Below are 144,179 nucleotides of genomic sequence, written 5' to 3'. Positions count from 1 at the left end.
TTGATATACACACACAGAGAACATGAAACAATGGGTTTATCATACACACTGTAAGGAGAGTGATCACTTAAGATGAGCCATCACCAGCAGCGGGGGGGGGGGGGGGGGGGGGGAAGAAAACCTTTCATGGTGACAAGCAAGGTAGGCTATTTCCAGCAGTTAACAAGAACATCTGGGGAACAGTGGGGGATGGGGTGGGGGGAAGAAATAACATGGGGAAATAGCTTTATTTTGTGTCATGACCCATCGTCTCCCAGTCTCTATTCAAGCCTAAGTTAATTGTATCCAGTTTGCAAATTAATTCCAATTCAGCAGTGTCTCGTTGAAGTCTGTTTTTGAAGTTTTTTTTTTGTTGAAGAATTGCCACTTTTAGGTCTGTAATCAAGTGACCAAAGAGACTGAAGTGTTCTCCAATTGGTTTTTGAATGTTATAATTCTTGACGTCTGATTTGTGTCCATTCATTCTTTTACATAGAGACTGTCCAGTCTGACCAATGTACGTGGCAGAGGGGCATTGCTGGCACATGATGGCATATATCACATTGGTAGATGCGCAGGTGATCGAGCCTCTGATAGTGTGGCTGATGTGATTAGGTCCTATGATGGTGTCCCTTGAATAGATATGTGGACAGAGTTGGCAACGAGCTTTGTTGCAAGGATAGGTTCCTGGGTTAGTGTTTTTGTTGTGTGGTGGGTGATTACTGGTGAGTATTTGCTTCAGGTTGCAGGGCTGTCTATAAGCGAGGACTGGCCTGTCTCCCAAGATCTGCGAGAGTGATGGGTCGTCTTTCAGAATAGGTTGTAGATCCTTGATGATGCGTTTGAGAGGTTTTAGTTGGGGGCTGAAGGTGATGGCTAGTGGCGTTCTGTTATTTTCTTTGTTGGGCCTGTCCTGTAGTAGGCGACTTCTGGGTACTCTTCTGGCTCTGTCCATCTGTTTCTTCACTTCAGCAGGTGGGTATTGTAGTTGTAAGAATGCACGATAGAGATCTTGTAGGTGTTTGTCTCTGTCTGAGGGGTTGGAGCAAATGCGGTTATATCGTAGAGCTTGGCTGTAGACAATGGATCGTGTGGTATGATCTGGATGAAAGCTAGAGGTATGTAGGTAGGAATAGCGGTCAGTAGGTTTCCAATATAGGGTGGTGTTTATGTGACCATCGCTTATTAGCACCGTAGTGTCCAGGAAGTGGATCTCTTGTGTGGACTGGTCCAAGCTGAGGTTGATGGTGGGATGGAAATTGTTGAAATCATGGTGGAATTCCTCAAGGGCTTCTTTTCCATGGGTCCAGATGATGAAGATGTCATCAATGTAGCACAAGTAGAGTAGGGGCATTAGGGGACGAGAGCTGAGGAAGCATTGTTCTAAGTCAGCCATAAAAATGTTGGCATACTGTGGGGCCATGCGGGTACCTATCACAGTGCCGCTGATTTGATGGTATACATTGTCCCCAAATGTGAAATAGTTATGGGTGAGGACAAAGTCACAAAGTTCAGCCACCAGGTTAGCCGTGACATTATCGGGGATACTGTTCCTGATGGCTTGTAGTCCATCTTTGTGCTGAGTGTTGGTGTAGAGGGCTTCTACATCCATAGTGGCTAGGATGGTGTTTTTTAGGAAGATCACCAATGGATTGTAGTTTCCTCAGGAAGTCAGTGGTGTCTCGAAGATAGCTGGGAGTGCTGGTAACGTAGGGCCTGAGGAGGGTGTCTACATAGCCAGACAATCCTGCTTTCAGGGTGCCAATGCCTGAGATGATGGGGCGTCCAGGATTTCCAGGTTTATGGATCTTGGGTAGCAGATAGAATACCCCAGGTCGGGGTTCTAGGGGTGTGTCTGTGCGGATTTGTTCTTGTGCTTTTTCAGGGAGTTTCTTGAGCAAATGCTGTAGTTTCTTTTGGTAACTCTCCGTGGGATCAGAGGGTAATGGCTTGTAGAAAGTGGTGTTGGAGAGCTGCCTAGTAGCCTCTTGTTCATATTCCGACCTATTCATGATGACGACAGCACCTCCTTTGTCAGCCTTTTTGATTACGATGTCAGAGTTGTTTCTGAGGCTGTGGATGGCATTGTGTTCTGCACGGCTGAGGTTATGGGGCAAGTGATGCTGCTTTTCCACAATTTCAGCTCGTGCACGTCGGCGGAAGCACTCCATGCAGAAGTCCAGTCTGTTGTTTCGACCTTCAGGAGGAGTCCACCCAGAATCCTTCTTTTTGTAGTGTTGGTAGGAAGGTCTCTGTGGGTTAATATGTTGGTCAGATGTGTGTTGGAAATATTCCTTGAGTCGGAGACGTCGAAAATAGGATTCTATGTCACCATCGAACTGTATCATGTTCGTGGGGGTGCAGGGGCAAAAGGAGAGACCCCGAGATAGGACAGATTCTTCTGCTGGGTTAAGAGTATAGCCTACCTTGCTTGTCACCATGAAAGGTTTTCCTCCCTCCGCCCCTGCTGCTGGTGACGGCTCATCTTAAGTGATCACTCTCCTTACAGTGTGTATGATAAACCCATTGTTTCATGTTCTCTGTGTGTGTGTATATAAATCTCTCCTCTGTTTTTTCCACCAAATGCATCCGATGAAGTGAGCTGTAGCTCACGAAAGCTTATGCTCAAATAAATTTGTTAGTCTCTAAGGTGCCACAAGTACTCCTTTTCTTTTTGCGAATACAGACTAACACGGGCTGCTACTCTGAAACTCTCAGCAACACAGACTGCTATAAGCACATCAAACCAGTGATCCACCCTCTGCGTTGGTTTTCTGTGGAATACTGAGTCATATTTAAGTTATATATTTATCTTCAAGATGCTTTAGGACAAGAAACCTTAGTCGACAACTCCACACGCAGGCACAATGGAATTGTGTACGGCAAGGCTAAAGCTCAGCTATGCAGGAGCCAGACCTTTCTCGGCAGCTGGTCCAAGGCTGTTAAACAAGCTCCCACAGGATCTAAGAACCACTTCCAGCCTCACCACTTTCCATTCCAAGTGCAAGGTGCACTTCTCTGATCTGTCTCCAATAACAAACACATTTAGCACAGGTTTCAGAGTAGCAGCCGTGTTAGTCTGTATTCGCAAAAAGAAAAGGAGTACTTGTGGCACCTTAGAGACTAACAAATTTATTAGAGCATAAGCTTTCGTGAGCTACAGCTCACTTCATCGGATGCATTTGGTGGAAAAAACAGAGGAGAGATTTATATACACACACACAGAGAACATGAAACAATGGGTTTATCATACACACTGTAAGGAGAGTGATCACTTAAGATAAGCCATCACCAGCAGCAGGGGGGGGAAAGGAGGAAAACCTTTCATGGTGACAAGCAAGGTAGGCTAATTCCAGCAGTTAACAAGAATATCAGAGGAACAGTGGGGGGTGGGGTGGGAGGGAGAAATACCATGGGGAAATAGTTTTACTTTGTGTAATGACTCATCCATTCCCAGTCTCTATTCAAGCCTAAGTTAATTGTATCCAGTTTGCAAATTAATTCCAATTCAGCAGTCTCTCGTTGGAGTCTGTTTTTGAAGCTTTTTTGTTGAAGTATAGCCACTCTTAGGTCTGTGATCGAGTGACCAGAGAGATTGAAGTGTTCTCCAACTGGTTTTTGAATGTTATAATTCTTGACGTCTGATTTGTGTCCATTCATTCTTTTACGTAGAGACTGTCCAGTTTGGCCAATGTACATGGCAGAGGGGCATTGCTGGCACATGATGGCATATATCACATTGGTAGATGCACAGGTGAACGAGCCTCTGATAGCACATTTAGCACAGCAGGTGTAAAATAAAATAAAACTCACGTAATTTTCTCTTGGGGGGGGGGGGCGGAATTTCACCTGACTAATGCTGATTACGTTCTTTACTGCACTTTTGGACTGCACTCAGATGCTCTGGTGATGAGGCAAGTGTAAGCACCTGAATAGAATAGAATAGAATAGAATCTGTGCTGTTTATGATGGGAATTTTCATTTAATCTCTTGCTTTCAGTATATGTCTCAGGTACTGTAAAAGTGGGCCCATAAAAAGCAAAAGTGCTCACAGAGAAGCTTGTTCCTGACAGGCTGAAGTTCTCTGCAGCAGTCTGATTGGCTGGCACAGTTGGAAAGCTGCTTTGTCTCTGTCTCCATTGCTGCTCTCCATCCCAGCCATGACCAATCTGTAAGGAAAGTATACAGAGCTAGCCTAGTGATCTAACACACTGCTCTGTAACGCTATGCAGGAGACCCTGATTAGATGCCTAGTTCCAGCCTCTCACTCCCTGGGCCAGAAGGCACAAGGGCATGCCAAAGCAGTTTGGTCAGGCCCTGGCTGAGAGGGGATTTCTCTCATGTCCTTCTAGCAGGCTAAGGTGAAATGCTGACTGATCCCAAAAGGAATTCCTTCCAGTCCTCCTTGCCTGAAGGATAGTGAATGTGCCGTGGGGCCTGTAAGCTGGGGAAAATGGGGTGGGTCTCAGGGATCCATCTAAGTTTGATTAGTGTTGGGGAAAAGAAGAGTAGATAAATGAGCAAGTCCCTTTGGATCTGCATGCCTGTGTTTGAGGCAGGAGAGCTCTGCTGGTTTTTCAGTAGCTTCTTCTTTTTTAAAGCCAACAAACTGTTATTACTACGTTAATTGTTTCAGGTAACACCCCTCGCCCCATTCCATTAACCAGAATAATAATTTTAAGTTTCACAACAGATTTACTGTTATATTTTCCCCCTACTTGTTTTTGGTTTGAATAGTCCAGAGAGAACTGCAGGGTGTGATCCTCTCCCACCACCAATATCAGATGTAAGCAGCGAAATGGTTAAAAGCTCTCCATTCTATTAGGTCCCCCCTTTCAGGGAAAGGAAGCATGGTTTTTATGTTTGAACAGTGTTCCCTTCTCTACAGCTCCCTGGGAGGAGATTTTTTCCTGTGTTGGATGTGGGGAGGGAGTCCCTTCTTTACAATCCCTTGACTAGCTGCAGAAAATTCCAATCACTAGATCAAAATGGGAAGTCCTAGGAGTTGGGGAAACCTCCATCTAGCTTCTCCCACAACATTCATTCTATTTTTGGATTGTCTGAAGGGTGGAAAGGGAATTTTAAGGAACTAACAAAGTACTGAGTTCTGCTAATGTGTGTGTGCGCGCTCTACACTTTAAGCAAATAAATTATACTCCAAAACAACTGTAAAGCAGCAGACTCACCCCTGCAGCGCCTCCTGCTGGTCATTGGGAATTAGCTCTTTGCACCAGCCTTGGAGCGCCCTCTGCAGGCCAGTGATCCCTACAGCTCTGGCCCCCTGTGTCTCTTACAGACCCCAGTCCCCCTTTCCTTGGAGTTTTGCCCCCCTGGCAGTACCCCCACACTCTGCCTCTCCCCTTCCTGGGGAACCCCCAACCCACTAGCCCCACCTTGCCTCAGTCTGGGCTACTACCAGTCATCACCAAGCCCCCCCTCCTTGGGGAAGACTACAGCATAAAGGCCACTCATCATAGGCAAGGGGGTTCAGACCCGTTGCCTTCCTCTGCCTCCCAGTACCTCTATGGGCCTCTGGACCAGGCCCTATAACCTGAGGGGTTACCAGCTTAGAGCACCACTACATACCATGGCTGGCTGACCCTGCTCTCTCCTAGCCTGGAGAGAGACTCTTAGGGCTACTGGCTCACAGCCTTTTTATACAGGATAGCTGGGGCCTGATTGGGGCGTGGCCCAGCTGCGGCTGCTTCCCCAGTGAGCCATCCCCAGCCACAACCCGCTCCAGGGCTGCTTTTAACCCCTTCTATTTTAGGAGCAGGGTAGCCACTCTGCTATACAACCCTTTAGGTAATTGTATCTAAACCAGTTAATATGCCATTCCCTACTGCCACCTTCTTTGGTGGTTACAGTGTGTGCAGCCTGCTTCTCCCTGCACTGGGATTCAAGGAATGTGAGGCCCTTCTCAGGATAAGCAGATGAGGTTGTAATCAGAAAAGCTATAAAATGTGGGAAGGAAAGCAAGAGCGGGAAAGAAAGAAAGTAAAAAACAACAATGAGAAGCAAGTGTCAGGGCAGGACACAACAGCTGCACTGGACAGGCATCTGGAAGAGTAAATTCCAGGAATAAAGAGCAAATCAGAGCTAAAGCTCAGTGGATGCAAGATGAGGGACATCAACAGTGTGCTCCTGAGCTCATTAGAAAAATACAAGGGGAAGAGTTCATTCAGTTATGGAGGCCAAGCATGGAAGAGATCAAGTATCCAGAATAAGAATATCAGTATATCTGCATTCAGAATCCTTCTGACCAAACCACAGCAAGGGAGCTGATGTGTCATTTAACCCTGGGGGAACATACTAGGAAGAGAATCCAGTACCAGCATGTGAATGTACACCTCCTGTGTTGGAGAAGCAGAACAGAATTGCACTCAGGCAGGGCTGGCAGTAGATGTACTCTCAGATTAATAATCTGCTGCAGAAAAAGTGCACATTGGGATTATTTTTGTGAGTTATATAACTGAGAAAACTAGTGAGAAATTAATTGAGACCATTGCTGAGGTAAAAGGCAATGTACTAAAGCACCTTAATAACACAGCCAAATCTGAACAAAAGTCCATGGCAAACTGGGGGGGAAAAAAGGGCTGACCTTCCAATAGATTTCTCGGCAATAAAAATCACACTGGCCATCTAGGTATATTTGTTAGCCACATGATTTAGGTGGGCCCTTGCAGCTCCTATGCTTGCTTTCACATTTTCTATCTCTGCCACACCACCATAGCATTTGGGTACCTTGTTACTATTTACATGGGTCCCATAACCTCCAAAGAGGAGCATGATTTCCTAGTTTCCTCCAGATTTTTCTTGTTACCTTCTAAAATAGCATATAAATTACTGGATTACCATCACATACAGCTGATCCTTCTGAGGGTCATGAACTGCTTCTGCTCTTCCCTTCTGACGTAAAACTTGTTTGGTTTGACAGCAGGTCATTCTCACCTGCAGAGGTCACTCCCTCTCATGGTGTATCTGAGCATCTGTGAGGTGCATTTGTTCCAGTCACCTTTTAATTTAATTTTGTATATGGCAATGAACTGGCTTCTTTTTTGTTTGTTAATTATCAGTGGGATGTGACAATCCTCTATAGGTAGCATTGTTGTTGTCATTCTATGTTTTCTAAAGGATACAGGGATTATCAAATTATTATTTATTTACACTATAGTTGCACCAACTGAGATCAATACCCCATTGTGCTCGGTGCAAAAAATACATAGTAAGAAACAGCTCTCACCCCAAAAACTCATAGACCTTAAGGCCAGAAGGGACCATCATGATAATTTAGTCTGACCTCCTGCACATTGAAGGCCACAGAACCTCACCCACCTGCTCCTATAATAGCTCTATAAGCTCTGGCTGAGTTTCGGAAGGCCTCAAATCATGATGTAAAGACTTCAAGTTACAGAGAATCCAATTTCAGTAGATATGGAAGACAAAGAGTGGAAGAACAGAAGGATTATTATCCCTATTTTACAGATGGAGAGCTGAGACCCAGAGAGACTGAGTGACATGGCCATGGTCACACATGGTGTCTATGCCAGAGCCAGAAATAGAACCCAGATCTCCAAGTGTCAGATCTGTATGAGGTAAAAGGCAATGTACTAAAGCACCTTAATAACACAGCCAAATCTGAACAAAAGTCCATGGCAAACTGGGGGGAAAAAAGGTCTACCTTCCAATGGATTTCTCGGCAATGGCCATCTAGGTTATTCTTCTCAAAGCTTTCGAAGTTGCTTTGGGCCATAAGTATTTGGAGGAGAAAAAATTAATGCCCAAACTCACGGCTTCATTGTAACACCAGAACTGCCAACGCCCTGCATTCTCCCCTTACCCTCAGTTTGTGGGGCTGGAACAGAGAAGGCAGTTACCATGGGGCTCTGACTCCCAATAAAATGTTAACAGATAGATCCACAAAGGGACTCCCCTCTATACTTGCTGCCTAGCTTTGGTTCACTGACTGTGACTTTCCAGAGGTGCAACCATCTTAGGTAGCATTAACTCTCCAGTTTTGCTTGTGGATCTGCCTACAGTTTGGGGTAGGAAGAACATGTTTGTTGCAGCTGCTTATCCCACTCTGGACCTGTTCCCTTTCTCACCTGGCCACAGGCTTCTGTGGAGAGAGGAAAGATAGTGAAGTGGAGTGGGTGGAGAAGCTTTTCATGGTGCAGGGAAGCATACAGGCCTGTATCTGTTGCTGGTGGGAGCACAGGCACTGACTTTTATTTTTCCCTGTGGGTTCACCACCCCCACCCTGCTCCCAGGCCCACCCCCACTCTGCTCCTTCCCCAAGGTGCTGCCCTAGCCCTACCTCTTCACTACTCTGCCTCCTCCCCGAGGCCCCTGCCTACCTGCCACTCTCTGCTCTCCCACAAGCACCTCCTTCCAGCCACCAAACAGCTGATCAGCAACACCGCGGAACAGCTGTGGCTGGTGGGTGCTGAGCACCCAACTATTTTTTTTCCCATGCATGCTTGAGCTCCGGAGCATCCACAGAGTTGGCACCTACAGGTGGGAGTGTTTCCAGAGTGCCCAGGCCTAATGGTTGCTTTTCAGGGGAACTGATCTCACCTTACTCTAGGTGAATTCACAAAACATCAGGCCAGTCATCCCTAATGTATGTGCCTCTGACACACACTAAAAATACAACACAACAGTTCCCCAGACCAGAAAGAGGGAATAAAGACCCTGATTCAAGCCAGCAAACCAAGCTCACAATGTAACCCAACCCAGTCCGCAGCTCACTACCCCCAAAAGGCCTGGGAGAAGGGTTGGGCTTTACTCAACAGGCACAGAACCATCATCAGAAAACACCACAGAGAGCACTAGCAGTGTAATCCTATTGGCTTCGCTAGAGTTACCCTAGGGGTGAATGTGTCTGTTGCTTTGGGGTTTTCTTGTCTGTGGTTTGTTTCAAATCTATTCATATATATTTGCACAGTTCTCTGCTTTTTGTATTAGCAAACATGTTCTTAAATATTCTGGGTAAACCCCAGTCTGCCCTCTTCATTTGATCAATATGGAAGGAGTGAAAAGTCAGCAAGATTTCTGAGTTTACTGCTAGGCTTATTACTAGAAAATGTAGAACAATGTAAATACTTAAGACTTGGGTTGAAGTCATTGAGCAGATTATTACTACAAGCTGGCTGCATGGTTTGGGAGGTCAGGTTTCACACTTGTTTAATTTGGTGCAATGGTGACACCGCCAGTGCTGGAGTAGGGAACTTGATTTATTACGTGTCATCCAAACAAATCACTGCTGAAATGAGGCAAGTTTCATTATAGCTGGTGTGCAGTTTATATTGAAGTATCATCGTTATGCACTTGTGTCAGTGGTCGTGGAAAAGCAGATGGGATTTTACTGGAGCAGGAAGCTAAGTAGCAGCACCAGATTTGACCAAAAGAATTCTATTGTCTTAAAGTCATTATAATATGCCTCAGAGTTGCAGCCACGTTAGTCTGTATCCGTAAAAAGAAAAGGAGTACTAGTGGCACCTTAGAGACTAACAAATTTGTTAGAGTGTAAGCTTTCGTGAGCTACAGCAGTGAGCTGTAGCTCACGAAAGCTTACGCTCTAATAAATTTGTTAGTCTCTAAGGTGCCACAAGTACTCCTTATAATATGTCTGAAAGTCAAAATTACTATAGACCAAAAATGTTGAATAAACACATAAATGCATATGTGCACACTAGGCATGCACACACTTTTTTGGATACAGCTGCAATATTGGAACTTTCTACTGCTGAAAATGCAATGGATGAAGAAATATGGAAAGTTTAAAGGGAAGAATTTATGTCTGTAACTTCGTTAGGATCATCTATGACAGTTAGAGCTGGGTGAACATTGAAATAAATTGGATTTATCACGTCCTAGGTTATTCTGTAAATAAATAGATACAGTGTTGCCAACTGCAAGCATTCAAAACTCATGAATCAGGCCCTCAAAATTAGAAGATAGGCTTGAAAATTATGAGATTTAAAAATGATAAATGTTGGGTTCTTTTTACTTGTCTTCTAGTGGTTGACTCTTAGGGGTCATATGTTCAAGCTCTTCCTCACAACCAGGAGAGCTAGAAACTTTTTTTTAAACAAAAACTTAGATTCTTTTGTGATCAGCTACCTCCAAAAGTTGTAACTTTAAGAAAAACACCAAATGTTATGGAAGTTTTTAATACTGTAGATAAAACACGATTTTCCAAATAAAACAACTGATGATTGGAGGACACCATGAAATAATGATTGGAGGACACCACATACAGAGATGCTGAGGCAACTATAGTGGATGAGAGAAGAAAGTTGGTCAGAGATTTATGGCACAAACTAAATTGGTTGCAACAAATTTGAAAAGCTTAGAGTTTCTCTGAGAAATAAACTTGCTGGTAATCAGATAGTTTGTTTGCAAGTACCTGAATTATTAAAGTCTTGCTCTGAATATTTCTAGTCTCTAAGGTGCTACAAGTACTCCTTTTCTTTTTGCAAATACAGACTAACACGGCTGCTACTCTGAAACCTGTCTAATTTAAACATGACTCCAGGAAATAGATTTGGTAGTCAATCAAACCCACTTTCAGCTCTGCCATCCTTCTCTCTGAATTATAAACATGAGATTATTACATCTTATTTCCTGCATGTGTCCTACATGTGTCTCAAATCTTTACATTATGAATGCTGCAAGTAAACACTCCAAACACAATATTAAAGTGTAGCCCAGATGCGGTACTCATCTGACTCAGAGATAATGTATACACAGAAAGCACAGGAATGGGACAACTGTGAGATGAATAAAGAGTAATTCTCTTCTCTGTAGCAGTGTAATCAGAGTCCTGTCTGTTTCCAGTGTTAGAATCTCAGGTGTCAGCTACTCAGGAATGTAGAAAATGCTAAGAAGAAGCCCATTTCAGTCCATCTCCCTGCCTGTTTCCCTTAGATACTGTATGTCTCCTTCAAAGGTCTCCCATTCCTTTCTAAACTATTTAGACAAGATGTTTCTATTGATGATGATTGTGGAAGTTTATTACGACTAATCTCTTCATAAATTCCCTTAGTGCCTGGCACTTCTTTAGCCTAAGCAGAGGCCCCAGGTTTCCTTTCAGTGACCCCAGTTCATGAAGCCTTGTTACCATTCACTTTAGAATTTTTCAAAATGTAAATCATGGTTCATTACTAAAGTCTCATCTGAATTTCTTTTCCATGTGTATAGGTGGGATAGAACAGCTGGTGGTAGTTGCTTTGAGGTGTGGATACTAGTACATCCACCCTCTTTCTTCCCTGGCCCTAGTGCACATGATTTATTCCCATCTGCTGCTTTCCATGCTGGGCAAGGTCAGGCACATAGTGATCTGTGCTCATCGCTTCACACAAAGCTTTTTCTTTTACTTTTACTTTTCTTGAACAATTCAAATATTTTGGGCACATTCTCCCATGGTGATTCCATAGCAATTCCTAAATTGAATCCAGATATTCTAGGCACTTGACTCCTGTGTCTGTCTATTTTCAGTGTATCTATTGGAATCGTATGTGCAGGTGTATAGTTTCTCTGGTGATATACCTATCAGTCTGCAGCTTTTCTGTGACTACATTTGAATGACAGTTATCTTAGCAGCACAAATGTTCCATGTAAATACAACTGAACAACCAGGGTCTCCTTGTCTTGTGTGTTCGGCCTTTTGTGTTCTGTCTGTACTCGATAATTGAGGAGCCTCTCCTAGGAACACAGAGCAGTATTATCAGCGACTTCTTGCCCTATATATGTATAGCAGACTGTGCTACTGAGGACATCCCCTCCCATGTATGCAGTGGAATGTTATTGGGAACCCCAGCACTGCACTAAATTGCCTATGGGATAAAATTGCTATGAGAACCCTACTTCTCTGCATAAAACTGCTAAAGTTGAACTTCAAGTTTCTAATCAAAAGTTGAAACCAGATGGAAGTGAAATGCCAGAAGTAATATGAAAAGTATGTTGAAAAAAGATCAAATGGAAGAAAAAGATGAAAATGTTTTCAATTGAGTGGAGTGTTCTTTCAAAAACAGATGTATATGAAAGCAGCACCATTTGCACTTTACCCCTGTTTTGCCTTTAGATGCACACAGGTGAAATAAAATACAGCCTGGCTTGGTTGGGAGCCCTCCACTGTGACAATGCTAGTGTCAAGGTCACACAGCTCAGATTTCCCACATTACTGGGTTAGATTCAGTGTAAGCATATTTCTGTGATCTCTGAATGTAAACCTTGCAGTGCCTACCAAAAAACGCAACATTTGGGTGCAAAATCTTCCTGAGCGGAACACTCTGTAACTTCCTGTGTTAGTTCATTTGCTTTCTGAGTTAGGGTATGTCTACAGTACGAAATTAGGTCAAATTTATAGAAGTTGGTTTTGTAGAAAGCGTTTTTATGCAGTCGATTGTGTCTGTCCCCACACAAATGCTCTAAGTGCATGGAGTGTGTCCACAATACCGAGGCAACCGTCAACGTCCAGAGCATTGCACTGTGGATAGCTTTCCCGCAGTCTCTGCCGCCCATTTGAATTCTGGGTAGAAATCCCAGTGCCTGATGGGGCTAAAACATTGTCGCGGGTGGTTCTGGGTACATATCGTCAGGCCCCCCTTCCCTCCATCCTTCCATGAAAGCAAGGGCAGACAATCGTTTTGGGCCTTTTTTCTTGAGTTACCTGTGCAGACGCCATACCACGGCAAGCATGGAGCCCGCTTAGCTAACCATCACCATATGTCTCCTGGGTGCTGGCAGGCGCAGTACTGCATTGCTACACACATTGCTCGATGAGGTCGGGGCACCTGGGCAAACATGGCAGTGACTCAGCCAGGTCATTTCCCTTTTAAGTTTCGTCTCATGGCGATTCAGTCCTACCAACAGTGCACTGTCTTTTAATCAGCAGAAGATGATGGCCAGCAGTCATACTGCACGTCTTCTGCTGAGCACCCAGGAGGTGACGATGGCTAGCAGTCATACTGTACAGTCTGCTGCCAGCAAGATGTATAAAGATAGATGAAGTGGATCAAAACAAGAAATAGACCAGATTTGTTTTGTATTCATTTTCTCCTCCCTCCCTCCATGAAATCAACGGCCTACTAAACCCAGTTTTGAGTTCTATCCTTGAGGTTTTGAGTTCTATCCTTGAGGGGGCCATTGTGTTTCTTGCAAAGCCACTCCCTTTGTTGATTTTAATTCCCTGTAAGCCAACCCTGTAAGCCATGTCATCAGTCACCCCTCCCTCTGTCAGGGCAACGGCAGACAATTGTTCCGCGCCTTTTTTCTGTGCAGACGCCATACCATGGCAAGCATGGAGCCCGCTCAGATCACTTTGGCAATTAGGAGCACGTTAAACACCACACACATTATCCAACAGTATATGCAGCACCAGAACCTGGCACAGCGAAACCGGGCGAGTAGGCGATGTCAGTGCGGTCACGAGAGTGATGAAGACATGGACACAGACTTCTCTCAAAGCACAGGCCCTAGCAATGTGGGCATCATGGTGCTAATGGGGCAGGTTCATGCGGTGGAACGCCGATTCTGGGCTCGGGAAACAAGCACAGACTGGTGGGACCGCATAGTGTTGCAGGTCTGGGACAATTCCCCGTGGCTGCGAAACTTTTGCATGCATAAGGGAACTTTCATGGAACTTTGTGACTTGCTTTCCCCTGCCCTGAGGCGCAAGAATACCAAGATGAGAGCAGTCCTCACAGTTGAGAAGCGAGTGGCAATAGCCCTGTGGAAGCTTGCAACGCCAGACAGCTACCGGTCAGTCGGGAATCAATTTGGAGTGGGCAAATCTACTGTGGGGGCTGCTGTGATGCAAGAAGCCAACGCAATCAAAGATCTGCTGATATCAAGGGTAGTGACCCTGGGAAATGTGCAGGTCATAGTGGATGGCTTTGCTGCAATGGGATTCCCTAACTGTGGTGGGGCCGTAGATGGAACCCATACCCCTATCTTGGCACCGGAGCACCAAGCCGGCGAGTACATAAACCGCAAGGGGTACTTTTCAGTAGTGCTGCAAGCACTGGTGGATCACAAGGGGCGTTTCACCAACATCAACGTGGGATGGCCGGGAAAGGTACATGACGCTCGCATCTTCAGGAACTCTGGTCTGTTTCAAAAGCTGCAGGAAGGGACTTTCTTCCCAGACCAGACAATAACCGTTGGGGATGTTGAAATGCCTATAGTTATCCTTGGGGACCCAGCCTACCCCTTCATGCCATGGCTCATGAAGCCATACACAGGCAGCCTGGAGAGTAGTCAGGCGCTGTTCAACTACAGGCTGAGCAAGTGCAGAATAGTGGTAGAATATGCATTTGGACATTTAAAAGCGCGCTGGCGCAGTTTACTGACTCGGTTAGACCTCAGCGAAACCAATATTCCCACTGTTATTACTGCTAGCTGTGCGCTCCACAATATCTGTGAGAGTAAGGGGGAGATGTTTATGGTGGTTTGGGAGGTTGAGGCAAATCGCCTGGCTACTGGTTACGCACAGCCAGACACCAGGGCGGTTAGAGCACAGGAGGGTGCAGTGCACATCAGAGAAGCTTTGAAAACCAGTTTCATGACTGGCCAGGCTACGGTGTGAAAGTTCTGTTTGTTTCTCCTTGATGAAACCCCCGGCCCCTTGGTTCACTCTACTTCCCTGTAAGCTAACCACCCTTCCCTCCTCCCTTCGATCACCGCTTGCAGAGGCAATAAAGTCATTGTGCATTCTTTATTAAATCATCACACAAATGGGGGATAACTACCAAGATAGCCCAGGAGGGGTGGTGGAGGAGAGAAGCACCAGGAGGGGTGGTGGAGGAGGGAAGGACAAGGCCACACAGCACTTTAAAAGTTTAAAACTCTAAAACTTATTGAATGCCAGCCTTCTGTTGCTTGGGCAATCCTCTGGGGTGGAGTAGCTGGGTTGGTGTCTGGGTGAGGAGGCTATGGAACTTCGGGAGGAGGACGGTTGGTTACACAGGGGCTGTAGTGGCGGTCTGTGCTCCTGCTGCCTTTCCTGCAGCTCAACCATATGCTGGAGCATATTACTTTTATCCTCCAGCAGCCTCAGCATTGAATCCTGCCTCCTTTCATCACGCTGCCACCACCTTTCAGCTTCAGCCCTCTCTTCAGCCCGCCAGCTCTCCTCCCGGTCCTTTTGTACTTTCCTGCACTCTGACATTGTCTGCCTCCATGCATTCATCTGTGCTCTGTCAGTGTAGGAGGACAGCATGAGCTCAGAGAACATTTCATCGCGAGTGCATGTTTTGTTTTTTTTTCGCCTTCTAATCTTTGCTAGCCTCTGGGAAGGAGAAGATCCTGTGATCCTTGAAACACATGCAGCTGGTGGAGGGAAAAAAAAGGGACAGTGGTATTTAAAAAGACACATTTTATAGAACAATGGGTACACTCTTTCACGGTAAATCTTGCTGTTAACATTACATACATAGCACATTTGCTTTCGTTCCAAGATCATGTTTTGCCTCCCCCCAGTGCGTGGATAGCCCCTCCACCCTTAAGAAAAGCACCCAATTTCAACGAGGTGACCATGAATGATATCACTCTCCTGAGGATAACACAGAAAGATAAAGAACGGAGGTTGTTTGAATGCCAGCAAACATACACTGCAATGCTTTGTTCTACAATGATTCCCGAGTACGTCCTACTGGCCTGGAGTGGTAAAGTGCCCTCCATGGTGGATGGAATAAGGCTGCCCTCCCCAGAAACCTTTTGCAAAGGCTTTGGGAGTACATCCAGGAGAGCTGCGAATGCCAGGGCAAATTAATCATTAAACATGCTTACTTTTAAACCATGTATAATATTTTAAAAGGTACACACACCAGAGGTCCCTTCTCCGCCTGGCAGATCCGGGAGGCAGCCTTGGGTGGGTTCGGGAGGTACTGGCTCCAGGTCCAGGGTGAGAAACAGTTCCTGGCTGTCGGGAAAACCGGTTTCTCTGCTTGCTTGCTGTGAGCTATCTAACACCTCATCATTGTCATCTTCCTCGTCCCCAAAACCTGCTTCCGTGTTGCCTCCATCTCCATTGAAGGAGTCAAACAACACGGCTGGGGTAGTGGTGTCTGAACCCCCTAAAATGGCATGCAGCTGATCATAGAAGCGACATGTTTTGGGCTCTGAACCGGAGTGGCCGTTCACCTCTCTGGTTTTCTCGTAGGCTTGCCTCAGCTCCTTAAGTTTCACGCGGCACTGCTTCAGGTCCCTATTATGGCCTCTGTCCTTCATGCCCTGGGAGATTTTGACAAATGTTTTGGCATTTTGAAAACTGGAACGTAGTTCTGATAGCACGGATTCCTCTCCCCATACAGCGATCAGATCCCATACCTCCCGTTCGGTCCATGCTGGAGCTCTTTTGCGATTCTGGGACTCCATCATGGTCACCTCTGCTGATGAGCTCTGCATGGTCACCTCTGCTGATGAGCTCTGCGTGGTCACCTGCAGCTTGCCATGCTGGCCAAACAGGAAATTGAAATTCAAAAGTTCGTGGGCCTTTTCCTGTCTACCTGGCCAGTGCATCTGAGTTGAGAGTGCTGTCCAGAGCGGTCACAATGGAGCACTCTGGGAAAGCTCCTGGAGGCCAATACTGTCTAATTGCGTCCACAGTACCCCAAATTCAACCCGGCAAGGCCGATTTCAGCGCTAATCCCCTTGTTGGGGGTGGAGTAAGGAAATCGATTTTAGGAGCCCTTTAAATTGAAAAAAAGGGCTTCGTCGTGTGGACGGGTGTAGGGTTAAATCGATTTTATGCTGCTAAATTTGACCTCAACTCCTAGTGTAGACCAAGGCTAAGTGACAAAGTTTCTGTGGCTTCACCTACAAGAGCTGGAGTAAGAGGAACAGGAGTCCACTGAATACACTATGCTATGTGACTCAAGGATCCAAAAATCCAGGAAGGGAAACGGAAAAGAAATAAACAATAATGAAATAATCCTCACAACCAAGTGATGTTGAAATAATCCACACGACCATTATTATTCAGAGCATAGTAATACCATCCTTTCCTTCTTTGGAGAATACATGAGCAGAAAAATGTACCCATAAACAATAAGAGAACATTGTCAAAGTATTCAAGAAAAATAAATGAGAATGCCAAATGAGATGTACAGATGCCAAAGAGAAATTTGGCTGATTCTCTGTTGGGAATTTTGCAGGGTAATCTTCTGAATTCTATTAATTTAATATGCAAATATAGTTCAGATGTTGTAGCTCTATGTTGTGAGAACATGTGAATACAAACATTGTCAACTGTCTTACGAGGCCAAGACCAAATAGGCTTTTCAATAAAAAATTTAATAGAGAACCAGAACTAAAGATTATTAAAGAATAGAGTAATGAAAGAGGACTGAAAGGAGTGGTTAGCACAGGAAGAGTAAAATATCAGAGATCTAATTAATAAGATAAGACTACCTGCTACTTCTATGGCATCGTTCATCTGAGGATCTCAAATTTCTTTACACATTTTAATTCTGACCCACTCATTTTGATTTAGGTATAAAATTGAGCTAATAATTCATAAGGAGTACACTAAAGCACCGAGACTTGCCTGTATCAAATAGCAAGCCAAAGCTGGACAAGAATCTAGGAGTCCTAACTTCTAATTTCCTATTCTATCCATGAGGCACAATTCCTTATGCAAGCCACTCTCCATCTAGCTATAAAATGAGATCAACAATCAGAGGAAGAACATTACTGGGTAATATTGAAATAAAGCATTCAATATTGTGCAAAGAGTACATTTCTGATTTTAATGCAGGATAAAAACTGGGCACTGAGCAACCATAACTGGAGTCACAGATGTCATTTTTCAGCAAGATGCCCACCAGTGAACTCAGAAATGTCACTTTCAATTAATACCTTTATTTTCACCTGATAGATTTTCCAGATTATGCAGGGTGTGATTTACTCCCCTTCTCACAATTTTTTTGAAGAGCTTTGCTGAACAAAACTGATGGTGTTTTCCTTTTAAAAACAAAAAGCCAGTGGGGCTTTTAATTCACCATTTACATTCTTTTTAGGTAAGATCATTCAGTAGATTAGGCAACATATTTAGTGCAGATGATTAGCACCTGTCAGTTAAGATATTTTGCCCATCAGGCCTTTCTTCATGTTAATGTAATTCGCGGTGGGCTTTCTAGTATTTTAGACTTGTTCCTGTGTACCACTTACTATGAGGCCACCTTGTAATGGACCCTGAGGATGTGTGTCTAAGCCCACTTAGCAGATAATAAACTATTCTTTGTGCTCAAGCATACGCTATTGTAACCCACACATCTGCTAGGTGTGGTGTTTTGTCCCCCCTAGTGTCACCAAGATCACTTAGAGATTAATGAGTCTGCTACAGCCTTAGCTGGGGCCCTGAGGCTTCTAGCTCATACAGTAGAGGCTCATACACTAAGTTCCTGAGGTCCCAGATTTGATCCCACCCGCAGACTCCGTGTTACACTATCACTGAATCCTAACATTTGTGGTGTTCCATCCATTACAACCCCCCTTCGCTGCATGGTCTCTAAGCCATTTCTGACATGTTATTTGTAGAACACCGCAGTTACTTAAGAACTGCAGATTAGCTGTATGTTTCACAGGGGATTTAAATTTCCTCTCCTGCACAGAGGACACAGTGTTTCTAAGCAGACTGGTAGACATTTTATTCATTTTCTTTTGACACATACATTATTGTTTAACTTAAAGTGATTGTATTTACTCCAGAAAAATGTCCTATAATTGATTCCCTCTAAATGAGCGGTTCACTCATATCTCATGGTCCTATCTGTTTATATAATGTGGGGCCCTCAGCTGTGCAGCCCCAGAAAAGCTTGTATGCGAGAATAAGCTGATCTCTAGGCTTCCTCTGAAAGGCTGCTAAAGATGCATGAAATGCAAACTCTGGAAACGTGATGAATGTCTTTAATTAAAACATAATTTTGCCTAGAGAAATGTCTCTGTGAGAAGAAAATCTCATTTCCACAGATGCTTTGGTAACACAGCCAAATCCTCTTCAAGCTTCCATTCATTCATGTATCTACTGTAGAGTATATGAACTGCTGGGAGTTGCTGGAATTTGCTATTCTCATTTAGAAATTTTACTTCAGTAGCCATTGAGTTCTCAAAAAGAAAAGGAGTACTTGTGGCACCTTAGAGACTAACAAATTTATTAGAGCATAAGCTTTCGTGAGCTACAGCTCACTTCATCGCATCCGATGAAGTGAGCTGTAGCTCACGAAAGCTTATGCTCTAATAAATTTGTTAGTCTCTAAGGTGCCACAAGTACTCCTTTTCTTTTTGCGAATACTGACTAACACGGCTGCTACTCTGAAACCTGTCATTGAGTTCTGTGTTCTTATACAAGTTCTTAGCAAGAAGGTCTGAGAAGCATCCTATGGAGGTATTGTTGATTCACACTAACCATGCACTCAGTTTCTAGAGCTTCATGAAGAAAATCCTCTTAGCTTCTAATCTCATTCTACACTACAAGAAAAGGGGCCGCAGCCATGAAGAGAAAATTCTTGTGTAAGTTACTTTTTGATTATGATGCATTGTGTTGAGGACAAACATGGGGAACATTCAATGAAACTGAAAGGAAGCAAATTTTAAACTGATGACAGGAAATGCCTTTTCACATAACACACATCCAGTGGAACTCATTGCCACAAAATGGCAAGATTAAAAAAGGGATTACATATTTATATTGATACAAGATTTATCCAAAATGTTAAAGATAAACAATAGTTTTGGAAGGGATGTCAATCCTTCTACCTCATGGCATGACCCAGGCTCTAACTAATTGGGGTTTGGAAGAAACTTTCCCAGTAGGCAGGTTATCCCATCACTGTTAAGGCAGTTTTTCTTGCACCTTCCTCTGAAGCAGATGCTGCTAGTCTCTGTCAGAGACACTGGATACTGAGCTAGATGTTCAGATCAGGCCTGGCAATTCCTACATTCCTGAGAGGACAAGGAATGAATCACATTTTCTGTGCATCTTAATGGTTCTATCTATGTGCTGAAAGTCAAGCACCTGCTTAAGTGCTTTGCTGGACTGGGGCCTGAGAGCCCAAAGGAAGTGTTTCTGCAACAAACAGAGAGAGGTTCTGGTTCTTGCTGCTGTTGGCTCTAAAGGCTTTCTTATTTGTTATCTCAGAGTTTTATTTTCTTTTTCTTTCACTTTCACAAAACTTCCTGCCCACTGGCCAGATACTCATTGTCTCCTCCTTAGGCCAAATTCTATATACATGCAGCAGGGTCATCAGCTTTCTAGTATTTACTGGAAAAGGGTTCTCAGCTTTGTGGTATTATTCCTTCAAAATTCACCTCTGATAAATCTAAGACATTGTTTGTAATGTACGTTAACATGATTTATCACATAGAAACACCAGGACATTCTGATTATTCCATCACACTGTGAAAATAAATACAAAGAATTTCAGAATGACCTTTGACTCAGAAGTGAAGTGAATTTAAACATCTGAGAATAAACATAAAATTGGACACATTAATTTAAGAAACAATAAGTCTTCCCTGTCTATTTATGTATTTCACTATTGATTAGACTTTAGTTTACAATGGACCTTTTGTTCTCAATCACAGCAGATATTAATGGAAATAACTGACACAGTATTGTGCTAATATAACAACTATAAAAAGACAGATTTACTTTGCGCAACCTTACTTCTGATTTGTGGCAGGTTAGAAACAATCAGTCTGCAAAGGATTTCATCTTCAGAAAACCTAGGTTAGGAAGACCTTTAAGCAAGGCCCTGAATAAAAGAGATATTTTCTTCACTTGAAAACTGAGTGGTAGGATAATATACTTGAAATAATGAGTTATCAGATAACTGAATGTTGAGATGAAGCAGGAAATACATGGATCGCTACCTCTTTCAAGAGAAATAAGAGGGAAGAGACTCATACATGAATACAACTAAAAAGGACAGAGGATTATTTAGTTGGAACTGAAATCCTAAATACATTCTCACTTATATATCGCTGTATCATGGGCTATAGTGTGGGGTATGTATGTGCATGTGTGCAGGTTGTGGCTTTGTGTTATCTATGCCTAGCTATTGTGGCCATAGGTGTGATAAAAATTACTAAGGGTATGTTTACACTGCAGCCAAAGGTGTGATTACAGCTCTGGCAGGCACACCCACACTGGTTTTAATCTAGCTGGCACAGTTAAATTAGCAGTGAAGCTGCAGTGGCATAGTCTAGCAGCATAAGCATGTACCCCCATTCTGGGCAGGCTTATATGGCCTGCCCTTGCCACCATTCCTTCACCGCTATTTTTAGCCATGCTAGCTAGATTAAAGCTACTACAGGTATGTCTTCCTGAGCTGCAAATTGTACCTTCAGTTGTAGTGCAGGCATACAGTCAAAAGCACAGATGAAGAAAAGGGTTAAAATACGTGTTATTATACAATGTATTTTTGCATAGCAGCCTTCAAGCAACACATCAGAGCACTTCTGAGAGAGTGAAATTGCTTTAAAGAGTTAGCATGAGTGAGCCTGATTCTGATCTCACTGGCTGTTGTACACTGGTGTAATTTCATTGGTTTCAGTGCAGCGATTGCTAATTTATACTACTGTATATATTAGATCAGGCCCGGGGACTCTAGCCTAAAGCAGAAGGGGGAAATGACAGGCAGGAAAGAGAACACCTTTTACACGAACACGAAGCTTCTTTTAAATATCCGTGCAAAATAGGGGGGGGCGGGGGGGGGGGCTAAGACGGGAAGGTGTTATAGGGAGTAGAAAACAGAAGGTGTCAGGAACTGGGGAGGGGAAGGTGTGAGGAGATGAGTTACAGCGAAGGAGGAGCGGAAGGAGATGGGAATGGGGGAGTGCAAAATGAGAGGTTCTTTTGGAGTGACTGACACTATACTGTGTCGATGCTTATCTTCATCTTCTCCTTAGAGACTGACCCACACAGCTGTCTCTCTAGCCCTGGTGTGTCTCACCTATCTTTCTTCTGCATACAAGTCATTTCATTGGTTCCTATTGTCAGAAACATTTTCAAGGAAATGTAACCTCTGAAAATTCCATCTCCTCACAGATGGAAACAACTTGGGGCCCAAGTCGGGCATCAGAGCCAACTTTCCTTGCTGGAACGTCTGTGACGCTAGAGGAGCCATTATCATCATTACAGAATTCCTGAAGCAGGATTAAGGGCCAGATGTTTAGATTAAATTCACCAGTCTCTATGAGGTATACTCAGGTGCATTCCCAATAACTCGCAAAGGGCCAGACTCTGATCTGAGTTACATTGCCATAAATCTGGAATGACGGAGAGCAGACTCTGACCCAGAGTCTGTAGGTAAAGCTCAGTGAACACAGAGAGAGGCAGAGGTTAGAAATTATATCTTGAGCACGAGGCGATTCAGGAGCTGGCTGGCTCAGACATAGATCTAAGGCCTAAATGGCATCCACACTCCACCCTTTGGATACCTGTCTGTCAAGGAACAATGTCCTGCATTTCCAGTGCTTCCCTGTAATGTTCTGTCTCATAATGGTCCTGCCCTTCTGACTGTGTATGATGGGATGTATAAAGTCCATACGGGCCAGGAAGGGGTTAACTGGAGCCTGAGCACTATATTAGTCCTACCTTGTTACACCTGGAGCTTGCATCAGGCTCAGGGAGAAGTTAACAGGAAGGAATTCAGAGCAGTTGCTGGAGGTGGGCTGGAGTTCCTAAGCTGTGGAAGGGTCTGACAGAAACCAGGTGGAGGGAGAGGAGAACCATGGGAAAAGCTACAGGTTACCTCCTGTGACAGATCTTGGAAAAGGGGCAAGACTCCAGGGAGGCAGCCCTGTGGATCAGTGTTCTGCAGAAGAATGGAGAACTGGGGAGAACCTGAGATCGACTAAAGGCTCAAGCTCAGTATGGTCAGAACTTGCTTGGGTTTGTATTTTCATCTCTTTTTTGTGTTTTGCTGAGGGGCTCCAGGGGTAAGCCCTGTGAGCCATTGTCCTGGAAGACAACTAAGACTGAAGAGGAGCCCAGGATGGGTGGAAGAGGTTGTGTAGATTGCCATTATTTATTTGGAACACTGATACCCGGCGAGTGGTGGAACTACAGCATGACCTGGCTGGAGGGCCAAGTCAACAGTAGCAGACTATTGGAGGAGGAATCCGAGACAGAGTCACTGAAACTCCAGGTCACACCACAAGTGGGTGCTCTGTGACAGTGACTTGACACTATCTTCCAAATCTCCTTTGGTGGCTCCTTGTCCTCTGCTCTCTCATCCTCTGTGGGTTCCCTCAGGGTTATGCCTTTGGCCCCCTTCTCTTCTTGCTTTACATCTTTACTCTTGGTGACCTCATGCACTCTCATGTCTGTGCTAATGACTCACAAATCTACCTCTCTCCTCTGTCCTGCACGTCTAACAGTCTCTTTGACCCATCATCTTGGATGAACCTCGCTTTACTCACTTAACATGGCTAAAGTTGAACTTATTCTCTCTCCAAAGCCCTCTCCACACCCACTTTTCTCCATTGCCAATCTTGGTGTGCCTGCTCCCCCCATTTGGGCACTGAGATATGAAGATGATGAGTACAGTATACTAATTTAGTTCCCCCTAAAGATTCACTTTTCCATCAGACCTCCAAACCTAATACATGGTGCTGGTGGTGAGAACATTTTATATATAGAGAAATATAAAGTAACTCCTTCCTCTGGTCTCCTAGTCTCTCTCTGTCTCTCTCTCTCCAGGCAGGGACTTTCTTCATATTTGTGTTTTGTACATAGCTGGTGCTTAACAGATAATAAGCATGATACATTGGGTCATTGGCATCCCTGCTTTTGGTTCTGTCCCTCCTGCTCAATGTTTCTCTCCCTCTGAGCATGGTAATGTAGTTCGGTGTTCTCTCTGTAACGCACATCATGCTGTGATTGTATCTTCTTTGAAATTTTCCCGTAAACTTTCCTTTTATTACATAAATACCACAAGTACATCCCTCAGGAGTATTATTGACTGCAGTGCTTTGCCTAAACATTTTCCCACTGTGATACTGGATCAAATCCAATTTGGGATCGCCACTGTCATGAGAACATAACAAATCACTCTGGATATGTCTAAACTTGCCACTACTGGTCAATGTACAATCTGTGTGTAAAAGGCCAAACCCCGTGGGACTCAGGAGACAATACTATTGCACCCCTTCTAATAGTGTACTAAATGACCGCAGAGCTCCCTCATTTTTATATGCAGAATTGCAAACCGCAAAACTGCTAGTTGAACAACTGCTGTTTTGAACCTCATTGAAGGAAAGCCAGAAAAGCAATTCAAGTCAGCTCAAAAATAAACATCCTTGGTTCTTAACAGGCACTTTTCTTATTAAAAAAAAACTTAGCAAAATTTCCTCTCAGAAGCACAAACAGTGTTTGTAAAATACCTTTTCAACCATTGTTTTACCTCAGCACCTCTTTGAAGGATATCTATTTTTGGGGGGGAAAAATCACAGGGTATTCAATAAATACCATAAATCTACAAATATCTCTTCTTCAGCAATTCTAAACGTTGTCTTATATCTCAGTATATCTTTGCAAATTACTGTGTGTGTGTGTCACTACTTACCAGGATGCGAGACACCACCATCCTACCTGACACGCAGTACAGACTATGATTAAAAATGAATAATTTCACAAGCAGCCGTGTTTTGAATTTTTCTAGCTGAATAGATTATGGGCTGATTTATGCCCCCGGGGTGCTGCTCCGATTGCCCTTTCACAAGGAGAATTCTGGCAAGGCAGAGCCGCACAGCTAGGGCAAATGACCATAAAATATTCCATTGCTGGAGTCATATTAGGCTTTCCAGAGTGTCTGTCTATTTTTCCCCCTCTGCCTTAATGGGTGCTACTGATCCTTATATGCAGTAATGATCCTCTGCATTTAACAGAAAGAAAAGGAGTACTTGTGGCACCTTAGAGACTAACAAATTTATTAGAGCATAAGCTTTCGTGAGCTACAGCTCACTTCATCGGATGCATTTAACAGATGTCACACGAGCCTAGAAACAGTACCTCTCCAATGCAGGTTCTGTCAGACCATGCCTGGTGCCAGATTTCTACCTCAGAAGCTGCCATTGCCACTTGGGGTATTGCCAGAAATGATTCTGTTACACAGAGAATTATGTCAGTTTAGACAAGACCACCTCTGGAATAGCTAATTGCCAAGCCCCAGGGAGCCAGTGCTCATGCAATATTCTATTCACACACAGAAGTGTCACTTACAGAATCTGCTGTGGGTTACTAACCAAGGTGGTAGTCTGAGAAGCAAAGAAGCAGCAGGACAGAGGAGGAAGATTTACAGGATTTGGTGCAAAGTAAGTAATGTTAAGTGGAAGTAATAATAAATGGCCAGAATAAAGTGTGAGTTGCAGCTATTGAGAAATATTCCTTAAGTGAAACTGGGTGGCCAGATGCCGAGCAGAAAAGGGTATGCTACAGGAGAGTAAACTGCATCCGATGAAGTGAGCTTATGAAAGCTTATGCTCAAATAAATTTGTTAGTCTCTAAGATGCCACAAGTACTCCTTTTCTTTTTGCAATCATATGGGAGTGGGGAAAAAAATCTGAAAAAAACAATATAAATAAAAATGAAAACTATACAAATTTCTGAAGAACATTGTTCAACTCAAATTCCCATATGTCTAATTGGTTTTCATTAATATGAAGAATAAACAATCCCTTACTAATGAAAATTACAGTTTTCCAGGTAGTTAGGGGAAACCCTGGTCTCCAAAATCTCATTTCTTTAATTTGGCTTCCTCTGTTTGGCCTCAGGCACTTTGCCCTTTGGAAGGTTATTGTTGGTTGGTTTTAATCTTTGTTGCAGATTGCAGCTGTAGGGAAAAGAACTGACTCATACCTTAAAAGCATTATTTGTGCACTTGTCCTATATAAAGTCTGAGGCGAAGTACAGGGTGATGAGGATGACGTATATGTCTGCATGAAAGACTGGATAATTAAGTAATACATATATTTTAATGGATCCCAAAACCATTACAGGAAAATAATCTGTGTAAGAATTGCCCGTACAGGTAACTGAGTATTCCTCTAGGAACAAACAAGTAAACTGGGGTCTTTATTGTCTAAAGTGGGTGCAGAGCAGAGAGCAGATATTGACTTTAGACTGGAATCTTTGGGGAAAAAAAGATTGTTTCTAACTTCTCCTCGATCTACAGGGACCCCAAACCCTTCTATTTCCAAAAAAGAAGAATAGAAGCAAAAATCCCTTTGATACAGACTATTGGGTAGAAGTTATCCAGGATGGAAAAGGTATGAAATCCTCCCGTGCAAACAGCAGAAATAAAAAGGATTTATCCAAGTCACCAAAAAATTTATTCCACCTAGTTAGTCTCACCTGCTCCCCATGGCAAAGGGACTGTCTATAGCTGCGAGTTATGAAAACTGGCCTGAAAATGCCAACTGTCCTTTCACAGAAGGGAAGTGAATGTTGCAGTTCAGGGACAGACTTCAAAGATGTGTGATGTTTCTTCCCCGTTTCACAAATGAAGGCAGGGGATAGTGTTGTCATGGGATCTTTGAGATTTTGTTTGCTAATAAAATAGAAATTCTTACTGTTATATGTTCAAATGAGATGGCACTGTTGAATGTTTTCCACTCAATGTTTGTGGGGGGAGTGGGTGGTGCTGAACAATACACAATACTTAGCAAACTGATTATAATGAGATTTCATGCTATGTGGCAAATTATTTGCCTCTTTCCCATGGTTCTCACAAACTAATCCCATGAGTGGATATTTCATTTTGGGAGGGTCTCCTTGTGACAGGGTGTACTAGGCCCTTTGTGGTCCCTAGCTATAGGCCTCGTGGTCCTACTACACCCTGCCCCAGAACAGGAGCAGTAAAGGTGAGTCCTCCAGGCCTGCCTAGAGAGGCCATAGGGAAGCAGCTGTTCAGAGTGCAGCAGGCCCAGTTTAAAAGGAGCTGCAGGGCTTGAGCAGATCAGTTCCTGGCAGGGACCAGAGCAGTAAGGAAGGTGCTCCTTGCTGGTGCAAAAGGACAATCAGAAGATGTGTTTGGGTGACACTTGCATTCCGTGAGGAAGGAGAGAAGCACTTCAGCCCTGAGGTGAGGGTGAAGCATAATGGGCTACATGGGAAGTGGCCCAGGGAATAGCAGCAGCAACTATTACAGGAAGCAGCATGTGGCTACTACTTATAGGGCCCCTGGGTCAGGACCTGGAGTAGAGGTCGGGCCAGGGTCCCCCCACTGGCCACTGGCAGGATGGCCTAAGCCCCAAGAAGGGGATGAGGTTTGTTCAGAGGCCCAAGTAGGCTTGCCAGGCGTCCGGTTTTCAACCGGAACGCTCTGTTGAAAAGGGACCCTGGCGGCTCCGGTCAGCACGACTGACCGGGCCGTTAGAAGTCCGGTTGGCGGTGCAGCCGGGCTAAGGCAGGCTCCCTGCCTGCTGTGGCTCTGTGTGGCTCCCAGAAGCAGCGACATTTCCCTGTCCAGCTCCTATGCGTAGGGGCAGCCAGGGAGCTCCGCACACTGCCCCTGCCCCAAGTGCTGGCTCTGCAGCTCCTGTTGGCCAGGAACTGCATCCAATGGGAGCTGCAGTGGCAGTGCCTGTGGACAGGGCAGTGTGCAGAGCTGCCTGGCCGCACCTCTGTGTAGGAGCTGGGGAGTGGGGGCACATGCTGCTCCTGCTGCTGCCAGGAGCTGCTTGAGTTAAGCGCCACTTGGAGCCTGCACCTCTGACCCCCTCCCATGCCCCAACCCCCTGCCCCAGTCCTGTTGGAGCCTGCACCTCTGACCCCCTCCCATGCCCCAACCCTCTGCCCCAGCCCTGATCCCCCTTCCACCCTCCAAACCCCTTGGTCCCAGCCTGGAGCACCCTCCTGCACCCCAAATCCCTCATCCCCAGCCCCACTCCAGAGCCTGCACCCACAGCTGGAGCCCTCAACTCCCTTTCCCCCTGCCCCAGCCCAGAGCCCTCTCCCACACTCTGAACTCCTCATTTCTGGCCCCACCCCGAAATCCGCAACCCCAACCCAGAAACCATACCCCCTCCCACACTATAACCCCTGCCTCAGCCCAGAGCCCCCTCCCGTACTCCAAACCTCTCAGTTCTACCCCCCCAGCCTGGAGCCCCCTCTTGCACCCCAAACCCTCATCCCCAGCCTCATTCCAGAGCCTGCACCCCCAGCCGTACCCCAGCCCCCTGAGCTAGACCAATGAAAATGAGCGAGTGAGAGAGGGTGGGGAGAGCGAGAGACAGAGGGAGGAGGGGGTGGAGTGAGCGGGGGTGGGACCTCAGAGGAGGGGCAGGGCAAGGGTGTTCGGTTTTGTGTGAGTAAAAAGTTGGGAACCCTAGGCCCACGGACCCGCCTGAAACACATGGATCCACTTGCAGACTTTATTTTGCCATATTTTTAAGGCACAAAGGAATTAAGTACAAGCAAAAGAGACTCACTGAAATCCCAGAAAAACTCCCCAGAAATGGAGCTAAGAATGTGCAGTAAAACAGCTCCTTTTGGTCAACGCTTTGTTGAGTACGGTCATGTTTTAAAATAATCTCCTTTTGCTGATCTAGGGGAGAAATATTGTAACATTAAATGTGGGTTCACACAGTGACATGATGTAATCCATCAGCTGATATAGAAGTCAGCATCTCTAGTGGTTCAAGCACAGAAATAGGAATCTGAAAATCTGAATTTTGGTCCTGGTTCTGCTATGACTTGCTGTGTGATCACTGGGAGTTCGCTTTACCTTTCTATCCCTAAATTCCTTATCTCAATGATGAGGACAATAAATATGAAAGTTTGCAAAATGATTTGACATCTTTGGATGAAACAAATTAAATAAATACAAAATCTTAGAGGGCACTGGTGAGTTAATATGGGAAATGAGTGTAGCAATGTTATTGGTAAGCAACATATATGTGTATGTTTGTGTATTTATATACGTATGAAATGTTTCTTTATATTATTACAAATGTATGGAATAATACAAATGCTACATTCGTGCACGGACCTTACAGAAAAGGATGAAGTGCATCAGAAAACAATTACCAGTTTAATTAATTTATGCAGTCTTATTGAGAAACGGTATATAAAAAAGACTATTTCATTTCCATTAAAGAACATTGAATTACTTGCAGAATAGTCTAACACTTTGTCCAATTTTCGGTAATTGCAATATGCCAGGTCCCTACTATAAGGGGTGAGAGCATTTTTTTTTCCTTCCCTCCTCAACGTCCGCTCCCTCCCAAAATACAAACTGAAAATTTAACTCAAAATGAATTATTTAGAAATCAAAAATGTGCTCTTTTTTGATGTTTAATCATCTCCAATCTTCAAGGGTCTCTGTCCTTCCTCACATTGTCTCTGTTACCATGCTAATGAATGCCTTGTATTATTTTCCATTAGAATAATCACTTTCTTTACAATACTTGGCATTTCCAAAGATAATGCTATGAAGAGGCAGTGGATCTTGAGGTGTCATTTCTCCAGTACAGTGCCCCAGAATAACACCAGCATATGCTGACTGCACCAAAAATATTACTGTTCCAGATTATTAAAACAAACATAAGGCAGAACAATAGATACATGAGAACTGAGCAGCAGTTTAGCATGTATGGCACCACTAAGGTGTGCACAGCTATGGTCTTCGGTATCAGACACATCAAGTGTTGGCTGTTCAGAACAAAATGCATTCCGTGTGTTTGGTCCTGCACATGTGTTTCTCATCAGCCAAGCTGCTCTTCTTGGGTTTTGAAGAGTTTCTGTTTGAAATTTTCAGAGCTAGGAATGGAAAGACTGTTTAGCTCAGTGTGTAGAAATGAGGCTCATCCGCAGCTGTAGAGAGTCCCAAAAGTCACTCCAATCTGCTGGGCAAGGTTTGGACAATTAATTTGTTTTGGATAATCCATATTCAAATTACATATTGTTTAGAGGAGGCAAAGGAAAATAATGTACCTTATGCTTTCAGCCTCTGATGGCTACCCTGGTGCCTTTCCCTTGCATCCCTTGGTAGGGGCAGAGGCTTTTTCTATGAAAAAAGAGCACATCAGCAAGGTATCAAGGCCTGTAAAGATCACTACTGCTCTCAGCATGTCGATGGACCCTATGTTCAGGGCCTTGGGCTGGCAGGCAGCAAAGCAAGAAAACTAAGAGAAGAATTTGTCAGGATTATTTTTGTTTTGGATTTTGGAGAACTTCCACTCACTTGTCTCTAGGACTTGCTCCCAGTGCAGGCTTAAGGGGTAGAAGGACATGAGCACAGGATCATTTTGTACCTTTTTAAATGGAACCAGATTTCATTTCCAGCTTGTCAAACATACAAGTATATTATGTCTCTAGAAATTGATGTTCAGGTAAAGAGTGAATAAACAAAGTTTGCAGGTCTCCCCTCTGATCTATCTGCACATCCTTAAACCATCTGCCTGAGTTCCTCATTATTTAAATGTTTTTATCTTCTCTGTTGCTGTATGAAAGACCCACACAAACTGTGGAGAAACTAACTAAAAGTGGGAAACAGTGAAAGTTACTGTAAGCAAAGTTCTGTCAAATGCAGAAAGTAAATAAATCAAAAAGAGATTTTTTTTCTCTAATCTGTCACCTCTATTCATTTTAGATATTACTTGTATGTTGAGAGTGATGTAATGTTTACGTTGATGGTGTGCCTTTAAGACAGCAATGCTAGGGATAAAGTCAGATGGTAGTGCTTATTGCAGGTAGATTTCCTGCTTCAACAGCAAGTTGCTGTCAGAAAAGGAGTACTTGTGGCACCTTAGAGACTAACAAATTTATTAGAGCATAAGCTTTCGTGAGCTACAGCTCACTTCATCGGAGTGAGCTGTAGCTCACGAAAGCTTATGCTCTAATAAATTTGTTAGTCTCTAAGGTGCCACAAGTACTCCTTTTTCTTTTTGCGAATACAGACTAACACGGCTGCTACTCTGAAAGTTGCTGTCAGTCTCACAGTATAAAAGCAGCTGAATTTTTGAGCTGGTCTTTGTCCAGTTTTTACTTTTTTACTGATATAAAAGATGGTGTGAGATAATTGGAGTTGGTGAGTTACTCATAACGAGAGACTTTATGTGGAAAACTGGAAGTGCTGTTGTCTGAAATTTCTGGGCTTTCTTTTAATGTTAATTGGTTCAACTATACATCAAAGTAAAGTTGTTTGTTCCACTGCAACTTTCAAAGAAATAAAATAACCCTTGTTAGGTTTGTTGTGTTTGGCTCCAATACTTTGCTTTGAAAGTGAATTGGAGTGAACGCCTGCGTCCCCTAGCTCAAAAGATTGAACTTTCATCGCCACAAAGTCAATAAACATCCCCATTCAGAATAATACTTTCCCAGCAGACTCTGCCTTCCCCACATTGCTGATCACTTTAAAACCTCAGTCAGCAATATTTTTTTTTTTTAAAAAGGACTGCAATTTTCTCTTCTTTTTCTTGTGTTTCCTTGTTTATAAAGATAGAAGAAAATGATGGAGGACAAAGGACATGTGGCTGTGCTCAAACTGTTTTCTCTCTTCTGTTTTAATTCCTCCTCGTAGCTAGCTGGCTCTCTACAGGAGTGATTCTTGGAAGACATTTTCATTCTAAGCCCTTATTTTTCATAGCATATAACTTTCTCTCAAATTACATTTTGGGCTATAATTTCTCATGCTTGGTGTCACTCCAAATGTGAGGCATTTTAGAAAGTTTGTGTAAAATCTGTCTGGCTGATTTTTATTTATCCTAGCTGGAAAAGGCAGTTTTTCACACTTTCAAAAGAAAGTGTCTAGAGGCCATTTTTTTCATGGATAACTTGGAAACAAGTTAAATTTTAAAACATTAGGGTTGGCATAGATAGTGCATTGTCCTTAGTGAGGGGTACGGCTTTGCTTGAAAAAGATTGGTTATGAAATTAAGTTGTAAATGAGTGAGAATAGTATATTGTGTGCACATGCAGTCTCCTCTTTTCTTAACACAGCCAGTCACAGCCTCCCATGCTCAACACATTAATTCCCATTAGCTACCTTAAAATTCATCCAAAGGGGCCCAGTTCCAATGTGAGGTGTTCTAAGGGCTATTCCCTTCAGTGCACTGGGCCCTACACAGCATGCCAAACTGCAATGCATATACAGTGTAATGATCACAGTCAGGTGATTTACTAACATTTCCATCTTTTTATCTCATTCCCTTTTCTCTTTCTTTAAGCATTCCCCACCCCCAACGAAATGCAAAATTAAATTAATGGAGCATTAATGGTGATTTAATTTAAATAGATGGTTCCAACAGCACCCCAGCACAGCCAGATTGTGCATATATTTAAAAGACACTAAAGTTAAAGCTGCACATAGTAATATAGAATGTTGCATATGCACAAGGGAAGGGATAGGGGAAGTACAATTGCTGTGGGAACCATAACTTTGAACTGCTTACTTTTGAATACCATTAGCTAGTAGCCCATTGATGTATTTGCATTTGTGTTCCTTTAGGGTGTGTGTCAGAAAATAGTTAAACTCCTGAATCATGCAGCTCCTGTCATAATTGGAGACAATAATGAAGATTTTTATATTTATTGATTAATGGATCTTCCCTCACAAGGGATTTGGGATGGTGCACATTCCTTCCTTCCTTTCCTCAGCTTGCTTAAATCATCCCCAGAGTCTGAAAAATTCCAGTACTAGCTGCACAAAACCCAATTAAATGAAAAGATGATTCAATAAGGAAAAAAACCAGATGCATGTGATCAGTAGCATGCAGCAGACACAGGCAATCCATGAAGAATCTCAGAGCATCTGTGGTAAGTTCATCACCAACTAAAGCTATCGCAATTTTATTGCTCTTACTCCCCAACTCATTCCCCTTAGCCCTACAATTGTATGAATAATTTGTCAAGTTGTACCCCAATTTAGATTGCAAGCTTTTGGATGGGGACTGTATAATTGCCTGAAAAGGCCTACCATATGCATTATGCCATGTAAAAGTAATGCCAAAAAAGAGGCAATCCCATGCAGTTGATGTAATGCAGGCAGCACACTTGGATCTTCTAGGCAACACTGAATATAAATTCAACAATTAAAGGGGTTTAAAAAGTATTATATCATGAAACACCGGTTTGCACAATGATTTGCTTATTGGCCAAAGCGAATTGCGGTGCTCACACTCTAGTGCCGGCAGAGGGAAGGCATCCGGGACAAGGCATCGCATCCCTTCTGTTTTGATGGCTAATCACTTAAAAGGGTGACTTGGCACCTTAGGAATAAGCAACATTCTGACCCACTTGTAAATGGGTATGAATGTAAGGAGCTAAGAGACGGTGTGAGTCAGATTCCTAGCCAAGAACAACAACATGGCTCTCTGCACAGTGTAAGAGGATGCTCAATATGTTTAATCCCATTGAGCTGCCCTGATGGCCACATAATAGGATTATACGATCAGTATAAAACAAGCAGGCAGGTGTGTGGGATGGAGAGAGGCATTTTAATGAAGTATCCAATTCTAGCTCTTCACAGGGGGCCTCTTCTCTGCTCCACTGCTTGGCCAAGTTTCACGTAATTAGGTTGGCAGGTACCCAAACATGTTCCACAAGGGAGAAGCCAAATACAATGTGAACTAAGCCCATGGTTCTCTGGCACTCTCAAAAAGAAAAGGAGTACTTGTGGCACCTTGGAGACTAACAAATTTATTAGAGCATAAGCTTTCGTGAGCTACCGCTCACTTCATCGGAGTGAGCTGTAGCTCACAAAAGCTTATGCTCTAATAAATTTGTTAGTCTCTAAGGTGCCATAAGTACTCCTTTTCTTTTTGCGAATACAGACTAATACAGCTGCTACTCTGAAACCTGGCACTCTCAGATACAGTGCTCCACATTCATTCTCACGGGGCATGGCACCAGTCTCTATCCAGCAACACAGGGAGATGCTCAGAGAATCACTTTAGCAGACAACAAGCTGTAAAACATTGATAAAAATATTCTCAAATCTGAAAAGTGTCAGCGCTGACCAGGGAAGAAGAAATGAGACAAGTCAGTGACACAAACAGGCCTGTAAAGCAAATGTTTGTGTTGAGTTAAGTGCTGACAGCATGCTCAGTGATGTGCAAGGTGAGTAAGAGGGGAAGGCATCATAAGGGGAAAAGACAAAGGATTTTATTCATCATCACAGACGGAGCTGTGCTTGTGTGGTGATTCACCCTTGGGGTGAAGGCAAACAGCAATATTGCCACCACCCTCCAGTGGAGAGAGCACTTCTAGGCTCCAGCTGGAATTCCAAAGAAGCCTTATTCGAGGCCACACCGGTCAGCTCCAGGTCACTGGCAGAATGGGGTCTGTAGTCCTGCCACTCTGCTCAAGTGAGCTTTGCTCCAGCAGGGGCTGCTGCCTCAGTTCTGCCAGTGGAACCCGGGCAGCGATTCAGGTTGCCTTCTGGTCTCTGCCTTTTACACAGAAATATTTTTGGCGGATAAATTTCCAGAGTCAGTTTATGGCTGGTAAAAGGTGTAATATCAGCGGTCCTAGAAACTGAAGTCATTGGTATATCCTAAAAATAGGTACAGCAAGGGTCATGGCAGAGCAAGCTTCCTCTCACACTGCCCCCTACAAGCATCTACAACCTTGATCCCTTAAGAAATAAAGAGAACAATTGTAACAGAATAACGAACTGCTGAGGGCATTTAATCCTAAGAAATACAGTCCCAGTTACAAGCACTGCTTCTTTCCTCCTGTTGTTGGCAGCTTTAGACAGAGCCTGAGGTAGATGGGCTCTGGAGGGAGTGTTTTCCAAGAGTTACAGACACAGATGTTTTAGAAATTTAAACAGGCTGTCAAAACTAATATTTTGTAAGTAAAGAGCTGTTTGCATTTAAAGTGATAATAATACCATTTAATTCAGCCGTTTTTTATTTGTGGAGAGAGCAAATTTAACCCTCTAGATCATCTCTGCAGAAGTCCTTTGGTCTTTGGCAGGCATTGCTAGGGAACCACTTGTTACCAAGGCTTTCAATGAAGTGTAAAATCAGTGATGTTCCCATCACATGCTACTTGTAGTAAGTCTATGACTTCCCTGCACCTACAAAGACAGTAAAGTCCTGAGATTTCTCCCTAGCTCCTAATTTCTGCAAGAAGGGGTGTGGGAAATCTTCAAAACTAATTACAAATATCAAATTCAGTGAGGAAATACTCAATGCCAACTTTTAAACATTTGGGAAGACTACAAGGAACATGTTCCCATTGTGAAAGAAAAAAGAGAGGGAGTTTGCATTCGAATGAGATAGTGGAAAACAATCCTTACAGGAGCTATTAGCACTAGTGGAAGATTAGAGGCACCATATCTCATCCAAGGAATTTTGACTCATCCCCAGGGTTTGCCATGGAACAAAGAACACAAGGAGATGAACCTCTGGTGCACAAGGTCCTGCTCTTGGGAAGCCTGCCTCTCTATCTAAGTGTAAGACCGTAATCATCATCATCATCATTTATATAACAGCGGTGTAGAAAGGTGCCAAAGTTGCAAATTTTATTGCAGGACTAACACCAATAGAACAACACTAGAGAAATTTTGCTTTATAAATGTATGAAAATTCCCACAGGAGCCAGTGGGTTTAATAAGGGGAAAGCACAAATACAATGTACAGTAAGTCTGACATGACGTGAAGAGGCTGTTATATTCACTATTGGGCAACTTATGTAACTGCTCTGGGAAACTGAAGCTTGTGACAGAGTAGCCGCTGAGGGTCTGGCATCAACAGCATTTCTTTTTATCATATGAGTGTGAGGAATTTAATAAGGGAGAAGCCAATGTGATACACACAGGTTGTGGAGGTAGAATTCAGGGTATGAGTGGCTCTTGTCTTGTAATTGGACTCTTGATTGTGATCATGTTGAACTTCCTCTGTACTGTAATAACAGTAAAAAGCGTCTGAGCAGGACCTCATAAACCATAACCTGCCTGTGGGGTGGGAATGTTAGAAAGAGATTTCTGGTGTTCCAAGTGCTCGCATCAATTCAGTAAGCAAAGCAGTAATTACTCACCCAACAGGATTTCACCCTTTCATGTTTCAAAGACTCCAGAAACCCATTTAGTCATAGCAGTGACGAGACAGTGAGTCCCCTGTTAGGTGATGGAAACTGATTATAAACTCCTCCATCCTCCAGGAGAGAATGAACTGCATTCCCTATGGCAAAATCTACACTTTCACTCCTTAGGCCAGTTAGCGAGCAGTGCTGGATACTTCATCCCACTGCGTCTAGTGTTGTGCTTGGTTAAAGGTGATGCCAGGAAGGTCACTTCCACTCTGCTGAGACAGAGCATATTCTGTTTGTTGGTTTGTTTTCTCCCTCTCAGAATCTATGGGTGAATTTGGTACTGTTGCAAGAAGTAATTCACCCATCTCCACTCAGAATCACAGCCCTCCTAGCAACCGTCATTGGCTTCAAGTGGCTTCTATATTACTATTGGCTTTTCATGTTTGTAACACTGATGTTAAGAAAAAAGCAAGACACAACACAATCCAAACACGCCTAAAGGCAGTTAACTATCTCACTCTCTACAAATGTCACTGAAATCCTGACAGGCGTCTTAATAACCCAGTTCCCAAAGAGAATCGAGCAAACTAGATGCACAAAACCTACATCTCACACAGGAAATGGCAAGTTGTGGATGTCTGGGCCACTTTTGTGAAATGAGGAGCTGCCTGCTAACTACTCCCTTCACACTGAACCACAGCTCCTGTGGTTCTCACATGTAGAAGTTCTTCTCTCCAAGTTCCCATCGATGCAGACACTTTGGTGGGACACTCAACACATCTCCTGCTGGAGGGGCTGCAAACCCTCCAACCCGTCTGGATTGAACAAAAGAGTCTTGAAATGCTGTAGAAGTTTACATGATGGACTGAAGATCATGAAAATACTGTGTACAGATCAGTGTGTCCCAGATACCCTCTGCCTACAGCAGAAACAAAGGGAATGTGGTGTATAGCTTGGGAAGGTGTATGTGGATTGAGGTTTTTGTGATAATTTTGTGAATTGCTAGTATCTTGGATTATTCTAATTCTTTCAGACTTGCTCAATAAACAATATGTATTAAAAAGTTATATAATAGAATCATAGAATATTAGGGTTGGAAGGGACCCCAGGAGGTCATCTAGTCCAACCCCCTGCTCAAAGCAGGACTAATCCCCAGCTAAATCATCCCAGCCAGGGCTTTGTCAAGCCTGACCTTAAAAACCTCTAAGGAAGGAGATTCCACCACCTCCCTAGGTAATCCATTCCAGTACTTCACCACCCTCCTAGTGAAAAAGCTTTTCCTAACATCCAACCTAAACCTCGCCCACTGCAACTTGAGACCATTACTCCCCCTTCTGTCATCTGGTACCACTGAGAACAGTCTGGATCCATCCTCTTTGGAACCCCTTTTCAGGTAGTTGAAAGCAGCTATCAAATCCCCCCACCCCCATTCTTCTCTTCTGCGGACTAAACAATCCCAGTTCCCTCAGCCGCTCCTCATAAGTCATGTGCTCCAGCCCCCTAATCATTTTTGTTGCCCTCCGCTGAACTCTTTCCAATTTTTCCACATCCTTCCTGTAATGTGGGGCCCAAAACTGGACACAGTACTCCGGATGAGGCCTCACCAATGTCGAATAGAGGGGAACGATCACATCCTTCGATCTGCTGGCAATGCCCCTACTTATAAAGCCCAAAATGCCATTAGCCTTCTTGGCAACAAGGGCACACTGTTGACTCATATCCAGCTTCTTGTCCACCGTAGCCCCTAGATCCTTTTCTGCAGAACTGCTGCCTACCCATTCGGTCCCTAGTCTGTAGCAGTGCATGGGATTCTTCTGTCCTAAGTGCAGGACTCTGCACTTGTCCTTGTTGAACCTCATCAGGTTTCTTTTGGCCCAATCCTCTAATTTGTCTAGGTCCCTCTGTATCCTATCCCTACCCTCCAGCGTATCTACCTCTCCTCCCAGTTTAGTGTCATCTGCAAACTTGCTTGATACAGAGCTCTAGTTCCAACACTGCTACGTTGAAGACAGTAGATTCAGCCTTTGTATTTTACCTATAAGAAAAGTTGTATGTGATTAATGAAGCCCTGGACTGTGTTTACTTGCATTTATGCTGCTGAAATTGATCTGAAAACAGTCCAGGAGGAAGGATTTATTTATATAAATTTCATCTCATTGATAGGCAGGAGCAGTGGTGGATATTGCGAAGGAAGAGCTTGTTAAACATTGTATAATGTTTTATGCCTGTAAGTTATACTTGTCACAATGGCATTTAATATATTGAAAGCTCAGCAAAGGAAATCGTATCACTAATTAAATTGTTCTGAACCAGAACAATATCAGCTCTTTTCCTTGGTTTGTTTCTTTCTTAATCAAAGACAAACATTTAGCACAGCGGAAAAACATAACCTAGTGACTTAAGTAACTTGGCCAGGCTATGTCCATGTCCCCCTCACAACTGTTTATGTGTAGGGCCCTTCCGAATTCACGGTCCATTTTGGTCAATTTCACTGTCATTGGATTTTTAAGATAATAAATTTCATGCCTATTTAAATCTAAAATTTCATAGTGTTGTAATTGTAGGGGACCTGACCCAAAAGGGAGTTGTGTATGGAGGTCACCCTTACTTCTGCACTGCTGCTGGAGGCGGCACCGTCTTCAGAGCTGGGCAGCTGAAGAGCAGTGGCTGCTGGCTGGGATCCCAGCTCTGAAGGCAGAGACACCGCCACCAGCCCTGCAGAAGTAAGCCCTGGTCTACACGAGGCGTTGAGGTCAAATTTAGCAGCGTTAAATCGATGTAACCCTGCACCCGTCCACATGATGAAGCCCTTTTTTTCGACTTAAAGGACTCTTAAAATCAATTTCCTTACTCCACCCCCGACAAGGGGATTAGCGCTGAAATCGGTTTTGCTGGGTCGAATTTGGGGTACTGTGGACGCAATTAGATGGTATTGGCCTCCGGGAGCTATCCCAGAGTGCTCCATTGTGACCGCTCTGGACAGCACTCTAAACTCAGATGCACTGATCAGGTAGACAGGAAAAGGCCCGCGAACTTTTGAATTTCAGTTTCCTGTTTGGCCAGTGCGGCAAGCTGCAGGTGACCACGCGGAGCTCATCAGCAGAGGTGACCACGATGCAGTCCCAGAATTGCAAAAGAGCTCCAGCATGGACCGAACGGGAGGTACGGGATCTGACCGCTGTATGGGGAGACACATCAGGCTTATCAGGGTGCACAGCATGGTATTGCCACCCTTACTTCTATGCTGCTGTTGGCAGGGCGCTGCCTTCAGAGCTGGGCGCCCAGTCACCAATTGCCGCTGTCCGAAGGCACCCAGCTCTGAAGGCAGCACAGAAGTAAGGGCGGCAATACCGTAATGCCCCTAAAATAACCTTGCGACCTGCCACAACCCCATTTTGGGTCAGGAGCCCCAGTTTGAGAGCTGGTCTCCCCCGTGAAGTCTGTCTAGTATAGGGTAAAAGGACACAAAAGACCAGACTTCACGGGGGGAGACTAGATTTCACGATCCGTGATACATTTTTTTAATGGCTGTGAATTTGCTTATGTGTGAGAGATCAGAGCCAACATCCAAGCGGCAGAGGGCATTTACAAAAAGTGTGTCTCATGCCAGCCAGGTCAATCAGAGAGAGAAATTTTATTGAATCATAAGTTGGGGTTTTCTTGTACTCAAACAATAATTTGGGGAATAAAATAAAAACATTAGGACCTTAGAAACCTGTTAAGTGAACATCAATTGAGGAAATATCAAGCCAGACTCTCCTGCCAACTTCCTGTAAGCCAATGGAATAACGCTGGTGAGTAGCACTATTGGATCTGATGAGAGAATAGCTTGCTACAAGGAAAAGAGCAAACAAACAAGTCACTTAGAGAAGGCTTTCACATTCTACATACAGCCAGTTTAATCTCATCTGATGTCTATACCACTTTCTGGATTTTGTCAAATTATTTTTTCTAGAGATTGGCATATATGGTACAGAGTTCCTATTCTGCATGACTGAGCTCCTGGATGCCTTAGTTAACTTCACTTGGTCAAAGAGGAAAAGAAATGTGTCCAAGTTTTTAATATGCATTTTTATATGTTCAGAAGTGGTTGAATGTTCTTCTAATAGTTATGGTTTTATCTAGTGATCCTGTATATCTTTAAAAAAGTAAGTCTCATTCTATATCTGGTTTCTTTTGTGTGAACTGATAGAAAAAGAGTGAAATGTCCAAGTGGTTTACACAGTGATGATCATAATCAGAGCCCACACAATGATTTTTCTGCTGTTGTAGCATGAATGAATAGAAGTGACTTGGTGATGTCATCAGATGAAATCAGAGAATATATGAAGCTCAGATTTGTTAATTGCTCAGGGGATACTAAGTGGATGTGCTAGTGTTTTATAAATATTTCCCATCATCCTCAACTGGCAATTACTTGTTCAGATCCAATATTTGCCTTACCCACTCAGCTAATCATCTATAGAGATTATAATTATGTTACAATCTGCTGTCTGTCACTATTATTCTATCTCGCATAAAGATTCTGACACTGATGTTAACAATGAGCTGGGAGTATTTCTCTTAGTCTGTCAGGAAAACAACTTCAAACGAACATAGTCAGATCTAAAAGAACCTTCCTTCTCTTTTAGAAAGGAAGGAAGGAAATCACCGAATGCATCCGATGAAGTGAGCTGTAGCTCACGAAAGCTTATGCTCAAATAAATTTGTTAGTCTCTAAGGTGTCACAAGTACTCCTTTTCTTTTTGCGAATACAGACTAACACAGCTGCTACTCTGAAAATAGTCAGATCTGTTAGGAATAGATGGAGAGAGAACCTGAGAAATTATTTACAAAGCAGTGTACCGGTCAGTGATAAATTTGCTCTTTTGGTTGCCCTGGATCACAACTGAAATGTTGCAGCTGGGTCCCTAAAGGCCTGAGGTAAAATCCCTGTCCTCAGCTTCTGCAAGAGGGCTAGAGCACTGGCACAAAACAGGTAAAGCTGTAAGTATCTTATGCAGCTAACTGCTGGAGTCAGTGTGTTGATTAATAGTATAGCCAACAGATTGAATATGCTTGCGTTCATTATTAAGAATGTTCAAGAGACCAACTAACCAAACTTAGCCAAATTTACCATCTAAAGACAAAACAAAAAGGAGACATACATACCCTCTGTCTGGGAAGCAATTCTTGTCTTGCAGGATGTTCACCTTACACAGAAGGTATGCTTCGAAGACTCTTCCCCCAAAACAACTTATATTTATGTCATGGCTTTTTACAAGTTAAAGAGCACTTTATAGCTCATCTAAGATCCAAGCCACTAATTCCTTAACATGCTGGTCTGTACCTTTCCTTAGCTCAGTTTTGTATGCCACATTCCAAACAGTTGGCTGTATAGCTACAGCCTGTGCTAGGGCACACCATTCATGTATCTTGGCTTTGACAGGCTTCCTATTTTCTGTTGTCAAAGCTGACCTCAGCTTTGCAAAGTGTTGTGGAATACATAACATAGGTAAATAGAATTGTGCGAGGAGCATAATATATTCAGTTAACTTCCCAACGCACATACATATATAAGGTATATTGAAACCATGCACATACTACCCATTGATGTGGTGTATACTGCACCTATCATATATGGATTGTCTAATAAGTGGTTACAGCCCTCCAGGGATATTGACCTTTGTGACCCTGCTCCAGGTCATGTGACTGAGGACAGGACATAAAGTTCAGTCTCTTCCAGCGCACTTTTTACATGTCGGAATGCAGGAGGCACAGTGGTGCAGAAGCCAGGGAGCAGCTAGGCACCCCACTGTTCACAGGTCCCAGGAGTCAGAATCCTAACCAGCTGCAGCGGTGCAAAACGCCACCTTTGGCAATTAGTATTCATGACTAGATTCACAATCCATCATGTCAAATCCAAACTTGACTCATCTGTGGCTCCTTTTCTCTAACTTCTGGTCACTTGGTGCTAGCTCTCATTTACTGTTGCTTGGAGCACTGGCCCATCTGGCCCATAAGGACTCATGTGTCAATGGGCTCTGTTACAAAATGAGAACGAAGGTAATGAGAACCCCACGCTCACTCCTTATGTCCAGTGCCAAGGTCAATATTGATGTTAGTTCCTGAGCACTGAATTGAGTGGGAGGAGAGAAGATTAACTAACTGTCAGTTTGTTTATGCTTAAACAGGCTTCTTTTCCTCTGCAAGGTCAGAGAGCTGGTTTGAAAGAAGTAGGTACAGTTCCCTTTACATAATAACATGAACAATACTGGAGCACGATTATATCTTTCACTGAAGAAATACTATAGTGATGCCTGTCTCCATCAATTGTTTATGGGCTCAAAGCCCTCCAGGACATGTCAGAAATCCACATACTATTCTGCAGTTTGCATTTGGATCTCTAATTAGGATAACACATGTGAGAAAACACCCATAACAAGGCAATTGTCTCTTGTGTGCACGTCTGCAGCTGTTGAAGAGTGTAGATTATTCCAGCTAAAGTTTGTATTAGATTAAGTTGACTTTTTCCTCAAGAGATGCCTTTTTTTCAGACAGTACATTATAGCGTTTTGTCTTGTTTTACTAAGAGCGCCCACGTTTGATACACGCCTTCCTTCTGGCCCACTAGTGACAGGTCAGTACGGATGTTACATACAGATACACAAACTGCGTCATGCAAGCCTCTGTCTTCTGTTGATCAGTGTCAAGAAGCAGCTTCTCCATTGACCTGTAAAAGGCAAGATTTCAGACAAGCATTTCAGTGTGAACGCAAATGTTTCTTCCAGACAGTCAACTTTTGTGTTGGATCCTGCTCACACCATTAATAAGAAAAACTCTTAGAAACTATAATTTAAGAAAAGTTGTCATCTAGTTTTTTAGTGACTTCCCAATCATGTCTGTCACTGACACTTGATTGGCTATAAATCCTCTGAAGCATAGGAAGCAGGAGGTCATGGAAGTTGTTCCAACTAACTAAAGAATAACTAAGATTGTTTTTATTTTTAAACCACATCCTTTAAATATGACAGTGTAAACATGCTGCCTTCTGAAAAGTAGAATAAATGACATCAATACTGCACTGGGGAACTTCACAAATCCAGTTTCAGTGATGGCAGAACTGTATATGCGGTCTTGAGTGGCTATCCAAGCCAACTGCTTCAAGGTGAAAGCACAAATACCAGGTTAGATCGCAATATTTTTGTTACTAAGTCAACTCATTTTATTTCAAACTTTTCCTTTATTTACATTACCAAAAGATTACAGATTTGCATGGATAATACGTTTTCCTTTCCATTGATGTTCTTAGTCTGCCACTTCCCCTGGGCAGCATGCATCACTCTACCAAACACCTGCTTCTCTATTATGCATCACACTGGAGAGTGGGCCACGAGAAAAGTGGCCAGGCCATGAGACTAGGGATGTGTAGCCTTAGCAGTTCTGAGTGTCACAGGCTGGTGTTTGTAGCTATCTTTACTAAGTATGGAATTCTAAATTCCATGGTTAACTACAGTGTCAGGATCCAGGTGCATAAATTCCCTCTGGGAATTTTCTGATGATAAGGCAGAGACATCAACGCGTAGCACAGTTCCTTGGCCATGTTTCTGTACTAAAGGATGAAGCAATATTCTAATCTCAGTGGTGGGAGCACAGACAATCAATCTCTGAGGCAAGAGGCTGGATGTAATAAATCAGTACCCTCACTAAAAATATGCAAAACCACATTGAATAGCTGAATATTTTACTAGTGGAAATTTTAATCAAAGTCAAGATTTATAATATGATGATGGTTATTTTATCAGCAACTATAGGCCCCCTAGATTGAGCTTTGTTGGGACTGATCTCATCCTTGGCAAGACTTTGTTTTAAGGAGTAACAGAAAGAACTGCAAGTGGGCTGATTGTAGAAAGAATGCCAGCTCCCCAGATTCCTATTGCAATCAGAAGAAAGCCCATGTCAGAGTTCCACAACTCTCTGAAGAGACTCCAGGTCTTACACATGTTTCAGATTATCAACTACAATCTTGAGACAATGTTTGAGCTGCAGTTTTGTTATGTCAATGGTAAAATAATGGCAGAGTTTTGATAAACCATGAAAAGCTAAGACATACAGAGATTTTATTCTTTGCTAACTGCATTGCTCTCAGGTAAGGCAGAAGATCTGGCTACAACACATAATATGTAACATCATTCATTGCTCTGAGGTCCCCCTACTTTAAAGGTTGCAACCAAAAAGCTTACACAGGATTTAGCTCTGACTCTGGATATTTCTCTGCTTCAGTTGCTCTGCAGGTGGCATCTCATTCCATTACTCCTCAGCTGATCTGCAGGAGGTTGCCACTGTTAAGAGCACATTCCCAGCCTAGCTGGGGGCTGCACCATTATCCATCACACCATGAATGTTTCACATACATCCCTCCCCAGAGCAAGAATTAATGATTTTGGAGGCTTTGAACAGGGCAGAGTGAGAACCATATGATTCTGCCCTCCACCAGCCTTCTACCTAGCAGCTGTACATGCAAACTTTGCATCTAGCTTGCTGTTGAGAGGGAAAACCATTAACCTGGTGCCTCTGTTCTGCATTATAACCAGCCACTAGAGGGGACTGGAGAGTAGTTTGCTGCTGTTCTTCTCAAGTCTGAAAACACTCCTAGTTGAATGTGATAAACTAGCCCAAAGGTGGCTCAGACTGATAGGCCAGGATTCATAGAACTAGGGTGACCAGATTAAACGGAGGAAATATTGGGACACATGGGGGATGCGGGACAAAGACCTAATAATCGGGACAGTCCCGATTTTATCTATTTATTGGGATGTACCTAGTGTACATAGTACATCCCAATGGGCTGTCAGAATTTGTGATATATGCCTCCTGATGCCAGCCCAACTGGCAGTGTTTTAACAAAAAGAATATTTTGTCTAGTTTAGGTTGTTTCCTGCTTAGTGAAAAGACAGTGAGACAGGATGGGTTTGGGGTTGGTTTCAGACAATGTGTGACCTTCAATGCAAATATCAATGTCTCTGTAAGTGAAGAATTGACTGAAGAGATCAAAAGCTGCTGTCCCTCTTTGCTGTTTGTATAGGCCAGGTAACAATGAGGGAGGTTTTTTAGAGGAAATAATAGTATTTGCGAGGAGGAGGAGGAGGTGAAAGTTGGGAGATGGGTTTATCCTCTAAGGCTTGGGAGACACCAGACGAAAAGTCCTTGGAATACTTGTTTTGAAACAGGAGGGATAGCCATTTATTGCAGGGATAGCTTCTGCTTTTCCAAAGGAAACAATGGGAAGGTTTATAGATTTTGTTCAGATTCCAATGGCTGGAACACACATTACAGGCCTCAGGCTGGCAGCTACGCCAGATCTATAAACCATAGTGCTCTCAAGAGAGTGAGAGCAGAGAAACCATAAATGGAAGGAAAAAGAAAAGGAGGACTTGTGGCACCTTAGAGACTAACAAATTTGTTAGTCTCTAAGGTGCCACAAGTCCTCCTTTTCTTTTTGCGGATACAGACTAACACGGCTGCTATTCTGAAACCTGTCATTATGCAAGGCACAGAATTTAGCCGTATGGAGTGGAAATCTATCAGCTAAATTAGTTTGTCTCTAAGGTGCCACAAGTCCTCCTTTTCTTTTTGCGGATGCAGACTAACACGGCTGCTACTCTGAAACCTGTCATAAATGGGACGGTTGTTTGTGGACCATTCTTACTGAAATATGGCCAAAAGATATTTTTCTAGCTGCCTTAAAACATTCGTTCCACATTAAGGCACTGTCGCCAAGATCCAGCTTTAAGTGAATGCCTACAGTTAATTTATACGCCCCCGGAAATAGAGATTTCTGATTAAAAACCATCATTAGCCCCATCACTCTAGTACAACTCATAAATGATACCATTATCAGACAAAAATCTGCATCTTGAGCGAAGTCATAGTCTTCTTTTCTCCAACATATCTTAGAGCTGGTTATTTTCATAATTGAAATATTTGGCAGTTTTCTCAGGCACACTGAGAATTTTACTCTGAAATATCCATAGTGGTATAAAACTACCGAACACTGCACCAACAATTCACAGGAAGAATGGGGGGTAAAACCAGCAATATTTCTGTGGGTTTTTTTCACACTTTCATGTGTTGGAGAAGAACATAACATTCTGGAACAAGGCACATTTTCACACCCATGGTTTTGGTTTTGCCTATGAAAATTGGCTTTTTGTGGAAAAGAGTGGGGAGGGGGAGATGAAAAGTGCAAAATGTTTGTTTTTCACAGTACTCTAATGGCCAAGCTCTGTGACTGACAAGGCTGAGATGAACATTTCCCCAAAAGATTGTTATGTCATTAAATTAAGTTCACAACACACAAGGAGTTTCCAAAAGAGTTTAATAAATAGCGAGGTTCTTTCTTTACTGTATAAACCATAAATATACCATGCAGTCCTTATAACTTAAAATAATTTACAGGCTGAGGTAGGGGGAATGGGAGGATGTGGGCATGAGTTTTGTTCCATCTCAGGGTCTCACTGTTTTCCGGCTGAGCACGCACACACAGGCGGTATCGATTCGGATAAATCTCCAGGCTGCTTGCTTGCCTTCCATTGTCAGTGCTTTGACAAAGGTGTGCGTGGTGGTGCAGTAGGAATTCCAGTGCTTGGCATCAATTCCCCGGCACCCACTGGAGACTGGCTTAGGGTCCCTGCACTTGGTTTCGAAAAAGTACTGCTTAAAAACATTGTTGTTAATGTTCACCTCTCCCAGCACTGTCACCTCTTTGCCTTTGATGTCAGTAGCTGTGGTTTTGTCCCCGACCCACATGCTGACACTGTCACAAACTGAGAATTCTCCCCGGTGCAGTACAGGATGAGCTGTCCGCTTGGTTCGAATAGTCCTATTAAGAGAATCTGCATTGCCCAGATACTCCATGTTCTGTCCATCTCCTAACACTGGAGGGGGCTGCGTGCTGAACAGAACCCGAGGGGATCGGAATTGTCTCTTTCTGAAAAGCTTTGGATCCACAGTGATGTTTGCTGCCTGTCCAGCTTCTCTGCTGTCTACCTTCCCAGCAAGGTGGTGATTGGCTGTGTGTGAAGCTGCCTTGGGACTGTGATTTGCTTTAGTCTGAAGGATATTTGGAATGGTGGGTCCTGCAGGAAACCCCCATGGAGCATTGTCCTCTGACTTTGGTGCTGCCTGTATGCCGAGCAAAAAAGCTATAATCAGAGTGTAGTACAGCATGGACATTACGCTATGCACCTAGAATGAAACAAAAACTGAGGGTTACTACAAGTGACACGGATGTGAACCGAAAGCACTTGTGCTACATGAAAAGTGCCCATTCTGACCTTGACGGGTTTTACTGATCTAATGCTGCTAATGACAATGACTTCGCTGGATATTTAGTACTGTAATGCTGATCATACAGATCTCATCAGGTATTCATGTGAGTCCCAGATGTTCTTCCAGAAAAGCTTATTCAACCAGCACTAATGTGCTTAATAAAGTAGGAATCCAAGGAAATAATGGCTGGATTATAATTAATTCCTTTGCTATTTGTTATTAGAACATTATATATGAAGCACTTCTTTGGGGTTATTAATGTGGAGACCATAGGATAAGAAGGTGTTCTCTGAAGTACATATCTCTATTGGTACTTTTCTCAAGCTCTTTGACAATGGCTACTACCACTCTGGGGCCATTTTGGGCACAGCACTGGGAGTTATGGGTAGAGAAACACCCTTCTTTATTCGGACAGTCACGATCAAGTTCAAGTTCCACAGATGTCACTGAATAGAGAAACAAGGCCAGGGCTTGTCGCTCTGGAAACTGGAGAATATGCACATCTGTTTGGGTGTGGAAAAATGTAAAATCAATTTCTAAAAATTCTTCAAGAACAACGTTATGCCACAAGTCCAGTGACAGTGAAAGCTGCATCAGGCAGCACAGACGTGTTAGGTAATGAATCAGTAGTGGGCATCTTATGAATAAGAGAGACAGACATTCAAAACATAATCTGAAATTGCACTTAAGGGCAGACATTGAATTTCCCCTGCGAAGCATTAATAAGTAGAGACAGGGTATAAACAGAACAAAAACTATCAAGCCAGACTCCTCCCCTGTCTCAGTGTCTCATTTTGCCTGACATGTTTCAGCTGGCTTTGGATTTCACTGCATGTCCGGCAGGCACGCACTGACTGGACAAACATGGTTTCACAGGGGAAAATTCAAACTCTGCAATTTAGCTCTAATTTCCCATAATGTTTTAATATTTTTCTGGACATGGATCACTTATTACTAAAGCTGCCCCCTCCCATTCTGCTCAGCCTTTCTTCCTAGCCTAAAATTCGGAGGATTACTAGAATACTAGTTAGTGTTTTATGCTTTTGCTAAGACCAGAATCTCCTGGAAAACTCGGGAGCCTATGAGAAAACTGTTATCTGAGATAAGAGCTGGATAGAACTAACCAGCTGAGTTTGTGCAGGACTGGATGGTCTGATGGATTCAAGAAGCGAGCCGAAGATGCCAAATGGAAGGAGTTACTGAAGACGGTAATGATGCGAAAGTCCCTGCAATAAGGGGAGAGAGAGAGGCCAAGAGCCACTTTAGCAATTCTCAGGGCAGTGACCACACTGGATTAGGTGGAGACTGAATGTTGGAGAGAGAGGCAGGTCTTGCTGCAATGAAAATCTTCACCATTCCAAACCTAGCCTCATTTAGTAGGACCTGAGGCTGCCTTCTTCCCACATTCGGCTTGTGCTACACAGGCATCGTCTGTGTAAGGAAATGGAATTTGGAGGTGGGAGTAGCACTATAGCCATGTGAGTCTACGAGTAACCTCCAGTTCTCCAACTCAAATTAAAGTCAGATGGTTCACAACATCTCTAAAGAGTTTTCTTTTTCAACAGAGATGTTATTGAAAAAGGTCTGCAGAACGAAATCCAGGCGTAGTTTAAACACCCCCACAGCAGCCTCAACCAAATGTATTTACATATAGACCCTTTGTTTATACTTTCCTTCTATAGGAAAGAGAGCTTAGTGATGCCAATAAAAGCCTGTGTTCTGCTTTTGTGCGATTCAGAATTCACTAAAATGCAGCAACATGTAAAGAATGATTTATCTCCCTTCCTCAAGCTCTTTTATTACACAGTTACTAACATCATTGTAGTCAGCTTTAAACCTACTAACACAAAATTGAAACCATCTCCCATTTTTTCTCCCCCCTCCTGCCCCCAACTTTACAATTGCATTGCTCCATATTTCTCTTCACTGTAGCAAGTACTCTGCAGGCAGCATGGTGTGATGTAGGACTAACCAGGACAAAGCTATTTGTTTGGGATTTTTGGTAGTTATTTTTTAACCTTGAGAAAACATTTGCAAAACTGGATCTCTCCATCTGTTTATGGGAAATGGAAGATGAAGGATTAAATCAATGTGTACCTCAATCACAGTTAATTGTATGTGCAAAATAAATTTCAGGCCTTGAAGTATGTGGAATATAGATTTGCTATCTTACATAAATGGCCATTCCACAAGGTCTGTTTGTTTCTATTCTTCCATTCACGTGCTTAGTACATACTTGACTCTTAAGTGCTGCTCTTCGAAAATGTGTAAAGTGTATGCCAACTGCATCTGAGCTTCAGAGAGGTTTTTCAGAGTTGCAACCTTTAGGCATGAAATTCAGGGACACCTCTTTGCAAATATAGCCATGTGGGTCATCACAAACCTTTCAATACTAAAAAGGTAAACACTGCAATGGAGAGTACTTCATAACAGATGTGGCTTCTGAATGGCTAAGCCTTCATTATAATACAGTAATTAGTAAACATTTCCCACAAATGATGTAATCTGCTAGAAGAAGAAGGGAAGACCCAATGAAATTAAAAGGCAACTAATCAAAAAATTTTAATGCTCTGTTTAGGTTACCTGGGAGTTCACTGCTACAGGATATTATTGGGGAAAATCACTTATTAAGAGTCATAACAAATTAGGTGCTTACAAAATAAGAATATTAAGTGCAAAGAAGTAGCAAAAGTAAAAATGATAGGGTCTGTTGGTCTTCCAGCTTCAGAGTATAAACTGATCACTCTTTGGGCTAAGAAAAAATCTGCTCTTTCCACACCTTGTTGTACAGTTGATCACGTGTATTATTATTTATTTATTCTTTTACTTCTCGTCTGAGGCAGCTGGTACAAGCCACTGCTGGAGACAGGAGGCTGGTGTAATTAGACTTGGTCTGTTTTGATATAGCAATTACTATTATGCTTACCTCTGGGTGTATTGAATGGAAAGCTGCTCCCAGGCAAGGTCTTTATTGCCTCCAGACTCTGAGCTGAAGTTGGATGCAGCATGCCATCAGGCCAGTCTGACTGCACAGCTAAGAATCTCTGTACAACCTCGTCTGGGTTCTGCTAGAGGAATAAAAGCATCTGTGTCAATAATAATTCAGAAAATAAGCTTTTCAAATAACCTTTCCCCATTGTTAGAAGGAGCACAGGAGCAAGGCCTGGCAGGCATGCAGGTAGGAAGCTCCCTTGCAGGACTCTTTGAACTATGACTTTTTTGCTAATTTAATGGCATAGGAGTTGCCTGAAGCACAGCACTCTCTGACTCTGCGAGCACTGGCCTTGAAGAACAGCAAAGCACGAAAGCACATGCTTAATTTTAAGCACACGAATGCCACTGAAGTCAAGGGAGAGTAAACTTTGGCCAGTTTAATTTCTTCAGTGGCTGATTGTGCCAACCTCCCTCAGACTGCGTCTGACATTACTCTGCAAGTGGTCCATTCGGTTTCAATGTGAGTAAAGGTGGCAGAACTAGGCCCCGATAGTATGGGTGCACCGAGTGAGAGGATCATCTGCCCGGCACCAAGGCATTAAAGAAGCTTTAGAATTTGTTTTAATCAAGTTATTTTTAAACTGAAATTTCACAGGCCAAATCCATAGAGTCAAACTATGCTTTTGGCTGCACCTGCACAATCTCCAATTTTCATTAAAAGGAGCTGCACATCAGGAAGTGAGGGTGTGGGATTTGGTTGATAGTGTGGCTCTTAAAAAATCAAAAGGCAAAGTTACTTCTTTTTAATAGTTTAATTGAAAATTTCCAAAGCACTTTTAGCAGGGGGCCTGCACTAACTAAACGTGGGAGCAGCTAGGATAGCATCATGGACTGTTGGAGCCTTTTGATTTGACAGATCAAGGACCTTGCATCACTTTGATAAGATGATATGGCCAATGTCCAGATTCATTACTGTATGTAGATTATGGTCCACAGTCTACAGTATGGAGTTTGTTACAGAGAAAATTTGAGAATAAGGCAAATTACAATTACATGAATTTGTTAAATTACATCAAACCCTAAAAACAAAATCTTCATGCTATAGAACTGAGTAAACTATATTTTTGTAAGAATGTACTAGTAAAATAATAACCCTTTCAATGTACCCTGTCAGTTTAGTAACACTAATGATAGAGTTATAATATACATGCCACTGCCAAAAATAATCCAACAATTTTTCCAACTATTCTGCCACCCTAAGAAAACACTGCTCAGTTCCAACTGGCTGGTTATTTAACCACAAGAAAAAGTTTCATTTCAGCAGTTTTTTTCGAAGTTCTTTTACTCCATGCTTCCCGGATTCACCATCATGGCTGAATCCAGTAAATGATGCAGTATCATTCAAATGATGCTGAAGACAGCACCTATCCATGTTTCCACTGTACATCCAATTCTCAGAGATTAATATCATGTTAGACATACTGAAGCAAAACTTTTTTCAGAACTTGTCAGTTTAGAGTTCTTTTTTCTAATTTTAAAGCTAGTTTAAGTCACTTCAACAAACATTTTGCATGGAATTGCAAAATATACATTTTCCTTCTTTTGGGATCTTCTCTTACTCATGCACTAGTTAAAGAAGTAGTACATTATAAATGTTTACAACATTATCCACATGAATTTCTCATGGTGATCTACAGAGAAACAAAACACTTTACTACTTAAAAAACAAAGCAAAACAAAACACCTCAGACAAATGGTTGCTGGAAAAGGCATCAACCTAGACTTAAATCTTCTCTCTTCTTTTGTATCAAGTGTTAAGTCCTGGCTGCCTACCCTACAATAAAGGCACACTAGAAAAAGCAGAACAACATGAAATTAACAGTTTGCTAACAAGTATCGGGTTCTAGAAATGATGACCCATATTAAAGAACACAGAAGGAGACACTCTTGTCACCTGGGAGACCCTAAGCAATGTATGCAGGCAAACCAAAATCTAACCTACAATACATAAAACAAAGGAACTCAGCTCAGTTTTTCTTCTACTAATAGACATCTTACCCCACGTGCTCCAGGATCAGGATTACGAAAATAAAAAAGAACAAAAGGATACATTTCCCGGATGGAGGTTATTCAGTACTTGAAATATATGAAATGAATGGCCTCTGTGCCTCCTCCAAGATGAATACCAGTGGTTAACATTATTGCCAAAGTCTTTTCTTTCCCTTGTTATGCTAAAAATGCAAAAATCCTGTATCCATTGATTTCAATACATGTCTAGGAAATTGTTGTGTAGGATTATTCTATACAATCTGAAGAAGCAGTAGACAGCCTTAAAGCGCGCGTGCGCGCGCACACACACACACACACACACACACACACACACACACACACAAACAAAAAAGGGGTGGAAGTTCTTGCAGGAAAGTATGGAATCAACACCAATATCTGTCAAAATTACAACTAAATATTGGCAGCTCTGCATTTTGCTAGAAATACAAGAAATAAGTACATAAAAAAGGAAGTTAATCTTTCGTTAGATCTATAGTAAGTCAAACCTTTTCTGAAAACTACAAACCTTTTTCCAATGCCATTACAATGGGGAAACAATAGATACTCATGCAATGTCAAAATAATTCCAGTTCATGGTTACAGAGACCCATTACTCTACTAACCATGAAATACAGCACTGCAAGTTCAATACTAGGTTTCAGAGTAGCAGCCGTGTTAGTCTGTATTCGCAAAAAAGAAAAGGAGTACTTGTGGCACCTTAGAGACTAACAAATTTATTTGAGCATAAGCTTTCGTGAGCTACAGCTCACTTCATCGGATGCATTCGGTGGAAAATACAGTGGGGAGATTTACATACACACACAGAGAACATGAAATAATAGGTTTTATCATACACACTGTAAGGAGAGTGATCACTTAAGATGAGCTATTACCAGCAGGAAGGAGGGGGGGAAAGGAGGACCTCTTCTTCCTAGGAAATCCAGAGTGCACCAACACTCCAATAATATTAATGTTTGATTTAAACCCACTAAAAGAGAAGTTTTTGAGTTTTATTTGTCACAAGCCCAACTGTTTAGTGCCAATATTTCCTGGCATACTGAATGATTTCACAAATATAAAATCTTGACTCAGGGCACCAGTGATACCTCAGCCTTACTGTGGAATGACAGGCAACAAATACTCCTGTGGCTAAGCTGGGAGCTAGAGGAACTTTGTCACCTTCAAATCAGAATTCCCCTTCCCAGCATTTCCTTTTTTGTGTTTGTCAGAATTCTAATGTTGTATTTAATAGTATTTTTCTGTGTAACTTTAACTGACAGACGTTATTAACTCAGCTTTTATCACAAAATTATATTATATATGCTTGATGTTAACTGCTAAAACATCAATGAAGTGGTTGGATATAATGAAGGCTGGATTTCATGGGTATTTTTAAGCTTATGTTTAAAGAGGATTCATCTAGCTCTTTCATTAACTCAGTAGCAAAGGTCATAGAATCATAGAATCATAGAATATCAGGGTTGGAAGGGACCCCAGAAGGTCATCTAGTCCAACCCCCTGCTCAAAGCAGGACCAAGTCCCAGTTAAATCATCCCAGCCAGGGCTTTGTCAAGCCTGACCTTAAAAACCTCTAAGGAAGGAGATTCTACCACCTCCCTAGGTAACGCATTCCAGTGTTTCACCACCCTCTTAGTGAAAAAGTTTTTCCTAATATCCAATCTAAACCTCCCCCATTGCAACTTGAGACCATTACTCCTCGTTCTGTCATCTGCTACCATTGAGAACAGTCTAGAGCCATCCTCTTTGAAACCCCCTTTCAGGTAGTTGAAAGCAGCTATCAAATCCCCCCTCATTCTTCTCTTCTGCAGACTAAACAATCCCAGCTCCCAAGGTCAGGGGAGATGAAAACCTGGTATCCTAAATTTACTTGATACACATATAATTATGTTTCAAAAAGTTCACAGTCTTCTAGTGTTTCTTATTTCTGATTCCATTTGACCATGACATCATGAACAAAGGACAACTTTCCACCAGGGAAATTCACTCTGGGGCTAACAAGAGCTCCACAGTATTCATCTCTCCCAAGGGACTTGCATCATTTTGAGTAAGAAAATCCCTGGGATTAAGAGCAGATTCTTTTTCCCCACACCTATAGAATGAAGGAAACCAGCCGCTTTCTCCTTCACCACTAACCTAGTGCAATTTAGATATTTTAGACTCAAAGGAACGTGAATTCTAGCAATTCAATTCCCAGCAGAAATTGCAGTCTCTCACTACAGATTGCCTTGTTTCAATTATATAAAGCTCAGTCACCCACTTTTTTGAAAGCAAGAACAATCTGCCTGTTCTTTATTACATGTCACCCCAAAATGAGCCATATTGTGAGGCCAGGGGTAATTATTTGATGTCAGGACCAAGACTGCTGAAAGTTTTAGCTGATGCTTTCTACAATATGTTCCCCTTCTGTATTAATCTACAGTCACCCAGCAGTTTAGTTACCATGGTCTGTAATCATTAGATTATAAATGTTACACTCCAATCTCTCTTACTGAATCAGTTAGCGCCTTAACGTGCATCACTTTCCCAGCAGCTCTCCCAATTGTCCAAATCCAATTTATTAATTGATAAATAAAATGTATCAGCTAAATAACCTTGTGCCGCATGCTTGAAAAATATTAAAAGTCAATAAATGTGTTAACCCTGAGTGTGCAAAAGCAGGATTGTGATAGCATTTCCCATTTATTACAAGATATCTGTAGACAGATTCTTATCGATAATGTCTATAAAGAAGCCTCTCCTGTCCTGAACAAGAAGCTACAGGAGCAGAAGATGTACCTTCAGAGCCAAACACGTACAAATACAAATCACAGTCCAGTTAGCTTTTGCAGAACTGTCTATGTGATTTTACTGTTGATAGCAATTAATTCTTGCTAAAACATGAATTCTGACCAAAAAACCCCTTCCATTAGCCTGTTAGAAACTAAAATGTGCTGTAAGTATTAACAGCTCATAATTCCCATCATGTCTGGTTGGAATGTATTCTTGCTACACGGATTTTCCTTAAAGATTGCCATATTCCATTTTTCCTTTGAGGTTTCACCCCTTATGTTATGCAGCTCTGTAAAGAAGGTGATTTCATTGCTTTGTCATAGCCCATAATGCAAGACATGAAAGATCAGGAAAATATATAAAAACCTGGTTGTGCAATCAGTAATTAAAGCCATACTCCTATGTTGCATTTTCTTCAGTGTAAACTGAAAACTAAGATGCAAACCTTGAGTTTATACAAGGACACCTGTGAAACAATCACATAATTGGTGGCCTGGTACTAAACTGGTGGGAGCAATACCTGTGCAAAAGCAGGCGGTTGCTGTTTGAACTGAAGGAGCAGATTCTCCCAAAAGTTCTGCAGAACCTTCTGACTCGCTGTCCATAAATGCCCCAGTGATTCTCTTCTTCTAATTAGACCACAGTTTCCACCCTGAGTCTTCAGTTCTTGTCACACTATTTTGTGAATGGAGATTACATATATTTTTTTGCTCAACTGAAAGAGACCTCCTTTCTTTTATGTAGCAATATCTGATCGCTTTCTTCACCCATGTTGTTTTAAGAAGATACATAGATACTAAGGTCAGAAGGGACCATTCTGATCATCGAGTCTAACCTCCTGCACAATGCCGGCCACAGAATCTCACCCACCCACTCCTGCGAAAAACCTCACCTATGTCTGAGCTACTGAAGTCCTCAAATCACGGTTTAAAGACTTCAAGGAGCAGAGAATCCTCCATCAAGTGACCCAGGCCCCATGCTACAGAGGAAGGCGAAAAACCTCCAGGGCCTCTTCCAATCTGCATTGGAGGAAAATTCCTTCCCGATCCCAAATATGGCAATCAGCTAAACCCCGAGCATATGGGCAAGATTCACCAGCCAGATACTACAGAAAATTCTTTCCTAGGTAACTCAGATCCCACCCATCTAATATCCCATCACAGGCCATTAGGCTTATTTACCATGAATATTTAAAGATCAATTAATTACCATAATCACGTTATCTCATCATACCATCTCCTCCATAAACTTATCAAGTTTAATCTTAAAGCCAGATAGATCTTTTGCCCCCAATGCTTCCCTTGGAAGGCTATGCCAAAACTTCACTCCTCTGATGGTTAGAAACCTTCGTCTAATTTCAAGTCTAAACTTCGTGGTGGCCAGTTTATATCCATTTGTTCTTGTGTCCACATTGGTACTGAGCTGAAATAATTCCTCTCCCTCTCCGGTATTTATCCCTCTGATATATTTATAGAGAGCAATCATATCTCCCCTCAACCTTCTTTTAGTTAGGCTAAACAAGCCAAGCTCCTTGAGTCTCCTTTCATAAGACAAGTTTTCCATTCCTCGGATCATCCTAGTAGCCCTTCTCTGTACCTGTTCCAGTTTGAATTCATCCTTTTTAAACATAGGAGACCAGAACTGCACACAGTATTCCAGGTGAGGTCTCACCAATGCCTTGTATAACGGTACTAAAACCTCCTTATCCCTACTGGAAATACTTCTCCTGATGCATCCCAAGACCGCATTAGCTTTTTTCATGGCCATATCACGTTGGCGGCTCATAGTCATCCTATGATCAACCAATCCTCCAAGGTTCTTCTCCTCCTCCATTACTTCTAATTGATGCGTCCCCAGCTTATAACTAAAATTCTTATTATTAATCCCTAAATGCATAACCTTACACTTCTCACTATTAAATTTCATCCTATTACTATTACTCCAGTTTACAAGGTCATCCAGATCCTCCTGTATGATATCCCGGTCCTTCTCTAAATTGGCAGTACCTCTCAGCTTTGTATCATCTGCAAACTTTATTAGCACACTCCCACTTTTTGTGCCGAGGTCAGTAATAAAAAGATGAAATAAGATTGGTCCCAAAACTGATCCCTGAGGAACCCACTGGTAACCTTCCTCCAGCCTGACAGTTCACCTTTCAGTAGGACCCGTTGTAGTCTCCCCTTTAACCAATTCCTTATCCACCTTTCAATGTTCATATTGATCCCCATCTTTTCCAATTTAACTAATAATTCCCCATGTGGCACGGTATCAAACGCCTTACTGAAATCTAGGTAAATTAGATCCACTGCGTTTCGTTTGTCTAAAAAATCTGTTACTTTCTCAAAGTTGGAGATCAGGATGGTTTGGCACGATCTGCCTTTTGTAAAACCATGTTGTATTTTGTCCCATTTACCACTGACTTCAATGTCCTTAACTACTTTCTCCTTCAAAATTTTTTCCAAGATCTTGCATACTACAGATGTCAAACTAACAGGCCTGAAGTTACCCAGATCACTTTTTTTCCCTTCTTAAAAATAGGAACTAAATTAGCAATTCTCCAATCATACGGTACAACTCCTGAGTTTACAGATTCATTAAAAATTCTTGCTTATGGGCTTGCAACTTCGGGTGCCAATTCCTCTAATATTCTTGGATGAAGATTTTCTGGGCCCCACGGTTTAGTCCCATTAAGCTGTTTGAGTTTCGCTTCTACCTCAGATATGGTAATATCTGCCTCCATATCCTCATTCCCATTTGTCATGCTACCATTATCCCTAAGATCCTCTTTAGCCTTATTAAAGACTAAGACAAAGTATTTGTTTAGATATTGGGCCATGCCTACATTATCCTTAACCTCCACTCCATCCTCAGTGTTTAGCGGCCCCACTTCTTCTTTCTTAGTTTTCTTCTTATTTATATGGCTATAGAACCTTTTACTATTGGTTTTAATTCCCTTTGCAAGGTCCAACTCTACTCGACTTTTAGCCTGTCTCACTTTATCCCTACATGTTCTGACCTCAATTAGGTAGCTTTCCTTGCTGATCCCTCCCATCTTCCACTCCCTGTATGCTTTCTGCTTCTTCTTAATCACCTCTCTAAGATGCTTGCTCATCCAGCTTGGTCTACAACTCCTTCCTATGAATTTTTTCCCCTTTCTTGGGATCCAGACTTCCGATAGCTTCTGCAGCTTTGATTTAAAGTAATCCCGGGCCTCCTCTACCTTTAGATCCATAAGTTCTTCAGTCCAATCTACTTCCCAAACTAATTTCCTTAATTTTTGAAAGTCAGCCCTTTTGAAATCAAAAACCCTAGTTGCAGATTTATTTTTGTTAATCCTTTCGTTCAGTTTGAACTGAAATAGCTCATGATCACTTGAACCAAGATTATCCCCTACAACATTTCTTCTATGAGGTCCTCACTACTCACCAAAACCAAATCTACAATGGCATCCCCTCTAGTCGGCTCAACAACTATCGCATCTAGGAAAATCTGAGCCCTATTATTATTACTAGCACTGATCCTGAAGTCTATATCTGGGAAGTTAAAGTCTCCCATGATCACACAGTTTCCATTAGTATTTACTTTATTAAAAACATTAAAAAGGGCTCTATCCATATCCAAATTAGATCCCGGCGGTCTATAGCACACCCCAAGCACTATCCTAGGGGAGGCTCTACCAGTTTTCTTCCCCAATGTAATTTTTGCCCAGATGGACTCTGTCTTATCCATTGCATCGCTTCTTATTTCTTTACATTCTACCTCATCATTGATATACAATGCTACTCCACCACCTTTACCTTTATTTCTGTCTTTTCTAAACAGCACATACCCTTCAATACCTGTAGTCCACTCATGACTACTATTCCACCATGTTTCTTTTATCCCTATAATATCTGGTTTCACTTCCTGCACCAGTAGCTCTAGTTCCTCCATTTTGTTACCTAGGCTCCTCGCATTGGTGTACAAACATCTTAATTTTTGCTGTTTGGCCTCGCTCACATTTTATACCCTACTAGGCACGGTCATTCTACAGCCAGTATAACCTATTAGACTGGTATCCACACTGCCCTTCCTCCTTATATACATTCTCCTATCCACGGCTGTATGCTTTCTTACTTCGTTTTCCTCCCTCTCAATGCTAAAATCCGACATGGAGATTAACTGGACATCTCCCAATCATCTCCCCCAAATTCCTAGTTTAAAGCTCTCTTAATCAGTTGTGCCAGCCTCCATCCTAGAAGTCTATTTCCTTCCCTACTCAGATGAAGTCCATCCCGAGAGAACTGTCCTCTGTCCATGAATGCCTCCCAGTGGCCATGAATACATCCCAAAGCCCTCCTTATAGCACCACTGCCTAAGCCATCTGTTGATAGTCATAATCTTGTCACACCTTTGTTGCCCTTCTCTAGGAACAGGCAGAATCCCACTAAAGATCACCTGAGCCTCGATTTCCTTAAGCATCTTCTCCAGCCTAGCATAGTCTCCCTTAATATTTTCCAGCGAGGATCTAGCTATCATTTGTTCCCACATGAAGGATAAATAGGGGATTCTTTCCTGCTCCCTTTAGGAACCTCAGGTCTACATCCTGTATCTTAGCACCTGGAAGACAGCACACCCTTCTATTCTCTTGATCAGCCCTGGTTACAGGCCTGTCTGTTCTTCTCAATAAAGAGTCCCCGATCACATAGACCTGCCTTTTCCTGGTGACGGTGCTATTCTCCAGTCTATCCCCTGTTCCCTCTGGCTGCAAGTTCTTTCCATTCCTATTCTCCCTTATAATCCTCTTCAACCCATCCTGTATCCTCCTGGGGCTCATATTTGGTGTAGTCTCCATTGTCTCTTCCCCTTTTCCTATAGGACTAGCCGCTCTTCTCTTCTTCCTTGCCCTTCCACCTTCAGCGACTACCTGCTGAGCCCCTTCTTAATTTTCCAACTCTGCAAACATGTTCCTGAGCTCTGTTTCTCCTTCACTAGCCCGTCTTTTCCTCTGCCTGGTTCTTTTAGTCACATGCTTCCACTGACCACTTTCCTCACCCAGTCTCCCCTCAGAATTCCCCAGCCCTGCTTCCATCTGCGAGTCTGAGCTTTTCCCTTCAGATACCTCATGTCTTTGCTCCATCATCTGCTCAAACCCCTTCCTAAACTCAACCAGACTTTCGAGGTGCATCTCTAAACCTCAGATCTTTTCCTCCATCAGCTCTATCAGACGGCATTTCATGCAGAAAATACTCTTACCAGGTACCCCCCTCCAGGATCATGTACATACCACAGCTTCCACATCTAGTCATCTTCATTGTGTCTTCCACTACAGGAGTCACTCCCACAGCTGCCTCCGTATCTGTCATAGCCTTCCCACCTAAGTCCTGTTAATCTGGGAAACACAAACCACACCAAAAGACCCCCCCACAGCAAAAACAAACCCCAAACAAGCACCACAATACAAACTCCCCTTGCAAACTCCCACTCAAACTCCCCTGTTTACAGCTCTGTTTGCTGGCTCCTGTGCCACTGCAGCTGTCTGTGCCGCTGCCTGAGTGGCAGACCGTTCACACCTCGGAGACAGCTCTCTGAACAGAATTGGTCTAGGGCTACTAGAGTTCAGAAACATCTAAACTACTCAGTTTTTCCACCTACACATTTCTTCTGTGTGGATTTCCGTCACATTAACTGTAGGATTGGTGCCTTCTATTAGTTTGCTTTTGTGTGGTCTACCATTGTACAAAAAACTTCTGCTGGTGAAACCAGCCAAAAGCCATATTTGTATGGGATTATATTAAAAAATTATGTAGCACTTCCATATGCACACTTGGGAGGTAAGTGAATCTTTCAAAGAGGGGCAAATAAAAGTCCAGAGAAGACAAAGGCTTACTTTTTCAGAGGTGTTTAGCACCCATAGCTCCAACTGTACCAGCTTTATTATGGAATAATGTACTAGTTGGGCCATGGTTAATGTTGCCAGTACCTTTCAATGCTAAATCCTATTTTTGACCCATTGAAGGGAAGTTGGCTGAAAGATTAGTAATGACAAAGCCAACATACTGTATGTAAGCTCTGTTATCTGCCCAATTCTTACTGCATATTGGGGTCCCCTGAATACTAACACAGTTCAGTTATGAATGTAATCATTTCATTGGATGAAGGGAAAATCTGCATAACATTAATTTGTTATGGGAAAAATAAGACTCCAGAGTTAGAACCTGCTTGTTTGCTGAAGTTCTTCAATCTCAGCAAAAAACACATCTGAGGCATGTTCACTGATTCTTAGTACTGCAACGTTTTCTAAACACTGCAGAATGGCATTTAAATGGAACTGACTTGCAGAACATTCAGCTGTGTGTGTGGTGGAAGAGAATTCTGGACAAAACTATCAAGTCACAGGAGACCACTTAGACCCTTTGGCCCTTTTACACTGCTCGTCACCACACAGTATCTTCCCTTTATGTGTGCTGAAAAACATCATTAAAATTAATTGGGACTACTAACGTGATGTTACTCAGCGTGAGTAAATGCCGCAAAATCAGGCCCTTTATGAGAATAACACAAGGAGTAAGGAACATTATTTTTATCTTGGGCTCCTTTTTGGTGTAGATATGTTGAATGAGAAAACAGAATTCAGCCTGCTGGCATGCACATTGTCACAGTCGTGCAGTAAAACCAGATCTCCTGCATTACAAGGGAAAATATAACTAATATCCCAATCAAAAGTAACAGTAAAATTCCATTCTACGGAAAAATAAACCCAGCCACATGGGTTATGTTCTAGTCCGATGCATGACACTATTTGGAATGCCTGTTTGTGTCATTTCTGAAACAATATTTTAAGGAGGATGGCAGATTTGGGGGCCAGGTAAAAATGAATGAATACTTAAATAAAAAACACAAGTGGTTCAAGCATGTCTTAATGATTAGAAAAATTCAGATGTGCCTTGAATTTGTTAACTGATGTGTATGTCTCCAAATGTAAAGTGTACCTCTCAAACTCCTAGTCACCACTTAGTCATAAAATCATAGAAATGTAGAGCTAGAAGGGCCCTCAAGAAGCCATCAAGTCCTGCCCCCTATGCTAAGGCAGGACCAAGTAAACCTGGAACTGCACTAGTCATGCTCCCTAGAGCAAAGATAAAAGAGCAAGGCCTGGTCTACTACAAAATTAGGTGGACATAAGTAACCTTGCGTCGACTTATTTGTGCATGTATCTACATTCAGATTTGTCACCGGGCCATGTAAGTATCCGATTACAGCAGCACAGTAAAACCAACTCCCTGAATGGCATGGAGCCCTGGCTGACCTACAGAGGTTGACGCAGTGCAAGTGTAGACAGATGTGTCACCTGTGTCAACCCTAACAATCCTCCAGGAGTCATCCCACAATTCTGTGACCACTTTGGTCACAACTGTAAGCTCCACTGTTCAGGGGTCACAGAGACCAGAAGCCATCCCCCACACTTTAAAACCCTCTTGCGTGTTTTTGAAATGCCTTTTCCTGATAGCTCATCTTGGCGAGCACATCTAGCAGCTCACCTCTGTTGTGCGCTACTGCCCAAATGACCACGTCAGCTCCATGCACTAGATACACTCCTGTTTGGAGCAGACAGGAGGTTTGGATCTCCTGGGCCCACGGGAAGAAGAGGCTTTGCAAGCACAACTAAGGACCAGACATAGAAACATGGACATATATGAAGAGATTACACAGGAGATGCAGGCAAAGGGGTACAGCAGAGATCAGCAGCAGTAATGCCAAGTGAAAGTGAAGGAACTTCACAAGGCCAGGGAGACCAGCAATAGGTCTGGTGGTCTGCTGGAGAGCTGCTGCTTCTACAACAAACTGCATGCCATACTCGGTGGAGAAACCACCAGCACCCCTCAGACCAAGGTGGAAACCTCAGAGGAGCCTGAGTCAGAGACCCCCTGCTATGAACAGTGAGGAGGAGGGCACAGTAGCCATGCTGTGAGTCACAATCTGTTTGAGACTCCACCATAGTCTAGCCAATCCTACCAGGTGAACATGGATGAGCCAGATGAAGAAAACTTGGGTAAATGTATGCATGAATTTTTCCTTGCAATGTTTAAAGTTTACAGTATCATAACCCACAGGCCTCAAACCCAGGTCCATCGGGTTTACAGGCACAGCCATGCTTCAGCCTTCCACTTGGCAGCTTGCTAATAGCTGCTGACCCAGGACCCATGAAGCCCTGCCCCAGTTTGAGGCTCCACCCCGTGACATCCCTTTGGCGGAGTCCCAGAGCAGCCGATTGGCCTGCTGCCCCTACTTAAACCAGCAACAGGCAAAGGAAGCTTTCTGAACAACTGGCAGTCACCTACTCTGGACCGCGTACCTTGTGCTGCCTGCTTCCCCCAGCTGGACTTCCTGGTGCCCTGACGGGGCTTGGCTCCTGGCATCTGATTTGTGGTTTTGACCTCGGGTTTGTCTCCTGCCTCTGAGCTGGCCTGACTGTGAACCCTGGCTCTGACCGCTATATCTGCTGCTCTTCCCCTGGCACATCTCAAGTTAACAAGACACAGGTATTGATTTTTCATCGTTTTACTCATATGAGAAGAGCTAGAAGTAGAGTTAGCATTTGCTTTTCATTCTCCTGTTAGGGGAGGGCATGTAGAACACTGTATGTGCAAGGGGATGTCTCTTTTATCCTCCTGAGAGCTCTTACTGAAACTTCTGCAATCCTTTCCTGAAGGTTTGTAGGAAGGTCTACCTTATTTTTGCCTCTGCAGTAGGATGTTTTTTTATGCCACTCTGCAATGAGTTCATCGGGGCAAGCTTTACTAGGTTTATAATCTGAAGCAGTAATATGAGTTCTGATTATAGGATATAGAATGAAGCCAACATCACAATAACAGAGTGTAATAGTTATTCAACATCCTGAAAGACTAATAGCATACCCAAAACATTTGAGTAGAACTCTGTGCCTCAGTGTGCGAAAGGGATTGCTTTGCTCTCTAGTGATGAAGCATGCCTAATTATTGCTACCAGATGATTTGTAAAGTATTGACAGTTCTTGGCCCTGCACCTGACACAGTGACACCAGGTGCTGCCCAGAAATGCTCACAAACAAAAAAGGCAGACGGGCGAAAGTCTGGAATCCTAAAGGGAGGTATAACTGGGAGGTGAGTCTTCACTGTCATTGTTGGTGGATCACTTCATTTGGGCATCTTCGAACACTAAGGAAGGTTCGGAATTACTAGAGGGTGGTGTCTCAGTAGAGATAGGTGGGGAGAAAAGGGGACAAGCAGGGTAGCGTAACTTGCATCCATGGGGGGGGAAAGTGATAAATGAGATGAGGGAGGGAGGCCAGAGTGGAGCTGTGCAGGGCTCTGATGGTGAGAATATGTGTTTAGCATGGGAAACCCATGTCGGGGCTCAGAGAGGGAGGGCTTGACATGGTAGGAGTAACTGGCAGAAGGGTAAATTGGAGCTGCATTTTGATGGACTGGTGGGATCTATATGGCCATCAGAGAGACTGGAGAGGAGGATGCTTTAGTAATCAAGGTGGGAGGACATGGACAACCACCCTAGCTGTAAGGACAGAGGAAGGGATGGATTTTTGATAGGATATGGAGAATCTGGACATGACCTGGATGTTTTGGCAGATTAAGAAGGCGGAATCAAAGCCGATCCCCCAATTGTAAGCTTGAACAGCCAAGAGGATGTTGGAGCAACGGTGACAAGATGAGAAGGTTTAAGGGGGAAAATAAGGAGTTCAAGTTTAGCCATATTAAACTAGAGTCATAGGCAAGCTATCCGAGTGGTGATAACAGGATGAGACCGTGCTGAAATATAGCACTGGGCAGAGAGACACAAGCCCAGAGGGAAAAGCTGGTTTGAGAGTGACCAGCAATGAGATAATAGTTGAAACCATTTGAGTGGATGGGTGTAGGCCTTGGGGTTTGACTGGGAAGAGGTTGTCAGAGCCCCTGAGTCATTTCACAGGAGAGGGGTGAAAGCAGGAATAGAGAGGCTCTAAGCTGGAGTTGGAGATGAGTAAATGGAGGAAGGTTTGTAAATGACCTGTTGCCTGAAGGGAGCTGGAGTAATGACTCTGTCCCGTGACCTATCCCGGTACCTACTACCCATTCACTGTACAGTCAGACCCCAACAAACAAATATATATCTGATTGTCACTAGTAATTCTGGCAGTGGGCTCCAGAGTGACATAGCTGGTTAGAGCCAGGAGCAGGCCACAGCGTGGGGATAACAAACATTTTAAGTTGTCATGATGCAAGTTTAAGAAACCTTTTTTGGCCTGATCCTGCTTTCATACCATTTATACATCCATATCATTCCACCAACTTTAGTGACATTACTCCTGATTTACACCAATGCAAGTGAGATCAGAATTAGCTCCCCCCCCATTGTAGGAGAAAAGGAAAATTCCCTGTTTATCCTCAAACAGGGCAGTTTGGCCTCTTCCAGATATAAAAGTAAAACCCCAGTAACATTACATTCCACAGTCATCCAGTTTTTGCTTAATAATACCCAACACCAGTGAAAACCACTAGAAATGTGCATCTCAGAAATTCTCCTCACTTGTGACTCTGACTTTGTTAAAATATTTGTATAGGAGATGAGCATGCTTGTTGCCATCCTCCCCTTATTACCAATGTGTGTAAATTACAGTGATAAAATGTAACTTCAAACACTGAAAAGCTGGAAGGTCTGGGAAAGCCTGGAAACATGCTGAATAAGAACAGCATCATGACTGGGTCTTACTCGACCAAGGTAAGATCAAGCAAAGTGTAAAAAAAAAAGGGAACTCTAATGAGCTCATTTCTTAGACTGTTATGTTATCGGCAAGTTACCATCTAGTGCAGGGGTGGCCAAACTTTCTGGCCCTCTAAGCCGCATGTGATAACCCTCAGAAGTTTGAGAGCCACAAGACCTGCACAACCTGCCTTGTGGGACAGTGCATGCTGGGGCACAGGGCTAAAGCCCTGAGACCCCTCCCTGCAGTGCAGAAGCCCCCTGGTCCCACCAGCTCTCGGCAGGACAGAAGCCCCAAGCTCCCCCAACCCAGTCTGGTAGGTGGACAATGTGGGGAGGTGGGAAGGGGGAGGGCTCCACAAGCTGCACTTTAACTGCAAAGAGCTGCATGCAGCTCACAAGCCTGTTTGGCCACACCTGATCTAGTGCATGTATTACAGGGTCTGTGGGATACTACTTGTCTCTAGCTGCACATATACAGCCCTTCTTACCAATACGCCTCCAATGCCGTAATGTTCCATGAGTGCTTCCACAGGAAGGTGATATCTTTGGGAATAATACATTGCAATGTCCCTTCCTATGCTGCAGTATTATTCTGCACAGTTGTAGAAGGATGGGTGGCAGATCTACTTCTAGACTTCGGGTTCAAATCCAGCCCAGACAGTGATGATCAAACAGGTACTATCAGCCGTCTGTCTGATGATCAGTGAGGTCGCTGTCTGCTTCATGTGGTTAAGGAAGACCATGCTAGCCATCTCGTTGCACTCACTGCTATTGTTGGCTCTCACAAAATACAGGCTAGGGAATTCTGGTGGGAGAATGTGAAGATATATGAGAGTACCCTCATATTTATGGGTGTCTTTGGGATCAGGGTTCTCTACAGCTTCTCCCAATCTAGAGCACGTATTCATGAGTATTTCTAATCACCAACAAATGTCTAGAGAACTGATTTTCTTTTAGTAACAAGACACAACCTTTAGAAAGCTTCCCCAGTTAAGGGTTTCCAATGGGACTGAGCTGTCACTGTCAATTCTAACGATTAGCAGGGAGATAAAGCACACAAAGTTGCCCTGACAGATACAATTATCTAATTTAGATAACTAAGACAAAATGGCTTACACAGAACAAATGTTACTAAAATTAGCCATCTCATGCCAAAGGGCCTTTAAACACAGTGAAGGAAAAGAGGAGCTAACAGTCACTCATGAGACGGGTGGGAAGTTTCTCTGAAAATAAAGGACAGGACAAAAATATCAGCGGGACTGTGTGTGAGGCTCAAGAAACGAGGGCCCTAATTCTCAGTAAGTCAATGGACTCAAAAGGTTTACTGGTATGATGGAGTGGTGAATCAGGCTGAACGTGCCCAAAACTCTGGCTGCAAAGCATTAGCTGAGCATGTAGTTGTATGATGATTATGATAATAGTAACCTAAAGCTAATGATTGATACATGATGACTAGCTTGGAATCTTTCACTGCAGACTTCAGTCTGTATATGAGTGTTTTATTGGACTTTTGGGTTTCATAAATCCTAAGTCACTGGCACAAGACACTGACTGTAAGAGGCTAAACCCTCACACAGGGGCCTCCGCCACAGACTGACCAGAAAATTACAGCTGAGGGTCAGGGTGAAATTCACTCCATGAATGTGAAGCCTTCTTATTTGGGGTGGATGGCAAGTGAAATTCACTCCCTCTCCTCCCCACCCCAATCCAGGGCCAGGGTGCTGGGCTGCCATGTAGCTACCACTCTAGGCATAGGAATAGCATCATAATGTTCACTTTTTGTTAACAGTAAAAAAGATGTCAGTTTATACTGCAATGCATAGGGAGAGCTCTAAAAATCTATTAGCGCTTGAGATCAGTCCTACCTCGTGTAGCATGTAACATGGAAGCACAGAAGTATTGTATAAAATAAAAACTGGGAAGTAGACCTGGGTGAATAACTAATTGACTTTTTGCTTCGGTAGCAGTTCAAAGTTCCGTTTCTGACAGCCGGCATGCTTATCTGCTCTGAGACAAAGGAACCATTACTGTGGAATGCTATGTGTGTGAGAGAGAGAGGGGAGGGGGGATCTGCTGCTGTCTGAAAAAAACCCCTCTCTCTCCCCCCACATACACACAACACACTCCCTGTCACACTTTCCCCGCCCCCCATTTGAAAAGTACATTGCAGCCACTTGCATGCTGGGATAGCTACCACAATGCACTGCTCTCTGTGGCCATTGCAAGAGCTGCTAATGTGGCCACGCCAGTGTGCTTGTAGCTGTCAATGTGGACAGATTGCAGTGCTTTCCCTACTATGCTCTGCGAAGGCTGGTTTAATTCAAAGCGCTCTACATCTACAAGTATAGCCATGTCCTTACCTGTGATGTGAGAGACATGGGTTCAAACTCCTACTCTGCAACAACGTTGACCCAGGTCTCCCCTGTCCGAGGTGAATGCTCCAAGCCCCAGGCTATTGAGTATTCTGAGGCAGCTTGCTCTCTCCAGTTGAAGCTGTTCAAATTTATATAAATATTAATTGGAGCAGGGGGATTCAGAACCTTTTCTCCCCCATATGCCCCTCCTCCACTGAGTGCCTTAACCATCAGGCTCTAGAGTAATTGTCTCTGCCTCAGTGACTATTTGAGGTTATCGGGAACGGGAGGAGCACGAACTCCACAATCTTCAACCCTCCTGTTAAGTCTCCTTGTGAATCTAGATTGAAAATTGCTTTTGTCCTAAACTATTCGGTGAATGTGTGCTAAATTTGTGACTAGTTTCAAGTTGAACAAAATGCATTTTTTGGCAAATAAACTATTTGTCCAAAATTTTTTCCCAGTTCTACAAATAAGTCATGATCAAAATCTCTTGGGCAAACAGATTCCATCATTGTAAAATTTCTCCAAAACTTTATTTTAGAAAAACATTCTTCAAATATACAACCTCCAGGAAATGCTGACATAGTCCTCATGGTATTGATATTTTTTGTTGTTTTTTTGTTTCAATTCTTCATTCTCCATTCACTCTTTATCCAAACAAGGGAATTTTTAACTCCTACCAAAGTCTCTCTCAAACTTTCCTGTGGCTTTTACATTTTGTAAAAGCCACAGAAGTTTTTCAACAGGATGGGAATTCTATTCCATGTGAACATTATTACACTTGTTTGTAACTGGCAACTCAGAGAAGGAAAATAGATCAGCAGTGAACAGAGATCAGAGTTTGCAATGTAGGACCTACAAAATCAGAAGCTAGATGAAGTTCATAAAATCCTTATGATGACATCAGAAACAATGAAATTGTATTGGAAATGATGCCAAGCTGTGAAAGACTGGAGCTGTTTTCAAAGATGAAACAGATTTGTCCATGAAAAGGGATTAAAAACTTGAATAGAAGAGATCCCAAAATAAGCCTGTACCCTGCAAGAGGAAGATGCTGCTCTGCTGATACAAGGCTTTCTAAAACCTACAGAAATACTGCTAATACTTAAATAGAATATTAGTTGCATTTACATAAATGTTGTTCAAAGATCTCAAATTATTTTATAAACAATAATTAATTAGGCCTCACAACAGACATATACCAGTAGGAATTATTTGTGGCAAGTCAGTGGCAGAGTCCAGAATATAACCTAGGAATCCAGTCTAGCAGTTTGCTTCTCTAGTCACTAGATACACTCCCTTGCTTTTCTTTACTTCAAGGAGATTCTTTCCTATTTCTAAATGAGAGATCTGTTTCCCACATGAGACATTGGGGGGCTTCTTGCTCTTAGCAAATGAATTCCCTCTTTGTTCACTCATGTTACAGCCCTGAAAAATAACCTGCTAATTTGAAAAAGGTAACAAAAAATACTCATGAATGCTTCAGAGATGTACTACCTCACCTTCCAGTGCACTTGATGTATGAAACAGCCAATAGCATCCCACTGCAGTATTGCTGACTCTCTAGGTTGTATGCTTTTTATTTCAGGTTTTATGGTTTTGTGTGACTCACTGTATTACAAATCCACATGAGCTTTAGGCATGATATTTTAATGTTATGTTAGTGTTCTAACTTAAATCAACAAAGCCTTTGTTAATATTTGAAAGGGCTTTGAGAGCCTCCCATGAAATGCTCTATAAATGTTGAAAATATTGTTTGGAACATGAGTTCTGCAGATGACCAGGTACCATTGGGTGTAATGAGTTAAACAAACTGAACCTGGAACATAGTTCTTAAATATTGCTTTAATTCAGGTGATAAAATATTTTAATTTGAGTAGAAGAATGAAAAAGCAAATAAAATCCCAAACCAACTCATTTAACTTATAACATATCAAATCCTAAATAATTTGGACCCATCACTAGTGGGTTGAATTCTGTGCTCTCGTTTACATCCAGGAAATCCTATGCAAGTGTATTAGTTCCAACTGACCAACCCTACATATGCAACGGGGAGCATAAAAAGCACACTGCTCTACAAAAGGTGACATATAGGGACCTAACATGCATGCTTGTGCCTAGTCTTGATTGTACAGGAACAGAGGCCCAATACCATTTTTCTTGTTACTTTTTAAATATAAATATCCCAATAATTTCAAAGCAACCATTCATCAGAATACTCAAAGCAATTACTCCATCTGGTACCTGTGATTTAATTTTCTAAAAGAAAATGTTGATTCTATTGCTTCAGTTTAATCCAGGGAAAAAGGTAATTTTTAGGGATTTCATGTTGGTTTTTGGTGACCTCCAAATAAATTTTCAAATAGATGAAAGTCTCATGTTCCCTGTCTCTGCACAAATAAGCCCCATTTAAATCTGATGCAATTTTGAAATGACCAGTTGTGAATCCCTAAGAGGGGTTATAGCTGAATTACCCACAAGAAAATGACAATCTTGGAGATGCTACCAGAATACAGCATAATCTGTATTACAATTGTAACATTCTCTGGAGCCACAAGCAGTTCCTCATGAGAACAAGGCTCTCCTGCCATATTGGGTAGTTCACCAAGAAAAACATCAGATAATAAAAGCAATTTGTACTGATACTTTGGCTCTTCTGGACATCATCAGAAAGAAAATGGGCAAAAAAAGTCCAGCTTTGAGTTCTCCGCTTGCAGTATATGAGCGGATCCACTGAAATGCTCTTTAGGTAGACAGGGGCACATTGCACATAGTGGTGTTCCCAAAATTCATGCTTTCTGTGAGTTTGTAGCTTGCATAATTTTACTACCATGAAGATGTGGTATTTGCATAAATCTGAAGACATTTTACATTTTAAAAAAAAAAAGCCTCGTACATCTTTTTTTCTGCCTGTATTCTACCCTGGACTGTCTTTACATTGCTCCTTTGTTTTTGATTAATTATCAGCAGAGTACACCAATGTCATTCCTATCTGTGTAAATCTGCAGGATGTTTGTGCAGCTGATGCTGTTACTTGGCACTCTTGTATTTACTGTTCTTGCATTTTTTCCACTTTGCCCTCATCAGCATCGACTTCCCCTCTCCCTGGTGGGTGCTCATCGGCACCAGCTTCCCCTCCCCGCCCTTGGCCTTGCCCCCATTCCATCCCCTTTCCCCAAGTCCCCACCCCTTCTCTGCCTCCTCCCCTGAGCACACCATGTCCCCGCTCCTCCCCCTCCCTCTGGGAAAGTCCTAAGCATCACCAAACAGCTGTTAGGAGGTGTGTGTGTCAGGGCGGGAAGCACTGGGAGGGGAGGAGGTGTGCTTGGGAGGAGGCGAGGCAGGGAAACTTGGCTGCTGGTGGGTGCGGAGCACCCGCTAATTTTTCCCCATGGGTGCTCCATGCAAATGAACAGATTCTACGTGGCCCTTACTCTGGTGCTAGATGTGGGAGTAAAGAAGGGTAATTCTTTCCCCAATCTGCATCATCCATTGCAGGGCCAAGCTAGATGGCAGACCTTCTTCCCTAGTGACCCCCCAGGTAGGGTGACCAGATGTCCTGATTTTTATAGGAACGGTTCTGATATTTGGAGCTTTGTCTTGTATAGGCGCCTATTATCCCCACTCTCATTCTGATTTTCATTTTTTTTTTTGTACATGCTATCTGGTCACCCTACCCTCAGGACTGCTCTACTTGTTTGCTGGGATGTATGGCACCCAAAGGAGCAGGGATATCACTCCACGTTGCGCCCCTCCCCCCCCAGGACAAACCAGTGAAGGCAGAAGGCTGCATGCCCCCAAGGGATGTAGCAGTGCAAACACAACTTCACATTGGGGAACTCTGGGAGATATTGGGTATCCCAGTGAGTCTTCTGGGGCAGTACAGACCTGCAGCTCCCCAGCCTAAAAGGCAGTCTAGTCCTTACATTCAAGGTCCACATGGCTGTGAGAACTGTCCAGTTCGTTGGGCAGCACACTCAACAGTCAGGCATGACAGTTACTTGCCGGTATGAAATTTACATCTAGGAACATTTAAAACAATCCTCCAGACCCTAAAGAGCCCTGCTCCACCTATACCACCCAGCTCCTCCCCTGACTCTGTCCCCTTTTCTTGGACTGCATTCAAGCCTCCTGTGCTCTGTCCAAGTATCTCCGCTGACAAACTCCCTTCGGCTCCAGCCTACGTACTTCCCTCCATGCCCACCCACAACGTTTGCGGAAGCCTCTCCTTTAATGTTGGCCAAGCTCCCGCCTCCTTTCACACACACCGAAACACCTCTCTTCTGTGAAGAGTTCCTGTTCTGCTGACCAATCTCTTCCTGTCCCGCACTCCCCTGTTTTCTGGTGCTTTTAGGCTACAGGGTCGTTGCTGGAGGGATTCACTTGTTCTCCTTGTACCCAGCACACAATGTCATGTACAACTGTGGTGTTCTACACATGGCAGGAACCACACAGTCAGGCGTTATGGGGTGAGATTATACTAATATGAATAATGTACACAGATGATGAGCCCTGCTGCCTGACGGTCAGTGTTCAGCATCCAGCCCAAAGACCTGATGGAAGGGTTTTGAGGAGTTTCTGTCCAGCTCTGCTGATCCCACATCAACTCACTCCACAGGATCAGATGAAATGCTCCTTAGAGAGGGCCCAATCCTCATTTACACTGAGGCTACTTTTACATTTATGCCCGCTACAAGGCAACATAAAGGGACCTTTATGTAAATGAGAATCAGACTGCTGAGCAACTTCTGCTTACAAACAGGAAATATTTCACTATTTATAAGGGCTTGGACTAACCTGTCATCCTCAATATCCTTATAAATCTACAATTGGCAACAGAAGTTTCTGGTAGCAATATTTGTAGGCTTTTTATTATTTGTTTGGTTTCAGTAGTTTGTAGAGATTGAATACGTCCTACAAAATACTTGGAAAGTCAGGAACCTCTTGCTCTCATCAAGGGTTTTTTGTTTTTGTTAAGCATTTTGTAAGCTAATGTTCAATCTACTTTACCTCAGGGTAGTTACTGCTGTCTGACTACTTGAGGTTTTTTACCATATTCCTCCAGAAATATGGCTTTTCAGTGTAGGCTAAATTATTCCTAGTGTTTAAATTGTAAAGTATTGGCGGTGGTTTTGCTGTACAGTTTTGTAGTGCTGGCACTTCAGCTGCTGCTATATCTTTCACTGATCATCTGACTGTGCTGGGCTCTAAAATGTAGTAGTTCAGCAAAGAATGGACCAAGATCAGATATGTAGTGTTACTGTGCTCACATATGCCCTGTCTAGATTTGATATGATATGATTATCTTCCTCATGGCTCTTTTTGCTGTATTGGATATAAGCCTTTCTCCATTTTCACAGTAAAATCACTCTATGGTATGGCTATGGAAATCTTTGGGATTGGGATGACCTGTCTTTTGAAAGTGATGGAAATAATCCTAACTCTTTATGTGCATTAAAGGAGTCTGGAAAAAGCAAGTTATGCTAATACCTCTCCTAGTGCTGTAGCTCCCCCGTTAGATAGTGGAACCTGCAAGCAGACGCGGGGGAGACTAGACAGCAACCATGGGAAGAGGGTTAAGCACCAGACCCCAGAAAGATAACTTGAACAGCAACACAATCTTCAGAATTTATTCCAAATACTTCTCTCAAACTGATCTCTAAAATGTTGACATTTACCTTTTCAATTCAAAAACATATGGGCCTGATTCTCATTTAGTCAGGTCCCTCCACACCTCTGTGGGTATAAATATAATTTTACCAAAGCATGTAAAGGGGGCTGAGTGTAACTGAGAGTCAGGCTCTGTACATTTAAAGGAAGTATTAATGCATTTGGTTTCACAGACATAACATTTAGAGGCCAGGTCCTCAGGACTGACACTGTCACTTGTAGATTTCTCCACAGTGGGAGAATGCTTGGCTATCCATTGAAACCAGTTTTGCAGATATCCACAAAGCTGCTCCCTGATGGACAGCACAATTCTCATCAGGATCTTTACAAAATGTGATTTGGCTGAGAGCCTTAGTATGAACTAAGGAAGAGGGATTGTTTCAACTCAGTAGCTCTCAGATGCGTATGGTAACTTTTAAAAACTATTTTTTGTTACATTCAGGGAACAATCGGGATTGCACTTGAAACCAGTTACCATGCATATGTAAGGAGACTGTTGGCCCCTTGCTTTTTGGTTGGCCCTCTCCCAGTACCATGGGAAATCAGAAGCCTGAGACTCCCCAGGGCCAATGCGGAGAGGCCAACCTCCAGGTCAGCCCGATTGACAGGGCAGACAGGCCAATGAGGGAGTCCGGAGCCTGGGGTCCCGTCCTCCGCGTGCGCTGGAGCTGCCTGAGGCAGCGCAGGGCCGAGCTAAGGGGAGCGGGGGCCCGAGCCGAGCCGGGAGCAGAGCCAGAAAGGAGCAGCCCAGAGAGCAGAGCCGGGCCGGAGCAGAGCCGCGCCGGCCAGAGGGGCAGCCTGGGGAGCCGCGCTGAGGCCGGCGCTGAGGCCGGGGCCGTCCGGAGCCGAGTGCGGTGAGCAGCCGGGGACTGCGAGGGGGGACCCCAGGCCGAGGGCCCAGCGCAGGGAGAGGTCACCAGCCCAGGGGGCTCACAGGCCGGACTGGGAGGGGGGACGTGAGCCCGACGGGGGGGAGGGGGCAACACTGGGGGAAGGGCCCTGCCGCCTAGAGCCTGAGGGCGGCCCCGGCCAGAGCAAGCGTCCGGCCCGCCGGGTCGCCCACTTCCGGACCGAACGAAACCGAACAGCCTTGCCCCGCCCCTTCTCCGAGGCCCCGCCCCGCTCACTCCATCTTCCCCCCGGCCTCACTCGCTCGCTCCTTCTCACCGGGCTGGGGAGGGCCCTTTCTCAGCTGGGTGTTTGGCTGAAAACTGGACACCTGGCAACTCACCCGCGGCGTCCCTGCAGCGCGGCCAGGGCCTGGGACGGGCGAGGGACAGACTGACCTTCCCGTGCAGCCCAGAGGCGGCTGGTGGCCTGTCCCCGGCCCACGGAGGGGGTGACGTGGTTTCCTTCGGGTGACGGCCCGTTTGTCCTTATTTTGTTCGTTGGTCGCTGTTTAATCGCTCGTGTTTGCTTTGAACTCTATGTAATGAGCAGTGGGTCAGGGACGTGGCCGGGGCGGAGAGAGCCCCCCGCAGTGGGGACACCCTAGCCACCGTCCTAAGTGACCATGACAAGACGGGAGGTCCAGCCCTGCAGGAACCCTGGGCCTGGCCTTGTTGGGTTTATGAGGACTCTGCCCCACGGGAGGGAGGAAGGGGAGACCTCGAGAGCAGGCAGGCCCCTGGGTAAAGGGAGCGGGAGCGAGGACTCGGATCCTTTCGTTAGCCAATTCCACAAAGGTGGTGTATAAGCCAGGAAAGTTCCCCAGGATAGCAGGACCATTCCCCCGCTTACACGTTTTGCAGTCCAGTGGATTGAGCACTTGCTTCCTCACACTGCACCTCCAGTATTGGTTACATAGTTATGGTTAAAATCTCCACTGTGTCTCCTCACTCACTCACTTTAGCTTTCTGAAACCTTTGCCTTTGTTGCCAAGCTTTTATATGCTTGGACTCTGCCTGAGGGGAGGGAGTAATGGGGTTGGGCTGAGGGAGTTATACCAGTTTTCCACTGATTTCCCTGCAGGAATTTGTGTAGATTGCTAGCAAACATCATCTGGAAATGGAATGGAGCATTCTGAAGTAAATCGGAATGCTGGCTTGAGTGCTTGGTAGCTTCTTCTGTTCCTGTTTATAGGAATGAAACCCAAAAGGATGTTACTAAGACACTTACAATACTTTTTATTCTACATAGGGAACCCACCTTTCTCCTCTGAGTTGATTGTAGACTTTATCACTTTTGACAACCCTTTGGCAAATTGAAAAATACGTGGTTCCTTAAAGCACGTGTTAGATTCTTAATCTGTCCCAAATTGCGCAAAGAGAATTTTATCGATAGCACTTTTGTAACTGAATCATCCTTACTTCCAGCTCCCTTGTAGTTGTGCATTTTTAATTTTAGCTATCTACTTGCTTTGATGTAGCATGTGTGATATTTCCTATTTCATCACATTTCTAACATAGGAAATTCCATACAAACCTAATGCCCATGACACAATCTCACACTTACTGCATTCAGGAATGAATTATCATAACTGTATCCAACTTGGTGCAATACTCTTTAATTACCAGCCACATAGCGATTAAAGTTTACAACACAAGGTTGCCTTCAAATTATGTATCTGGAGTTTAACATCTGTTCTTATAGTTGTACTATGTACTGTAACACATGCCACTAAATGCAGGCAGCGGAAACATGAGCAGAGTTCATTGTTACAGTAGAAGCAATTACTTCTTTTCCTATGCACTACTGAACATCACAGTAAATGCTGAAGGGCGCCTCCTGCCCATAAGGCTTTCCCCAGCACAAGCCTAAAGCTAATCTCCTTGTTTCACTTCAGAATGCTGAATATTTCTTGTCGTTTTCCTTAAACAAAAGGAAAGTTCACTAAAATGCTCCCTCTTCCTGTCTGTTTTGCTGTTTGTTTGAATGGAAATGTGAGAAGGAACTACAAAAGCTTGTTCACGGGTTTAATTAGATGTTCTAGAGAACTCACTTCTGCTTTACCTTATCCCCTACACTCTGATTCCCAGCACAAATCTGTGGTGCATCATTACAGGAGCCTACCCACTCTGAGTGGGCTTGGTGCAAAATTCTATCAGATCTTTTACTGACACTGTTTTAAGTCTTGGCTATTTAGCACTGCAGAGCCCTGGGACAGGATTAATTGAATGCACAAGCAGCACCATTGCTAGAATGTATAGCTCTATTACATTTTTTTTTAAGATAATCTAAATCATTTGTTTATCTAGCCTGGTACTGGACTCTGCCAAACATGGCATTTACATTTAATCAGACTTACTTCAGAGTTCAATATTCCCTTGGACGGTGATCTGTGGGGCACTTGGTGATGGTGTACAGACAGCTGGCTAGTCACAGATTGATGTTTCCCTTCCTGTTACCACAAGATACTTTATAGTAGAAGCAGCTAAAAATGCATCAATACTTTTCCATGTAAGCAATTCCAGTCATTTGTTTTTCAATTAGCTGTCCACAAACTCCTTCTCTGCCGGTCACTAAGGCTAAGCATGTGTGCACATAGGAATGATCAGGCAGCAAAAATACTGAACAGTGAACAGATCAGCTTAGTAAACCAGACCTTTCTAAATGTATGACACACTGAATCTGATTTATCCTCTAACAAAGATTAAGAGGATCCACAATTTTAAGGATATAAAGTCGTGACCATCCTGGTGGATCAAACTCTTCTTTGCAGTGTTGAATGAAGTGATTCCAATACATGTAATTTAAATGAGTTCACAAAATTCTCTGGGAGCTTTCTTAATAAAAAAGCATCAGTTGGGATGATGCTCAGGGTGAGCCACGGCTGCATTATAGAGATGTGAACAAACCCAAATGTCAAGACCATGCACATTTTATAGCTCCACAGCAGCAATTAGGCAAAGTCTGATAGAAAATCCATATTTCAATCTACTGGGAGTCTGTATTAGACAGTAAAATAACCAGTCACATTTGAAGTTTGCCATCATTATGTCATTCATTCACTGTAAAAAGTTTAGAATTTGGCAGGGGTAGGGGAAGAAGGGGTCTATCCGGATATATTATATAAACTTCAAGGAGTTTTACTTTAATAAATTGTTGGACCAAGGCATTAACCAACAGTCCTGAATAGTCACAGTTGTTGTAATGACATTCTACTGTGAATGGGAGGGGAGGTAGGCCACACAAGTGTGAAGGGAAAGAAGAGATGTACAAGATAATCTCTGTATTAAAATGCGGTCTACAGTACAAAAATGTTTCAGAACACCTGCCCTGGGAACTGGTCCTAGAAACCTATGTGGTGTTGAATAGCCATGGCCTAGGCTGTGCTCACAATCAATGCCACAAGAATGAACCTTCTCCCTGGCCATTTTCTATTTTTATTACAATTTTCACCAGAGCAATGAGACCTCCATAACTGTAGAATAATCCACACAACAGGAGAAATAAACTATGGAGGAGACTTTCAAAGACATGAATGCAAGTTTGTTCTTTGAAAATCTTCCCCCAGCCTATGAAAAGACCTGATATGTTCTATCTGACAACACTATTTCTGCTTTTGCCTGTTTTCTCCTGGATGAACTTGAGTTTGAAAAAGATAAGCAAATCATTGTGTTAAGCAAAAGACTCAATTTATGCAGGTCACTTTCTGCCTACTGTAAAGTAAAAAAAATCTCAAGAGTTAAAAGAACAAAAAACGTTTCAGAGAATATACTTCCTATGCCCAAGATACCAGAGTTTCAAAGTGCCATCGAAAAGTAATTTTGATTACGTTACTAAGATCTTACTAGGCATATAAAGCAATTAACTTTAAAATCTTAACATAGAACATAAAATCAGCCATTTTCCAGCATGAAAAATGTGTCTGCCTCCTGGCAAACTATTTCCTTTCACTTCCAAGACATGTTGAGGTTGTCAACAGGCCATAAAGCTGCAGGCCAAATTGAAATTGATTATGAACTCTCTTGAAAAGCTATCTTGTTAAAGGATAAAACACTTAAAATTCAGATCAAAGCAGGAGGAAATTCTGCAGTTTGTTAAATTGTTGTATGTGACATGGAGGAAAATGTTCCTTATCAGGAGCCATAATTTCTTTAATATTCGTGCAACAACTAAAAAAGAGAGAGTGGAGAGAACCACATTCATTCTTTCTTTCTCTCCCCCTCTGAGTCAGACACAAGTGGGAGAGGGAGGAGGGAGAAATATTGTTCATTTGTTGGACCTCATGTTGCCTTAGTTCTTTTTTTTGGGAAGCACACAGATAATACAGTGATGGGTGTCTAGATAAGAATATAGTTTGTAGCCTGATTTCTTCTCCCTCATGTGAGTGGTTCCACGTGCTTTGGCAAAGCTGGGAATGCACAATTCTGGCAGAGATGAGGCTCTGGAATGTGTAGCTCAGCACTGAACCTTGTGCACTCTCCTATTTACAGTGTATGCCTGAGAAGATGAGAGAGAAGAGTTGGCAAGAACTACTGGGGCAGGACAGATTTGCATCTGGGAAGAACTGAAATGTCTTTGAGTATTTATAGTGTGGATAAGATGCATTAATAATAGGGATAGAAACGGGGCCTGGACAGGATTCCTGATGTGGGGAATTAAAAGCTGTCTATTATCTCTGGCCTGTACTTTCTGTAAGTAAAGCATAAGCCACTATGCTGGGTAAGAAAGCACTTTCTCATCCCACACGAGTTTTTTTAAGATTTTGAAACTTTTCCCATCTCAAAATGGGACAAAGTCAATCTTGAAAATTTTCACACTGATCATGTGGGGGGGAAAAAATCAGCTTGGGTCAACTAAAATGTTTTCAATTCTGACCTTTTTAAAAAGGTCAAACATTTTTAGCATAAATTAAAAAATTTCTAAACAAAATTGTTTCAAATTGAAAAACACAACTTTTAATTTAAGTGTTGAAACGAAACATTTGTCAAAGGCGACCCTTTCTCACAAACAGAAATTTGATAATAGAGGGGTTCCCTCTAGTAGACAAAGGTATAAAAAGATCCAATGGCTGGGAGTTGAAGCTATAGAAATTCAGGCTCAAAACAAACTACACATTTTTAACAGGATAATTAACCATGGAAGCAATTTACCAAGGTTGTGGTGGATTAATTGGAAATTTTAAAATAAAGACTGGATGTTTTCCTAAAAGATGTACTCTAATTCAACAACTAATATTGCCTTCAAGCAGTAATTAATTAATTTAGGGGGTCCTTTGGCCTGTTATGAAAGTCAGATTAGATCACAATGGTCCTTTCTGGCCTTAAAATCTGACAATGGAGTCATGGCCTTTTGCCCAGTCTTAATCCGCCCCTGGAGCTCCCTGGCTGCAGAGGGGAGCATAAGGGTGTAGCTGTTTGGGGGCTACCCTGTCACCCAACAGCTCTGGAAGGGATTGGGCTCTGCAGTGACCACAATGTGGGATGCTGCCTAGAGGGCCCAATCCTCACGTCACTCATGATGACTATGGTTAGGCTAGCATAAGAAAGCAACAAGCATCTCATCTGATGGCTGTTATTGGTGGATTGGGATGTTCCAGGGCCGGCAAGTTGCAGAGTGAGCATGATCAGGAACTAGTCCTGTCTGCATGGGATATAAGTTGCTAATTAGGGTTGGTCATATTCCTGGAGGTGTCATCCCTTGACAAATTTAAAGATTAATTAATTAATCAAAATTCCTGGAGACTCCAGGATAATCCTGGAGGGTGGCAACCCTAGTGAGACTTATCCCTAGATTATGTTTAGCTCAGATGATAAATCTCAAGAGGAAGGAACTCAGCTGGGGACTGCCAGGAAGTGAAGACTGTTGATGGGGGAGAGAGAGAGAGAGAATAGAGATGGGGTTTTCCAAGTGAAACATTCTAATTCTCCCCTAGTGGGAAAAATTATTGGTCACGGGATAATAAAAGTTTCTTCTGAATTTGTTTGTACTATCCTACATAGTCTGCTCCATGTCCTTTGATACAATGCACAGGCTTGTCCCTTTCTTCCCCCAAGAAAGGGGCTGAATGTCTGAGCTGCTTTTTTGATGAGGAAATTGAATAGGCTGCTTGGGGGCGGGGGAAGAATGAGTGCGTTCGCAATTAAAGAGAATCACTTTAAAATACCCTTACAATAGTATCTTTCTCCTATAGGACTTAAATACATAACCATAGTAGTGTAGAGTGCTGGAGACTTGGGCATAATTTTTGTCCTTTGTTAAAAGCGCAGCACTCTCACTGACTTCATGAACACTGGCTTTGCTTATACCACAGGAACAACTGAGGGAAGAACTTGGCCCTTTGTATGGATAAGTCTCCATATTTGGTGGAGTCACTCTGCTGGGCTCCTAGTCAAAGACAAACATGAAAAGATATATATGGAGCAAATATAACTCTTATTAATAGTTGCTCATGGTGAACAGCAATCAGATTGAACAGAACGGAGGCCCAGGGCATGGAAAACCAGTTGGACAGGGAATGAATGGGAGCTGTTAATGTTGGCACCCACAAAGTATTATGTAGGAGATATCACATACTGCCATCTACTGATGGAGTAAGGAATCAGGCAAAGCCAGTGGAATCAACTGGAGTTTTGCCTGCGGTAACTGAGAGATTGTCAGATCTCTGGCCCATAGTGGTGTCCCCTCTTTATAAGTCTATTGAAGATCAAGCTGTCGGGACCTATTTGGTGCACGCAGTGTGTCCTGTATTGATCCATAACAACAGTACTCCTCTCTGCACTGACCTGACTGCTACATGAAATATCACAAATAAGTTAGAAAAGAAATGACATCACTGTGGACTAGTTGATGAAAAGATTTCAAGAAAATTAAATTGCACAAAGCTTGGTCCACCTTGTCTAAAACCCAGTTCTAATCTTTTTGTCCAATATTACATGTTCTTGCCTGTTACAAGGAAGCCTTTTCCCCTCAATCTTTTAAGGTGCTGATTTCCTTCTGTGCCGCACCCTTCCCCCCACCATATTCACTTGCATCTGATACGTTGTATCTGCTGAACATCCAAAACAATACTTATTTTCACAAAGGAGAGGAGTGTGGCATGCAGTAGTCCCTGAAAAAACGATGCTCTGTGGCTCAACTCGACTTGCTTTGGAAACTGGCTTTTGTCTGGATTGCCTGCACATACCACAAAGTTCCTGTTGGGTACATAGGACTCTGCCTTTCTTGAAATTAAGTTTTCTAACTTGTCACAGCAGTAGTCCTGAATTGTGTAGCCGCTATTGGGGAAATCCTGCTTATTGTGGCAAAATTACAGTGGGGGTGCTATTTTTCTACATCAGCTGAAGCACATTACTACCACAAAGGTGTGATAAATTAGGTCATTTTCCATTCCTACGCTCATGCAACACCACTTAAGTGCAGACATAAGATGACGATAATGATACTCCATACCCTCCTCTTACTTTTCTTGCAAGGATGTCCAAGCACCTTGAAAACATTAAATACTCATAACTTGCATGTGAAATAGGTAATTCATCTTATCCCCACGCTGTATATTGGGGAAAGTGAAGGTCTGGCTGCATTGCAGCCAGGAGACAACCTCCCAGCTCTGGTAGACACTTGCACAAGCAGGGCTTGAGCTAGCCCCCCTAACAATAGCAGTGTGGAGTTGCAGCTTGGACTGTCAAGCCTAGAGAATCAGATGGGCTGGGATGCACAAGCCACAACATCCACACTGCTATTAGTGTATCCTATCTCCCACTAGCACAACTCTGTCTACCTGAAGTGGGAAGTGCACTCCCAGCTGTTGGGTGCCTTCAGGCACAGAAAAGTTAAGTGACTTCCAAGGGTGACAAGTACTATATGCTGTAAAACAGAAGAATACTTTTTCTCCTCTTGTGTCTGTCTTTTCTGTGTAGAATATAAGCTCTTCAGGGCAGGGACCATCTCTCATTGTATTTGTAGCACCTAGTATAATGGGGCCTCAATCCCATTTGGGCCTCTAGGTGCTATTGTAATGTAAATAATACCACCCAATCAATCGGGGCTCATCAGTGTCCTAAAAAGACCATTGTTAGGGAAGAGGGATGTTAAGTGTCTAGGCATCGCCAAGTGTGATGGTAATTTAAATTAGAAACAAATAGGAGCAAAGAGGAAGCAAAATGAGGCCTGTATCAGATGAACTCAGATACGGTTGATTAGACTGTGTTTTGGGATTATGATTCCATGCTGAGCAATGTGAAGTATCCATTATAGTTTCAAGAAAAAAATCCAGATTTGGCAAAGTACTTCTCCATCTTCCTTTTTAAATTCCATGAATATTCTCTGTTTGCATCCAGAGGGGCACTTGGATTATTTTTTGTGATGCCAGCATTTCCAGCTGTATCACAATATACCAAAAACCTTGCTGATGGATTACTAATATTTAAGAATGATTTCCCACTATGAGTTTACTGGACATAAAAATTAATAATTAGATTAATATTTGCATAATGGTAACACTTACAGGCCCCTTGGTTCTAGGCATTGTACAAACATGCACCAAAAGGCAGCACCGGCCCCAAAGAATTTCCAGTCTAAATAGACAAGATAGACAAAGTGGGAGACAGGAAAGTATAGCTTATACCCATTTTATAGAAGGGGAACTGAGGCCCAGAGAGATTAAGTGACTTGCCCAAGTTCACAAAGCAAGTCTGTAACAGAGACAGGAATTGAATCGAGGTCCGAGTCCTAATCCATATCTTAATCATAAAACTATCGTTCTCAGAGGAGACTTGCTGATGGGATCCCAATATCCTTCAATTCCTATGATTATATCCTTATAGGGATCAAACCTCAAACAGATACTGGCTCCATAAACTTTAACTTCAGTCCTCTTCTGTAAGAGTGACTACCAAATATGAATCCAAATATAGAGATTTCAGATAAACTCCCATTCCCTAATAGTGAGGAATGCCCAAAGAATCAGATATTGAAAGGAATACAGAAATTTGGCCTTGTAAGGGACAGAAAGGACAAAAAATGTCAGCATCTGAGAACTCTGAAAACCAGCCACGTTTTCTCAAATACTTGAGGTGTTGATCCTATCCAGGTACCTTGGGAAAGAGAATATTGCAAAGGGTATGTCTATACTAGCCGCCGGATCAGCAGACCGCAATCGATCCAGCAGGGGTCAAGTATCACATTTAGTCTAGACATAATAAATCAACCCCCAAGCGCTCTCCCGTTGACTCCTGTATTCCACCGCCGTGAGAGGTGCAGGCAGTTGACTGGGGAGCGGCAGTGAGGAGGTCTAAGCAGTGGTGAGCTGGAGCTGGTTCGCACGAACCAGTTGTTAAATTTAGAAGCCGCTTTAGAACCGGTTGTTAAAGGGTTGGGCAAACTCCAGTCCGCGGGCCACATCTGGCCCGCAGGACTGTCCTGTCCGGCTCACCTGAGCTCCCGGCTGGGGAGGCTCCCCTTGAGAATCTCTTTTTACTCACCCGACAGCGCTCCAGGTCTTTGGCAGTGGGTCCTTCACTCGCTCCAGTTCTTCGGTGGTGGGTCCCTCAGTGCCGCTGAAGACCTGGAGCGACTGAAGGAACCGGTTCTTCAGATTTTGGCAGCTCATAACTGGGTCTAAGAACATCAACTTCAGCTACATTTATTCACGTAGCTGAAGTTGTGTAACTTAGATTGATTTCCAACCCCCCACCCCCCCAGTGTAGACCAGGTCGAAGACAGCAAATGTCTCATATCTAGATACACACTCCCTGTGGCTATGCTTTTTAACATGCAATCTAAAAAATAATGTAATGAGTATTTGCTGTCTTAGCAGTTTCTTCTCTTAATACACAAGGGCATTTACCAAAATGATCGCAATTAATGCGAATAAGAGACCCTGTAATCTCAGCCAGAATGCTGTGACTTTTTCAACACAAAATACTAGCTTTACAGATGGCCAGAGTGGTAGAAGGGTAAATAATTTACTTTAAAATAGGGCCTTCCCTCCTGGGTAAGAATGGATGGTGTGTGCAACATAATTCTCTGAGCCCTGGTCTAAACTGCGGGGTTAGGTCGAATTTAGCCTCCTTAGGCCAATTTTAAAATGGATGTGTCCATACAACCAACCCCGTTGTGTCGACTTATAGGGCTCTTAAAATCGACTTCTGTACTCCTTCCCGGCGAGGGGAGTAGAGCTAAAATCAACCTTGCTGGATCAAATTTGGGGTAGTGTGGACGCAAATCAACAGAATTGCACTCCGGGAGTGCTCCAATGTGACCACTCTGGACAGCACTTTGAACTCTGATGCACTAGCCAGGTACACAGGAAAAGCCCTGGGAACTTTTGAATTTCATTTCCTGTTTGGTCAGCATGGCGAGCTCAGCAGCACAGGTGACCGTACAGTCCCCCCAGAATCACAGACGAGCTCCGGCATGGACCGAAAGGGAGACACTGGATCTAACTGCTGTATGGGGAGAAGAATCTGTGCAGGCAGAATACCGAGCAAAAAAGAAATGCAAATATATTTGCCAAAATTCTCACAGGGCATGTTGGGGAGAGGCTACAACAGGGACATATAGCAGTGTCTCATGAAAGTTAAGGAGCTCAGGAAAGCCTGCCAAAAGACAAAGGAGGCAAACAGGCGCTCCGGGTCAGACCCCCATACATGCCGCTTCTATGATCAGCTGCATGGCATTCTAGGGGGGGCCCTACCACTACCCCACCACTGTCCGTGGACACCTGCAAGGGGGGAGTCTCACACAACAGGGAGGAGGATTTTGTGGATGAGGCAGCGGAGGAGAATGCGCAGCAGGCAAGCGGTGAATCTGTTCTTCCTGGCAGCCAGGACCTTTTCATCACCTTGGAGCCAATACCTTCCGAAGGCGGGTTCCCCAACCCTGAAGCCAGAGAAGGCAGCTCTGGTGAGTGCACATTTGTAACTACAGTTCAGGGTTTAAAAGCAATAGTGTTTAATGTTTGATTTGCCCTGAAGAATTGGGATGCATTCGTGGCCAGTACAGCTACTGGAAAAGTCTCTTCACATGTCTGGGGATGGAGCGGGGATCTTCCAGGGACATCTCCATGAAGCTCTCTTGGAGAAAGCCTTTGCAGAAGGTTTCTGGGGAGGGCTGCCTTATTTAGTCCTCCATGGTAGGACACTTTACCACGGCAATCCAGTAGCAATTATTCTGGAATCATTGCAGCACAAAGCATGGCAGCGAACGGTCCTGGGTTTTGGTCACATTCAAGCAAAATTCAGTCTATAGCTTTCTGTGTTAGCCTCAGGAGAGTGATATCATTCATGGTCACCTGGTTGAAATAGGGGAATTTTTGTAAGGGAACAGTAAAAGGACCCCGTTCATGCTGGGCTGTTTGCCCTTGGCTAAAAGGGATCATCCCAGAGAATAGCCACACGGTGGGGTGGGGGGAGGTGTGTCCTGCACATCCACCCGAAAACCACAGCCCGTCCTTTTAAATGTGAAACCCAACCCATTGCTTGCTATGGGAAAGGATGGCGCTGCAGTTTGAAACCATTCCCACATGTTATGTGTAAGAAGCCAACCCCACATACCCTGTGCCTTACCATGGTGGCCTGGAAACTGAATTCTGTTGCCCAGCTGTGTGTGATGTGTCACCATACCGGCAGGCGCGCAATATAAAAGGCAAAATGCATCCTTGTACGTATTCTGTCTGCTGTTAATTGCTTGATTCATTGTGAAAGAGTAACCCTTTTGTTCTCAGAAATGTATCATCTTAAATTTTACTCTCCCTTTTTATCTTCCCCCCTCACGTGCAAATGTTTACACTTCCCCCTATCATGTCCGTCCCTGAGGTTATTGCAGATTAGAAGGCGAAAAAAACACACTCGTGCTTACATGTTTTCCGAGCTCATGCAGTCCTCCTGCACTGATAAGGCAAAGCTTAATGCATGGAGGCATTCAGCATTAGAGGCCAGGAAAGCATTAAGTGAGCACGAAGAGTGGAGGCAGGAGGCGATGCTGAGGCTAATGGGGAGCAAACAGACACGATGAAGTGTCTGGTGGAGCTGCAGGAAAGCCAACAGGAGCACAGACCTCCGCTGCATCCATTGTATAACCGCCTGACCTCCTCCCCAAGTTCCATATCCTCCTCACCCAGACATCCAAGAACACGGGGGTAGGGGGGGAAGAGGGAGAGGCTCCGGGCACCCGGCCACTGCACTCCAGAGGATGGCCCAAGCGACAGAAAGCTGTCATTTAAACAGTTTGCTTTTTGTAGCCACACTACAAATCCATGTGGCCTTGTCCTTCCCTCCTCCCACACCCGGGCTACCTTGTCAGTTATCTCTCTCTCTTTTATTTTTTTTTTAATTAATATAGAGAATGCATGGTTTCAAAACAATACTTACTTTATTTCGAAGAGGGGGAGGGAGGGTGGTTTGGTTACAGCGAACTAAAATCAACTAAGGGGGGGTGGGTTTGCATCAAGGAGAAACACACAGAACGGTCACACCGTAGCCTGGCCAGTCATGAAACTGGTTTTCAAAGCCTCTCTGATGCGCAGTGCACCTAGCTGTGCTCTTCTAATCGCCCTGGTGTCTGGCTGCTCAAAATCGGACACCAGGCTATTTGCCTCAACCTTCCACCCCTCCATAAACATCTCCCCCTTACTCTCTCAGATATTATGGAGCGCACAGCAAGCAGCAATAACAATGGGAATGTTGGTTGCGCTGAGGTCTGACCTAGTCAGCAAACTGTGCCAGCGAGCTTTTAAACATCCAAAGGCACATTCTACTACCATTCTGCAGTTGCTTAGCCTATAGTTGAACTGCTCCTTACTACTGTCCAGGCTGCCTGTGTAAGGCTTCATGAGCCATGGGAGCAGGGGGTAGGCTGGGTCCCCAAGGCTAACTATTGGCATTTCAACATCCCCAAAGGTAATTTTGTGGTCTGGGAAGTAGGTCCCTTCTTGCAGCTACTCAGGCAGCCTGGAGTTCCTAAATATGCAAGCGTCATGCACCTTTCCCGGCCATCCCACACTGATGTGGGTGAAACGTCCCTTGTGATCCAACAGTGCTTGCAGCACCATTGAGAAGTACCCCTTGTGTTTATGTACTGGTTGGCAAGGTGGTCCGGAGCCAAGATGGGAAATATGCATTCCATCTATCACCCCACCACAGTTAGGGAACCCCATTGCAGCAAAGGCATCCACTATGACCTGCACATTTTCCCAGAGTCACTACCCTTGATAGCAGAATGTCAGTGATTGCATTGGCTACTTGGATCACAACAGCTCCCACAGTAGACTTGACTTGCCCACTCCAGATTGATTCCTGACTGACCGGTAGCAGTCAGGCGTTGCAAGCTTCCACAGGGCTATCTCTACTCGCTTCTCAACTGTCAGGGCAGCTCTCATCTTGGTATTCCTGCGCTTCAGGATGGCGGGGGGGAAAGCAACTCAGAGTTCCAGGAAAGTGGCCGTACTCATGCAGAAGTTTCACAGCCACTGTGAATCATCCCATACTCACAACACTATGCAGTCCTACCAGTCTGTGCTTATTTGCCTGGCCCAGAATCGGCGTTCCACTGTATCAACCAGCCCCACTGTCGCCATGATGTCCCAATTGCCACAGCTTGTGCTTTCAGGGATGTCTGTATCCATGTCCTCATCAAAAGCCTCCTTGTGCTGGCGTCTCTTAGCCCGGTTCCGCATATACTCCAGGATAATGTGTGAGGTGTTTACAATGCTCACAACAGCAGCGGTGATGGTGAGCTGAACAGGGTCCATGCTTGCCGTGGTATGGCGTCTGTAGGAGAGCAGAGTTGCAGCAGAAGCGGTGGATGACGACGGTTAGCAGACCTACTGCAACGTCTGCTGACAGCAGCACCCAGGACACAACAGCCGTGGAGATGGTGAGCCGAGCTGAGCGGACTCAATGCTTGCCGTGGTATGGCGTCTGCACGGAAAAAAGGCGCAAAACGATTGTCTGCCTGTTGCTTTCACGGAGGGAGGGGTGACTAACAACATGTACCCAAAACCACCCACGACAATGTTTTTGCCCCATCAGGCATTGGGAGCTTAACCCGGAATTCCAATGGGCGTTGGAGACTGCAAACTCAGAAATACAACACTGCATCAGTTGAGTTTAGAAGATTTTCTTCACATCCAGAATAACTTGAGTCAAATTTAATATCCAGAAATGTATGGCTCAGCCTGCTTCCCTACTGTTTACCTGATAAAACTGCCCACTGATGGGTGGATTTTTTTTTTTAAAGCCTTGATATGTAGTTATCTCAGGGCAGGTCTTCCCTACGGGGTTAAGTCAACCCAAGTTATGCAACTCCAGCTATGTGAATACCATAGCTGGAGTTGACGTAACTTAGGTCGACTTACAGCGGTGTCCACACCACACTGGGTTGATGGGAGAAACTCTCCTGTCGACTTAGCTTATGATTCCCGTTCAGGTGGAGTACCGGAGTCAACGGGAGAGCGTTCTGCGGTCGATTTAGCTGGTCTTCACTAGACCCACTAAATTGATCCCCAGTGCATTGATCGCTGCAGCATCGATCCCCAGTAAGTGTAGACATACCCTCAGTATCAACTTTCAGACATCTGCATGATAGAAACTTAGTCCTTTTTTGCTTCTGTAAAAATGTGAAGGGCCAAATTCATCCCTCCATTAAAGCCACCAGAATTGCATTGCTTACATCAGGGCTGCATTGAAAAGTGTTTAATCACTGATGGCTACATTGTTTCATAGTTACAGGTTTGATTCTAGAAGGTGCTCAGCATTGGAGTCAATGGGACTCCTCATATGGTTAAAGTTATGCATGTGCTTTGTGGCAAAAGTGCTCAGCACCATGCAGGAGCAATCCCCATCAGAAGTGATGACCAGATGAAGATGCATTATGCACAATTTCAGTTATCCTTGAAGTTACTAGAAATCTCTTTGAGACTAACTGGAGCCTAAGTGTAGACATGCTTTTTCATATTTCAGTGAACTACCCAGCACATGGCCACCTCTCATAATAAAGGGTAAATTTCAAAACAGAAAAGTGCTCACTTCTGAGCCAAAGCTGTTTAACCAGGAAACAAAGATAACATATAGCATGGGGTGGTTGGCAAGTCCACATGTGTAAGATTTCTGATTAACTTAATGCACTTTCTCTGTTTTTTATTTAGATTTCATATGGCTCTGCTGAAAACAATATAAAGAAAATGAGTGAATGAGATCAACTCTGTTAAAATCAGGAAAAGTTCTGAGGCACAATTACACACTCCATCACTTAGATGAAAAAAATGTGAAATTAATGAGTTGTAAAACATCATAAAAATGTTTAGACTAGCAAAACCACACTAGCTGACAGCCAGAAAAATACTCAGAGTAGTAGGAAATCGTCAAAGAAATAATCCCCATCCCATTGACATTGATAATCTACCTTCCTCTGTGTGACTAAAGACTGTGAAACAGTCTAATCTTCTTAGTTTTCCAAGCAGCCACCCTATAGAAGGGATCTCTAAGTAAGCATATCACAGCAACTTCAACACTGTAGCACCTCTCACAAATGTAGCAATTAAAAATAAATGACTAGCCACCAAAGTGAGAATCATGATCACATTATTTCTGGAAAGGATTTGATATTTGAATCACATCTATGAATGTCCTAGCTTTGAGGGTTGGCAAGTCTAAGTTATCCAAAAAAAAAAAAAAAAAAAAAGCCAAAAATCACCTCACGTGTGGATGGACAATTTTTTCTCTTTATGCTTGAAACAGTTTCCACTGAAATGAGTGGGAATTTTGCTACTTAATTCAGTGGGAGCAGGATCGGCCTTTTTATTGGCGCATTGTTATGATATACCACGGCAAGGGACATGAGATTTTGGAGATATAATTATACATTTAAAAAATTATCTTTTGGAAGAGCCCTTTTAGAATACATTCAGGTTTCAGAGTAGCAGCCGTGTTAGTCTGTATTCGCAAAAAGAAAAGGAGTACTTGTGGCACCTTAGAGACTAACAAATTTATTTAAGCATAAGCTTTCGTGAGCTACAGCTCACTTCATCCGATGAAGTGAGCTGTAGCTCACGAAAGCTTATGCTCAAATAAATTTGTTAGTCTCTAAGGTGCCACAAGTACTCCTTTTCTTTTTGAGAATACATTCAGTGGACCAACTTCAGTTTTCAATTTTAGAAACTTCTTGAGCAAATCTATAACCGTATCAACTGAATCAGAAGTTGCAGGTATAGTACCACTTAACAGTCAGTGGGTTCTTGGCCAGGAACGTCTGAATGATATCACCAGGAAAATAACTTTGGGGGTTGCCAATCCAAGGAGAATGCCTTAGGTTTGACAAGCTGCAGAGCCTGTATCATGCAACTTCTTTGGATTTTTATTGGAGACTGTAACCATAACACAATTTTTTTTCCAGAGGATTCCACTGAGAAATCTGGAAAGTGTAATCATGCAATACAACTGTTCCCAGTAATGGAGAATGTGATTTTGATAGGGGTTGATATGGCCTTCTGCCAATGGGAACCACTTTACAGTAACTCTTTGAGGCTTTATGGCAAGTGCAGGATCCTTGGAAAAAGAAGAAAGGATCTTTGCTAGGAGGTAAATATTTTTCTCCTCCGTGTTTGAGATGGAGTCCAAAGGGTTTCATACACTGAAGCAGGAGATTTAAAGTGATACTTTCACTCAGGCTTTTCAAACTATCTTGTACAAAAGTTTTGATCTGGGACTGGGACTCTGCTCCACCAAAATGTCATCCAGATTTGGAAATACAAAGGGCCCTGGTCTTGATTTGATAGCTTTAATTTTCACCATGAATAGCTCTATAGGGCCTGAAGAAGAGCTCTGTGTAAGCTCAAAAGCTTGTCTTCACCAACAGAAGTTGGTCCAGTAAAAAGTATGACCTCTCACACCTTGTCTCACCACTAAATTTGACCATTATCCAATGCACAGCACTGACCTTGTATATAGCTTTCTATACAGTATAACATTCTGTGTATTGACTCTTGTGCATGGCTGAGCAGCACATTCATTATAAGCCCCTGTCTTCAGGTGCTTATAACTCTCAGAGAAACATAGCCTTTGGGCTCAAAAGTCTCATGCTTGATCTTAGAATAAAGGAGGCTTTTGTGTGCCTTGAGAGCTCAGTATAATTCTATTTGGCCTTTTATGCATTCTCAAAGTATGAAAAAAGTTCACATATTAAAAAAAAAAATTCAGACACATTTGAGGGGCTGAACTCTATTAACCACTTCAAATGCAGTTGTGCTTACTGAGGACTTTATTAAAGATCTACCGTTTAGACATTTAGGATCTGCTCCTTCTCACATTTTTACTTCATGAGTTATTCCTGATTTAAACAAGTGTAAGAGGAATTAATCATTCCCAATTAATGTATAAGAGTCAAAGTTACATATACCACACGGGTTGCTTGGCTTTGTCTTTAGGGAAGTTCAGAGGCAGAGGACTTCAACTACAGGCACAAATCAATGAGTGCACAGCTGGAGCCATCAGACATTGCAGTAATGTCACTTTATGCACAACGCATCATAACTTGGTCATACTTGCACATTCCATAGAGTATAAAACATAGATTGTAATAGCAATATAAGATGCTACTTTATGCTTCCTGTAGGAAACATAACATTGGTATTTCCAGACTTTAATTGTACTTTTATCTGAGCTAGAGTAACTGAGATGCTATTTATATTCACATAAATCTTTAGTCCTTTCTGGAACATTCCTGAGCTATTTGCCTCTATATGGGGAGGGGGGGAGTATTAATTTAAAATGAATGAAATATTTGCTTTTTAATATGAACTCGCTGTGTTACACTGTGGCCAAAAGGGCTAACGCTTGGGTGCTGTGATGGGGTGTACAAACCCCTCTCTGGGCCCAAAGGGGTCAATGGACAATACTGGATCCAGGTAGCCCTGCCCCACCCCTCCAGGTCTGCAGAGAATATTAAATGCTCCACCTGGAGAGAAACCTTAAAAGGGAAAAGACCGGGGAGGAAGACAGACTTGCGGTCAGGGCTCCTGAACAAGCCTTGCTGTGAGGAAGATGAGCTCACCTGAGACTGAAGGTTTAAGGTGTCTTCGTTTTTGCTGTATTGGACTTGCTTGTCTTAGTCTGGGAGTCTTTGGGGGAGACAGATGATAGCATGTGGGCACACCAGAGTGACTGACACTGCTGCCTCTCAAAGGGCTCTGGGTCAGAGGTCAGTGGTTTGGGAGGGCCCTAGCCCCCTGTGATGGGGTGTTCACCCCACATCTGCCCTGAAGAGGTCAAGGTGGCCAGGTGGGCCGATTAAGTGCTTAGGCTGCGCCTGGAGGAGAAGCTAGGGAGCAATGAGGACTAATTAAAGGAGGAAGCTCACCTGGACAGGAACATGCAGGGCAGGTATAAAGCTGGGTAGCTGAGGGCAGATAGGTTGGTATGGAGGAGGCCTGGAGAGTGTCTGAGGTGAGAAGGAAAGGGAGTTTGGCCTGCAGGGAACAGTGTACTTGGAGAAGGAGGCTGATAGAGGCAATGTATGAAATAGTCCTGGGAAACAGCAGCAAAGCGTGGGGCAAACTTAGCTGCTGGTTGTAAGGGCCCTGGGCTAGAACCTGGAGAAAGGGGAACCCAGGCCCACCCCTATCAGCCACTGGGGAAGTGGCACCATTGAGAAACAGTGAATTGAAAGACTGCTTGGGACAGCGGATATAGAGAGACTTTAGTACACAATCCCATCCCTCCACCTGGAAGGGGAAAAATTACAGTGACTAGGTAGGAGGGCCAAGGGAGCAGTTGAGGAGGGGGGTGGGGAGAGAGATGGAGTGAGCACCCACTGGAAGGGGTGTGAGACTGTCGGAGATAATCCCAGCTGTGCCTAGAAGGAGGCACTTCAGTGGTGAGTAGAGCACCATGTGACACTCCCCCACCAACTGCCCTTGTTGTGAGGGTGTAACCTCATTTCCACCCCATCTCCTGCTCTAGTAAGGAGAGAGTAAGAATGTTGAAAACCCTGAAATGAGGATACACCACTGAAGGCCCTTCCTGCTGGGAGGCAAGAGAGTGGAAACCAAGTGCATTGAGCACGAGGCCACCTGGCTCTGCTACAGATATAAAAAACAGAGAACTCTCAAGTAGGCATAGACAGGTTATTTTATTTCTGTGTCTGGCACTGATGCAACTACTGCTGGAATATACTGTCTATTCTCGTGTCCACAGTGTAAGAAGGATGTTAATACATTTGACAAGGGTTAAGAGAAAAGCCATGAGAGTGATTCAAGGATTAGAAAACATGTCTTATAGTTGCGCTACAGGAACTCAATCTTAATTAGCTTCACAAAGAGACCATTAAGGGGTGTCTTGATCACAATCTATAAGCACCTTCATGGGGAACAAATATTTAATAATGGGGGGTCTTCAGTCTAACATACAAAGGTATAATAAGATCCAATGGCTGAAAGTTTAAGCTCGACAAATTCAGACTGGAAATAAGATGTAAATTGTTAACAGTGAGTAATTAGCTATTGGAATAATTTACCACTGGTCTTGGTGGATTCTCGATCACTGGCTATATTTAAATCAAGATTAGATTTTTTTTTTTTTTTTAAGAGATCCTGTGTTCAAAAAAGGAATTACTTTGAGTTAGTTGTGTGGCCTCTGTTATACAGGAGGTCAGACTAGATGATCACAATGGTCCCTTCTGGCCTCAGAATCTATGAGCTTCAAGTGTTCTCTTACTCTGGTATTTCAGGAAGGAGTTAATTACAGTGCCCACTTAGCCTTGTCTGTTGTTCAGCATTTCATGCCTCTCATACCACTTCAGAATATTATTATTCTCCTCATGCTGAAGATCCCTTGTACCCAGAGCCCCATTATTTTCATTGCCTTTCTCTAGACTTTTATTTCAGCTGCATATATTCCAGCCATGATGCAGTATTCACGGCAGGGTTGTATTGACTTTTCTATAATATTTCCTTGCTATTATTTATCTCGTTTGTTTGTTGCACATTTGGCAGATGTCTGTCTTGAGCATCTTATGCTGACAATGAAATTCTTCCTTCAACTTTACTTACAAAATTCATCACTATAGACAGATAACCTTTTTTTTTTTTCCAGCATGCAGAACATTGCACATGATTCCTCTGAATTACAGCTGCCCTCAAATTGACCTATTATATAGTTTTGTTAGGAGTTTTCTGCAGTTCTTTAGTCATAATCCTCCCTGCTCTTGAATAAATATTTTTTTGTGCCCTGGTATGAATCTCTTTCTACAGTGAAGAAATGAATGCACATTGCCTATATCATTCATTTTTCTTTGCCATTAGTCTTTAAACCAGTAGTTCTCAAACTCATGATCCCTTTCACATAGCAAGCCTCTGAGTGTGACCCCCCCCCGCATACATTAAAAACGCTTGTTAAATATATTTAACACCATTAGAAATGCTGAATGCAAAGCGGGGTTTGGGATGGAAGCTGACGGCTCACGACCCCCATGTAATAACCTTGCAATCCCTGATGGGTCCCAACCCCCAGTTTGAGAACTCCTGCTTTAAACAAACCAAATACAGTAGGTATAATCAATGAATTAACGGCCTATATTAAATTTTTTTTTTAAGTGAGCTTTGTGTTCTGCAAGACCACACGGTATTTTACATGTTAAAATACTTTGTGTAAATGAGACTCGGACCCTATTGCCTCTTTGCAGCACTTTGGCGGTGTAAAAGGACCATAAATGTAATTTCCACCAATTTTATAGCCTCTCTTTGCTGTCAGTATGGTGTAAACAAGCCTTTGTATAAATGAGAATAAGGCCCATGTGCTCTGAATGTGCATGCATAAATCATGCTAATGGTTTTTATGAAGTCATATCTAAAGCAGAAATGGTTCTGTAGTATTTGATTACATTATGATTCCTACTGTAAAAGTAATAAAGCATTGAGGCTTGATATATTTTTTTAAAGGTATTTAAGTATCTAACTCCCATTGATTAAGGTTCCAAAAGTACATTTTACTGACCTTTATTTTTACAGGAACTTGGGGTGAGGAGTTAGTTTAAAAGGTAGAGTTAAAACTTATGAATTTTTAGGGCACTTAACTTAGGAAAAATATTTTTCACAGCATGATTTGGCTTTTCTGTTCCAGTTGCAGTTCTTGTTGGAGTCCAAATCTTGGGTTTCTAATCGATGAACTGTCTTCTATGTAGAAAACACTTCAGTAGGTAGATCCCATCTCCTTCACAAGTCTCCTGAGTCTTCTCTGGTTCATTGCCTAAGTTACTTCTTGTTGTTCTCTCCAGACATGGTTGTAGTAGATGAATGTTTATATTCTTATGGGTGGCCTACATTGCCTATAGGAGTTCTTGTTCTTTCAGGAGGCCAGATTTTCAGATGGTATAAATTGGTGTATTCACACTAAAGTCACCCATTTAATCCAGCTGAGAATCTGGCCCACTATCTGCATGTGGATCAGGCTGGGTGTCAGTCCCCAGTTCCTTCAATCTCATCATAAGCAGAAAATCCAAGAGGACACTGAGCCAGAGCTTTTACTCTGCTTCCATTTGGGGAATTAATTCCAGGCCATTGCATCTTTTAATATTTAGCCTATAGTGAAGTCAACTATTTCCATTTCTAATGGTGACAGTTCAGGCAGCAGACTTTTCCCCGAAAGTGTGTGTTAGTGCTAAAATTACTCCCCAACAATGGACTGAGTATTGCAAGACTTGCTGGAGGAAACTTAGAAAAACATCTCTTTTCCCTGGTTTTCAGAAGTGGGATATGTGTGTAAGGGCTCCATTGTTCAACAGAGAGGTATACACGCGCATAGATGTGCAAAGGAAGGACTGGTTAACAAACACCATTAGAGCTGTTCATTAATGGAATCTCGAGCAATTTCTTTCTATGCTTTATCAAATAAACCCATTACAGTCATGGGGATGAGATGGCAATTGCCAGCAGAGGTCACCATTGCTTTAGATGGTTTGAAAGATCCTGGCTTCATTTGCTTTTGTAGGGCAGAGATTTTAATGACACTCAACAACCTCTAATTCCACCAATATTGGACTGATTTTATTGGTGTTGAGATTTAATTTCAGCCTTTTACTACAGATTGCCTACAGTACTTGCACTTGAAATACAGAATTGGTCCTCAAATAACTACACAACTGCATTACTGCCTTAAAAATAAAAGTACTGGGGAATTGTATACATGTCAGAATAGCCTTTAAAATTTAAAATAGAAAAGGTGGTCAGAATGCAAGAAATGTTCATTAAAATATATTAGGATTTTCAAATGGTTTTTTAAATTTTTTTATTTCTTTAAATAAACTCAAATTAAGAGTAAAAGGGAGCATCTTATACATGACCAAAGCAAGTGGAGTCATAAGTGAGCTTTTGGGATCTAATCTACCCATTAATACACTGCTGCAGCCTCCACTTCGCACAGCTTCAGTTCCTACATGTGCCTCAGCCATCTCTCTTCTATATGCTCCTTAAAGGAAGGGCAGTTAGCGTAACACTGACCTCCAAAAACATGTTCAGTTTTTCTAAACCCAAATTTTGATGCACATTTTAAAGCAAGTGGGTAACAATTGTAATGAATTAGTGTTGCGACTGTTTTTATTTAATACATGTGTCAGAATAAGCCATTGTGCTCTTTGTAAAATACAGACTTCTTTTTGCGAATACAGACTAACACGGCTGCTACTCTGAAACCTGTGCTCTTTGTGTAACTCTTAACTGAAAGCCCAAGAACACAGCTCAGAAGAGGAATTCTTAAATTTTGGGTGAAGAAATTAACATTGCGTAGCTAACACGCAGAGAAAGTAATGAGCAATATAGTCATCACTATTTCCTCTGCTATTACATTGTGAAATAGATCCCTTTAGGGTGAGTTGTCTGCATTTCTCAAGTTGTTGAATAATTACTTCTACTTTGCATATACTCAACAGAAAAGTTACTGTCTTGCTGTAAGATCTCTCCAGATCCTGCTGAGATTTATCATAGAATGACTCATTCATTTGAGGGCCAAATCCTGCTTCTCTTACTTATTTGGACAGTCCACTTAATCTGGCCATTGATCCCATTGTTGCAGTCCTCTTGAGAAAGTACTGACACCACAGCAACCTTGCAAGTTTGACACACACGACATCGCAGGTGACGGAATTGTTTTAAAGGAACTTCTTTCTGTAATGTATGCAGCAACTCGGAACTGTAACCAATGTGCATTTAGGCAGGACCCTCAGATGACTGTCTTGGGGTGCAGAGGAGAACTCGTGTATTTTGTTTTAGCTTATATCAAAAAGTACCCAAGAGGCTTTACTGTGCTACACTTCAAGGCATGAAAACTCCCATGAATTTTTTTTTCTAACAGTTACAGAGCAACTTCCAAGTTGTGACAACTTGGAAAAACCAGCCTGACAAGCAAGCTTACTTTTTTTTTTCCCTAAAAGTTCTGGAGCATATAATAAGAATTTAAAGTGAAGGAAGAAACCCCCAAAGCGCACACAAACTTTGTCAAGTTACATTTTGTTCTGAGCTCCCCAAATCTCATTCTGTTTCCCTGACTGGGGTCCCCATCTCTGTCTCTCTGACTAGTGTCTCTCCTAAATAAAACAGCTTTATCATCAAATACAAATCAATAAACACTCAGTTTCATCCTGTCACAACAGGCAGACAACAAGGAGTTTGTAAGCTTTTCCATGTGAAACTAGAGAATCGGTATCTCTGGTGGACTGCTGCTTCTGCCAATGTCTGATAGCCTTGAATCAATTCTGCTCAGCCTTACACCACAATTCAGCTCTGATAATGAACGTTTTCTGAACTAATGTAGGATTGTTTTAGGAGAAATGTGGCTAATGTTAAATGAGCCTAATTCTCTGAAATGAGCAGGGTAATGGTGATTTCTTAGAAGATTAACTGAGGTACTTGTGAACATTAAATTAGTCTGATTTATCTGAGTGAAAACAGATGAGAGAGAATCCTTGTATTCTTCTAAGACTGGGGTGGTCTGTAAGGATGTGTCACAGGTTTTTGAACTTAGCCACCAACACTTATTGAAGTCTTCCAGATAAGCATGACGTCAAACCTGTATTAGGTCCATTTTAAGTCACAACACACCAACCAAAATATGGGAAAAAATCTTAGGCTTTTTGCATAAATGTTACTTTCTAGTCACAGCCAGTACGATCCATCTTTCAAACACATCTGGACTGCCCCCATCCAAGAGGATGAGGTTCAGAGTATACAAAAACCATGTTTAAGTATAAAAATCCCAAACTTCTACAACAACCACCGTGATTGCTTTGTGAAAGCCCTTTGATCAGGGTGTTGTCACTCACCTCTGAGCTGTACCCTGAACACCACTGGGAGATGGAATCCTAAGGGGTGCCCAAGCTGTTCGGTAGACTGTAGTATCCTAGTTTGTGGACACTTTCCCAAATCAGATGAGCCATTCACACACACACTCTGCTTCTCCAGCCTTATTCACTGCTCTGAGGGGTGAGAGCAGCACTGACTCATTTGAGATTCAAGCTCCCCCTGGGTCCTAGTGCCTGGAAACCAGAGATGCATTGATTCAGGAAACCAACCTTTGGCTCAGAGCCTAAATCCATGCAGAGATGCACAGATGTGCAGTGGAAGTTTCAAAGTGTGTGCACAGACTCTGTAGGAATATGCACAATAAATATTAAGCAAGACCAGGGACTCCCCACTGCATAAATCCAACACTTTATTCTCGGCTACAATCAGTGATTTTATAAATGTATTAGAGCATAAGCTTTCGTGAGCTACAGCTCACTTCATCGGATGCATTAGCTCACGCTCTAATAAATTTGTTAGTCTCTAAGGTGCCACAAGTACTCCTTTTCTTTTTGCGAATACAGACTAACACGGCTGCTACTCTGAAACCTATAAATGTATGTTAGCTTCTGGTCTGCATCTTAGTTCCTGCCTCCTGCACTAGACACTGATCTTGGTCTTAAAGGAGCTGCATGTGTGTAGAGGGACCATCCCAGCTCCCTGTGGGATGGGTCCTCATAGCAATGGCTTATAGCGTCCCTCTTCACAGCACTCTGCTGTACAAAAGCCAAGATTACATCGCACAATAAAGGGAGATACAGGGAAGCTTCTCAATTCTTTGTGTGCAGGAGGATTAAATGCATTGAGAAATTAATAGTGTCTCAGACACTGAGGATTTTGTCACCAGTGTCTGGGAGGGATATTGAGAAATACAGAGAAGAAAGGCAAGAGGAACTCTGGAAAATCTTGTTGAAGAGCTATAGACAGACCCCAGAAAAAATCAACCCACTCAAAGAATCTTCTAACAAATCCCTGGTTTGGCCATTTTGGACTTCAGTTACCATTCTGTTGCATGGAACGGGCCTTGGAGCTTCCCAGAGACAGGAGGGATAGAAGTTAGATGTTCCTCCTCCAACATATTGTCCCCTGCCATTTGGCTGCTACACATTTTAGTAGTATAGGAATTATCACACATTTTAGCACTTCTAATTCCATTCAGCAGATAGCAGTGATGTGAGGAGAGGCATGCTGTTTCTTTAAATCCATCTCAGGAAACCATATATGCAAGAGGGAGATGGGGAAGATTCTAGATAGAAGCTGTACAGTGAAACAGAGGGTATGTCTATACTATGGAGATAAGTTATATTGCATAGTTATGCCATTATTTGTAGTGAAGATGCAGCCTACAGTGCGAGAAAGTGTTTTTTCTGAACACCACCTCCCCAAACAAAGGTAGTTTTCTTGACGGAAGCCCTCTTCTGTCAACATATGTTTTTTTCCTAAAAGAAAAGTGATTTCCCACACAAGGTACTCACCATAGGTGAAATGCTGAAGTCATCATTGAGTCCGCATTCAGGTGGACTGCCATCTGATTCAGTGGGAGTTTTGCCTGGAGATGGCTGTCAGGATTTGGCCTTGTGTTCATATTTCACTATAGAAGTGTGAAGCTATTCTTGTGGTGAAAATTTGTATTGCTCAGCTAGAAACTGCTCATATTAAATCTTTATACTGGAAAATCTGAAAAACCATTATGAGCAGCCTTGAAACAGACACAAAAAGACCACTCCTTCTGTATAAAAGTCACTGAACCTTAAATCTAAACTCTAGTGCTCAGAATTTCTGCAATGGATTTTATGACCGGAGCTCCTTGTTTTCCTGCAAAATCAGTATGGACTTTGTACACAGATAACCTTCTTCCCAGGCTGATCTTGCATTTACATTTATTTCATTATCACTGATGTCTGATAATGAAATATCTTTTTTTTTTTTTTACCTTGCCATCCTCAAGTTCACAACATAAGCAGGTGGACCTGAACAAAAAAGATCATTGAAATCTCCCTTGACAAAGGCCAATTCACTGTACGTCAAATTCCCATCATGTCCCAAATAAATTTAACCTCTGGGCTTCTGAAGTAGGTGAATCCTCACAGCTGCAATAATTACTAATTAGAATCCCAAGTGGACTGCTGTCTCAGAGCTGAACTGCAGTTGTTGGCCAGAAGCCATGCATCTCTTCTTTCAGTATTGGCTCAAACCACTACTTAGGGGGGAAATTCTTGTTTCATGAATGGACAGTTAGCCTTACCTCTCTCATTAGTTGGGGGTTGGTTTGTTTTAAATCTGCATATGAATTCACTGGTCATGAAAGTTTGGTGCTGATAGTTTTAATCTGAACTAGAGCAGAGTGTTATTGTTGAATCAGCTGAACCATTGGATAAAGTCAAAAATAGGCACACGCCCATTGTAACAGGATGTAAAAGGGGAAAAGCTGCACTTGTCAATTCAATTTGTTACCCAAATATTATTCCCTTGATTTTTGGAATATCAAAATTGTTAAATCCAAAAAGGAAAGGTTTCAGAGTAGCAGCCGTGTTAGTCTGTATTCGCAAAAAGAAAAGGAGTACCGGTGGCACCTTAGAGACTAACAAATTTATTAGAGCATAAGCTTTCGTGAGCTACAGCTCACTTCATCGGATGCATTTGGTGGGTCTCCTCTGTTTTTTCCACCAAATGCATCCGATGAAGTGAGCTGTAGCTCACGAAAGCTTATGCTCTAATAAATTTGTTAGTCTCTAAGGTGCCACAAGTACTCCTTTTCTTTTTGCGAATACAGACTAACACGGCTGCTACTCTGAAACTTGTTAGCCAGTGTTCTTGAAAGCAGTGCCAAAGTGAAGTGACCTAGAACACCGATTCCCTTAGTGCATCTCTTTCTGCTTCAGAGCTTGACGGGTTCCTTCACTCAGACTAATGCTATGCTTCTTTCACTGGTGGTTTATTTTATTTTTGATATTTAACTGTTCAGGGACCCTGATTTAAAAAACAAATAAACAAAAAACCTAGCTGCTTATTCCTTCTCTAGCTAGCTTGAGGAAATATTCACAATCTATACTGAGTCCTTCTCATTTCATATAGTTCACATTAGTGGGGTGTTCTGGTCAGGCCATAACACCCTCGAGCAAAATAAGTTTTTTTTCTCAGAAAAACGTACCCCAAAACCTGGCCTCATGTATTGGTTTTAGAGATTTGAAAAGAAACCACATTCTGGTAAAATCATATAGCCAAATTTCCAATGATGCCTCAACCCAGCCTCTAAATTTATTCTTGCAGTTTTGCGCACAATTTTTTTTGTCAAGCATACAGCTTTTGCATCTGCGCCTAGAGTTTTATGCATGCAGAAATGTATTGGTGCAAATTCAGAGCCATTTGAAAATTTAACCCTTTTGATAAATTTTGTTTTTTCCCTCAGGACTGTCAGATCATGAGATTTGAAAAATAAAGCATATTTTAATGAAGCTGGACACATTTTCTTAGCCAAGGGTCCTGAGTGATGTAGGAGGCAGTTCCTATTATGCAGTATTTTGGCCCATTCCACCAGCCACAGCGAAAGACTATCAAGCATTCCAATTCCTTCTTTTTCTCTGAACGTAACTTCATATTTCGTGCTGTGAAATTCTCAATTATATAGGGGAACAAACTATAAGTGCAAAAAAGACAGTGAAATGAGGCCCCCAGAGAACCAGAAGTATTTGGAGTATCTCCTAAAACTCTCGTGGAGGGAATGGGGATAATAGCTCTTCTTTTTTGTTCCAAAAATATATATGTTGGTTAGTGTTCTGGGGGCAAGGGAGGGTCTCTTCCCTACAGTCAGTTACATTCACTGCTCCCCCTTTTTTTTGTTACAGTTAGTATCTGTTTTTCCCATATGACGCTTCTATATAAAATAAGTAGAAACGTTAACTTAAATGTGAGTGCAGGAGATTTCTTTAAACACCATAAATGGTACTTTGAGTATGAGCTATAGTCTATATTATCCACTAAAGATTTATTTCTTCTCCCAATAAGTAAAAGAATTTATGGAAAATAATGTTGAGATGAATATATTCTATTTTGTGTAAACTTGTCTGAAGACTTCAGTCCTAAACCTGGATAATCTTGAATGAGACACCACACAACAAATTCTGTTTCTATTTCACATACAGTAGAGGAAGAGTTGGAGTCAGGAACTAGATGTTTTGTTTTCACTGTTTTGTCTCAGAGTCAGAAAGTGTACTACGAGAGAAAAACTTGTTTCCTATCAGTGAGATGCATTCTGTAACATTACGTTATAGTACCATGGTTAAGAGAAAAAAGAAAAGGAGTACTTGTGGCACCTTAGAGACTAACAAATTTATTTGAGCACAAGCTTTCGTGAGCTACAGCTCACTTCATCGGATGGATTGGCTATAGCTCACGAAAGCTTGTGCTCAAATAAATTTGTTAGTCTCTAAGGTGCCACAAGTACTCCTTTTCTTTTTGCGAATACAGACCAACACGGCTGTTACTCTGAAACCTGTCATGGTTAAGAGAGAAATTATTACAGAAAATCAGGAGCTCACTCGTGAGTTATAGATAAATGGGTCATATAAGCCAACTCATTACTGATTTGCTGTAAAGCTCAGTGTCCTGTAAATATTGTCTTAACTGTTTCTGCCATATGAGTTCTCGCTGAAATCAATAATACATGGAATTCAGCTGGGGCACAATCAGAAAATTGATCCACCCTTGATTAATTTATATTATATTGCAGCTCAGACTAAGCCGTGCTAGAAATGTTCAGAGTTGGTGAATTATGCAAGTGATCTATGCTAGGCTAATCCTTTTTTCTTGTTTGGAAGGGCACAGTAGGAATGCACTGTCTTATTACTATTGTTTATAAGAAAAAAAAATCTCAAAGACCTGGGGAAAATGGCACTGAGTTTAGTAAAGGCAAAATGTGTGTTGGCTGTATGAGTGCAGTAACACCAGTTGAAACCTATAACAATCGTGATTGTGTTTATAGAGAGGGAGCATCTAATAGAGTAGGGGTTGGGGATGTCAACCTGAGAAAGATATGGGGAGATAACAGGGAGACCATGCTTCAAAGGTTAAAAATGGGGCTGCTGTAGCAGAGGGTGGGGTGCAGTGCAGGGGATTGTCAGAGGGAGGTGGACCACAGGCGAAGGGACTCGTACTGAGTGTGGGGGAGCTCATTTGGAGGCCTTATGATTGGGAAGGTGACCATATGAGATTGGCTTTGTGGAGGTCATTGAAGTGCACGTGTGCCACTCCCCTGGTGTTGGTTTCACTGGCTCAGCTGAGTAACAGCATTTTCGGGGGGGCCAGTTTGAGAAGACGAACCTGAGGCAAAACACTGGGTTTTTTGTAAAATTGAACAGGCCCATGGGATAAGCCCTGAAAACAAGGACAGTCCTGGTTTCAGGGACACATGGTCACACTGAGAAAAGGATACAGTGAAGGAGTTGTAGGGTATTGTCAGTGGATTTGGAAACTCACTGAAAGTCTGAAGTCTCTGTATAAGGGAACAATACAAATCAATAGGCAGGTTAACTACATATAGCTTTAGTAACCTTCCAAAAATGTTCTTTGCATGCATAGGATGAATCCAAAACACTTTGGGTTAGAAGAAAGCAGGGTTTACTCCAGGACACACTGTGCAGTATTTGCAGATCATTGGACAGGGCAGCTTAGTACAGATTATGCCTTTTTATGGGGACGTTCCTGCTCCAAAGAAAGCAAATTCTTCTGAAACACATTGTCTTAGTTAAACTTTTAATGTGTTTTGATATTTCTAGCAGCAGCTTTACATAATGCAACCATGTAATAGTTACCCAACAGAAATGTATTCTATACACTGCTCAAGTGTGGGAGAGCCATTATAGATGTAGTTTGTATGTTGTTACAGATGTGATTTGCACAGTATATTAGCCTTATAATTAAAGGGTTAATTATCTCGTAGGGTGTGGATATGTACTAAGTCAAAGGACCTCCTCTATGTCTGCTGTATTAGCTAAAATGCACTTAAACAGAGCTATGCTGAGAAGTGTGCTGATTTTCAAGTTCTCTGGAAGTTTGGAGCAGACCGATGGGTTACTCTCCAAGTTCCTTTAAAATCTATTTTAATAGATATTAATAATTAAGTAAGGAAATCCAAGTGTGTGCTTCATAATTTTTCAGCACATAGGTTCCTGCAAAGATTTGGGTCACTCTGAATATGGAGGTTCATATTTCTACCACTGGGCATTTGCCAGACTCTATTAAATTTGAATCTGCAAGGTTTTATGCAGTCTCATTTTTGAATATGACTTTCTAGGGTAAAACACATGGAGTTTTGCAGGAAATCCACAGATTAATGCTGAATAGTCAGTCTCTGCTTGCCGTATACAAGAAATGCTCTAGTTCAAAATAAGAATTAAGTACTATGGCCTGTATTATACAGGAGGTCAGAGTGAATGATCTTGATGGTCCGTTATGTCCTTATCTATGAATAACATGATGCATGCAAAAGATGTTGTACAGCCTCGGACTAAATATTTTGATATCTCTACTCTGTATCAAAGAGTGCAGAGGGCTGTTCTCTAATCAGAAATGACCATTTCATGCTAGAAAGCTAATTGTTTCTCAGTTTTAGTCATTTCCCTGGCCCAATGAAGGAAGGCTGAAGAATGCACTGCTAAACCAATGACCGAGAGGAGATGGAATAGAGGTATGGCTTAAAGGACTCTTGTATTGGTATGTCATATTACAGTATAGTACAAGACAGAAAACCAATTTCATCTCGTGTACTTCTCTGATTGCCAAGTTAGTTTCTCTGCACTTGAAATATTTTAAAACCGTTCCTCAGACAATTGATGTGAAAGGACTGGAGAACATGTAAGTGAAGAGTCTGCTCTTAAATAAATAGAAAAAGCATCTTTGCCCATTGTGATGGCATGTATCTCCCACACAGGTGACAAAAGTGTTAACATAAGCCTGAGAAGCCAATTTTGCTACTTGGCCATGCTGGAGGAAGGTGGACCAGACAATTAGTCCCAGCTGGGAAAGGAGTGGGATGAATAGTTTTAAATGGATGAAACTGAGCAAAAAAAGAGGCTACAGGGAGAGAGAGTGAAGAACTCTGTAGTTGCTCTCTAGGACTACAGAGGTTGTGAGGAGAGAGTTGGCCTGGGATCCTCCCCTGAGTTGGGAGGTCTTGGCAAGAGATCAGGAGAGGCTTGGAGCAACTAGCAGGGTAGAGCAGGCTCTGGTGGTGAGCCCTGATAAAATGACAGGATCTGGACTTCTGGGAAGAGAGTCTTGGGAGGTTTTCAGAGTGGAACAGAGCAAGGGAAACAGAGCAGCAGAGAGGAATGAAAGGTCAAGCCTGGAAGGGCAAAAGTTGGTACTTTAGTTTGGGATTTTATTGAGGGAATCCAGGGGAGAGCCCTGTGAGGCCAGGCCCTGAAAGAGGGGTGAACTTGGAAAGAGTGATGATGGAAAGGCCTGCTGACAGGCTATGGTAAGATGTCCAGGGAGGCAGCAAGGAATCTGAAAGAACAGACCTTGGCTGCTAGTTATGTGGTTGCTGGACTGTAACCTGGTGTAGTGGGAGGGCCTAGGTTCCCCTACCAGCCATTGGTGAGGTGGCATGAGGCCAGAGAAGGGGATTGGTATTGTCCAGGAGAGATCTGGGAATGTAATTCCCTGAGCAGTTTTGGGAAGAGTCCCTATTTGTTTAGTTGTCAGCACAGCAGAGAAGGGCTTACTTCCCAACCACTTGCCAGAGCGTATGGAGCCCAGTGTACACTGCAACAGGACTAGTGAAGCAGAATGTGTTTGTAGTAAAGTGGAGGACAGCGAAGTGTTGTGCTGAAAGAAATCTGATTCTGTGTTTACTGCCATTGTTTGAATCTTGGAGACTGAAACTTATGTAGGACTCTTTCTGCTTGACTGCATCCTTCTTCCTGCTGGGTGATCCAAGAGTTTTCTTCCAATCCTGTAATCTATGATGAAAAAACATTAATTGTTTATAAATTGCAACAACCCTACTGAAAAGAAGCCCATACAAGATCAAGTTTATTCCCTTGCTGGTACAACTTCTTTTAGTAAATACACTGTTGCTCCTCTGATAGGAGAGCAATTGCACTAAAAACCATTTTGGGCCACAGGGGAGGGAAAGGAAGCAGCTATGCTGGCTATTTCACTGGCCCCTTTGTCCAGTGCAGCGCCCTGACTCCCCTTCACCTCCCATGCATCTGACAGGTTATGAGAAAAGAAGCATGGCCTGAGAGGAGAGAGGAACCAGCAACAATCTCTATAAACAGGATTTTATTGTGAACACTGAGTGTTATGTAGAAAAGTTCAGAAACCTAATGCTGCTGAAGCATCTTTAACTGCCATCATTCTTTACCCCCCTCTCTTCTGTGTCCCAATGGGTCATGAAGCATGGCTAGTAACTTGCCAGGCAAATGCAACTGTCTTGTGGTGCAGCTATGGCTGTCCTGAGAGTGCTGAGGGCAGAGAACCTTTGTATTCATGGCCAGGATGTACAGGGTTGAGGTCTTGGCTTCCTGGCCTCCTACTACTTCTCTTGGCACCATCCCCCTGCCCACACTGCACGCCTGCTGACACGCTGCCTGCAGTGGAACATGCACCTGACTCGCATGTCTTACCATACTGTACAGTATTATTTCACTCGTCTACATTATGCACAAAGTGGACATGTATTTTTGTTTTTTCCCCCGCTAACAGTAATATCTCCTTTCTTCAGCAAATGCATATACAGTTTTTGAAGAGTTTTACACTGCATTTATTGTTCCATAATTTAGTCCGGTATCCAGATACAAGCTGTCAGATGGGCAAAGTCAGCCTGCCTGGAAGTTACTCTAAAAATTACAAGAGTTACTATATTAAGAGCAGAGCTCAGATTTATAAATTGCATGCTGTAAACAGACTTCAGTTTTCCCTATAAAGAGCAGACAGGACCTTTGGTTCTGCCACAAATGTTATAGCAGTTGTCTCTTCTCCAATAAAATCAAATATAATTTGTAACTTTTCATAAAGTGGAGCTAGTTCTTAGAGCCCATCCAGCTAGTGCAGTGCAAGTGTTTTGGTTTTCTGAGAAATTTACTGATACTGATTTTAACAGTAATATAAAAAAAGTTTTCCATAGAAAAGATTGTGCCTTCGAGGTAAATCAAGAATAAATGAAAAACCCAACTGTAAAGGACACAGAAAGGCTTCTTGACCCTACACAACAATCTTACTGAGTAAAATGTATTCATTATGCTACATTGAGCAATAGACAAAGTGACAGCCACACACACGGCTATGTATACTTGTAGACATAAAAGATGGTATTGCTTTGTGCATAATTTGAAGATGTTGTCAGGCAAATTTTTATAGAGTGTGATACAGTTTGACATCAAGGAGGAATTCTCCTATCTTCTCAGCTTTACTTCAGAATTCATAGCTATTTTAAAAGATAACTGTTTACTCACTCATCTCTCCCTCACCTTGTACCAATTCACACGTGCTCTGAGGATGCATGACTTGACCATCAGCCATGATGGAATTCGATTCTGCCCACACTTAATTATGAAAAATGTAAGCTTTTTAGAACCTCTGGTCAGAAGCACTCCATGGCCTTTGTGCAATAACTGAGAAGTTGGTCTAATTCCAACCTGAATGTTAATCTCTGTATTCATATTATCATCTCTTCTATAGGGTAGAAAAGGGGCTTGGTAGCCACAAATGACAATGAGTTTTGTTTTTCATGCTAGTCACCATTTCTGTCTGCTGCAGAACTGCCACACAGACTGGCACAATTCGGCATCATTGACAATCTTTACTCAGGAGTGGACTTTTAAGAGGTGCTGGAGGTCAGAAATGAGGTGCAGTGGCAGAGTGTGAACAGCTTGCCTGCCTTACTCTTTGGCTCTTCTCCTGGTTCCACCAGTCCAGCATTTTCATGGGCCCTAAATCCTCTCATAACCTTTCACAATGAAGTGCCCGGTGTATTAATCATAATGTAAAAAGTGAAACATGCTTCTTTGGAGCTATAGTTTCTGTATAATGTAACATTACTCATAAGCAATGCATATCATAGAAATCTAGTATATATACAGTACTGACATAACCTGTCACTACTTGCCTGCAGCCAGCCCAGACCTGAGAGGAGTTTTGCTTTCCACCCATTTGAAGCTCAGTAAATGGACATAGCACAGTTCACACACTGTTGTTTTGGAACAAAATCCTGCTTTTGAGAAGAGCTATCTCAGAAGTGAAAAGGGCACGCGCTGAATGGTGTTGGCATGGGCCACTGGAGTAGAGTGTGATGGGCAGGGCAGTGGACAGCGGAGTAGGGCGGGGGACTCTGCCCAGTGCTGAGTGGAGGTGAATTGTTGAGCGGTAGGTTTTAATGTCTCTGTTTCTCTTTGTCTAGATCTGGAACCATATTTAACTAGCTCATAAATGATTGGAATTTGTATAGTGTCAATTAGTCTGAATTCCAAAAAAGTGAAGCACAGGAGCTTTCACTTTAGAGTATTAACTACGAGTTGATTGACAGCAAACTGTCCCACTCTGGAAAGTTGCTTTTGTGACCCAGTCAAGTGTGAGCTCCTCAAAATCCCCAAACCTGTTTGAAGATTTTAACCTGCTGGCTGGGAACAAGGAAAACTCTCTTTCCCAGTATTTTCTTTTTCACATTCCTCTTCCTGTGAAGAGGACTTCAGTGAAAAGCAAATAACCTTCATTCCGGAGGCAAATTTGCAATGAGAATCTTTGCGTCTATTTTTGGCCAGTACCAGCTGGACACAAATCAAGAATTTGATTCCTTCTCTTCCCCCACCCCCCACCCCCCATACACACTACTTTTAACTTTTTTTTCTTTGTACTTTAACTGACTCTAAGAGCAGAATCTGAACCACAAAATTCAATTAAAACATGAGGAATAAACAGAGAATTTCATTAGGTTCCATGGATAGTCTTCATGGTGTACACCCCATCTTTTGGCAGTCAGGCAGCTGTTGAGGTGGAATGAGAGTGATAACAGATTCCTTAATGATTGAGGCATTGAAGCTTCTCAGCCAGTGGCAAAAGGCTGGTTCTGTAGTGTGAGACCATTCTCTCATATGCAATTTTTCCCCATGTTATGGATGAGTTCAGTGATCTTAATGAATTTGAGAATCCTCTACAATCTCACCTGGATTTAAATAATGTCTGAAAACAGCCCAGTGGAGTACACACACCAGAGTCGGCAGGCTTTTGGTTTAGAAGCATTGTATGTGTCTAGTAAATAAGGTCAAGACACCTGCAACAGAATTCTGAACTATGTGGCTATCTTAAGAGAAATGTTTACTTCTACTGTCTGAATCAGCACCTTCTCTAAAGCCACAAAATTTAACTTATTAATACCTACTTGCACCCTCTGTGTTCCATCAGTCTCTGTCACTTTTCCATGTAGCAGTATCTCTCTTGAAGTTCTACATCAAAAGAGATTCTAAAAATCAATATCTGTGGCAGTCACTACAAAGAGCATTTTCAGAGATATTTGTGACTGTTTTGGGAATTGGCTGCAGTAGCAGGACTTTGTTTTTTGTTTTTTTTTTTAAATAGATTTTACAAATCTGAAAGATGAAGATGTAAGAAGGTTTTTTTGCATGAGGAAAGGTGTACTCAAACATTTCAGACACTGTGATTAGCCTCAGTCTGTTTTAGTAGCTGAAAAGTTCTCCAAAGTCTTGCAAGCTTGGAAGAAGATTCCACTGGTAATTCGTCTCCCTGGACTAAAGGCACCAAATCACAGAATGGCTAGATCACCAAAGTTGAAAGTAATTGTTACTGACTCAGTAACAAATATCAGAAAGTCAACATGATGGAGACATGGCTGTGGAGCTCTATGTGACTCCATTGCTTCTTGGTCTTCAGTGATTCAGACGCTGAAGGCCTTTCTTCTTGGAATGTGCACCTCTCAGTTGGCGGCCATTTGGGAAGAAGCATGACTTGGGGTAAACTTTTCCTTATATTTTCCATTAATACCCATACTGGTATTATTAGTAGGGCTGTCGATTTTAATCGCAGTTAACTCATGCGATTAACTCTAATTAATCACAATTAAAAAAAGTATCATGATTAATCGCAATGATTTAATTGCACTGTTGAACAATAGAATACCAATTTAAATTTATTAAATATTTTTGGATGTTTTTCTACATTTTCAAATATATTATTTCAATTGCAACACACAATACAAAGAGTACAGTGCTCATTTTATATTTTTATTGCGTATATTTGCACTGTAAAATGATAAAAGAAATGGCATTTTTCAATTCATGTCATACAAGTTCTGTACTGCAATCTCTTTATCATGAATGTGTAACTTACAAATGTAGATTTCTTTTGTTACATAACTGCACTCAAACAAAACAATGTAAAAGTTGAACCTATAAGTCACCTCAGTCCTACTTCTTGTTCAATCAGTCACTAAGACAAACACGAAAAGGAGTACTTGTGGCACCTTAGAGACTAAAAAATTTATAAATTTGTTAGTCTCTAAGGTGCCACAAGTACTCCTTTTCTTTTTTGCGAATATAGACTAACACGGCTGCTACTCTGAAACGTAAGACAAACACGTTTGTTTACATTTACGAGAGATAATGCTGCCCCACTTTTTATTTACAATGTCACCTGAAAGTGAGAACAGGCATTCACATGGCACTTTTGTAGTCGGTGTTGCAAGATATTTACATGCCAGATACGCTAAACGTTCATATGCCCCTTCATGCTTCAGCCACCATTCCGGAGGACATGCTTCCATGCTGATGATGCTCATATTAAAAAAAACCTGTGTTAATTAAATTTATGACTGAACTCCTTGGGGGAGTATTGTATGTCTCCTGCTCTGTTTTACTCACACTTTGCCATATATTTCATGTTATAGCAGTCTCAGATGATGACCCAGCACTCGTTCCTTTTAAGAATACTTTCAGTGCAGATTAGACAAAATGCAAAGAAGGTACCAATGTGAGATTTCTGAAGATAGCTACAGCACTCGACCCAAGGTTTAAGACTCTGAAGTGCCTTCCAAAACCTGAGAGAGACAAGATGTGGAGCATGCTTTCAGAAGTCTTAAAAGAGCAACACTTTGATGCAGAAACTAAAGAACCCAGACCACCAAAAAAAGAAAATCTACCTTTTGCTATGGCATCTGACTCAGATGATGAAAATGAGTGTGCATCAGTCTGCACTGCAATGGATTATTATCGAGCAGAACTTATCAACCTCTGGAATGGTGGTTGAAGCATGAAGGGACATATGAATTTTTAGCGCATCTTGTGATGCCAGCTGCAACAGTGCCACGTGAAAGCCTTTTCTCACTTTCAGGTGACAAGAAGCAGTCAGCATTATTTCCTGTAAATGTAAACAAACTTGTTCAGCCAATCTGAGCAATTAGCTGAACAAGAAGTAGGACTGAGTGGACTTGTAGGCTCTAAAGTTTCTTACTTTGTTTTATTTTTGGATGCAGTTTTTTTATATACACAATTCTACATTTGTAAGTTCAACTTTCATGATAAAGAGATTGTACTAAAGTACTGTAAGGGGGGAACTGAAAAATACTATTTTGCTTTTTACAATTTAATATTAGTAATCAAAAATAAATATAAAGTGAGCACTGTCACTTTGTATTCTGTGTTGTAATTGAAATCCATATATTTGAAAATGTAGAAAACATTCAAAAATATTTAAATGGTATTCTATTATTATTTAACGGTGTGATTTAATCACAATTAATTTTTTTAATCGCTTGACAGCCCTAATTATGAGTATTGGAATTTGGTCTAATAAAAGATATTACCTTGCCCAACTTGTCCCTCTCATAGTGGTTCTGTGCGTTCATTTTAAAACATATTCTCTTTCAATGTGGGGTGGTTTCAGCTGGGTGCAGGTGGTTGAGTTTGTCCCTGGATGCCATTGCCCTGACATTGAAGAGGGAGTTTTGAAGGAGGACCTGTAAGATTTTGGGGTGGAGAAAGACCCTACGGAAGAGTATAATGTTTGCATGGATACTATAGTGTCTACTGTTATGTACTTCTCTCATATATTTTCATGAATGCTCAAATTATGGTGAAGTGTCATGTGAATAAAGAAATGGGTGTACAGACGTGATCAATGTTTCACACTCAAGGTAGCCTTATTGGCTTCCTTGGCACCTAGCAGAACAATACATTTTTCTCTCATTGACTGCCACAGATACCCATAAACATGTCTTCTTTTCTTCACTCCTTAGGATATATTTATTTTTGTAGGGGAGAAGGAAAGACAGAAAATCCTCTGAGTTTTAGCCACAGGAGCTGATCCACCACTGAGCAGGCACCAGGCCAACTGAACGCATGGCCATAAATGTACACAGTCAAGGGGACAGATGTATCAAGTCAGGTTTATGAGGGCAATTTTCCCAGCCAGTAAAATCTGGATTGCTGTCTGCACTGTCAAAACCTTCCCATGGTTAAATGGATGTGAAACAGATAATCCAGCCTTTAGCGGGAGCAGTACTGATAAAACCACAAAACATAACTGGCGTGGCTACATAAGATGACGTTTCCAATTCAACAAGATGTTTTGGCTTGAGGATTGCTGGAGAGGTCACATTATTATGTACTGGTTGAATGTGAATATTTCTTCAGCAGGACTGTGTAATTCTTTAGAGTACATCTCTTTACTAGGCTACCGCAGGAAGAAAATTCACAGCTTGTCCTAAAACAGCCACTAAAGATACCTCTGCAGCAGATATATGCAGTTTAACTCTAAATTGCAGAATGAGTTTCTGTTAATTACAGTTTCATACACTGAAAGAATGTCATCTCCTCTACAGACAAAAGGCTAAATATTACACAACATGGTGCTGTGCAGAGAAGTATACTCACAAGCCAGCCATTGTTCAGGCTGCTGCCAGGTCCTCAGGTAGAGCTAGTTTTGGAATTTCAGTCATGGGACACGTGTAGTAAGAAAGGATTGCAAGGCCAGTGGACTTGAATGCACTCAGCTACTGGCAATAATAGAGGAAAGTGGAGAGTGAAAAGGGTGTCTCAAAGCACTTGAGGAGTTGGTACTTCTCCAGATGCAAGCCATCCAGCACAAACACAAAGACCAGCTCTGTCTCAGATGGGACTTGAGTGAAGCTGATACGTTCCTGGTGCGCCACTCTTTTGCTGTGACAGAGCACAGGGGATCCAGAATGAGATCCTTGCCAGCTTACTGTTATCCTGGTTTGTACTGTATGTTGGTAAGGTTATCATTCCTATCAAGATAGCTGTTTAAGTAATGATATGCCATGAAAATGCCCAAATCCATATTTTCATGGTTAATTGAAAGTCCTATTCTCGATGTAGATTAATGCAAAATCCATAAACTGCTTGTGATGTTCCTCTGGTTTTATCTGGACTGGTGATCTGCTAGGTCACTCTGATCCTCACTTCTGGGAGCCAGCCTTACCCTGCTCTGCTGTGAGAACCCCCACTCCTGGGCTGTTCACACACAACCTCTAGCATTTAAGCTGCTCCCAGTTACATCAGTGAGCACTTTTGGCTAGCTGCTGCTTGGATTGTACAACCAAATGACACAAGCCAATATCTCCGGTCCCAGACACAACCCTAGGAACCTCTCTCTTGCAGTGTCCAGTTATGCCCGCTGGATGCTGCAAGCTCATATGAGTTTGTCAATTTAACAAATAAATTGATATGTACCAGGCTTGTTATCCCCAGGGGAGTCTCTGACATGCTTCAAATCAAACGCACTGCTTTGGGTAGAATAAACAAATTTATTAACTACAGAAGATAGATTTTTAAGTTTTTTTTAAGTCAAAGCACAACAAGTCAGATTTGGTCAAATGAAATAAAAGCAAAACCCCTTCTAAGCTGCTCTTAACACTTTCAATGCCTTTACAAGCTTAGCTGCTTCTCACCACAGGCCAGCTGGGTGCCCTTGAGCCAGGCTCCTCCCTTTGATCAGAGCTTCAGTCGCCTGCTGGTGGTATCTGTAGATGGAGGTGGAAGAGAGAGAACATGGCAAATGTCTCTCCCTTTTATCGTGTTCTTTCTTCCCCCTGGTCTTTGCCCGCCCCCCCTTCAGAGTCAGGTGAGCATTACCTCAGCATAGTCCCAAACTGACCAAGGGAAGGGGCGTGACTCACTCGAGAGTCCAACAGATGCTTTGTTGCTGCCTAGGCCAGAGTCCTTTGTTCCTGTGAGACTGGCTGGGTTTGTCCCATACGTGCCCTCATGAGGTGTGAATTGCCCCTCTGCTTCTGGAGAGTTTTGCCTGGGTTTGTTGTAAGCCACGAGGGCACATTTTCAGCCTCATAACCATATACATGAAATTACAGCCTATAACATTACTATAACAACAATGCTTCCGAAGACGCCCGTGGGCTGCACGAAGCCCATCAGGGTAATCTGCTGTGGGAAGCGGTGCGGGCTGCAGGGACGTGCTGGCCGCTGCTTCCCGCAGCTCCCATTGGCTGGGAACAGCGAACCATAGCCACTAGGAGCTGCAGGCGGCAGTGCAAATGTAAACAAACTGTCTGGCGACAGGCCAGCTGATTACCCTGATGGGCAGGTTGCCCACCACTGGTCTGAGGCCATAATATTTTATTCTAGAACTGGCATTAGCCACACAGCTCACTACATTCCCAAGAAGAAATTTTGAAAGATAAGGTATATTTAGCCAGTAGCATGTTAAAAATAATATCCTAGCGACATCCTTGATGTCCTTACACATAGATAGCAAGCTCTAGGGTAATATCACTTGTGTATCAAAAGGTGGTCTCAACCTTATCTGTCCTAGATGTGGAATTAGCTTTACATGCTGAGTATTTGTAGGCAATAGTTCTTCTGTGGCGTAAATTAAGACATTTTTGAAACGTAAATGATCTGATGCATTTGTGTTGCACGCTCTGATACCCAGTGCAATAGTAGTCCACATAGAAAACAACCTAATAAAGTGGCAATCGGGGATCACCAATCAACAATTTCCTTGCCAAAGGTATCATGCCAAGTAAGCTTACAGCCAAACTCCTAAGATATAAAACCAAATACAGACATTTAAAATTCTCCAATAAAGACAAGTGACAGTGATTGAACCCTGGTGGATAAATCTGTTGGACCCCAAATGCAGAGTCGATGACCTATGTGTGTCTGAACTAAATCTATCATTTTAGAGTAGTTTTATCCATCCTGGGGTAAGTCACAAGCATACAGATTCATGAACAATCTTGGATAGAATTGTATTGTCACATGGCATCTCATATTTAAATTAAACAAGTCCCTCACCAACGTTCTCACTGCATGTTAAGCTGTGAGGTCCATTGTCTGGCTTGTAGGAAAACATGTAGCCCCTTTTAGGGCTAGAGAGCCAAAGTGACTGGCTGCAGCAGCTTCAAACCAGCTCAGCATGGCGACAGTGACCCAGTTTCCTCCCCCCTCCAATCCCCCCCCCCCCCCCCCGCAGGTGACTGGAAGAGAGGGGGAACTGTTTAGGTCCATGTCCCTGCAGGAAAAGCCCTCTTTTTACCTGGACTAGACAGAGCTGCACCCACAATCCCACCCATGGAAGTAGTTAAATACCAGGTTTTGTCATGACCCACTGTGGCCATGACTTTCTCAGGGGAGGAGGGGCTTGGAACACTCCCCATACTGCCAGATTGGCCAAGGCGAGGTGAGGGTTTTTTTGTCATCCCCCAGTGGGTCAGGGGCTTAGTTGGGGCAAACATGGAATGGGAGTTTGGCTTTGATGTTGCAAATCATTATGTAAGCATGGGGTGAATTTTAAGTGCTGGTACTCCATAGGGAAGGGATACAGTGATCTGATCAAATGGATTGGTAAAGGATTTTAAGGAATACCTCCTTTAAGGAGTGGAAATGGGGGTGTGTGTCAGGGCTTCTATGACTGGTACATAAAGCTTCATACCCCTCCTTCTTTATGACCCCTGCCCTTTAACCCTTATTCAAGGGGTGAGGGTGGTAAGGTCCCAGCAGCAGATTGGTGTGGGACCAGGATGGGTAAAGTGGGGAGGGTTGACAGCAGTCTCCAGTCCCAGTGTATGCAAATTATTATGGAATTACCTGCATTGTACACTTTTATCTGCCAGGTACTCCCAGACATTTAGGAATATAGTGGCAGCATAATTAAACCACATCTGGGGTCTCCTGTCATTTTTCTGTCATAGCTGGACAAAGGCTCTTAAGTGAAGTAAGCAGTCGTGGGATAGGAGGGAAGGTCCTCTCATGCATCAGTAACTGGTTAAAAGATAGAAAACAAAAGGTCGGAATAATTGGCCAGCTCTCACAATGGTGAGAGGTAAATAGCTGGGGCCCTCAAGGATCTGTACTGGGACTGTGATGTTCAACATATTCATAAATGACCTGGAAAGGGGGTTAAACAGTGAGGGGGCAAAATTTGCACATAATACAGAATTACTCACAATAGTTAAGTCCAAAGCTGACTGTGAAGAGTTCAAAAGGATCTCACTGAACTGGGTGACTGGAAAACAAATAGCAGATGAAATTCAATGTCGGTAAGTGTAAAGTACATTAGAAAAAAATTAGGGCTGTCAAGCGATTAAAAAAATTAATAGCGTTCTATTATTATTTAACAGTGCAATTAAAAGTGCGATTAATTGTGATTTTTTGAGTTAATCGTGTGAGATAATTGCAATTAATTGATAGCCCTAAAAAAAAATCACAACTCTAGGCACAATATGATGGGTTTTAAGTTAACTATTATGACAGAAGAAAGATATTGAAGTCATTGTGGATAATTTCCTGAAAACATCCACTCAGTGTGCAGCCGTGGTCAAAAAAGCTAACAATGTTAGCAGCCATTAGGAAAAGGATAGATAATAAAACAGAAAATATCATAATGCCACTATATAAATCCATGGTACATCCTCACCTTAAATACTGAGTCCAGTTCTGGTCACCCCATCTCAAAATAGATATATTAGAATTGGAAAAGGCACAGAGAAGGGTAATGAAAATGAGAAGAGGAATAGAACAGCTTCCAAAACGAGAGATTAAAAAGATTGGGACTATTCATTTTAGAAAAGAGATGACTAAGGTGGGATACGATAGAGATCTCTACAATCATGAATGGTGGAGAGAAACTGAAATAAGGAAGTGTTATTCACCCTTTCACATAATACAAGAACCAGAGGTCACTCAATTAAATCAATAGACGGTTTGAAACAAAAAAAATAAAGTACTTCTTCATACAACACATAGTCATTGCCAGGGGTTTTTAAGAAGGCCCTGAAGCTCTGGTCCTGGCCACTGGAGGAGACAGGATACTGGGGTAGATGGGTCATTGGTCTGACACAGTATGGCTGTTCTTATAAGTCTTAGATTTGTAACCTTTTACATTCATGAATCTGCAAACATTCATGTTTTGAAATGAAAAAGTTAGCCTATACACAGGTAGGTAAATAGATTTTTAAAGGCCTGTTAATTACACACTGAAGTTCTTCAAGAAGTACACCTACTTAGGGTGTGGTTAAGGAAAACCATTCACCTAGCATAAACTTTCAGAAATTACCCTAAAATAGCTTTCATGGGAATCCAGGTACGTACGTGTGTGTGTGTGTGTCTGTGTGTGTGTGTGTAAAGTGGCATGTGGCCTTTTTAACATGCCTTGCCTATGAGAGTTTTCTTCCCTCCAAATGTATGATCATACAAAGCAAACTTTAAAATTTATTCATGTAATGGGAGAATGTTTCAAGAGAATTAGGAAGAAATAATGTAACTCGGGCAATCATTAATGGTAATTGAATACAGTTTTACTCAATGAGTTTAGGACACAGATGTAAAATTAATTATGAAAATAATTCCATGAGCATATCCTGTCTTCTTACACTGTCTCGTATCAAATAATTACCACCAATAAAACCATTTGAAACATAGAGGAACAAATGAAATCTTGTTTTATACTTGGCTGTAATAAGTCCCTCTGTTTTGTGTTCCATAATACAACTATCTCTCTTGAGCAGACAAGATCTATCAGCATTTTTAATTACGGTATATAATTTACTTATCCTGTGGGAAAAATACTAATTAAAATATGACCATTTTACACAAGAAATTTTAAGAAAATACTCGAATAATAAAAATAGCTTCCTGATGGGAATACATTAAACACTGAATATAAAGGCTGGTTGGCAGTGTCAGTTGCCAGCTGTGAAAACATGCAGTATTAGGTTGGGAAACATACCAGTAAGAAGCAAGAAGCAGGCACTTAGGAATAATATATTAGTAATGCATCCTATTTGTACTTTAAAGTGCATCTAGCCAAAATTCTTCTTTCAGTGTTTGTTAATGAATTAGGCAACATGGTGGTGAAGTAACATTATTGACTTTAGTGGGATTACAGCAGCAATGTTGTTGTTCCATTATGTTAAGCATTATTCTTGTTGAGACAAACTCCGTAAATGTTATCTCTTCTTCTTCAACTGTCTATGGCAGTGGCTCCCAAACTTGTTCCACCGCTTGTGCAGGGAAAGCCCCTGGCGGGTCGGGCCGGTTTGTTTACCTCCTGCGTCGCACGTTCGGCCGATTGTGGCTCCCAGTGGCCGCGGTTTGCTGCTCCAGGCCAATGGGAGCTGCTGGAAGTTGTGTCCAGTACATCCCCCAGCCCGCGCCGCTTCCAGAAGCTCCCATTGGCCTGGAGCAGCGAACCGCAGCCACTGGGAGCCACGATTGGCCGAACCTGCGGATGCGGCAAGTAAACAAACTGGCCCGACCCGCCTGGGGCTTTCCCTGCACAAGTGGCGGAACAAGTTTGGGAACCACTGGTCTGTGGTATCTCAGAGATAACTAGTGTCTCTAGAGAGGATGGAAGGCTGTGTCTGTCTCTGAAAATTAAATTGTCAGAACTTTCTGGAAAACATTATAGAGTGACAGGTTTCAGAGTAGCAGCCGTGTTAGTCTGTATTCGCAAAAAGAAAAGGAGTACTTGTGGCACCTTAGAGACTAACAAATTTATTAGAGCATAAGCTTTCGTGAGCTACAGCTCACGAAAGCTTATGCTCTAATAAATTTGTTAGTCTCTAAGGTGCCACAAGTACTCCTTTTCTTATTATAGAGTGAAATTACAAGCACAAGGTTCAGATTTTGTGTTTTAAAAGTTATTAAAGGGAAATGTTTGCCAAGTCATCATCAGCATTAAAATGGATTATTTCCAGAAGCTGGACCAAGTCCATCCCTAATGTAACTCAGATATTTAAAGTAAGTTATAGGTACCAGGAACGGATATGGTCCTCCATTCAAGATCACCTGCATAAGAACATGGTTTTGCATCCCTGTCCATCCTGGCTAATAACCATTGATGGACCTATCCTCCATGAATTTATCTTGTTCTTTTTTTGAACCCTGTTATAATCTTGGCCTTCACAACAATCTGTGGCAAAGAGTTCCACAGCTTGCTTGTGCATTGTGTGAAGATATACTTCCTTTTGTTCGTTTTATACCTGCCTAATAGGTTTGGAGGATGTGAGGGAGATTCCCAAACCTGAGTCATTCTTTTTAGGTGACAAATCTGAGGAACTGTCCCAGATTGAGCTGTCATTAGAGGAGGTTTTGGAACAAATTGATAAACTAAACAGTAATAAGTCACCAGGACCAAATGGCATTCTCCCAAGAGTTCTGAAGGAACCCAAATCTGAAATTGCAGAACTACTAGCTGTAGTCTGTAACCTATCATTTAAATCAGCTTCCGTTCCAAATGACTGGAGGATAACTAATGTGACGCCAATTTTTAAAAAGGGCTCCAGAGGTGATCCTGGCAATTACAGGCCGGTAAGCCTGACTTTAGTACCGGGCAAACTGATTGAAACTATAGTAAAGAACAATATTGTCAGACATATAGATGAACATAATTTGTTGAGGAAGAGTCAACATGGTTTTAGGAAAGGGAAATCATGCCTCATCAATCTACAAGAATTCTTTGAGGGGGTCCACAAGCATGTGGACCAAGGGGATTCAGTGGATACAGTGTACTTAGATTTTCAGAAAGCCTTTGACAAGGTCCCTCACCAAAGGCTCTTACGCAAAGTAAGCTGCCATGGGATAAGAGGGAAGGTGCTCTCATGGACTGGTAACTGGTTAAAAAATAGGAAACAAAGGGTAGGGATAAATGGTCAGTTTTCAGAACGGAGAGAGGTAAATAGTGGTGTCCCCCAGGATTCTGTTCTGGGACCAGTCCTATTCAACATATTCATAAATGATCTGGAAAAAGGGAGGTGACAAAATTTGCAGATGATACCAAACTACTCAAGATAGTTAAGTCCCAGGCAGACTGCAAAGAGCTACAAAAGGATCTCTCAAAACTGGGTAACAAAATGGCAGATGAAATTAAATGTTGATAAATGCAAAGTAAAGCATATTGGAAAACATCATCCCAACTATATGTATAAAATGATGGGGTCTAAATTAGCTGTTACCACTCAAGAAAGAGAGCTTGGAGTCATTGTGGATAGTTCTTTGAAAACATCCACTCAATGTGCAGCGGCAGCTAAAAAAGCAAACAGAATGTTGGGAATCATTAGAAAAGGGCTAGATAACAAGACTGAAAATATCATATTGCCTGAATATAAATCTATGGTACGCCTACATCTTGAATACTGTGTACAGATGTGGTCGCCCCATCTCAAAAAAGATATATTGAAATTGGAAAAGGTTCAGAAAAGGGCAACAAAAATGATTAGGGGTATGGAGCATCTGCCATATGAGGATAGAGTAATAAGACTGGGACTTTTCAGCTTGGAAAAAAGACGACTAAGGGGAGATATGATAGAGGTCTACAAAATCATGACGGGCGTGGAGAAAGTAGATAAGGAAGTATTATTTACTCCTTCTCATAACACAAGAACTAGGGATCACCAAATGAAATTAATACGCAGCAGGTTTAAAACAAACAAAAGGAATTATTTTTTCACACAATGCACAGTCTGTCTGTGGAACTACTTGCCAGCGGATGTTGTAAAGGCCAAGGCTGTAACAGGGTTCAAAAAAGAACTAGATAAGTTCATGGAGGATAGGTCCATCAATGACTATTAGCCAGGATGCGTGGGAATGGTGTCCCTAGTCTCTGTTTGCTAGAAGCTGGGAAAAGGCAACAGGGGATGGATCACTTGATGATTACCTGTTCTGCTAATTCCATCTGCAGCACCTGGCATTGGCCACTGTCAGAAGACAGGATACTGGGCTAGATGGACCTTTGGTCTGACCCAGTATGGCCATTCTTATGTTCTAATAATTTCATTTGGTGACCCCTAGTTCTTGAATTATGAGAAGGAGTCAATAACACTTCCTTATTTACTTTCTCCACACCAGTCATGATTTTATAGACCTCTATCATATCCCCCCAGTCTTATTAATCTCTCCTCATAGGAAGGTGTTCCATAACCCTAATAATTTTTGTTTCCCTTTTCTGTACGTTTTCCAATTCCAGTATATCTTTTTTGAGATGGAGCGGCCAGTATTCAAGATTTAAGCATACCATGGATTTATATAGAGGCAATAAGATATTTTTTTGTCTTACTATCTAGCCCTTTCCTAATGATTCCCAACATTCTGTTAGCTTTTTTGACTGCCACTGCACATTGAGTGGATGTTTTCCTCACCCACTGGGCACCTGCACTGTCACATGACCTTCCTGTTAGGGGCTCTCCCATAGTATGTGAGGTTAGTGAGTGGCTGATTTTTTTGCAGTTGCAGCTACCTGAATATCTACTTGGCTCTTTCTTCCCAGCTGTAAAAAGCAAATTAAACTATTTTATCAGAAGTGTTGTCAGATGTAATTATTCTCAGCTCCCACGTAAGACCCTTCCCTTCCATCCCTTCTGACAAAGTGGGACATAGTTTGTGTGAAGTGTCATTCAATATTCTTGATGAAAATATGATTATGATATGAATGACATAACTGAGATATACTTTATGCAAGATGGCTCATGTGAGATATAATTGAAAAGGTTATGATTTATTGAATGTGATTATCCTATTTGTATGCATGTATCATTTCTGTATCTGAAATTAGGAATATTGACTATGTATCTGTATTTCAACTATGCTACTTCGGTTTCAGAGTAGCAGCCGTGTTAGTCTGTATTCGCAAAAAGAAAAGGAGTACTTGTGGCACCTTAGAGACTAACAAATTTATTAGAGCATAAGCTTTCGTGAGCTACAGCTCATGCTCATGCATCCGATGAAGTGAGCTGTAGCTCACGAAGCTTATGCTCTAATAAATTTGTTAGTCTCTAAGGTGCCACAAGTACTCCTTTTCTTTATGCTACTTCGGGTGACTCCCACTGCCAACACTTCAGGTACAAGAATGGAAAAGCCAGACAGGGCGGATGGCCCATCAACAAGGACAATGGATTGTAAAAGAGCTTAGTCTTCCCATGAACTTGGGTCAACCTGTGAAGAATGGCTACAAGGGCCCTACGGAGCCAGCTGGTCTTGTCACCTGATACTAAAACATTACCTGGGACTTCTTACAACTTTCCACTGTAAGGGAAGAGGGGGTGTCAAACTAGGAAACAAAGGACTCTGGCCTTATGCAAATCCTATTTAAGGGTAGAGAATGAAGTAATCCAAGTCTAAGCTTAATACACTAAAGAAACTGGTTACATGTGAGTTCTCACTCTAAATGTGGTTCTAATAATCTTCTTCACAGGCCAGACGCCCTTCCAGCCTGGGTCCAGTTCTTTCCCCCTGTTCTGTCTGTTAATGTGCAGCAGCAGAAACCAAACTAACGCCCCCCCCCCCATCCAATTCTCTGGGATGATTGCTTTACTCCTCACCCAACTGCGTGGCTGGTATCAGGGAAGATCCCTGCTAGTCAAACGTGAACAGCTCAGCGCCATTCCCCCCCTTCTCACCGCTGGCTAACTGCAGGGAGGATTTCTTTTCAGCCACAGGCAAACAGCCCAATAGGAACAGCCACCTCTGAATGTCCCCTTAATTAAGTTCCCCTATTTCAACCAGGTTACCATGAACGATATCACTCTCCTGAGGATAACACAGAGAGATAAAGAATGGATGTTGCTTGAATGCCAGCAAACGCCGGGACCATACACTACCAGGTTTTGTCATGCAATGATACCAGATTACTTGCTACTAGCATGGCGTGGTAAAGTGTCCTACTATGGAGGACGGAATAAGGTTGCTCTCCCCAGAAACCTTCTGCAAAGGCTTTTAGAGTACCTCCAGGAGAGCTTCATGGAGATGTCCCTGGAGGATTTCCGCTCCATCCCCAGACACGTTAACAGACTTTTCCAGTAGCTGTACTGGCCACGAATGCATCCCAAGTCCTCAGGGCTACTTAATCATTGACAAATGCTTGCTTTTATAACATGTATTATATTTTAAAAGGTACACCAGAGGTCCCTTCTCCGGCTTGGTTGGGTAGGGAGGGTATTTCAATCAGGGTGATGAAAAGATCCTGGCTGTCGGAGAGAACAGTGTGCTCTCCTCAAGCTCGTCCTCCTCCTCCTCATCTTCCCCGTCCGCAAAATCCTCAGGCATGGCGGAGAGTACCCCATGATTGGAGGTCATGGACAGGAGTGGGGTAGTGGTGGTGGCCCCCCCCCAGAATTGCATGCAGCTCAGCGTAGAAGCGGCATGTCTGGGGCTCTGTCCCAGAGCATCCGTTTGATTCTTGGTTTTCTGGTACGCTTGTCTGAGCTCCTTAAGTTTCACGCGGCACTCTGTTGCGTCCCTGCTGTAGCCTCTGTCCCTCATAGCCTCAGAGATTTTTTTAAATGTTTTGGCATTTCAGTCCTGATATGCACGGATTCCTCTCCCCATACAGCGATCAGATCCAGTACCTCCCGTTCGGTCCATGCTGGAGCTCTTTTTTGATTCTGGAACTGCATGGTCACCTGTGCTGATGAGCTCTCCTGGCCAAATAGGAAATGAGATTCAAAAGTTCCTGGGGCTTTTCCTGTACGCCTGGCCAGTGCATCTGAGTTCAGAGTGCTGTCCAGAGCGGTCACAATGGTGCACTGTGGGATAGCTCCCGGAGGCCAATACCTTTGAATTGCGTCCACACTAACCCTAATTCGAAACTGTGATGTCGATTTCAGCATTAATCCCCTCATTGGGGAGGAGAACAGAAATCGGTTTTAAGAGCCCTTCATGTTGAAAAAAATGGCTTCGTGTGTGGACGGGTGCAGGGTTAATTCAATTTAACACTGCTAAATCCGACATAAACTCATAGTGTAGACCAGGCCTTAGTTGCTTCCAGGAGTCATCTTGGGTGGGGTAGCAGGAAGTAATCAGCCTTGTTTTGTCTGCTACCTCCTTAACTACTTAAAATACACCTGTTATAGTTAATACATTTATTTCTGGTTTATAATACAACCCAGTTTATGTGATTTCTAACTGGGGGCGGGGAAGAAATTGTGCATACCCTCTTCCACACTGAGTGGGGGATATGACAGAGGTATATAAAATCATGAGTGGTGTGGAGAAAGTGAATAAGGAAAAGTTATTTACTTGTTCCCATAATATAAGAACTAGGGGCCACCAAATGAAATTAATGGGCAGCAGGTTTAAAACAAATAAAAGGAAGTTCTTCTTTACACAGCACACAGTCAACCTGTGGAACTCCTTGCCAGAGGATGTTGTGAAGGCTAGGTCTATAACAGAGTTTAAAAGGGAACCGGATAAATTTGTGGAGGTTAAGTCCATTAATGGCTATTAGCCAGGATGGGTAAGGAATGGTGTCTCAAGCCTCTTTTTTGTCAGAGGGTGGAGATGGATGGCAGGAGAGAGATCACTTGATCATTACTTGTTAGGTTCACTCCCTCTGGGGCACCTGGCATTGGCCACTGTCGGTAGACAGGATACTGGGCTGGATGGACCTTTGGTCTGACCCAGTATGGCCATTCTTATGTTCAAATATAATATATCTTTGGGTCTGTACTCCAAGGGAGGTGGACATCTGAGTGCTGGAGCAAATCCCTTAAGCTGAACCTTCCCAGAGCTGATCTGCAGCTGGATGTGGCCCTGCCTGTATGTGTGTTAGAGAAGGTTTTAAGAGCCTAGATCAGCAAGACATGTAAAAGGGGGCCCATACTGGTAGAACAAATAGACTCAGTGATATCTTAGCACATCAGGTGACTTCCCAAGGGGTCCAACCCGTCACAGTTTGGTTTTTAATATTTAACCAGTTTTTATATTGTTTTATTATGATTTTGATTATGCAGTTGTATAACATTTTTGTCTGCTGTGCCTAATGCCCCTGGGTTGGTCACTTTTTATAAATGAAAGTATTTGGGGCAACTTTTCAAAACTGTGTGGTTTAAAATGCATGTGTAGTTTTGCACACATACAAACTCCGGTCCACATGCCCAGATCCGGACTTGTGTGCATATGTATGCACCTGTATAAATCTGAGTTATCTGCATGCAGTCTCCAGTGTGTGTACACTGAGCTGGGTATATGCAAAAGTTTATCACATGCTCTTCTGAAAATTCAGCTTAGAGTAATTATTAAACATGGACAGAAATGTGCTTTTACATTGAGATCTGCTTATTTCTGTTTCTTTATGGTAACGCTGGCTATTCCATTAAAAACAGCTTGCATTTGGTTACTAAACTCTGTCCATTTACATAAGCTTCTCCACACTGGTATGCCAATGTGTCTGACCCCTAACCATGAGGCACCACTTCTAGGTATTAAAAGGGAGGCAAGGTTTATTCCCTTTCATTCCTTGGCTTTTCTAATGAGACTATTAACAAGGATTGCAATTAGTGTTGGGTATGGTATTTATTACACTGTGGGTGTTTGTCAATTAGGAATTGGTATGAGATGTCTAATTCAGTTTACAGGGGCCACATAGTAGCCAATGAAAAATAACACTTTTCAGTCACTCCTAACTTTGTCTAAATTTCAAATTGGTACTCAGAAGGTGAAAGACTCCATTCCCATTCCCATTGCCTTTCCCTGAATTTTCTAGTCCTCAGTAACCGTAGATGATGTTTTGAATTGAAAGTTTAATTTGAAAAGTGGTCCTGTATTTGATGCCTTGGCTGGTGGCTTGGTGCTCACACCATTCTGTGTTGTATTTCTGCTCTGTTACTTTGGTCCCTTTAGGCCTCAGTGAAGATTTCAAAGGTTCACTAACCTGCACCCACTCCACTATAGGCTGGTTTCAGAGTAGCAGCCATGTTAGTCTGTATTCGCAAAAAGAAAAGGAGTACTTGTGGCACCTTAGAGACTAACAAATTTATTAGAGCATAAGCTTTCGTGAGCTACAGCTCACTTCACTTCCACTTCCACTACAGGTTGTAATCTTTTCAGATCTCAAATGTTAGAAGAGTTGGACCTCATCATTACTTTGATAAAAGATTTCCAAGAAAAAGTAGGAGTTGGTGGAACACACACCTTTTCTATATTAAAGTGCTATTTTATCTCCTACAGAACCTTTCTCTGCAGGTCTGGCCTTACTTCTCTCCTTGCCAACCCTTTCAGACAAACATTTCTGATTTATTGATGAATTTACTTAATTTCCTTTAAAAATTAAAAAACACTACATGCAATTATTACATTAATGAAATACTGAGAGTAAGATTTTAACAGCAGAAAAGTAGGAAGTCTAAAATTCAGGTTTCCACAGCAGCCTTAATCCAACTCAGTGCATGTACAGTATCATCTCAAAAATGTCTTTCATTACAAATGCCAGAATTCTGGGGAAGATGTTGTGGTACACTGTAGCAAATAATACAGTACACTAGTACATAGGAACCACAAATGTTTTTTTCTGTAATCATAAAGGCACATGTAATATAATCATACAGTGAAAAGTCCAATTGTGACACATGCACAAGGGAACAGAGTTAAGGATTCTGTGGAAATCATAATATTTTCTAATTTTGGTGCAATAAAACTACAACCTTGTATTAATATTTATGAACTTAAAAGGAAAATACAAACAAAGTTGCTCTCCATAGGCCTCCTGAGGAGAGAAGTGTTTTTATTATATAAAAAGGAACATCCTGTGGGTATGCTCAGTGTCTTCAATACATTTTAAAACATTCTGAACTATTTCTGGTTTCAGAGTAGCAGCCGTGTTAGTCTGTATTCACAAAAAGAAAAGGAGTACTTGTGGCACCTTAGAGACTAACGAATTTATTTGAGCATAAGCTTTCGTGAGCTACAGCTCACTTCGTCGGATGCATTCGGTGAAAAATACAGTGGGGAGATTTATATACACACACAGAGAACATGAAACAATGGGTGTTATCATACACACTGTAAGGAGAATGATCACTTAAGATGAGCTATTACCAGCAGGAGGTGGGGAGGAAGAAAACCTTTTGTACTGATAATCAAGGTGGGCCATTTCCAGCAGTTGACAAGAACGTCTGAGGAACAATGGGGGGTGGGGGAAGGGGGAAGTAACATGGGGAAATAGTTTTACTTTGTGTAATGACCCATCCACTCCCAGTCTCTATTCAAGCCTAAGTTAATTGTATCCAGTTTGCAAATTAATTCCAATTCAGCAGTCTCTCCTTGGAGTCTGTTTTTGAAGTTTTTTTGTTGAAGAATAGTCACTTTTAGGTCTGTAATTGAGTGACCAGAGAGATTGAAGCGTTCTCTGACTGGTTTTTGAATGTTTCTGTAAGTAGCTGGAACTTCACCATAAGAATCTGAATCAATGCAGCACTTTGAACTTGTTAATGTTCTAATTCAATCTCCACATTCCCAGTTCTCACCCTGAACTTTATCAGCTCATTTGCTTTAATTTCCTGTTCTTCAGTTTGGACATGTGCTTTTGTGAGGGTTAACTGAATAGTTGTATATGTTGATGTTGGACTCTGCAAATCCACTGGCTGTTGCAGTTTGCTGATGGAACTGTTAATTTTGACAGAGAATGGATTGTTTTAAACAAATGTATCTCCAAGAAGTCTCTAGGCAAAGAGATGGGATGGTGTAGTGGCTTATCCTGAATGATTTGCAGTCATAAGGCACTAACCAGAAATGAAGTGAAGCATCCGATGAAGTGAGCTGTAGCTCACGAAAGCTTATGCTCAAATAAATTCGTTAGTCTCTAAGGTGCCACAAGTACTCCTTTTCTTTTTGTGAATACAGACTAACACGTCTGCTACTCTGAAACCTAAACAGAAATGTACACCTTTTTGGTAATGCACTTACGCTTAGTTGTGGAGTTCACCTCATGAAGAGGTGGGGAGAGGATGGGATGCAGACATGATGCTGGCTGGCAGAAAAACACAGAATAATAATAAAACTTAGCTCTTATATAGCGTGTTTCCTGGCTTTTGTGGCTGGAGAATATGTGGATGGAATTTATCTAAACTTTTCAGCTTTTTATACAGAACTGTGCAAAGAACTTATCTCCCAGTTCAGTAAATCAGTTCCGTTCAGTCAGAAGCAGATCTTTGTTCTTGTTTCCTCTGGGAGCACGATGAAGCATTCCACATGGTGGAGAAGATAAAATATCAGCCAGTCTTCAATAAGCAAGCCAGTTCTCATCCCCTTCATAATCAACACTACAAATTTCTGAATCTTGAAATTGGGGCCCTGATTCTGATATCCGTGTCACTTGCTTTAACCCTCCTTTTGACTTCGGAAAGAAGACTGCAGATCCCCTAGCACAACTGTAAAGTTCAGGTAGATTTTATCCAGTCAAGTTGGCCAGGAGCTCCCCACTCAGTTTGTGAAGATGTTTCCATGATTTTTCCCATTATGGAAGTTTTCCAGATCTTCTCTTGATGATCATGTTCTAAATATGTGTATTACAATTGTTTCCTTAGAAGGAATCTATGGCATGTATTTTTTGTAGTCCACCTGTTTATTTTGATATTTCCTTACCAAATCCACTGATGAATGCAATTTGTCTCTGGTGGTTACCCCTCTTCATACATTTCTGTGGCATTAATTCTTATACTTAACAAACAGTAAATCTTGCACATTCTTTGAAAAGATACATTAAAATTCTGGACACCAAACAGTTTAATTACAGCAAAGAGGGCTATTAGCATGGTACCATTTTAATAGAAGCCTAGCTGGCAGCACATTTCAAAAGTAAGAAACGTGGTGGTGTTTTTCCGTTCTGTGTGTTTATATTTTTTTGTATATTGTGAATGTACATGAACGTGAGCCACAGCTATAAGGTATCTATTGAAATGACTTTGTTCATTATGGCACATATCACATGGAATATAGTGCAAAGTCCACATTAAATTCCTGCATTCAAGATGTCAGCACATCACTGCTTTACTAAGTGTTTGCAATATTGTGCTGCCATTTTCAGCTGTCACACGTAAGTAAAATGTCCAGATCATTTAGCTTTGTTAACTGGTTAGGTGAGAGTGTTAAACACTAAATAAACTAACAATTTCATATCAGTGAAAATGCCCCAAACTCTACCCTGGATTTGACTGGCAGAAAGAGAGTTAACCACCAGCTCAGGGGCCTAATTGTGCAAAGTGCTTTTTGTAAGCTGAGGATGCTCAGCACCTTTTCAGAAAAACAACGAGGACTCCGGTGGCACCTTAAAGACTAATAGATTTATTTGGGCATAAGCTATTGTGGGTAAAAAACCCACTTCTTCAGATGCATGGATTGAAAATTACAGACACAGGCATAAATATATACTGGCACATGAAGAGCAGAGAGTTATCTTATGAGTGGAGAACCAATGTTGAAGGCCAATTTAGTCAGGGTGGATGTAGACCACTCCCAATAATTGATGAGGAGGTGTCAATACCCAGAGAGGGAAAATTGCTTTTGTAGTGAGCCAGCCACTCCCAGTCCCTATTCAAGCCCAAATTGATGGTTTTAAATTTGCAAATGAATTGTAGCTCTGCAGTTTCTCTTTGAAATCTGTTTCTGAAGTTTTTTTGTTGAAGTGTGGCTACTTTTAAATCTGTAATTGAGTGTCCAGGGAGATTGAGGTGTTCTTCTACTGGCTTTTGTATGCTACCATTCCTGATGTCTGATTTATGTCCATTTATTCTTTTATGTAGAGACTGTCCGGTTTGGCCAATGTACATGGCAGAGGGGCACTGCCGGCACATGATGGCATACATCACATTAGTAGCTGTGCAAGTGAATGAGCCTCTGATGTTGTGGTTGGGTCCTATGATGTTGTCGCTAGAGTAGATATGGGGACAGAGAAGGCAACAGGGTTTGTTACAGGGATTGGTCCCTGGGTTACTGTTTCTGTGGTGTGGTGTGGAGTTGCTGGTGAGTATTTGCTTCCGGTTGGGGGCTCTCTATAAGCGAGGATTGGCCACCTTTTCAGAGCCACTCAGAATCTTGCAGGTTCAGGCCTTTAAGGCCCAGTTTTCTTTTTATTGAAGCCACTAGCATAACTCCAGTTGACTTCTTAGTGGGTGGCAGATTCAAACCCCAATTCTCCAGCAAGCCAATCCCACCAGTTTACAAGCCCCTAAACAGCTGGGTTCTGTATACTTGACGATGTTTTATGTGATTATGAGTGTTGGTGGGCTTTAAATGGCCTGTTATTAGCATTTCATTTTCCATATTGAACAATTTCAATTGTTGGGTCTTTTGCTCTGACGGATTTAATTCCCTCTTTAGTGACACTTTTAAAGTCAGTGTTGCATTCTGTTAATCATTTACAAAAGTTATGATCATCTGATTTAGTTGTTTCTATTTTTCCTCTGATTATTCAGTAGACATTACATGACAGAACTGTCAGATCTTTTCCAATGTGCCAAAACCTCTCCTGTGCACTGCTCTTTCACTACCTGATTGTTTCTGCTGAGGGAAGTAGCATATGGTTTAAATATAATGCAAAAGTCAAAAATAGCAGAACAATACCAGAGAAAGGTTCAGATAAAAGCTTAGTTCCTGGCATCATGGATAAGGCTACAATTTTGTCATGGATATTATTAGTAAAAGTCATAGATAGGTCGGGCAATAAACAAAAAATCATGAAGCTGTGACCTGTCCCTGACTTTTACTAAAAACGGCCCTGACAAAATGGGGAGGGAAGAGGGTCGAGCACCCTGACCCATTCCCCCCACCCCCCACAGTGGCTGGAAATGCATGGACCCCGGTGGCTGGGAGAGGTCCCTCTGCTGCCCTGTGGGGCTGGAGCCCCCTGCCGCCTGTGATGGCAAGGGACCTGTGGGGGGAGCCCCTGCCACCAGTGGCAGCTGGGGAGCTGTGGGCCCCCCACCACTGCCTGCGGCTGCTGAGCCGCTGTGGGGTCCGCCAGCAGTGGCAGCTGAGCAGCTGCAGGCTGGCCCCTGCCAGCGGCAGTTGGGCAGCTCATGGGTTGCCACCGGTGGCAGTAGCCGGTCAGTTGCGTGGGGTCCCACAGAGGCTGGGCTGCTTGTGGGGTCCCTAATGTCATGGAGGTTGCAGGAAGTCACCAATTCCATGACCTCCTTGACACAGTCTTAGCCTTAATCATGGAATAGGAAGGGGGGCAAAATTCAAATATTGTTGGGAATAGAATTAATTAGATTCTACCTCTAGGAGGCTGCTTGTGATATCATACAAAGACACCAAAACAGGGTTTTTTTGTTTTTGTTTTTTTTTTTACAAATTTTACCACTGGTTGCAGAGATAATCCATTCATATTATAATGTAAATCTCAAGCACATGGTGAAGATCATTTCAGATGTCTGATCCTTTCATTTTTCTTATTGTCCTTCCGTTAGCTGAGTGTAGGTGGTAATCATGGAAGTGCCAAAACAACCCTGATTGGAACAACATCATAATTTGGTGATAGCATACAAATGTCAGCTTTCAGCAAATTAAGCCCAGCATAGTCACCAGGATGTGTGTATATCAAATAATCTAAACTAAAAAATAACACTTTAATCTGCATAACGATGACTCAGTAACAGATGCCAGATACATCCTCCTTTAACCCCAGGACGAACAATCAGTGTCTATTACACAGAAAGCTGAAAAATGCTAAAGACATTGAATATTTTTAAATCAGTGGTCAAAATTATTTTTATACTCATAATCACACATTACAAAATACTAGATATTCCTTTGAAATACTGATATAGTTCAGGACAGAAACAAAGAAACAAACAAACTCAACAACAAACAACTTTGGATATTGTGGGAGCAAGCTGGTAAAGTTGGTGAGCCTGACAGTGCTTAGCCCCTTGCAGGATTAACACCTCAATGAGTCAATCCGTAATGTTCTCAGTATTTTATTCAGATGCTGTTTCAGGTAAAAGAGAAGGAAATGGTCTGAACAATATTATACGTGTGGCTGTTTCAAAGATACCAGATTAAGATGTAGATACTTGGTACAGGACTGTAGGTCACTGGTATTTTTTAAATCTCCTTTTTCAGTATGGGTGAAATTCCCTCTGTACAAAGGCCTGACACAAGGCCTGTGTGCTATTTAATTCTCCATTCAACCCTCAGAATAAAGCTGAATTTCTGCAGAGAGATAACTTTCCCCCTGTGTATGCTGTTCACTTGCATTTTGTTTTCTACAGTATAATGAATAGTCCATGCTGTCTGTGCATCCATTTCCCACTTCTAGGAACTCTCTTCTCAAATTCACAAATTTCAAAGTACAGATTGTTTCCCATGGAAAGGAAGTGATGTTGGTAATTATTGCACTGGGCTCACCTAGGATCTGTGGCCTCCAAGCCACTGTGATCATGGGGTTATTTCCAACCTACTACAATTGCTTATTCACAACAAGGATTTTCTTTTAGAAACTTACCAGCGCCAGAAAGTCTTCCATTAAAAATATGGTTGCCTTCATCTCAGGGTATGCATTTCCATAACATGGCAAAATGTCTTTTGCAAAATGGTAGGTTATAAAGGCTTGCATAATGAGAAATAAAAATGTTCTGTCTACAAAAACTAAACTGCAGCATAACAGGTCACCTTTTGATGGCCTTTCAACTTTTGATGGACAGTTAATACGTTAGTACATCTCGTATTAATGAATAATTCCCATAGTAATTCCCCTGAAGAGAAAGATAAGGTACACTGACAACCATTGAAAAACTAGAACAAAATGGGATTTCAATCAAGTACCTTAGCAGCTACTGAAATGAATGATCTGCTTCAGCATTTATACTCAGGTTGTGTCACTTTTCAACATTATTGCTCATTTATTTTATTGGTTCCCAATTTTAAGCAGAATGTCGTATGCTGCATACTGTCTATATGCTCAAGGAATGAATTTCAGATAAATATTTCTGATAAACTCCCTCTGCAGAAAGAAAGAGCGAGAGACCCAAATGTCAACTGCAATGGGATATTATTACAAACACAAAAAGGAAACTGAATACATCAATTAAAATACCAAACAAAACCATAGCAAAAATTTCCCAGGCCAAAACTCCCAGGAGACATGGACTTAAACTCAACCCAGTCCTTATAGAATTCATACTCAGACCTATAAAATGAATGATAAACAACTTAATGTCCCCAAAAGATTACTTTCTACCCATGACAGATAATAACATTTTGCACTTATATAGTACAAAGTGATTTACACACAGACTTACTAAATAAAAATTAAGATATGTAGACAATAGAACTATGACAATTTACATCAATCAAGGATCTGCCCCTTAAGAGGCATATTAGCTACACTGATGACTGATTTTCATACCACTTTCTGTGTTCTGTTCTTCTGGCAAAGTGTGTGAGCTCTGCAAAATTAATAGCTCCAGATTTTTTCTTTTCTCTTTTCTCCCTTTAATGGAGTACATTGAGCACAGATGTATGTTGCACTCTTATTAATACTATAAGGCAAGTCTTCATACTTTGTGGATCCACCTGCTAAACCTCTGGACAAGTTTCTCTCTTCATAGAGACACCGTGAGTTTGCATCAATTGACAAAGCACTGTTCATACTTCATATGATTTGTACATTTATGCATCAGCTGTAAAACCAGCTTCGGTGAAATTTCACTTACGGTGAAATTTAGCTTCGGTGAAATTTTACTCTTCTGAGGCTCTGAATATAAGGAGGTACACTTACTATTTGATCAGTTATGTCTCCTGTCAAAGCAAGATAAGTTTTACTTTAGAATCTCTTTTCTTAACCAAACTATCCCATTCAGTTTTGTGTTTTTTAAATGTGAAGTTTAAATGAACTTAGATTATTTTAGTGACACTGGTATATTTTGACTTATTCAAATATGATTTGCAATTCCCTGGTCTGGTATTTCAGCCTTCCATTGCTACTAATTCTATTTAAACAAACACACCACATTAAACCTGTTTATAGAAGAGGACGGAGGCCTCAGCATACTATGGTCCAAACACAGAAGAGAGGTCTCTAAGGTAAGTGCCAGATGCTTATAGTGGAGAACGCAACACTTTTGTCTAAACCTTTTTCTTCATTTATTTTCAATTAACAGAATGTGTACTAACTTCAGTGTCATGACTAAGTATTTGAGATACTAAATTCCATAATAAGAAAATAGGAGCCAAGTTGTGTGGGATGCAGGCAAATATGGGTCTACAATAAGAGGAACTTTTCTTGTGGTAAATTGGATTGGAGTCAGTTGCATGCAAACCTCCAGTTATCAATTATTTTGCAGTCTCCATATCAAATGAAAGTCTGGCTCATACATTTTCCAAGTTGAGTTTCTTGCACCCCCATTTTTGGGGTTGCCACCTTTTCTATTGCTGTGTGAAAATACAATCGTGAGAGTCTTTGTCCAGAATCAACAGACACGAATTTGACTCCAGCAGAAAGAGATTGGGGCTCTGAGCAGTACTTAACTAGTCATTTTAGGTATCTATAAGGCATCTCTGACCTTTGCATTTAAGTATAACGAAAACATCAAGGATGATGTCTTGCTTCTCTAGCCTGGCGAGTGTGCATTCTAATATAGGGATGATAATAATTATTGACCTCACAAGGCAGTTGTGATGATTGATTATTTAGGGCTAGATTTTGCAATTTATGCACAGCCCTGGGTTGGGAAAGGTACAGAGCCCCTCCCAGGACATAAGGGTATGTGCTGGCTGTACCATGCCATGGCCGTGCACAAAGGAAACAGGCTTGCTCTCTCTTGGGCACAAGGACTAACCATGGCAGAAGCTTGCTCAGAGACAGTGCACAGGCTGGGAGGTTTCTTTTGCACCCAGTCTAGCCCTCGATATTTTCAGAGCATTATGCGTACATGCAGATCCCTCCAGGGACTGAAGGTGTAGTGTCCCTCAGACCCCTGGCTAATTTGGACATTTGTCCCTTCCAAAATTCAGCAACACCTGGACCTCAACATCTGAGCTCTGTTCCTTCTGCTGCAGGAGTCTGGCAGTAACCTGACAATTAATGTAAAGTCTCTCAAATCGTCCGGCTGTTCTTGTACAGAGCATGTGATTGCTGTTGTGAGGAGTAATCTAAATTGGGAGGGGAAAACTAATCCAAAGGCTCACCCCAAAATGCTAACCAGACTCTGTCTGCAAGTGAAAGAAACCCACAAATTTATCATATTAGTTGTTTGTTTAAAAAAAAAAAAAAAGATTTTTCAGTCCACACCTATCGGGGTTCTCCTGTTAATTTCCGAATAGTCATTTAAGATAAAAATCAAATGGTAAGAACTAGGGAACTTCCCTATAAATCATGTAACTGGCCATTGTATTTCAAAAGTAGCTAAATAACTTTTAACAGTCTTTGGCCACGCTTAAATTTTTTAAAAGAAAATGTTCTTCCACCAGAGCTGAAGTAACATGTATCTTTTCATGGATGCTTTAATTGTCACAAGGGTCACAGGGTCTTACCATGCTAATGACCCTTACTATTATGCTTAAATCCTTCAGAAATGGATGGGACCACCAGAGAAGTGCTGGAGCATTGTTCCACCCCATTACAGCTGACATCAAGCACTGCATGCTGAAACCTGGCTGTTGCGGCTTTTTCATTATTATACCCTCTGTGTGCCTAGAGCAGCTGTCTCCATGCTAGCATGAGAATATGCAGGAACCCATGGATGAGTGGCTTACTTTGTTGTACTCCTTGTTTACTTTGGGTGTCTCTGCTTGTCAGATAGCCTCTTGGGGGATGGTGGGGAGTCCTGGAGAGAATTCTGATTCCTCAGGTGGGAGGAAACTTTTGGAAAGGAGACTGAGAGCTGTGATTGGTAGGAGGAGGACTGGGGAGGCTGAAAGGCCCTTTAAAGCTGGCTCTTTTCCCAATGCAGCCTGCTGACAAAACTCAGAATATGCAAGGCTGATGCAGGAGAGGGGCCTAGAGACTCTGTATATTCTCCTCTGGATTTTAGAGTTTTGGATTTTGTGGCATTTAAAAGGTTATGTCCTGCACTGTAGCTCCATTGGGATCTGGCTGCCTAGGGGATTGTTTTCCTTCCCACAAGAGGCTGGAGACTGTGTGAATAGTTGAGAATTTTGTAAATGGTCTGGAAGTAAATGGATGCTCCCATTTTCATGTAAACCTTGGGGTTTTTACCTGCTTTCACTCAGTTGTTTAGCCACTAGGATTCCTGAGCCAGTCTGCCATATTCATAAAAGCTGGGCTACATGCTAAAATCCGGGCAATGGCAGTTTACCGAACACTACAAATACTCTGTTTTTATTCTTCATTTTAAAGAAAATTTGGCAGTTGAGAGGCATGTAAATGGGGTGAAATATTTAAAGAAAGGTACTGGACATGACCCTTGAATTAGCAAGAATGTGAACCTAATTCCTTTGGGATGTAGAACAAATTACTTTTTGCCTTGATGCTCAATATAAACTGGCTTGAATACTAATATTATTTATTTTCAATACATGAAAATTAGAGCTGGTTGGAAAATTTTTCTTGACTGGAAATGGCTTTTTCATTTAAGTTATTTTTATGAAATTTCATGAAAAAAAGCAAAATGAAGTGTTTAATAACGTTGAAATGGTACATTAGACTGACAGGACATTTTAATTTTTAATTTTGAAATGACTTTTCTAAATGTATATCCTTTTATAATATAAAAATATTTTTAAAGTAAATTAAGGTCAAAATCAGAACACAATGTTTCCATCAACCCAAAACAATATATTTTTTTTTAATTTCATTTGTGGGAAATCTTAAAATTTCTTGTTTGCATGCCATTTCAGAATGAAAAAAATTCAAAATCGCAGAATTTCTCACAAAACAGAAAATCCAGTTCCCGTCATCTCTAAATAAAATATGTACTCCAATAATTCCTGATAACACAAATAAACTTGTGAATATTAGGTCCACTAATAAGGGCCTTAGTAAACCAAAAAGTGGCTAAAAGTCAGCTCTTCTGACATTGTTTGAAGCACCTCGCATGCATTTTATCTAAATGAGAAGGGAATTAGCACTGTCCTTAACTTAGAAGTATATGAAGGAAAAGATATCCATCCAATGTTTCCTGTTTTTCCTTCTGAAGATGTGGTTCCTGCACCACTATCAAATCTAGCCATCCTTTTTCTTACATATTTGATGTTACCACAGTTTTTCCTTTTTAAGTGATGATTAGGGCAGAGTTTCTCAACCCATGAGTTTCAACTCTCAGGGAAGTCAAGATGGGCAATCTGTGCATTGAGAGGTGATGAACATTTTATTACAATGTAAAGCAAAGAAAATCTCATTCCTCAGCTCCCTGTATTTTCTTTCCCCAGTGCAGAGCCTTGTGCATATGAATTAAATTATTTCTGATTGTTTTATGTGTGAAAACTGTTTCTCTTTTTGACCTTCAACAAATGTTTGTGAAAATAATAACTATAAAAATAAACTGGAGAGAGTGCTAAGAAAGAGTGTGTGAACATTATCTGCATAAAATATTAATGGGATTTTGTTAGCCTTCATCATCTCTAGAAATCTTCTCAATTAATTCAGAAATAACAGCAGAGGAATATATTTCTGATTAACTGCCATTTCACTTATGGAGGAACATTGTGACTGTGTATGAAAGTTTCAGGGACCTCTTGGCAGAATCTACCTGAAGTGATCCTGAACATGCTAGGAATAGCCTAGCATGCCAGTGGTTTCAATGGAACATTAAGGGATGGTGGAAACACAGATGAAACAGGTTTCAGAGTAGCAGCCGTGTTAGTCTGTATTCGCAAAAAGAAAAGGAGTACTTGTGGCACCTTAGAGACTACCAAATTTATTAGAGCATAAGCTTTCGTGAGCTACAGCTCACTTCATCGGATGCATTTGGTGGAAAAATCCACCAAATGCATCCGATGAAGTGAGCTGTAGCTCACGAAAGCTTATGCTCTAATAAATTTGTTAGTCTCTAAGGTGCCACAAGTACTCCTTTTCTTTTTACAGATGAAACAAACTGTGGAAGATCAGCAATGACACGGTTAATCCTGCCCAACACAAAACACAGAGAAAGATACTCCTGAGTCAATTTTTGCCTTTTCTTCCTTAAGGTGTTCACATAATTCTCTGTTAATGTGCCACATAATAATTACTCTTCTGAAAACTGACCTGTGTCTGGCAACTGACCAAGACCTCTAGCAGACTTAACTAATTAGTGGTGTCCTATCCTGCATGCTGCAGGTTAAGGGGTACCTTGGTCCTATAATTAATTCATGGGGAACAAATATTTAATAATGAGCTCTTCAAAATAGCAGTCAAAGCTATAAAAAGATCCGATGACTGGAAGTTGAAGCCAGACAAATTCAGATTGGAAAGAAGGCATACATTGTTGACAGTGAGAGTAATTAACCATTAGAATAATTTATCAAGAGTCATGGTGGATTCACCATCACTCACAATTTTTAAATCAAGATTGGATGTTTTTTAAAAGATATGCCCTACTTCAAAAGGAATTATTTTAGGAAATTTCTGTGGCCTGTGATCTACAGGAGGTCAGATTAGATAACCACAACGGTTCCTTCTCGCCTTTGAATTTATGAATTGCAACTAAGATTCAATGATTGTAAAGGGGCCTCCCTCTGTCATGTGAATGGGAAGCCATGTATGAGCTGTAGGTTTCTCTTTGCATAGCTTAAATGGGAAGAATAGGACATGAGGGGAATAGGCCACAATAAGAGTGAAGAAATATGTAATTTATTAGAAATAAATATTTCTTTCTTGTGTCATTAAGAGTTTTACATACAAAAGAGAAAAAGGTTGCTCATGCCTTTTTCAGTAATTGTGGCAAGCACCAACACTATTTAAACGGAGGTCCAAAAGGACACAGCTCCAGGGAAGCTTTAATTAACTAGTTGGTCTGTTAATTTATGTTACTGATAAATTATGAAAAAGATCAGACAACAATTAGGTAAACTTGTGAAGTGGTTTCAATGAAAAACTCCTGGAACTCAGTCCTCACAGTCAATAGAGAGGAGACCTTGCTCTCTGATTGGTGTTAAAACAGTCATGTGGCATACAAAAATGTTTGTGCCAGTGGGAAGGGTGTTGCATTCTGGGTGAATTACAGGATAGTCAGATCAAAATTTCATCTTAATGTTTTCATGAGCACTTCCTATACTCCATTCAGATGTGGAAAGTTATAGGCTGACATAGTTCTGGATTTTTTATGTTGTGATTCTTCCCTCTTAGGATCTATGCCCTAATGGTTCTGGGAAACTTGTGACCTCTGTATTTTTAATTATGAGATATAATTTTTTCCATGGCAACCTATTTTGATGTCACAAATACAGTATCTGTCAAATCACACACATTCCCAATGAGAAGTTGAGGACTTCTACTGGGATACTGTCCAAATAAATACAAACACCCGGCAGTTCCAGAAACTATAGTTTAATGACACACAGCAAAGAAGTATTAAAATACAAGTGTTACTCGCACAGTTTAGGGCTCCCATCTCCTACCCTCCCTGGTCCTGGAGTTCAATGTCCCTCTACAGATTGGCAGGATCTTTTCCCAGTGAAAGCCTTTACACAGGTTTCAGAGTAGCAGCTGTGTTAGTCTGTATTCGCAAAAAGAAAAGGAGTACTTGTGGCACCTTAGAGACTAACAAATTTATTAGAGCATAAGCTTTCGTGAGCTACAGCTCACTTCATCGGATGCATTACACAGTAATCCTTAACTTGTATTTATTAACAATTAACAGAATATATTTGTTAAGCATAGAATGCTTACCTCTCCCAATAGGGCAGACGAGCTTCTCCCAGTGGCCAGTGAGGATTGGATTGTTCCAGGCTTTGGCTTCTGCACGGAATGGTCATGCAAGGTATCAAGTTGTGGCAGCTTTGAACTTGGGATGGGTCCCAGAGTTAGGTTCTAAAGAACTTCCTTTTGGACCCCCGTTTATGTAGTTAGACTTAGGTCCTGCTTCCCTGTACCTTAACCAATCATTTTTACTAAAGTATTATGAAAGGATTCTTTAACCAATCCTTGCACATTCACCCCTACATACAAGAGTCAATTCAAATGCGAAACCAGTTACGCAACAGACAGAAACAATAGAAGGTAAAACAAAAAAGGAATTATAGATTTCTCAACTGAAACTGCTGATAAGTGGTTCTGCCGGACAAAGTGTTATCTTGCAAAGCTTTTCTATAAACATCTTAATGTCTGTCTCTCTGTTGATCATGTCACTGTTGGTGCTATACTTCCTTAGGGCTGGAATGCTTTCTTAACAACCAGATATTCTATTGCTTTGTACAGTTTAGATGGGATGTGACTCCACAATTTTAGCTAACGGCTACTGCTGCTCCTTACTGCAAAAAGGCCTCGGGCAGATGGACCATTGGTCTGACCTAGTATAGCCATTTTTATGTTATGTTCTTGTGGCTCGCAGATGGCAGATCTCCCAAATGATACAAAAAGGAGCCTCCCCAGGAGGTAACCTAGTTGGAGCTATGCTGACCAAGAAGATGCTTCTTGCAAGAAGCCTGGGAAACCAGCAAGAAGAATTGGAAGTCCTGGCAGTCAAGGAACTATGATGTGATTGGAATAACAGAGATTTGGTGGGGTAACTCACATGACTGCAGCACTGTCATGGATGGGTATAAACTATTCAGAAAGGACAGGTGGGGGAGAAAAGGTGGAGGAGTTGCACTGTATGTAAGGGAGAAGTATGATTGCTCAGAGCTCTAGTATGAAACTGGAGAACAGCCTGTTGAGAGTCTTTTGGTTAAGTTTAGTAGACGCGAGAGCAACAAGGGTGATGTCATGGTGGGCTTCTGCTATAGACCAGCAGACCAGGAGGATGAGGTAGACGAAGCTTTCTTTGGAAACTAACAGAAGTTTCCAGATCACAGGCCCTGGTTCTCGTGGGGGACTTAAAAACCCTGACATCTGCTGGGAGAGCAAGACAGCAGAACACAGACAATCCAGGAAGTTTTTGGAGAGTGTTGGGGACAACTTTCTGGTGCAAATGCTGGACGAACCAACTAGGGGCCATGCTACTCTTGACCTGCTGCTCACAAACAGGGAAGAATTGGTAGGGGAAGTAGAAGTGGGTGGCAATCTGGGCAGCAGTGACGATGAGATGGTCGAGTTCAGGATCCTGACAAAAGGAAGAAAGGAGAGCAGCAGACTACAGACCCTGGACTTAGATTCATAGATTCATAGATACTAAGGTCAGAAGGGACCACTCTGATCATCTAGTCCGACCTCCTGCACAGCGCAGGCCACAGAATGTCACCCACCACTCCTATGAAAAACCTCACCCATGTCTGAGCTATTGAAGTCCTCAAATCATGGTTCAAAACTTCAAGGAGCAGAGAAGCCTCCCTCCAGTCAACCATGCCCCATGCTACAGAGGAAGGCAAAAAAAACCTCCAGGGCCTCTCCAATCTGCCCTGGAGGAAAACTCCCTCCCGACCCCAAACATGGCAATCAGCCAAACCCTGAGCACATGGGCAAGATTCACCAGCCAGATACCCAGGAAAGAATTTTCTATAGTAAATCAGATCCCATCCATCTAATATCCCATCTCAGGGGATTTGGCCTATTTACCCTGAATATTTAAAGATCAATTACTTACCAAAATCCCATTATCCCATCATACCATCTCCTCCATAAACTTATCGAGTAGAATCTTAAAACCAGATAGATCTTTTGCCCCCACTGCTTCCCTTGGAAGGTTATTCCAAAACTTCACTCCTCTGATGGTTAAAAACCTTCGTCTGATTTCAAGTCTAAACTTCCTGGTGGCCAGTTTATACCCATTTGTTCTTGTGTCCACATTGGTGCTGAGCTTAAATAATTCCTCTCCCTCTCCTATATTTATCCCTCTGATATATTTATAGAGAGCAATCATATCTCCCCTCAACCTTCAAGACTTCAGAAAAGCAGACTTTGACTCCCTCAGGGAACTGATGGTTAAGATCCCCTGGGAGGCTAATATGAGGGGGAAAGGAGTCCAGGAAAGCTGGCTGTATCTTAAAGAAGCCTTATTGAGGGCACAGGAACAAACCATCCCAATGTGGACAAAGAATAGCAAATATGGCAGGAAACCAGCTTGGCTTAACGGAGAAATCTTCGGTGAGCTTAAACACAGAAAGGAAGGTTACAAGAAGTGGAAACTTGGACAAATGACTAGAGAGGAGTATAAAAATATTGCTCGAGCATGCAGGGGTGTAATCAGGAAGGCCAAAGCCCAATTGGATTTGCAGCTAGCAAGGGATGTGAAGGGTAACAAGAAGGGTTTCTACAGGTATGTTAGCAGCAAGAAGAAGGTCAGAGAAAGTGTGGGACCCTTACAGAATGGGGGAGGCAACCTAGTAACAGATGATGTGGAAAAAGCTGAAGTACTCGATGCCTTTTTTACCTCGGTCTTCACAGACAAGGTCAGCTCCCAGACTGCTGCACAGGTCAGCACAGTATGGGGAGGAGGTGAATAGTTCTCAGGGGTGAAAGAACAGGTTAAGGACTATTTAGAAAAGCTGGACATGCACAAGTCCATGGGGCTGGATCTAATGCATCCAAGGGTGCTCAGGGAGTTGGCTGATGTGATTGCAGAGCCATTGGCCATTATCTCTGAAAACTCGTGGCGATCAGGGGAGGTCCTGGACGATTGGAAAAAGGCAAATACAGTGCCCATCTTTGAAAAAGGAGAACCTGGGGAACTACAGACCGGTCAGCCTCACCTCAGTCCCTGGAAAAATCATGGAGCCGGTCCTCAAGGAATCCATTTTGAATCACTTGGAGGAGAGAAAGGTGATCAGGAACAGTCAACATGGATTCACCAAGGGCAAGTCATGCCTGACCAACCTGATTGCCTTCTATGATGAGATAACTGGCTCTGTGGATAAAGGGAAAGCGGTGG

General features: G+C 42.4%; 1 protein-coding gene across 4 annotated transcripts; it reads right to left on the bottom strand.

The window, feature by feature from the left end:
* Positions 1-40,761: 40,761 nt before the first annotated feature.
* Positions 40,762-99,132, bottom strand: NGF (nerve growth factor). 4 transcript variants are annotated; one of them, XM_043500597.1, is made up of 4 exons: positions 98,992-99,132; positions 50,208-50,349; positions 48,406-48,507; positions 46,320-47,197 (listed from the first exon to the last, which is right to left on the bottom strand). In XM_043500597.1, exon 4 carries the CDS (start codon positions 47,183-47,185, stop codon positions 46,457-46,459), a length of 729 nt encoding a protein of 242 aa, XP_043356532.1. In that variant the 5' UTR covers positions 47,186-47,197; positions 48,406-48,507; positions 50,208-50,349; positions 98,992-99,132; the 3' UTR covers positions 46,320-46,456. The 4 variants fall into 4 exon arrangements, 3 of the variants coding, with proteins under 3 accessions (XP_043356532.1, XP_043356533.1, XP_038235980.1); XM_043500598.1 differs by having other exon boundaries at positions 50,208-50,346; XR_006276510.1 differs by lacking the exons at positions 46,320-47,197; positions 48,406-48,507 and adding an exon at positions 40,762-42,683.
* Between the last annotated feature and the right edge of the window lie 45,047 nt (positions 99,133-144,179).

This window comes from Dermochelys coriacea, chromosome 21 (genome assembly GCF_009764565.3).
Source record: "Dermochelys coriacea isolate rDerCor1 chromosome 21, rDerCor1.pri.v4, whole genome shotgun sequence".
Taxonomy (NCBI): domain Eukaryota; kingdom Metazoa; phylum Chordata; order Testudines; family Dermochelyidae; genus Dermochelys; species Dermochelys coriacea.
Note: the sequence above shows the minus strand (reverse complement) of the source record. Positions and strands in the feature narration are given on the sequence as shown.

Coding starts and splice junctions, on each gene's coding strand:
- NGF (XM_043500597.1), bottom strand. CDS start 47,185: ATGTCCATGCTGTACTACACTCTGATTATAGCTTTTTTGCTCGGCATA.